We start from the raw sequence: 120,015 nt of genomic DNA, 5'->3' as shown, positions 1-120,015 counted from the left end.
ACAGGACAAATGAACTGGTTTCTTTAACAGATACACTGCAAGGGAAAGGAAAGAGATGGAAATGGAACCTATGGATGTAAGAGACTTAAGAGACATCTAATAGCAATGTATACATCTGATGGATCTCAATTCAAACTATACAAAAAAGTTATAGACAACTAGGAAATTTTGAACTATTGGATATGACATTAAAGAATTATCATTGATTTTTTAAGGTAACTAGAATGGTATTTTGGTGTTTTTTTTTTTAAACCCTTATTGAGATGCATATTGAAATACTTTATAGATGATATATGACTAGAATTTGCCTCAAAACAGTCCAGGTAGGGGAGAGGGAGCAGTGTGACCATGGGGAAGAAAGAGAATTGGACACGAGCTGATGATTATTGGGGCTGGGCAACTGGTCTGTGGAGGCTTTATTGTCCTATTCTGCTTCTATGTGTTTTGTTTTCCATTGGAAACAAAAACCCTGTTCTTTTCTTATTGGGCTTGAGTTCCTAGAGTTCCCTTACCTTTGCATTTCCTACTATATCTTGGCAGTAATCAACTTGATAATTATTAGGTCAAAGTGTAAGAGGGAAAAAGAGCTCCTTTCAGAGGGATGACCTGTAGCTCTGGTGTACTGGGGAGCCTGTGGCTGGGCTAGATTTGTAACCTCACCATCTTCTATCTCACACTCTGCTCTTGATGAGCCTCGTGGAGAAGCACAACCCCTGCCAGGGGCCCACCTGCCCTGTCATGGAACATGGCGGAGACGCTGACAGTGAATAACCTGTGACTGTCCTCAAGGCTCTGATCAGCCACAAGCTAAGCTCCATTGGGCAGCCTGCAAGCTCAGGAATTCCACATACTTGTCAGGACTGGGGCTGCCTGTTAGACAGGTCACACCCTGGGCAAAGCTATGTATGAGGCCAGGCCTCCAGCCTACACCTCTCATCTCTAATTATCAATGGCTATTTGAAGACTTTCATCCTAGTGTGACATTTCCACAGACAAACAGATGCTTCCCAGAGGCCAGACAGGTGTGACTACTCCCCAACCCATCCCTCTGACCTATGACACAAACAAGTCCACAACTCACAGTAATGTAAAACCATTTAATTCTAAGTCAAATCACTTTCACAACAGTGAAAATTAGTGACTGGTTAAGGTAGTGCCACTGTATATGGTGACATTTCCTGACTGTGGTTGGGACCTGGTCCTAATCCACAAAAGTGGCAGGAGCGGGGTGGAGGCCAAGAACGTAAAAAACACACACAAAAGAAAGGAAAACTGCCTTGGCAGAGGGGCGAGGTGGTGCGCCTGCAGAGGGCTAGTGGGAAGGGGGCTCCGTATCGGGGCTGGGCCAGCAATCCCAAGTTGGTTCTCTCGCTCCAGCTCCTGGCAGAGGATGAGTCAAGACCTGTAAGGTTCAAAATCAAAGGGCATACGGCCGACATGACTTTGCCAACAGCTTCCTGGGATGCCTTTGCTGGTGGAGCTCTCCTGGGCTCACTCCATTTTAGAGTCCAAGTGATTTGTCTTCCTACTCACAACCCTTCTTTTAATCTTCTAGAAACCCATTTCTGTTGGGCCCATCTGACTGAAGTCTTCTCTCCCACCACTAGATGGAGCCACTGGACTGAGGGATCCCGCCAATCCTCTCAAGCTGACAAACTTCAGGGACCCCTCAAACTTTGGGGATTTCCAGGTGATAAAAAGAGCACTCTTGAATGGGTGCCCCCAGGGATGTTTAAAGTCCATCAGGCATACTGTAAAGCTGGTGGCTTATTCCTACCAAATCGATTCGGCAAACAAACCACCTATTCAATACTTAATATTTTGTCTGTTTAAACACTGAACTCTGGCATTGACAGGTACAAAGGGGAAAGGATAAGGGCTGTGGAGAGGGCCTTCCCTCATTTTGAACAATAACGCCTTGGTTTCCACACGCTATGCAGAGCCATATCTGGAAAGGAACACAAGGTGGGGCTTTCTCCCACTTGTTGGCTTATTGCTGGGGGTAAGCCAGAAATAGCGTGGACTAGTGACATGACAGGCCCCATAGGAAGTCCATCTCCTCCCACTCTTGGGTCTCTGAGAAGAGGCTGGATTTCTAGGAAGAGGCCTGACAGGCAGAGCAAGAGCCATTCCACCAAGTGAACTGTCCTCCTGCCTGGCACCACGCTCGCTCAGTCAGATCTGGAGAAGAAGCTTATGAAATCAATAAACAAATCAAGGGCTTGGGAAGAATGATTTCCACAGGAAGACCCCATCATATCACCGTGCTGAGGCTCCCCAGGCCCACTGCCTGGCTTTATAAATCATCAGGGGTTGCCTGCTCTGGAGTTACATCTTCCTTGGTTTTAGCACACACACAAGTTTTCAGGGAGCCCATCAAGCCACATCAAAATTAGGGTCTTCCCCCTTTCCTGCCTCTTCATTGAGGACAATTTGGCTTCTGAGGAAGGTGGTTTTCAACATGCAGCTGGACTGCCTTAACAAAGCCCTCCGTTTCCTTTTGGCGGGTCTTGGAGAAGATGGACGCGGTGCTTCTGCAGCCTTGGGGACAGGGAAGCTTGTGCAGTTATTCCTGCATCAGAGCTCTGAATCCTACCAGAGTCCCAAATGCAGGTCTTTCCTAATGCGCAGCAGTCAGTCCCGGCTTCAGCAGTAGTCTAGGCTGTGTGCCCTCCAGCAGAGAGGAAGATGTGCATAGTTTGGGGGGAAAACTGATGGAAAAATCTGTGAACGAAGCCACATGTCTCCAGAGATCATCTATGCCAGGAAACAAGGAGGTCATTCAAGCCACTCTCTGGGGCCAAAGACACTGAGTGCAGCCCAGAACCAATAAAAGATCTTTGGGTCTCTGGTGAATTCATGAAGCGACTCCAGCTTCAGCTGCTGCAATTATCATCTTTATAGGACAGCAATTTCTTGCATCTCTGTTGAGAAGGAGGAGGAGGAGGAGGAGGAGGAGGAGGAGGAGGAGGAGGAGGAGGAGGAGGAGGAGGAGAAGGAGGAGGGCAGAGAGGAGGGGGAGGAGGGGAAGAGGAAGGGGAAGAAATAGGACAGAGCAGCACTGGAAGAGGAACCTCTGCATGAGAAGCCCCACTCACTTCGGAGGCCACTTACCAAGGGGTATTTCAAGAGATGAAAGAAGGTTACAATAAGTACCATTTGGTTCATCCCTTTGTTTTTGTAAGATTAAACTCAGGTGAAATTGTTCCGACAGTTTCTCTCTTCCTGCCTCTTCTCTGTGCAGAGTCAGGATCTGCTGAGCTGGCTGGAATAGGATTTCATGGTGTAACCATGAGATGACTCAATGCCAAGGTCTAAGGTTATAGCAAGGTGTTTACGGCAGTGGCCGTACTCCAGGGTCCTAGACAGCTGGTCTTGAGCCCCAAAGCTCAGATGGAGAAGCAAGACTCCTTGATGTGTTATTGACCCCACTGATTCCATGGGTCAGAATTAGCCAGGAAACCGAACATCACGAGTGGGGATGGTGTGTCACCAGTCCAGAGGTCCTGCCTTGGACGTAGGCCGGAGACCGGGGGCCCAGTATTAGGCAATTAGGAGCCAGAACATGATCACCAGGGCCACAAACAGAAAGAGGCGTGACAGGAACTGCTCGTCCACGTACTGGGGCGTTCCAGGGACAGCTGGAGACACGAGGAGAAAAGAGGCTGTCAGAATGCTGCAGCTATGCACACTGTCCGTTCAGGCCAGAAATCGAGAGCACCAAGCTTCATCTCTTTACAACAGAAGCTTTCACACTAAAAAGATTTCCGAACCGCAGGTAATACCAGGCAAAACAAAACTGGAATTATGAAAACATGTGGAATAACATAACAGTGAGGACAAGGTCTCCAATTTATCCTAAGAGGGTTTGGCCTGCAGGTGCAAATAAAGTATAAACCTTCCAGAGGGAAAACTAAAAGCTACTGTTTGTTAAGCATCTGCTGTGTGCTAAGTGTTTTGTACACACATTATTGTTTGGTGGGTATTATTCCCAGTTTCTGTAAGAAGACACTGAAGCGCAGATCTGAGGCGATCACCACATGCTGCGGTTCAGAACTGGTGGCAAAGCCCCACCGTTGTCCTCTCCGCCTCTCTGCACACTGCCTTCTGAGGCACGGAGTCTCTAGATTCTGGCACTGGGAGTGGTCTCAGAGAACCCCGATGGAGGGAGGGCCTTCCTTTGCCAGAGGACAGAACCACGGCCCAGGCAGGAAAAATGTCCTATCTCGCTCACTGCCTAGCAAATTGGGGGCAGCCGTGGGTTGAGACCCTGGGTCTCCACGCCTCTCTGCTCTGAGAAAAGCCACCATATAGAGCTCCCTGTCCTGACTACAGGGGAAGGAGAGTTAAGAGAATAGAATCTATATCCCGCTGGGCAAATTGTACCAAACACAACAAGGTAAAATTGTGATTGTGGCAAGAGGATAAAGTGATCCAGAGTCCAGCCTGGTTGTGGAACTGTTTACCTGGGCAACCCAAGGTGGGCCTTGGACCTGGCTGGAAGGAAGCAAGCTACCAGGCAGCTTCCTGCTGCCTCCGTGGGGCCCTGTCCCTCCTTCACAGCAGAGCATGCCCTGCCCTTTGGGGTCTCCTTCCTCAGAGAAAACATGTGAACAGAAGAGAAACCTTTGAGGCAGATGAGGTAAGGAAGGGTATTTTCGAGATCTCCTGGTGCTGTACTACTCCCCAGTTAGGTGCTCTGATGGCTTCATGCAGGCAGGCAGTCAACAAAGACTTACTGATTGCCTGCTACGTGCCAAGCACCAGGGTGGGGGCCGGGGACAACTAGAATGGCCCAGGAGTGGGTTACTGTCCCTAGAGCATAAGTTCCTGGCCAAGAACCATGCACTGGTCCTTACCATGCTAGCAGATATGAGGTTCCAGTGACTGCAAGCAGAGCTCAACCACCCCCGGCAGCTCTGCACGCTCCATGGCAAGGATCCTGGGTGTCAGACTGTAATAAGCGGACAGGGTACCCAGCTCACTGCCCTGCTCTACCCCAAATGCAGCCGGCAGTCTCAAGCTGGTGGGGGGAGAAAGGTAGCAGCAGGTGGCAGGCTTAGGCAGAGTTCCCAAAGGGCTAGGGTTTGGGACTAGCCACATGTGTGTCCTGAGGGAAGCTGGACAGAGATGCCAGAGAATAGGAGGTCCTGACTCCTTGTGGGTCACCTTGCCCCTCTGGCCCCCAAGGGTCAAAGTGGGGGGTACGTGTGCAGGACTAGGCTTTTCCTCAGCTGGGTATGGTTTACACTTTTTCATTTTATGGGCCTGGGCTATGTCTTGGGAAACATTACTGAGCATTTTCTGATTTGCAAAGCAGAGCTAACACGTCTGTCACATAGGCTTATCCTGAGGACCCTGAGTTTGTAAGAGAAAGCCCTCTCAACATTCTCATCAGCATGACTGTCTGCACTCGGAAAAGTTTATTAGCATGTTTTGAAAAGGCTGATTATCTATGTAGTAACAATTATCTGAAATCTATACACTGCCAGATTCCAAGGAGCCTTCAAGCAGGATCACCAAGGGAACAGGGTCTTCTTACCTGGAGGAGGCCGCCCATCGTTTATGTTAAATGCCGTGGCAAATATCCCAAAGGGAAATGCCCCAATTCCAAAAGACATCTGGAAGCCACCATCTCCAAATCCAAATCCTTGAAATCCCTGTGTAGAAAAACATGCAATTAAGTAGAACAAGCAGGTTTCTCCTGCACCTGTTAAACACGTCACCTTACAATGGGGTACCCACCTCTCCTTCCTACCCTCTGCCACCTGTTTCCAAAGGGGAACATCTTTTCCTCCCATTTAGACTCCAACACAGAGAAATCCTGGTGGCTGCCCTGCCCTTCTAGCCTCCAAGGGTCCCAGCTAAGGAGTTATGAATGCCAGAAGGAATTGGCTCTGACCAAAAGTAAAACACTCTGTTGACGCAAGTCAGGGTTCTTAGAGCTCCAGGTTCTTTCCCAGAGTCCCAAAATTTACTAGCCAGTAAATTTTTCTACATGCTTTGTAACAGCAAAATTAGTAATACCTCTTATACCAAATTACAAAGGAACGTCAGTACAAGCTACACATTATTGGTGATAGCAAAAAAATGCAACTCTAATTAATTAGCCAACAATGGAGGTCATGATGAAAATCTTCATCCATGCTCTCTGAAGACCATTCCACTGACTATGCAGCAACATAGAAGAACTCTGTGACCAAGTTATCAGATGAAATTGTTTGAACACCATGGTGACAAGCACATGACAAGACACTATGTAGGTATGTGGACAAGAGATGGGTATTTTCCCTTAAAATTTTCTTTTAATACTATTACAGAGAATTTTAAAAGTTCAAAACACCTTTTTTCTGATTATAAAAGTGATACACGTTTGTTATAAGAAATTCACACACTACAGGAATAACTGACAGAAAGTTAGCGGTCTCCTCACGCATCCTCATTTCACAGCCCCTCCCCTGGGCAGCTTGGTGTGGCATCCTATACATATATAGCTTTCCCCTATACATGTTCTACACTGAGTCGTCTTTCATATGAAAAGACTCCATGGGCATCGTGATACTGTGAATAAGTAACTCCCCCTTTCTAAGTGCTAACTCTGCCCGGCACCATGTGAAGGACTAGGATACAGAAGTCACAATTCTTACACTAGCATCACCCACATTTGACAGATGACCATACTGAGACTCAGAGAGGTGAACTAACTTGACCAAGGTAGTAGCGGGTAGAGGTTAGATCTCAAACTAAGTCAGTGTGATCCGAAGCCCCATGCTCTTAATTACTGTGCACATCTTACAAAATATTTGTCTCCTCCCTCGCAGGCCTCGGTAGATCTTTAGAACAAATTATTAAAAAATAATAAAAAGAAGAAAAATGACTGGGTCAGCGGCTCTCCACAAACAGCCTTCATTTGTGAGTCTTTCACAAGTCATGCAAGTGACTGCTCCCTACTTCGTACTGAGCAGCCTGGCATCCAGCTCCAAACTTCTTGCTGGGCGGCACCACCTACTATAAAGCTTCATGGTCAATTAATAAGAGGGTAAACCTACATGAAGGAAAACAACCAGTTTCCATCTCGATGCAGAAATGCCTCCTACTAAGACCCAGCATGGCTGAGAGTCTGAGGGCTCCTGGGACTAAGGCTGCCTTACCCAGAACGGTGCAACTGTTTCATCAGGAACCACTACCTCATTCAGTGCAATCCCCACGACTGACCCCCCGGCCTCCGTTTTAGCAATGTCTATACAATCCTGCAAGTCCTCACATTTGGTGGGTTTATGTTCCTGGGGCAGAGCAGGCAAAAAGCATCACTGGTGGCTGCAGGTGCTTATAAATGCTAGAGGTATGCACAGCATTTATCAAGGCCCGGGCTTCTGACTTCCTGGGGCCTCTGATTCCTGGGTTAGGAGCTAATACTCCACTGGGAACCAGAGCCTGTGAAGGGTAAAGTGCTATTGCCTCGTCATCAAAAGCAGGGATTTCAATACCAGCCCGATGTGCGTTTCAGCCCTGTCTGTGAAGTCCTGGACAAGTCACTTCACCTACTAGGTCTCAGTATGCTCTTCTGTTAAATGGCTGATGTGAAGCTTAAACGAGATTGTGCATATTAAACCCTGTATATATAGTTATTTTCATATAATAATCATTTGACAACTGTTCATTGATATTTTTATTGAGGGTAATCTGGAGATCAGACCCTTAATTTCTATCAAGATCCCTGACTCAATAAGCCTATCCCTGGGAATCCTAAGGAAATGCCATAATTCAAATGAGAAAAAAAAAATATGTGCAAAGATGGTCACTGTAGCATTATTTACAATAGCACAATCTGGAAGTAAATACAAGGTCCTTTGATATGGAAAACCTAAATTATAATGCATCAATAGTCAATGGATTGTGGCCTTCAAAAATAATAAAGAGGACACTACAGAGCATCATGGAAAATACTGCCAAAATTAAAATTTAAAGCAGAAAAAAAAATGGCGATGGATACATAAAAATATATATACACAGGCATACAGATGAAGAGAAGATGGGGAAACAAAGAGATACTTGTGGGATTCTAGTAGTGTAAGTAAATATTTTGCTTTTAAAATTTCTTTAATTTTTTTTTTTTTTTAAGGAGGGCACAGCTCACCATGGCCCATGGGGGGATCAAACCGGCAACCTTGGTGTTATCAGCACCACACTCTTTAACCAACTGAGTTAACCAGCCACCCAAAATTTCTTTAATATTTTAACAAGAAATTTTTTTAAAGACTAACGTATGATTTAAATGTGCAAATTTTTGGAGCCAGCAATTCTACTTTTAAGAATTTATCCCAGTAAAAAAAAAAAGGGGGGGGAACAGCTAACTGTCCAACAGTAGATTAAATAAATTATGTGAAGTCTATACATTGGACACTAAACAGACACATAAAATATGACTGACGTGCTGAATATCTCCCTCTCTCTGACAACGTAAACTCCATAAAGGCAGGATCTTTGCTGCTGTGTTCACTAGTGCCTAGAATGGCAGCCAGACACACAGAAGGCACTTATATAGAGAATGAATAAAATTTTAAGAGTTACAAAACAGAAGCCAAATATTGTAAAAACTAAATAAAGATATGTATATATACATATTTATCTATAAAATACACATACATAAATAGATCTATAAAATTTCTATGTGTGTATAGATAATTATGGAAAAATACAAAGAAAAATAGACTAAAATGTTTCTATTTCCCCCCTCTTTTCCATACTTTACAATTTTCCCTTTAGTTTTATAATCAAGGAGGAAAACATATAGGGCCAAGAGAGAAATTTCTAAAGCCATGGGCTCATTTCTAGAAGCTTCTCTGAGAATTTTCCTCACCCCTCTGTTTTCCGGCTCTGGCCTCTGTCCTTGAGGACGGGGAGGGGTCTTCTCTCTGAAACAGAAACAGTGTAAAATAGGTTTATGACAAAATGCTTTCAGTTGCTCCACAAGTAGAGTGGGGATTCTTCACCAGGGCCACGCCCCCTTTCCTGCCCAGCTCATGAACCTATGCCAAAATAGACCAGATACTAAATAACTCTTTGCTCTGCCTACAATTGTTTTTTCCTACCCATGGAAAACCAAGAAGAAAATCAGTTTGTTACAAGATGTTCATCAGATTGCATTCAGCCTACTCCTCTCAGAGAGCCCCACTCAGATTGGTTATGAATGCAGATTGGTTATGAATGCCAGCCGGACACCTTTCCCTGGACCTGTGTGATACAGGGCTCATGGATATAAAAAATAAAAAACCCAAATCCAAACTGAAACAGAGGGTGGCCCGTCAGCAGAGGCAGCTGAGATTCAGGGTCTCTCTGATCTGTCCCTATTAACTTTAGCTTTATCTCCCAGTCCTCTTGGGCAAGTATCCACACTATTCTTTTTGTCTCTGGGTCCCGGCCCCTTCCATCATTCTTCCCACGAATATTGGACTGAGGGCTCATTACCCAACATGCACAAGGCAGGATGAGACCAATACTAAGACTGATAACAGACTACGCTTGAGCTGTTCGTGGTTTAAAGGAAGCTACAACCAATCACAATACAGTGTGGGAAAGGAGTTCTTTAATAGAATTTAGTATGAACTAAATGGGGTGGGAGCATGGGTGAGAGCAAGTAATGTGGGGAAGAAGGGCCACTTCAAGGAGAAGGTAAGTTTAGGGCGGCTCAGTAAAGATGAGGAGAAGTTTGAGGAGATGGTGGGAGGAGCTGGGGAGGGCAGAAGAGGCAGAAGGAAAACAAATACAAAGAAAGGCTCATGAACGTGAAAGGGTAAGTCCCTTTAAGAGAAGTCCGATACGTCTGGGCCCAGGGTAGGGTGGGAGTAGGTCCGAGACAGTGCTGGGGAGTTCAGGGGTTGGGATGGGGTATGTGTGTGTGCCACACCACGAAGGGCTCTCAGGACTTGTGTTTGTGCCAGAATGTTAGACCCACCCACACCTCCATTTCCAGAAATCTCAAACTCCACAAAGCCTCACAACGCCCCTGTCCCCTCCTCCCCCCCATACTTTATACATCATTGTTGCAGCAACCCCTCCTTGCAGACTCTCCTGCTAGACACCTGCTTCCCAGACTGCTCTTTACAGTACTTCACACACATGGCACTGTAACGCCTTGTGTGCTGCCATGCCCAGCACATTGCCTGCCCACTGGCAGATGCTCCGGGGAGTCTGCACTACAGCTCAGCAAGCGGCAATCTGGCTCCCCTCCCCTCCTGGCTGGCTCCCATCTGGATCCCAGCTGCCTCAGAACTGAGGGTCTACAAGCACTAAGTAAAGGGAGGGGTGAGTCAGTGCTGAATGGAAGTGAGTTCATGTCCAAGGGGAGGAGTGGGTGTGGGAGGTTCCCCAAGGCCGTACCTGGGGTCCTGCTGCCCAGTGCTGCCCCTGCCGTAGAGGGGGATGACCTTATCTCGGCTGATTCCGGCTTTGCAAACTGGACACACCTGTCTGTTAGGTCTGGTCTCCAACCACTGCAAGCAAGAGAGAACTCATGAATGGTGCAAGCCCACCACACAGCAGTCAGTCAGAGCCAGCAGAACACGGACCAGAGGCCTTAAATTGGAAACACCAGCACCAGCACAGAGGACCTCAAGGAACCCGACTCTCTGACTCCTGCTCCTGCCACTCAATAAATATTTACTAGCAGTGAAATCAAAATTGCCTTTAAATACCATCATAATTAAAAGCTTCTTCATGCTTCGCTCTCTCTAGGGGCTCCCAGCAATACAGCAGGAAATAACTGCAAGCCTGGAGCTATGTCAAAGGGTCTGACAAACCCAGCCTCAGTTTAGGCTGTGGGTGTAGGTACAACGAACTTTAAATCTCCACCTTCTCCGATGGACCAGTTTTATTACCCTGGCAGTCAGATACTTATTTTGGTGTTTTCTCATTTTCACAGCATTTCCTCAACAACTTTGTATCCATCCCAGACAATAGCATCTGGACATAAGCTGACCATTTTCCAGTGATTTACAATGTGCTAAAGTATAGATTTTGCTCATTACCTAAATCTGCTTAGTGTTTTTTATGTGCTTTCACTGATTTTTGCATTCCACTACTTCTTCCAATATTAAAAACACCAGAATCCTGGTTTGGATTTCTCAGGCCCTTTCACTGGTTATATTAAAAACATTTTGTTTAACTTTCTTAAAAACAAAATAAAAATGATAAAAACACATTACCTGTAGTGTCTCTGTAGACACTAGAATATGTATAAATAATTTAATATACATATTCTCAACATTTACCTTAGAATATAAATTTCATTTTTAGACCCAATGATACAAAGTTTATCATATAAATGTGAATCTAGGACTTTGGGGCCAAGAAGAAGGAAGCATTTAATGATTTTACATCCTATTTCCTTTATCTTACTGTCAAAAGCTCCAAAACTTCTGTCATGTGCTCTTCATAAATTTACAGCAGATATGTTCCACCAGGTTCCACTGGGGTCAGTGTGCACAGCCCCGAATGTAGCAGGAACCCCTCTAATTTCCCCCACTTTCTCCCATCCAGATTCTGAGGCTCTACCAGTCCGGAACGTCATTCCTAAGCCACCTACTATGTGGGGCTCTACTGCCAACAACCGTGGAGACAGCCGGCTCTGTGATTATTCACAGCCAGTTATGAACGCCAGGCCCCGCTGTCTCACCAAAGAGCAGCTGTGTCTTGGTGAGACTTACTGGTTTTTATAATAATCTAAAACTGGGAAAACAGACTCCCCCGTCCTCACAAAAGCTCTCTGTTGAGACCAAAAAAGTTTCCCTCTTAACATTTTCAAGACCTTTAAGGGTATTATTGATACGATAGGCGGTACTTTTTATAGAGGCACAATCCCAAAACTAAGAATCTAACATCCTATCAAATCCAATCCAATTACAAATAAGTAACTGAGACCCAGAGATGGAGCGGCCTGCCAAGGCCACAAAGGCCATGGGTAGCAGTCAGGACCATCCTGGTATTACGCTGACCCCTTGTTTCATCAAGTGCTGTCAGTGAACAGGTTTATAATGGGGGTGGGGGGGAAAGTAAGCAAATGAGCCCACAAGCAGGGGAGATTGCAGGTTCTGACTATAGTCTCCTGAGACCAGGGGTCTCTTGTGCAACCATAGCTGATGAAAGACAAAGTAAAATGAAATGCGTCTTACCTGATGTAAACACGGCCAACTGTCAGAGTCCCCAGGGCAACCAGTCATCAAGGAGAAAAAGAAAGGGAGAAAGGAAGAAAAATGCTTTCATTAGTAGAAACACTGAGGTGGGGGCATAAAAGTGGGAAAACAGGATCAAACTGTGGGGCACTGCCACCCCAGTGAGGGTCTGGGGGGACCGCTGGTGCCAGAAATTAGAAAAGACTGGGCTAAAGTCACAGGAAAAACGAGGCCAGGGAGATACGAGGCCAATCTCTTCCCTGGGATCCCACTGCCTGCGAAGACCCTCAGGTTGCAGACCATGTGAGACCCAGCTTCTTTACAAGTCAACCTCTGAAAGAATCCAACAAAAGCTGAGGACGCTCGGTGCAGAAAAATTCAGGGGGGCGTTCTCATGCTCTCGTTCACGCACGCACGCACACACGCACGCACGCACACAGACTATTTTAGAGTCAATTTCAGTGGGTTCATAGCCTCTTTGGACTCACAAGGAACGTGTGCATATAGATCCAGTTTAACTAAATCTCCAGGCTGTCCGCAGCCTTGAGAGCTCGGCTGGCAGTAATAGCTTCCAAGTTCAGATATACTGTAAAAACACCTGTAAGTAACAGGAAAGACAGGCGCTGCTTCGCAGAAGGGGCTACCTTCAGCTGAGTGAGTTACGCTGCAGAGGTTGGGACTCCATCTCTCATTTTTCAAACGAAGAAACCAAGCTCAGAAACATGAAATGATTTTCCTGTGACACCAGGACTGAAAAATAAGTCTCCTGACTTACAGTCTGCTGTCCCTTCTATCACTGGGTGCAAAAAAAATGACATTTACAGAATTGAAGGAAAAGTCACTCTAATGCCAGATTTTGAACTTTTGTCTCTCAATTCATTCATTTTACTAACAAATACCTACTGCACACATACTACGTGCCAGGACAGTGGAAAATGTGGATATGGTTTTTGTCCCTCAAACAGCATGTCTCCTCTAGCTGAAGAAAATTTGGACTCAGAGGATAATTCCTTTCCCAATTCCTGAACCACAGTTTAGCCTCACAATCTAGATACACCATCTCCCTGGACATACAGACACCTGACATCTGACTCCAATATTAACCTTGCCATGCTGTTCTAAACTGAGCCAGTGACACCCTAAATCATGGCAGATCTCCACTGGCTACTTCCCTGAAATGCAGTGGGGGTGGCAGGGGTGGGGGGTGGGGTGCAGAGAAGCAGAGGTAATTTGTCCTGGGGCGGCGGGGGGGGGGGGGAGTTCAGGATTATAACAATAATGATCAATCCATTTATTAAGCAATTACTGTATGCCAGGCTGTGGCTGAATAGCTTTACATTTGTTAATGTCATTGGATAGTCACACTAACCTTTGAGGAAGTGCAATTTTACAGATAAGAAAACTGGGGAACAACGACAATAGCAGATTTGCCGCTCCAATTAGAAGCATCTGTTTCATTTTAGAATCTGTGTTCTTTCCATTGATACCCTGACTTAATTCTTAATTTTGTCACTCATTTCAAGTCCTGGTTTTATGATACCTCAGTCATAAAACTGGAGTATCTCCAATTTCTAGGAGAGGGCTGATGACAATAGTTTCTGCATAAAACTTAATGATTAGGGCAAGAGCCTCCAGGTCAAAAATCTCTGCCCCACTCTATTCATTTACCAATAAACTTATCATTTCCACTGTTGCCCAGTTAAACTCCTCTAAATATTGCTTAAATGATCCTTTCTTCACACCACTTACCATCCAATAGCTCTGTCTCCTACTCAGTCAAATCTGCTGAGAGTCTGGCCTAACCCTCCCTTAACCATCTAACACTCCCCAGCCCACAGCACCCACTCAGGGTGTTATCTGAGATGCAAAGTAGCCTCAGGGTCTCAGATGAACCCAACAGTGCTTGTCCCTAGAAATTGACTGCCTTGGGGTGGCACACACTCTTTGCCTTACCTGGCATTCTCACCCTCCTATTACCCCAATTCACCCTTCCGGGTCCAGCTCAAAACTAAGAGAAAAATAAATAAGATCTCAACATTCACTCAGATTCTCAAGAGCCGGGGGGGCTTCTGTAACCACTGAGGATGGAATGGACTCTGACTCTGCCACTTCATTTTGATCTACTATATAAAATGTGGTAACAATTATTAGGATCATAGCTAACACAATATTTACCAAGTGCTCTCCTAAGCCTCATATTTCAAGTCATTTAATGCTCACAACCTATAAACTGAGGCAGAGTGTGTGCAGGTGCCTTGCCCAAGCTCATCCAGTAGGAAAAGTGGCAGAGTCAGGATTAATAATAAGGCAGTCTGGCTCCAGCCCTTGCTCATACACATTGTGCGACACGCCGCTCGGCTCAGCGCAGTAAGTGGCACATATTAAGTGCTCACTAAATGGTGAGTATTATTACTTTAGAGATGGGGATACGGAGCCCAGGGTGGGGACAGGATTTGCCCAAGGTCACTCAGCTCATCAGCAGCAGAGCTGGGATGAGGACCCAGGTTGCCTGCCCTTGGGCCCGAGTGTATCAGGACCCAAAGCGGTGGGAAACCTCCAAAGCTGGTCAGGGCTACGAGCTTTCGAAACTTGGCAGTATGCCATTTGGGGAGGCAGCAGGGGTACTGACCAGAAGAGGTGGCCGCACAGGCTGATGACGGCGTCCTTGGCTGTGTCCAGGCAGATGTTGCACTCGAAGGTGCTGTCTTGCCCTCCACTCTCACCAGCACCATTGCTGCTGCCGCTGGGCCCCCCTGCACTGGAATTCTCAGGGGATGCAGAGGCCGAGGGCCCCTTGCTTGCCATCTTTGGCTGTCAGCAAACTCTTGAGTGAAGATTCTCCCCAGGAAAAAACCTGAAAGGCAGAGAGCCCTTGACTGCCCATTTCTGCAGCCCACTGCCCCCGGCTTCCAAGCCAATACCCCCATCTTCTCTCAGCTCTAGAAGTTCAGATTATGACTGAACCCCTGAGTAAACGTCCTGGGAGCTGCAGAGGATGACAGTCGTGGGGCATTACCCAGAGAGCAATGACTCATAAACTTCCCATGGACACAGCTCAGAATGTACCACACAAACACACAAACTGCACCAATACAAAGCAGCCTCCAGACGTCTCTAAACAGGACCTGGGACCCTGTGTCACTGTCTCTCCATTCTCCCAGATAACCACCCGAGGTGATAAATACATGCTCCATCAAAATGAACATTCACAGGCTGTCCTCTAACTTTGGACAGCCTCTCTACTGGCAGATGACCCTGCTCAGGCCAGAAAGTTTATGACTAGTATATGCCAGAATATAAAGAAAACCCTGTGACTCTGAAAGGTTTGGAAGCTAGGAAGGAACAGAAAAGTCATCTGGTCCAATGTGTTCCACACTGAAATCTTTTACATTCCGCCTTCTGCCAGGTTAGAATACCTCCTGTCTTATTTTGTCTAAATCTATCAACTTTTTAGCCTCAATACCTTTAAAGAGGAGACTTTTGACACTGCTGAAAATAGAAAACCAGTATTACTTACTGTAAGCGAAAGATAAATACACATGTAATGAAGGAAAGTCTCTTATCCTCATACCACCTGAAACCATCTGGCACATTCATACCAGGCTATGGGCAAACTTGATCTGGTCCAATCCCCTTAAGAAACTGGCTACCTGACTAATGTGGAGCTGAGACTGGGACCCACGACACCTGGTCTGTATTTAGGCCACTGTGCCAACACAGACCGGGCCAGCCACCAATGCTGTTGTTCACTACCACCTCCAAACCAAAGAACCTACCAGGCGCCGAACAATGAGAACTAGACCAACACCAAAGGATACTCAGAAATCCTGGGTGCAGATTAAGAATCTGTCAAGAGCCTGATCTGACCACCCTCACATCTCAGAAATTCCAAGTAGGGAATGCTGGCTGGCTACCCGTCAGAGAACTGGAGGCTTGGATGCTGGTCCCAGCCAGTAGGTGTTTTTGGGAACCTACCTCCCGTCTTCTCTGTGGGCCACAGTTTTCTCATCTATAAACTGTGGCACTGGACTATATGGTCTCCTAGGTGCCCTTTCCAGCTCTGAAACTGTCTCGCCAGGTCACCTCACTCACTCTCTCCAAAGCAGGTAGCCCCCCCACAAGTCTGGGACTCACCAGTGGAGCACAAGACCACCACCTGACTTCAGCTTCCAAAGTACGAGGCGAGGACCCCAAATCCACAGTCCTCTTAGACCAAGAAGCCTTCCCACCAACTCAGGACTCTGGGCTCACGAGCATCCCTCACCACGACAGCAGCTCAGTGACAGCAGGGAGAGGAGGGCGGCTCACTGCCACTTTTTCACGCAGTTACATCATTTTACGTAATGTCCCAGAAGGACAGCTGGCTGCCAACTGCACCGTGCCTTGCTGGCCTCGGCTCCAGGACCTTCCCCAGGACCCTGTGCTTCCTCCTCTCCATACACATCTGCTCTCTTCCTCAGGATGGAGGCTGCCTGTGACGTCCACAGTATGGCCTGTCTTTGTTCTTCTAGCTCAAGTACCCAACACGTATTTCTTAAAAAAAAAAAAATCTTTAAAAACGAAGGACTGAGTGTACAGATGTGGAAAGACAACCATAAAGTCAGGTTTAAGGACCGATCTTGACAATCCTGACACAGCACCAACAGTGAAGCATTCTTGCCTTAAAAACAAAACAGACTCTGACCAAGCCTCTAAAATGAATTATCCATTTAGAGAAAATAGGAGGCATAGCTGCATGTGTTAACTCCAAGAGGATGCAATCAGCAACTCCTCCATGTGGGACTTTTACTAGGACAAATAATCCAAGTTCTCCAAAAATTAAATAGCATGGGTGGGGCGTGGAGCTATACTGCGACTTGAGACATACCAACTGGCAGTGTGAGGGTCTCACAGGAACCAAATTCAAACAAACCAACTATAAAAAGTCATTTGTGAGATGACTGACAAAAATTAGATTTAGCCTGGATGTTAGTTGACATTAAGAAATTATTGTTAATCTTGCTGAGTATGATAAGGGTATTGTGCAATGTTTTTGAAAAATTCTCATCTGCTAGAAATACATACTTAAGTATTAGTGAAGGAATAAGATGTTTGGAATTTGTTTTAAAACACTCCAGGGGGAAAAGTGAAAGTGGAGAGAAAAGATGAAGTAAGAACAGGAAAGTTGATGGAGCTGATGGTTTTTGGAGCTGGATGACAAATGGGGATTCACTGTATTCATTTATTTTTGTGTGCGCTTGTAATATTTCATAATAAAAGGTATTATTTCTAAAAGTCAGGTTGCAAAAGAGTAGGTATATGAACGAGTAAAAACAAAGTATATAAATGAAAGTACACACATACATACGCAAAGAAAACATCTGGAAGGCACACACTGAACTATCAACAGTTCTTTCTGGGATTATAAGGGCTGGGGAACTTTGAATTTTATATTCTTACTCCGTTTTAATATTTAATGACAAGCAGGTATTACTTTTATAATAACATTTTTAAAAAGGGAAATTGTAAAATGTCTGTATAATATTACATTTGTTACAATAATGAATATAAATATTATTGAATGTCTTTAAAAATGTGGAAGAACATACCAAACTGTTAATAGTGATTATCTCTGTATTGGTGGGAGCTTAGAGGTAGTGAAAAACTTTCTAAGTCCTCCCCATTCATAAAACTGATGTTATTACGTGTATTAATTTTGAAATCTGACAGCACAGTGATAGTACATGTTTTTAAAATTTCTCCAATCCTGAAAAGCTCTGAGTTCAAGTTTTGGCTCCACCACAAACTAGCCATGTGGCTTAGGGTAAATACCTTGATGGCTTCAATTGGTTTTCTCACCTGAAAAGTCAGGTTCTCATGCCTCCTACAAGGCTGCTACTGTGGCCTTATGAGGTACCGTGTTTCCCCGAAAATAAGACCTAGCTGGACCATCAGCTCTAATGCATCTTTTGGAGAAAAAATTAATATAAGACCTGGTCTTATTTTACTGTAAGACCTGGTCTTTATAATATATAATATCATATCATATCATATCATATCATATCATATCATATCATATCATATCAGACTGGTTCTTATATTAAGTTTTGCTCCACAAGACGCACTAGAGCTGACTGTCCGCCTAGGGCTTACTGTCGGGGAGACACGGTAACACAGTGACTGAAGCGCACAGCACGGTGGGTGGGGGCTGCTGCTGGGGAGAGGCACATATATGCCACTTGTCCTGGTCGGCTGCCTCTCACTCCCTGGACCCGACAAGGCTCTGCATGGTGCATACTCCTACCCACAGGCATAAGGGGACAGCCAGGTTGTGGCCACAGCCTCATGGGCCGAGCAGGACTGGGACAGTGGCTCGGAGGAGAGAGGACCCTGGTGGGCTCAGGGACTGGACAGAGGGAAGCAGGCCCTGAGCATGCCTGAGAAGCCATCCTACTAAACTTTTTTCCTGGTCCCGGTAGAGCCTACGGATTTGGGAGGCATCAGGTGGGAGTGGCCAGGGGACAGTGATGAGTCAGCTCCCAGTTTACAGGGAGCAGCAGCCTTGCAGCAGGCCAGGCATTGGGCCAGGCCTGCCTGCATGTCCCAGCTGCAGGCAGATCACAGCACTCTCATTCTAATTCTTAGCAGGCTAACCACGTGGTCCCCACTTGGGTTCTAGAGCATCATCCCGGTAGGCACGCAAACATTTGCTGAGTGGGTGCGGCACGCATGACTGAGTCTTGGTCAACTCCCAGGCCAGCTGCTCACAAACCTCTCTCTGCAATACATCCCGGGCCCCAGAGCTGCACACCCCTCCCTGGAGCCTCCTCTCCTCCCCTCCTCCCTACCTTCAAGCACAGGAAATGAGCAGCCTTCCCTGGGGACTTTCTACTGAGCACTTGTAGAACAACGAAATGTGGCCACAGCCTCATGGGCCCAGCAGGACTGGGACAGTGGCTCGGAGGAGAGAGGACCCTGGTGGGCTCAGGAAGTGGACAGAGGGAAGCAGGCCTTGAGCATGCCTGAGAAGCCATCCTACTAAACTTTTTTCCTGGTCCCTGTAGAGCCTAAGGGTTTGGACCTGACCAAATAGCAACCGTATGGCTGGTTCTGTGCCCGTCCCTCCCCTGACTATTCTTCACTCCTGATTTGAATCTACTTTCTACTTGTGAAAACATTCACATCTACTACCACTTTTGACGCCACTTTACAGAGGAGGGCATCAGGCCAGGAAGGTTAGAGGATTTGCCCACGGCCAGGCCATCTGCAGTGCCAAATCCAGACTTTCCAACACAACACCAGCACCCTTTTCACTCTTACAGGTTACCCCTTTACCATGCAGCTTTACAAAATTAAATACCTCGTCTTTGTTTTCCTTCAAATTCACTGTGCAATGCTGTAACTTTTGTGTTCTTTGAAGTGAGTGCAAAGCAAACTCACCACTCATCCATTTATGCATTCAAACAACAGAGCTCCAGTACCAACTGTATTCACGGCCAGGGGGAGGGGCTGGTCACAGGGAACAGCAAGGCCAAGCTGAAGCTCTGGAGCCTAGAACGGGAGCTAAAGAAGACACATGGACTCCATCAAACTTGCCTGTTTTTCCTAAACAAGGAGCCTTCCCCGGTATCTGGTTCCTAGACCCTGTCAGGGATTTAAATAGAATCTAGACCTGGACAGGGTCCAATAACCGCTATCTTTAAATAAGTGTCTCCCACCTTCCGTTCCAGATGATTCTCTGATGAAGTGTTTTGGAAACCCAGCTCTCAAACAGGGGAGAACGCTATCAAAAGCACAAAGCAATACAACACAACACAGAGTTTGGCAGGCACAGTAACCTCAGGGCCTGTACTTCAGAATACACAACCCCAGCTGCAGTCCCCAGGGACTACGGAGAGGTCAGACAAACTTGGGAGGTGAGGAACAAGTCTACTGAGCTCTCAGATCAGCCATCACCTGGTCCATCCAGGAAAGAGCTTACCATTTATGAAACAAGTTCGCACCTAGTTTCAAAAAACATTCCTAAATTTGAGATGTCCAGGGTGGCACATGTAGTTCTGGGACTCAGGCAGATGCTTAATGATGAATGCAATGCTTAATGATCCCTTCGGAATACAGAGCCTGGATGCTAAAGTGAACTGAGCCAGCACCCTTCCTCCTATTACCTTGCCAGAGCTGGCCTGTCCCACCTCACAGGAACTGGGCAAGGGAGAGAACGCGACAGTTCCATATTCCTGCAGGAACCACCAGGGAACTCGACCTCATGAAGAAATCTTCAGGTTCTAGAGAACTGCAGGTGTCCATAATCTGCCTTCTCTTCTCCTTTAACTCTAAGAATTCCTGGACCGGGGTGTACAGAGGCATCAAGGAATGTTAATCCTAGTTGTGAAGATTACAAATTTGGGTGATAAATAACTGGCAGGATCCGAGATGGGACCCAGCAGAGGTCTTGTTCCGTTGGGCACATGCTTATTCATACATGCCAAGAACCGGGGTGTGCCGGCACCTGTCTGTGCTGCTCATTCAGCTGCTACTGGACCACATGTAGATGGGACCTGCATTCCAAGAATGTCTACATCACACTCACAGAAGGTTGGGGTGGGGAGAAATCTGAGTAAGTTGATTGGAACTTGGAACACATAGAAATGAGGCTCTAAATGTTTAGCCTCTGTGGAGTTCAGGTCCCTAGACTAGCTCACAGAGGCCTGGCCCTCAAATACAGGACCAAGAGCAGGAATGGCCTTCCAGGCCCAGAAGGACAGAGCAGGTTGAGAAGACGGGCCTCTTTTCCTGGGGGCTACACTGGTCCTTTTCTCTGGTATTCTCTAACCTCCCTATCTGTTCAACCAACCCCTCTCATATCTTCAAGGATTAAAGATCGTATTGGCCAGGGATTCAGGATACAGAGACACAGGATTCAAGTCTAAAGGGGACACAGACAAGTAAATGAGCAAAGCAGCCCAGCGTGCTGGCCGCTGACAGAGGCGCGTGGAGTGTATGCGGGCCGAGCATGCGGGGGAGGACAGAGACGCAGCACACAGGACAAGTGGACAATTCAGTGTGTCAAGTTCAGTGTGGCTGGAGCCCAGGGCACACACGGGGGCGGCAGGGCAGAAAGGACTGTGACTGAGACAGGGAGAAAGGCCTAGTGCCCTTCATGGTCATGGGGGAATTCCACGGTCAGCTGTGCCTACTTATTCACATTTTCTTCCATCATTTCTGAATTGAAAGAGTTTTTTGCTTGTTTTAAGTTTCAGTGCTTTCTCTTAAAGCTTAACAGATTTCATAAGAAAGGGGCAAAGAGGATTTGGATTGCCCTGGCACAAGCTTTTAAGAGTCATCCAAGAGGCTGCCTTTTGTCATTCCTATATCATTGTCTTAAAAATGTTCCTTAACTTTTTACTTAGGACTTTTGTCCTTAAAAACTAGCATGGCACAGAAGAATTGGATGGTTTTGGTTTCAAATCTCAGCTCTGCCCCTTGCTGACTTTGTGACTTCAGACATTATTTTCTCTCTGAGCAATTGCTTTACTCACAGGATACCTGGAAGGATTAAAGAGAGAGAACAGCAAGGAATTGGCACAGTACCTGGCACACAGTGAAGTGCTCAAGGACTGTTAATACCCCGTCCCCTGTAAGGTCTCTTCTTTACATGCCCCACGGAGCTATGACATCAGCAGGGACTTGGTGAATATGCTGAATGAATGAGTCACGACTTCCCTTTCTGAATGAGCGTCGTTCCTTGAAGGCATAGTAGGTGAGCCATCAGAACCGTGTATGAGGAAATCCAGAATGGGACACACTTCGCTTGAGCCAGGCAAATCAGATTTCCCCCCAAGTGTTTAAATCCGGAGGCACCTGTCCTTTATTATCTCTGTCAATAACATCAACACTCTCAGCCCTCCACATGAATTATTTCATTTAATCTTTACAGCCCGCCTTTGAGGTAAACCCACAATACCATTGTTCGCCTCCCCTGGCTCAGAGTGGTTAGGTCACTGGCCCCTGGTCACAGAGCCAGTCAGAGGCAAAGCTTCCCAACTCCCAAGCCAATGTGCTTAACAGACAGGACCTCAGCGACCTGCTCATGTGTTTGTCTCCTCAATCTCAGACCGACCTTCCAGGAGCCTTACTCAGCAGGGCCAGGCACCTAAGAGTACCTCATAAGTGTAGGTGGGCTGATGGATCTGACGCCCAGGAGTACTTACTACTGTATAACTCAGTATGAGTCAATTTAGCCAACTGAAGTGGTGGGAAATCAGTATCTGAAAAGAACAAGATATTCTTCAGTGATGTTTTTCAGAACTGGAAATGTTATATAACTGTTTTAGAATAATTTTTTTAAAAGTAAGTATGGCCCAAAACTCTTAAACAAATGAAAGGGGGAAAAAAAAAAAAAGATCAGGGATCTGCAACCAGAAAAAGGTTGCGTTTTCCCAAATTGGTCCCCACCTCTATTAGATACCACTACTCACACAGAGGATAAATTATTCACTAAAGTCACTTACACTAGTTAGACACCTACTAGAGCCACATGCACAATTCCTAACAAAGTAAATGTGCGATAAATGTACGTGAATGATGGGGATTTGCCAATTCTAATTCAAACCAATATAACTGGGTAAAACATTGTATTAAAGAAAAGATCTTCAGACTGGACAGATCCCAGCTAAGAGCTGTGGATTTCTAGTATAATACAGCACAAGGAACAATCAGAGCACCTCGCCTGACACTCAGTTCGGCCACTCGCTAAGGCAGCATCTTCACCTGCAGATGGGGTAATTGTTAATTGTGCCTGCCCTTCCTCTGTTATCAGAAAAGTTTTCAAAATGAATTTTGTTTTTGTATTCACAGTCAGTTAAATCCTTATTAATTCAGATTCAATAAAATCTCATTACAGATTTTACCTGAGGTTGAGCTAAAGACCTCTAAAATACTCTGAAGGTACAGTATAAAAAGAAAAGGAATAAGGTCAACAAGATTTAATTAATTAAGGAGAAAATGTTTCAGAGTTTAATAACATCCAGCATATACCTGACAAAACAATTACCTCCCTTCTCCTTCCAACAGGAGGTCCAGAGGAGGACCACCAGGATATGTAAGATGGACCAACCATGGTCAAAAATAATGAAACCAAAATGACACCATTTTGAATAATTTTTAATATTGACTTTCACAAATCAAAATCAGGCTGGTGTCCCAGGCCACCAGACGTTGGTAGTGCAGTCTGGAAAACATTTAAAGAATGCTAAGAACTAGGCTCAATAAAGAAAATAAATCAGACGAGGTGCTGGTTCCTGCCCTCAAGGAGTCCCTGGTCTAAGTGGAATTGAACTGCTATTTTTAAAAAAATACCTCACACTAAAAAATGGCTTTGCAGAGATGATATTGTTTAAAAAAAAAACAAGTTTCCTGGGCTTTTGCCCAGGATCTACTCCCATATTCAGAGAGCTATCCATCTTTAAAAAAAACGCCACCTGCCTATACTACAAGGTGCTTCTGAGGAGTAACTGTGAGTGTGGATGTTAAACAGTCAGGTGCTATAGAGACTACCACAGGGGTCAATGTAGGGACTGGTCCCAGGGCAGAAAGGCCCCTAGTCCATTTCACAGAGGCAGGTTTGGCTTGCTGCTTTGGATCTCTGCATGTGCTTAGGCCACCTGGGGTATAAGGGCACCCCCACTCAGTGGTGCTTTGCCCCTACTAATCAATGAAATGAAGAGACAGATCCATGTCATTCCCAGCTGATGTGAAGAGTAGAGAAACGGGGTCCACATTAGCCATGCAGCAATTTAGGGCCACCTCTGAGAATCTTAAGTCAGAAGCCATTTCCCGACTTTAAAAACTACACTTCTGGCAATGGTTTCGTGGATAAGACATGATAAGGCACAGGCAACAAGTGAAAAAATAGACAAAACAGACTTCATGAAAATTATAAATTTTGAGCATCAAAAGACACTATAAAAACTCACAGAATGGAAGAAAATATTTACAAATCATGTAGCTGAGGGATCAATATCCAGAATATATAGATAATTCCTAAAATTCAACAACAAAAAAACCAAATAATCTGATTCAAAGATGGGCAAAGGAATTAAACAAACATTTCTCCAAAGATATACAAACGGCCAAAAACAACATGAAAAGATGCTGCTCAACATCACTAATTAGCAAAACGCCAATCAAAACTGAGATACACCCACACCCATTAGAAGGGCTACTGATAGGCTTCCCCGACCCAATTCTAATGTGGGAGCAGGACCCTCCACACCAACAAACAATTTCTGGACACTACCAGGGTGTCCAAGAATTCAACTCCATTCTGACACTACACGGAGACAGCATCAGATGCCACAGGTTAAGAGTTCAGTCCTACAAGACTGCTCCCCCCTCGCGCCCCCACCCACACACACTTCAGACGCCTGCCACAAGCCCAGGATTTAACCTGCACTTCTGACCAACAAACTGTAAATCACAAGTTCCAATGACCCCCTCTTTGGGATCAATGAATTTGCTAGACCAACTCACAGAACTCAAGAAAACCGTTTTATCTATTACAAAGTATATTAAAGTACACAAATCAGCAGCCAGATGAAGAGATACGTAGGGCAAGGTCCCAAACAAAGGAACTTCTGTCCTCATGGAGCTTGGGGCCTGGTTTGAGACCCCCACACAATGGCACACAGAGTTCTGCTTCCACAATGTGGAAGCTCTCTAAAAAAGGACCAACAAGCTGTCTTCCTGGGTTTTCATGGAGGCTTCATTAATCATGATTGACTAAGTCACTGGCCATTGGCAACTGAACTCAATCTTCATCCCCTTCTTCCCCCCTTCAGTCCCGGGTGGGACTGAAAGTTCCAACCCTGTAATCACGTGGTTGGCTCCACTGGCAATCAGCTCCCATCCTGAGGTGCTTTCCGAAAGTCACATCATTAGCATAACAAAAGACACCCCATCCCACACTTAGGGAATCCCAAGAGTTTTCTGAGCTGTGGGCCAGGAACTGTGGATAAAGACCAAATATCTTAGAAATCACAGTATCACAGCTACTATTAAGACAAAAAATAACCACCACCACCACCCCAGAAAAATAACAAGTGTTGGTGAGGAGGTGGAGAAATTGGAAACCTTATGCACTTTTGGCAGAAACGTAAAATGGTGCAGCTGCTGTGGAAAACAGTATGGCGGTTCCTCAAAAAAATCAAAAATAGAATTACTATAAGATCTAGCAATTCCACTTCTGGGTATATACCCAAAAGAATTGAAAGTGGAGTCTCGAGGAGATATTTGTACACTCCTTTCATATCTGCATTATTCACAATATCTAAAATGTGGAAGCAACCCAGCGCCCATCAACAAATGAATGGATAAGTAAAATGTGGTGTCTACATACAATGGAGTACAATTCGGCCTTAAAAAGAAAGAAAATTCTACAGAATGTGGTAGCATTCTGACATGCTACAACACAAATGAACCTTGAGGACATTATGCTAAGTGAAATAAGCCACTCACAAAAAGACAAATGCTATAGGATTCCACTTACGGGAAGTACTCAGAGTAGCCAAGATGAGACAGAAAATAGAATTGTGATTGCCAGGGGTTGAGGGGGAGAAAGTAATGGCGGGTTGGTATTTTATGAGTATAGAGTTTCAGTTTTGCAAAAAGAAAAGAGTGCTGGAGACGGATGGTGGTAATGGCTGCACAACAATACGAATGTACTTAATAACACTGAATTGTGTACATCTAAAAATGGCTAAGATAGTAAATTTTATGTTATGTGTACTTTACCAAAATAAGAAAAATTGGGGGAAAAATCCCTACACTTTCACAAAAGGTCATCTATTATATAATTTCCTTCCAGGAAACATTTACAATAGACAAATTCAGAGACAGAAAGTGGATTAGAGGTTACCAGGAGCTAGGGTAAGGGGAGAATAGGGAGTGATTTCTTAAAGGGTACAGAGTTTCTCTTTGGGGTGATGAAAAATCTTAGAAACAGAATAGTGGCAATGGTTCACAACATTGTGAATGTACTTAGTGCCACTGAACTGAAACTTAAAAATGGTAAATGGGAAATTCTGTTAGGTATATTTTACCACAAGTTTTTTTTAATCTGTGCTATTAAAAAAGAAAAATTAGATTTCCATCAAGAACATGCTGAGTGCTTATTATGTACTTATATCTACATAATAAGATTTAAGGAATAAGTGAATGGTTAAGTAAATGTATTAGACGACTTACAAAAGAGGCTGGCAAAAACATGGAAACATTAACATTAAAATATTAACAGAAAAAAGCAAGCTCTAGATCTATGTATAGTGAATGATTTCAACCATTAAAAATGTACCCAGTGGGGGAGAAACAAGAAGGAAATAAAGCAACTATAATAAAGGCTCTCTTTAGCAATTGGAGATAGAGGTGATGGGTGGGAAGAAACGGGAGCTTTTCTGCATTTTCCAAAATGTCTAAAACGAACATAAATTGCTTTCACAGTTAAAATTACTATTCTTTGGGGCCGGCCCGGTGGCTCAGGCGGTTAGAGCTCCATGCTCCTAACTCCGAAGGCTGCCGGTTCGATTCCCACATGGGTCAGTGGGCTCTCAACCACAAGGTTGCCAGTTCAATTTCTCCACTCCCACAAGGGATGGTGGGCTGTGCCCCCTGCAACTAGCAATGGCAACTGGACCTGGAGCTGAGCTGCGCCCTCTGCAACTAGGACTGAAAGAACAACTTGAAGCTGAACGGCACCCTCCACAACTAAGATTGAAAGGACAACTTGACTTGGAAAAAAATCCTGGAAGTACACACTGTTCCCCAATAAAGTCCTATTCCCCTTCCCCAATAAAAAATCTTTCAAAAAAAAAATTACTGTTCTTTGCTTTTCTTTTCCCCCTTTTTTTTTAAGTATATGCTCAAAATGGTCTGGTTACAGCTAAATGCTGAGGTCGAGGCAGGCATAGGTGCACTCACTGGTAGCTCTGTCAACCACAAGCACTGCCCAAGGCGATCGCAGGTCCCAAATGTTCCAAACCACCCGACTCTTCTCCCTGCTCTGACCAAGCACCAGAGTAGCTCCCAAACAGCAGGATCCTATATTGGTCTTACCACATCTTGAATGATGCTGTAGTACCTTTTTCACTTGACCATGGCCACCCCAGCTCTGCACGGTCAGCAGTGGTTGGGGTTAAGCAAAGCTCTGTACGGTCAGCAGTTTCAAAGGGACAACTTACTCTGCTTCAGCATGTTCTACCCAACTCCATTCAGATCAGGGGATCTGCAAACTCTTTAAACAGCTACATGGAAAAATTGTACATGATGACAAATAATTCAATTACAAAATGGGCAAAGGTTTTGAATAGACATTTCTCCAAAGAAGGTATATAGATGGCCAATATGTTTATGAAAAGATGTTCAACATCATCAGTCATTAGGAAAATGCAAATAAAAACTACGAGATACTGCTTCACATCCACTAGGGTGGATGTAATAATAATTTTTTAAAAGGACAATAACTGTTGAATAGGACGCGGAAAAAATGGAACCCTTATATATTGCTGTAAATTGGTGTAGCTGCTGTCGAAAACAGTTTGGAAGGTCCTCAAAAAGGTAAACATAGAGTTGCCATATGACCCAGCAATTCTACTCCTAGGTATATACATCCAAGAGAACTGAAAATATGTTCAAACAAAAACTTTGTATGGGATCAGAGCAGCACTATTCAGAATCTCCAAACAGCCATCAAATGATGAATGGATAAACGAATGGTCTATCCATACTAATGGAATATTATTTAGCCCTAAAAAGGAATGAAGTACTGCTATACGAGTATGCTAAAACATGGATGAACCTTGAAAACATGTTTAATGAAAGAAGCCAGACACAAAAAGCCATACAGTGTATGATTCTGGATTAGTGGATGGGAAGAGGGGAGCATAGGAAGTGGCTGCTGATGTGCACAGGGTTTCTTTTTGAGGTGATGAAAGTGTTCTGGAATTAAGATAGTGGTGATGGTTGCACAACCTTGTGAACATACTAAAAACCACTGAATTGTACGCTTTAAAATAGTGAATTTCATGATATGTAAATTCCATCTAAAAAAAATTTGAGACATTCTACAAAATAATTGCCCAGTCCTCTTCAAAAGTTTACAGTAATGGGGGTCGGCCGGGTGGCTCAGGCAGTTAGAGCTCCATGCTCCTAACTCCGTAGGCTGCCGGTTCGATTCCCACATGCCCCAGTGGGCTCTCAACCACAAGGCTGCCAGTTCAACTCCTCGAGTCCTACAAGGGATGGTGGGCAGCACCCCCTGCAACTAAGATTGAACACGGCACCTTGAGCTGAGCTGCCTCCCGGATGGCTCAGTTGGTTGGAGCACTGGCTCTCAACCACAAGGTTGCCGGTTTGACTCCCGCAAGGGATGGTGGGCTGCGCCCCCTGCAACTAGCAACGGCAAATGGACCTGGAGCTGAGCTGCGCCCTCCACAACTAAGACTGAAAGGACAACAACTCGAAGCTGAGCTGCGCCCTCCACAACTAAGATTGAAAGGACAACTTGACTGGAGAAAAGTCCTGGAAATACACACTGTCCTGGAAATACACACTGTTCCCCAATGAAGTCCTATTCCCCTTCCCAATAAAATCTTTAAAAAAAAAAAAAGTTTACAGTCATGAAAAATAAAAAAGACCAAGGAACAATCTCAGCTGGAAAGCGACTAAGGAGACTTGACAACAAAATGCAATATGGGAAACTGGACTGGATCCTGGAACAGAAAAGGGACATTAGTGGGACAAGTGGCAAAATGTGAATATAGTCTAGTTAGTATAGTATTAATGTTAAATTTCTTGTTTAGGTAATTTTAATATGGTTGTGTAAAATGTTAACATTAGGGTAAGTTGGGTGAAGAGTATATAGGAAGTCTGTATATTCGTTTTGCAAGTCTAAAATTATTTCAAAATAACAAGTTTAAAAACATATGTGATGCAGGTCAGCGGCTGGCAAATTTTTCTGTAAAGCACCATATAGTAAAAACTTTAGACATGTGGACTATACATGATCTTTGGGGCAATGGCTCAACTCTGCTGCCAAAGACAACATGTAAATTAACGAGAAAGGATCTTACTTTCGGACACTGGAATTTGTATTCCAATAAAACCTTATTTATGGAATTACAGGAATTGGATTTTCCTATAATTTCCATATATCACAAAATATTATTCTTCTCTTGATGTATTCCCCACCATTAAAAACTGTAAAAAACAGTCCCAGCTCACAGGCCATGCAAAAACAGGAAGTGAGGCCAGATTTGGACCACAGGCCAAATTTTGTGGACTCCTGCTCTAGGTCAGAATTTGCCAATGTGTGCTTCAGTTAAAAAAAAAAAAAAAGTGCTTCACATCAATTCAGTTTGGCAACACTAGATTAAACAAGGTTAGGCACATTTCTTTATTGCAGATATCTCAGGGACCTTAATGTGGTACTATACACTGAGAAGTTCCAAAAAGGGATAATGATCTATAGTTTTTACAAACTTATTATTACCATAGAACACTTTTTTTTGGAGGGGTCTCTTCAGATTAGCGGCCTGAAAAATGCACTATGTATATACCTGTTTAGGTATTTTCTTAAAAAGAAATGTTCAGATTGAGAAGTTTTAAAAACACCATCAAATTAAAATCATTTTACCTAGCACCTGGATGATACCTGAATAAGAATTTCGCAATTTATTTTTTTAAAATCGTAGGAAACACAAACAAGGCAGGAATATAAACATTGACAGAAAGTCTTGGCTGAAACCCAACCTTTTGGGGGGTAGGAAGCATGTCAGCAGAATTGGGTCATAATATGGAATCTTTGCTCCATAGGACAACGTAAGCATCCTAACAGGTTTTGAAGTAGCAATCTGCTTGGAGTTTTATAAATCACAAAATAGGAGTTTTGATGTTTGATTAGAAAACTAAAGATATAAGATATATAGAAGCATTACCTGCAGATAACCCATAAATGAGGATGAACTGACATGTCAAGTCCATAAAAGGACCGGTTTTAAACGCTGGATGGAACGTTAGACCATAGATTGCAAAAATCCCCTTGGTAGACACAATATCTATACAACACACTTCTGGAGAGAGGATTAAAGGGAGACTTATGTCCCAGGGAAGAAAAGCTGGCCTAAACAACCTCAAGGGACCCTTCTGACTGTGATCCAATTCTGTGATCCAAAGAGTTCACTGGCTTCTCCTGATCAAATACAAAGTCTTCCTTCAGAGGCATTTCCAAGTTGTTCTAAGAAAATAAGCTATAAACAGATGGTGTGGGGACTCTGCTTGGTTATTCATTCAGCAATGATCTTAAGGCGTCTTTATCAGATGGACCATTCCAAAGTCCTTGAAAAGGATGGTTCACAGGACAATCAGGAAGAGATTACAAGATACATTACATTCAGACCCACCGCCTTACTTCTACAAGATGTAGGCTGAGGGAATGGAGGTGTCAAGAAAAAAGGGCAGAAAAAAGAAGTCAGCTCCAGAAAGATTCAAAATAATTACTCAGAATTAGAAGCTGTCAAATGGGAAAGGACCACCATCTAATACCTGTATACCTCCTATAGCAGGAAGCTCACTACCTTTGGAGGCAACCCATCCATTGCTGGGCACCTCTGACCAGCATTAAGTTCTATTAAATCAAAATCTTGTCTTCCTGTAGAAACCATCTATTGGTCCTAGTTCTGCCCTTTTCAACCCCAAAGATGAAGTGGAAGCCCTCTTCACCATAACAACTTTTTCAGTTTTTAAAGACAGTTCCCTTCCATTGCTCTCTTTCCTGGGATAAACACCCAGTTCTTTCAAAGATCCTGAACCGGCTCCAGCTGCCTCAAAGCAAAGAATGGATATCTCGTAGTTACAGCAGGAAAACACTTAAGATCAGTGGGCTTCAAACATCAGCATGTACAGGACACCCGAGCCATACGTTCCAAACGCAGTTTCCCAAGTTCCCACCCAGATTCTAAATCACAGGTCTTATTTGAGTCCCCCATGGGAAAGCATGCACCCCTATAGCATTCCAAAGCAGATGGTGTGAGAACGGTATTTTGAGAAGCACTGCCCTGTTTTACAGACGAGGAAACTAAGGCCCAGCAGAAGAAAGGGATTTGGCCCAGAACGCACAATCGGCTGTTGGCGGCGAAGTCTCTAACCCGGGTCTCTTATGCCCAAAGCCCAACTCTGTTCACCACGCTTACCGGCCTCGGCTTCTCCACTCGGGGCAAACTTATTAAAAACACATCCACAGGAGAGAAATGGCCTCGAGCGGGGGACAGAAAGAGAGTTATAGTGAGTCCCTGCCTGGAAAGGAGAGCTCGTAAGGAGCCTTTTCCTTTCTCGGGGCCTCAGTTTCCCCCAACTGTAATCACTGGACGAAAGACCACATGCCAGCCCGACCTCTCTTCTGGGGAGGAGGGCCTGAGGCGGAGCCAGGCTTGTTGTCTCTGCGCCCCTGGACTCAGGTGTCGCAGCCCGTGGCCCGGTGAAGGCGGGACCCGGTCCCCCGCCCGTGTCCCTCAACCTCGGATGCCCCTAGCTGCTCCCCCCACCAGCCCCTCAGGTACCTGCCGCTGCTCAGCTAACGCCGCCGCCGAGGCTGCCCCAGCTTCTCCGTCAGTCGGCTGCTCCGCCGGTCTGTCCGCCCAGTCAGTGGATCGGCCTGGACCTCGGATCACTCCTACGCGAACTCCAGTCACCTGACACAGAATCGCCCCTCTCCGAGACTTCCGGCCGCAACCGGAAAAGGTTGGTCCGCTGAGCTGTTCTCCGGCCCACGCACGAGACTCTAAGGTTCCGCTTGCGGATAGGAAAGGGAGGAACTTAGGAGCTGTTTGGCAGCGTTTTAAAGATCCTTGGTCAGGACAGGGAAAGTGCCAGACAAGCTTGGAACATCTTGTTGCACCAGAATGTAAGGATGATGGGCATCCGAATAATGGGAATATGTGAAAGGACAGAGGAGCTTACTTAAAGGATATCCCACTGGCCAAATTGGAGCATTTTTGAGCATCGAAATACATAATGATAGTAACAGAGTATAACTAACTGAATAAAATGCTAACCCATGAGTCTTTACTAATATAAATAATGTAGATAAATAAATGAGGGAGAAGAGAAAAGTCTTCCTTTTAGTAGAAGCCAACTAACAAACATGATGGAGTTAGAAAATCAATAATGAGTGGTAAAACTAGAGGAACAGGATGTTTACACAGTAAAATTGTCTCCCATAAATCACTTATTGATTACAAAGGGAAAATAGTATTTTTACAAAGGTATAACCTCACAGAACAAGTGACTCAAAGTAATCAAAGTTAATGTCACCAGCTACAGGTCAAGTAGAGATCACGTGCCCCTCAATAAGATGCATTGAGAAGGAGGCATCTCTTCTGTGACATTTATATTCAAAATGCATAATCCAAATCTCATGAGGAAGCATGAAATAAACTGAAATCGAGGGACACTACAAAATAAGTGTCAATATCACGAAAGACATTTGAAGACTGAGGAACTCTTCCTGTTTAAATGCAATTAAAGAGACATAACAAAATATGGTTGGATCTTGGACTGGGGGGGAGGGAAGGTAGAATAGGTATAATGGACAATATTGGGACAAGTGATGAAATTTGAATATGGATTGTGGATTAGCATATTGTATCAATGTTAAATTTTCTAAAATTGATCATTGTATTGTGGTTAAGAGGAAATATTCCTCTTGTTCTTAGGAAATATTCACTGGAGTACTTAGGGGTAAAAGGGCACAATGTCTCCAACTTAATTTCAAATGATTCAGAAATATATATATATATTATAGAAATGATTAAGCAAATTAGGAATATATATATATTTATTTATTACACGAATGATTAAGCAAATTAGGAAAAATGTAAACAAGTGGTGAGTCTAGGTAAAGGGTATATGGGAGTTCCTTACATAATTTTTGCAACTTTTCTTTAAATTTGAAAAGATATAAAAATTAATATTTACCCTCTAAATAGGGAAAGTGCCTGGGTCCTAGCCTGTTTACTTATTTATTTATCAAATATTCATTTATGTGCTAGGTACTGGTTATGTGATAAGAGACAAGCTCTTTGCTTTCATGCCTAGTGGGAAAAATATTAAACATGCAATCACAGCACTAATGGATTACTTATCTTGAAAATAATAATAGTTAACATTTACTGAGCTTAACTAAGCACACTCTACACAATGGTTCATTTTCATTTAATCCTCGCAGCAGCCCTATGAATGGTTTTGGTGGTTGTCTCCATTTCACAAATGGGTAAAAGAAAACTTTTAAAAGGTTACACAATTTTATCATTTTATTAAAAGTTTTCAAATCACATATCATTTAATTAAAAGGTGATGGAGCTGCAATTTGCACCCAGGAAGTTGTTTTCTAGAGTTCTTGACACCCATCTTCATTGTTTCATTAATTCAACAAACATTAAGTGTCTACAGTGATCCCAGGGATTGTATTTGGGCTTGGGTCTAAGTAGGGGGTGAAGGCAGTAGATGAAATAAACTTATAGATGAAATTCCTCATCTGCCAGCCCTCTTCCCTGTTCCTGGGGACAGGGAGTAGTAACACAAGATACGTTTCCAGTCACACAAACCTGGATTTGAGTCCATCTTCTCATAAAAAGAAAAGGAGCCCCTGATATCCCGGAGCTGGCCTGGCATTCACAGGTAGGCTTTGGTGTTCAGTTGAACATAAAAATGTCACAGAACATCAACATCAGACAAGGCCACTCTGTGACTGTGATGGATCAAGACAATAACAAGACCTCTCCATAATCATACCTGAACCAGATAAAACATGAGCATTATCCAAACCACAAAAATGACCAAACATTTCCCTATCCTGGCTCATATAGAGATTGCTGCTTCTTTACCAATTACAGCTTTAGTCTCAGTCTAGTTTTCCTGCCTTCTCGATAGGATTTATCAAGATACCCAAATCATAGACAGTATCCAATCCAGATCAAAACCCTGCTGCTTCCTTGACCCTCCCCCAAATTAAATTCTAAATGTCCTTTCTAACACTCTGTTTCTGAGACGCCTCATCATTCCTTGTGGTTCACATCTCCCACCCCTCGCTGTAACAAGTAATAAACCCAACTTGTTCAACCACAAGTGCGTTCCTGTAGGTCTTTCATTGGTGGGCATCTGTTGCGCCCAGCGCAACACAGGCAGTGAGCGAACGAGAAGGGGTGGCGAAGGGTTAAGAAAGAAACAGAAATCAAGAAAGTTATGAAACCCAGGCCGAAGGGTCTCACAGCCTCAAAGGACTGAGAGCCCCGAATCGGGCCACCTTGTGGCTTTTATTGATGTACATACAAGGAAGTAGCATTGTTTTTTCCACGGTCTGTGAGTCTCATACATCATACTAGAAAACTGATTCAAACCAATCACCCTTGCCTGCAAGCAGCCAGAATTGAAAAATCCCATGATGTCTTAATAACTGTGGTATGTGCCTCCCCTGGGACAAAACCTTTATGCTGAAACTTATTGATAAGAATAGAAGGAGAACTGATGTTATCACATCATTGACTCACTTCCCACGCAGGTTGTGGGAAGGAATATAGCCACGTAGGCAGAAGCTCTCCTTGGCCAGGGGAAGGGAGGACTGTGCCCACCTCTATCGACCCATGAGTTCTTCTGGTGGTCCCCACGCGGCTGCACCTGGCTTGGGTTGTTCCCCCCATGGGGAATCTTACCCGTCATTGGCTGTGCCATCTTTTGGGGCCAAACAGAGAGACATAAGGTGTAAGCACAAAGGTGAAGCAAAATCCCTGAAAGGATCAGTCTCACAGACTCTTCTTTCTTTAGGGATAGGCACGAGGGGACAGACGGTTAGGCTGCTGTGTGACAACAGGCATCGAGAATGCCTATGCTCACTAGCTATGTGACTTTAGACAGCAGTTTCACTTACAGAAGACTGTTTCCTCATCTGGTAAAATGAAGAGATTTATTCCTACCTCAGAAGGTCGTTGTGAGGATACAGAACAGGCTTAGCACTGAGTTAGCTCTCAGTATACTTTTTAAAATTTCTGCTTGCATTATGACCTCCTTCAAAAAAGTCAGAGTACCGTCATTATGAAGAGGCATTGCAGCCATGAGCTTCACTTAAGACAAATTTGTTGATTATACTCCCCTTTGCTCCTTTTGTTGGGCAGACTAAAGGTGAGAGTTCAACTTTTCCTTTGTCAGAAATGAGGTCATTCCCGTGGTCTTTTCTGGAAAGCAACAACCAAACTGAAATTTGAATGTTAGGGAACAAGCACTGTTTATTTCTTCATGTTCTTATTATTGAACATATTTCCAAGAAATAACAGGATTGGAACTACCAAAGTTGGAAGAACTTCAGTTTCAAAAGTGTATCAAGTAATAGCTTCTCTGCTTTAGCACACTAAGGTACTTATAGACCCCAGAAGCCCTGCTGGTGATATTTTCATTTATCCTGCTAGGGCCCAGCATGGATTTCATATTATTTGATGCCTACAATAAGTTGTGCTAAATAAAAAAAGTATTCATACCAGTGGTAAAGAATAAAATAACTGGAAGTGTTCTGGTTTCTTTCTCTGCTTGCTCTGAGTATTCCAAGGGTTCTCATTTTAATAGTCTTAACTTCCTTCTGCCCCACCTCCTCTTATTCCTCTACTATTAATACTAATAATGGCAGCTAATACTTGTTGAGTGGTTTATTAATATGCCATACACTGTGCTAAGGGCTTTATGCAATTTAATCCTTGTTCCAAATTGTGAAACAAATATTATTACATATGAGGAGTTAGAGGCCAAGAGAAGTAAATCAACACACCCAAGGCTGCACAGCTGGTAAGAATCAGGCTAAAGATTGGAATCTGCCTTCAACACCTGCTCCTGTTGAAATGCTGCCTTAACCACCCTGAGCGAGAGAGTGGGGTCTGTGAAAGGATGGAGAGGGGGGCTGGAAAGGAAGGAAAAGGCTGGGGCAGGAGGGTGTGGGAGTCCATGTATTTGGAGCATTCAGATCTCCAAAATGCAGAGGGTTGGAGACTAGAAGCACAAGACAAGTAGGAGACCATTGCAGAGCCTCAGAAGGAACAGGGACCTGAGTCAAGGGTAGGAGAGGCCAGGAATCTTCTGAGTACTGGGTCAGAAGGACCCTATTCCTGGGAATTATGCTCTTCCCAGAGGATTCTGGGATATTCTCAAGATCTCAATACCCTCTCAGGTCTTAGGGAGAAGGCCCAGGCACCAAGGCCAACTGCTGCCTGCCACCTGCTGCCTAGCCAGGAGTGGGTAGCTGAGGTATGCACAGCTTCTGATCCGGTGACTGGAAACTTTCCCAGGGCCTGAGGGCAAGGAAGACCTAAAGGGACAAAGATCCTCAGATTCCCCCCGATCCTGCACCCATCTGTTCAGCTTCAGCCTCCCCCACCGCTGGAAGTTTCCCCACCCTTTGTCCATCTATGTTCAAACCAGAAACCTGGAAATTACTTTTTTCTCAAGACTAAATATAATTTTCATATAAAGAAGGTCAAAATCTTGACTGTTGAGCTCTACGAATTTTTACGTACACACCCATGTAACCACTACACAGATCAAAACACAGAGCTGCATTGCCTAATTCAGTGGACTTTATCCTCATGTGACTACTGAGTGCTTGAAATGTGGCGTCCAAATTGAGATATGCAGTAAGTGTAAAACACTCTCTAGATTTCAAAGACTTAGTATGAAAAACAGAATGTAAAAGAGCTCATTAATAATTTAAGAACATTGATTACATGTTGAAGTAATATTTTATACATGGATTACATTAAATGTATTATTAAAATTAATTTTACCTGTCTTTTTAATTTTTTAAACTGTGGCTAGGAAATGTAAAATTACATTTGTGACTCGCATTAGAGCTCTTGTGTTCAGGGCTGGAGTAGACAGAATCTGATTTCTTCACCTGTAAAATAAAGACTCAGAGACTTGGAATTGTTGGCTGATGTTTACACTGCCCAACCATGGCAGAGTTGGATGGGGAATCAGGTCAGTTGAATCCTGAGCCCATGGCTTCTCACAGTGCCCCCCAAGCTTCCTGGCCTGAATAGAATGCCATTTGACCTCTTCCAGGGTCATATCCCATTTGAGACTTCCGTCAATCCTCATTGGGGACCTACGCTCGCCCATCTGGGTTGGGAGCATCAGGGAGGATGGCTTCCTGTAGACGGTGATGAAACTGACATTTAAAGTAGGAACAAGCCTAGTGAAGGAGAGGGAAGAGTGTTTTAGGTAAAGGGAACAACATATGCAAAAACCCTAAGAGGGCCTGGTAATTCAGGAAATAAAAGTAGCTCTGTGTGGCTGCAGCAGAGAAGTGGGAAGCTGGTAGGTAAGCCAGGCTCAAATCCTGCAGAGCATGCCAGGGCCAGGTCAGGGGACAGACCAGGCCGGGCTTGTGTTTTTGAAAGATCAGGGCTGCTGCCGTTTGTAGAACCCTTATTATAAGAAAGAAAAGTGAGATCCAGAGAGGCAAAGGGCTTGTCAGGGTCATGCAGCAAGTCAGAGGGTAGAGCCCAGAGGAGAAGGACCAAGCAGATTCAAGAAGAGACTAGAAAGGTACAAAGAGCTTTCCTTGTTCAGGAGTTTCTCTAGGAGATGCCGGCTTTAGATGCCCACTAGGTGGCAGCAGAGGCTGGACCAAACTCTGAGGGCTTCTGTCAGGGCCCACCCTGCTGTCCCACAGGCCATTTTGCTGCCACCTCCCTGGTCTGGGGATAAGGGGGCTGGCTGCTCCCTGGGCCTTCTTGTCCAGACCCCAGAGCAGCAAGGGGAGCCCTGTGTGTTAAGGGTCTCAAGGTCTGGTCCTAGGTCCCACTCCTCTCTACTGTTGACCTCGGGCAAATTCACAGATAAAACTGTGCTTGAGAACTTGAGTTCTTGGCTACAGAAATGGGAGAGTTTTTATTTAGTTGGCCAGGGACCAAATTCTGCAGTCAAAGCTTCCTCTGAGCTTCTTGATCCTTCTTTCATGCTTCCCACCCATACTCTTCATCCTGTTGAGTAAGTTAGACTCCCAGGGCCTCTCAAGGGCTCCAAGGGCCAAGGCAACCTCAAGAGGGAAAAGGAGGATGTGAGCTAAATTCTCTGAGTTGGAGCCAACAAACAGCTCAGGTTTCAACCTCAGCCAAAGATCTCTGTGTGGAATGAAAGGGTGGATAAGCAGAGCTTTGGGCAAGTCTGATCTCCAACCTGGGCCTTTCCTGTGAAGTGGGGTGAAGAGTTGCTGCTCATCCTCACCTTACCCCCACTTGCCAAAAGCAGCAAAAACACAGGGCACCAGTTAAATTAGAATTTCAGATAACCAAAAAATAATTGCAATATTTGGGGTACCCACTTGCAGTAAAAATTATTCATTGTTTTCTGAAATGCAAATTTAACTGGGCATCTATATTTTATCTGGTAACCCTACCACTTGGGTGTGGTGAGAATAAGTATGTCAAGTGCCGTCTGAACAGGAGGAGTGTGAAACTTGTACTCAGTATCATTCTATCCCCTATTCCAAGTCCCTTCGTGGCCTCCATGTCCTGCTAGACAGAGCTCTCAGTGCCCATTCTGCTCCCTCGCTCCTGTTGGGTTTCCCTACAGTTCTAGGGGTGGGGTCTCATCCCACATGAAGGATTCATGTGGGCTGTTAATGGCCTAATGTGGGGTTTTTCCCCTCTGTGAGCTCCCTTTTCATCTTCTGATCCTCACTGCACCCCCCAGGAAATAAAAAACGTAAGCATGAGCATCCCAAACAGTAGATTACATCATGGGGATTCAGCCAAGTTGAGTGACTTGCCCAAGGCTGCATAGTGACGGGAAGTGAAGCCAGGGATTGATCCCGGGGTATGGATAAGGATCTGCTGAGCCTCTTAGGACTCTATTAGCAGGACGGAGTTATAAGGGGAATGGAAGGAGCCCACATTCTACAGCCTAGGAAACCGGGCACCAAATCAGTGACATTGCAATCCTGCCTGAGTCCTGTCTTCAAATCCCCTCCTAAGTGGAGATCTCACTGACATACAGGAGACGAAGGCTGTTCATGTCAGTCACTGAGTCACTTTACATACACTCACATTAATCCTCATGGATATGTACTATTCTTTTCTCCATTTTACCAATGCGGCTCAAAGAAGCAAAAGGACTTGCCCAAGATCACACAGAAAGTAAGGGAAAAGCTAGAACTCAAATCTGGGTCTGTCGTTCCACTGCACTGCTTGTCCCACCCCAGGTATAGGATATACCTGGAGTTCCTAGGTAGAAAAATCAGTCTGCAAACAATGACAGTGTTTTTTTCTTCCTTCCAAACTTGACAATTTCCATGATGTGTTTCTGAATGCTTCTGTGTTGGTTATTTATTACTGTGGAATAAATATCTCAAAACATTTGTATCAAAACAACAAACATTTATTATCTCACATAATTTCTGAAGGTTAGGAATTCAAGAGTAGCTTAGTTGAGTTGTTCTGTCTCAGGGTCTCACGAGGTTACAGTAAAGATGTCTGCCAGATTTCTTCAAAGAAAATTTGCAAATGGCCGGTAAGCATATGAAAAGATGCTCAACGTCATTAGCCAACAAAGAAACACAAGCGAAAACCACAATGAGATGCCACTTCACACTCACTGAGATGGCTGTAAGACAGACAATAACAAATAATGGCAAAGATGTGGAGAAACAGAATTCTCATGCATTGTTGGGGAGAATATAAAATGAAGCAGCACTTTGGAAACAGTCTGGCGGTTCCTCAAATGGGTAAAGATAGTGGTACCACATGACTCAGCATGACACAGCAATTCCACTCCTAGGTATGTGCCCAAGAGAAATAAGAGAATATGTCCACACAAAAACTTTTACATGAATGTTCGTAGAAGAATTATTTGTAATAGCGAAAAAGTGGAAACAATCCACGTATTCTTCAATGATGAATGGATAAACAAATGTGGTATACCCATACAATGGAATATTACCCAGTCATAAAAAAGGAATGAAGTACTGATGCTTGCTACCACACAGATGCACCTTGAAAACATTATGCTAAGTGAAAGAAATGAGTCATAAAAGACATATATTGTATGATTTCATTTGTATGAAATGTACAGAATAGGCAACTCTATGGAAACATAAAATAGATAAGTGCGCACTCAGGGCTAGGGACGAGGGAGGAAGGCAGAATGACTGTTACTGGTTACAGGATTTCTTTTTGGAATGAAAATGTTCTGAAATTAGGTAGTGGTGATGGTTGTACAACTATGAACATACTTAAAACCACTAAATTGTATACATTAAATGGGTGAAAGTTTGTAGATGCCTGACCACTGAGCTATACACCTGAAGCTGAAGTTGAATAATATTGAATGTCAACTACAATTATATATATACATATAAATATATATATATACATATATATATGTATATATATATACACACACACACACACAGAGGGTGTCAAAAATGTATAACATCTCTTAAAATGTGTATACATTTTTTTGCACCCCTGGTATATATAATATATATATATGTATAAATATGTGTGTGTGTATACATACATATATGTATATATATACATATATACCATACATGTACCATATATATACCATATATATAGTGTATATATACCACATATACATATGGTCACGGGAGGTGGAGTACAGCATAGGGAATATAGTCAATGGAATTGTAACAGCTATCTTCAATGTCAGAGGGGTAGTAAATTGGGGTGGTTATCACTTTGTGAGGGGTATAAATGTCTATTACATGGTTTTGTACACCTGAGACTAAAAAAAAATAATAATAAATAAATGGATGAATGGTGAGGTATGTGAATTATATCTCAATAAAATTGTTACCAAAAAAACGGTCAGGGGGCCGGCCTGGTGCATCAGACGATTGGAGCTCCGTGCTCCTAATGCCGGAGGCTGCCGGTTCGATTCCCACATGGGCCAATGGGCTCTCAACCACAAGGTTGCCGGTTCAATTCCTCGACTCCCGCAGGGGATGGTGGGCTGCACCCCCTGCAACTAACAACGGCAATTGGACTTGGAGCTGAGCTGCGCCCTCCCCAACTAAGATTGAAGGACAACAACTTGACTTGGAAAAAGTCCTGGAAGTACACACTGTTCCCCAATAAAGTCCTGTTCCCCTTCCCCAATAAAATCTTAAAAAAAAAAAAAAAAAAAAAAGGTCGGTGGTGCTGTCGTCATCTGACGGCTTGATTGGGGCTTAAGGATCTGTTTCCCAGTGTCTGGCTCACTCATATGGCTGTTGACAGGAGGCCTCAATCCCTCACCACATGGGCCTCTTTATAGGGCTGCTTGAGTGTCCTCATGACATGTCAACTGGCTTCCCCAAAGCGAATGATCCAAGAGAGAGAGCACAATGCTTTTCCTTCCTTCCTTCCTTCCTTCCTTCTTTCCTTCCTTCCTTCCTTCCTTCCTTCCTTCCTTCCTTCCTTCCTTCCTTCCTTCCTTCCTTCCTTCCTTCCTTTCTTTCTCTTTTTTGTTTAATTGGGGAATATTGGGGAACAGTGTGTTTCTCCAGGGCCCATCAGCTCCAAGTTGTTGTCCTTCAATCTAGTTGTGGAGGGCGCAGCTCAGCTCCAAGTCCAGTCTCCGTTTCCAATCTTATTTGCAGAGGGCACAGCCCACCATCCCATGAGGGAATTGAACTGGCAACCCTCGTTGTAAGAGCTTGCGCTCTAACCATCTGAGCCATCCAGCCGCCCCACACAATGCTTTTCATGACTTAGTCTCAGAAGTTATGTCACTTCCCCACATTTTATTTGTTAGAAGCAAGTGTCTAAGTGCAGCTCACACTGAGGCAGACTAGCCACCACCATTTGAAAGAAGGCACATCAAAGAATTTGTACACATCTTTAAACCACCAGAGCTTCTAATATTTCTCTATTAGGTAGAATGGGTTCTCTCTCTCTCTCTGTCTCTTTCTTCTATTCCTGGTTTTAATACGCTGTTGAATTAAATCTAATGTTTTTATCTACTAAGATGTCTAGTTTTAGACACAGTTGGATTTCCTTGTTTGTTCCCTCACACTTGGGTCTGGGCTTTGTTTATGCCAGTGTGATAGAGGCTCAACTCCTATCTGGAAATCTTGTGGTGATGGTCGTGTACCCACAGATTCCTACTCCCTAGTCCTGGCATCTCCTGGAAAAAGACTGCCTTCTGGGCTTTTTCCCTAGATGTCAGACCCCATCTACCCCATTGTGTTTTCCCTCCTGGTCTGCAGGGGGTGCTGCCCCAGCCAAATGGGTTGCTAAGTCCCAGGTGTGGCAGCCATCAACCTCTGCAGCAGCAGTGGAGTAGGTGTCACTCACTGTCTTCCTGGGCAGTCACCAACCAATGATTGGGCTCAGCCAGGTCACGAGGGCCTGATCTTTTCTGCCCACTAGGGCTCTTCCATGGGCAGTGTTTGCACTAGCTCTCCCTGTTGACTGGCTGAGACTTTCTCAGAGTAGCACTGCATTGTGGCCTCTTCTTACCCAGCCCTCCTTCCCTTCTCTTCTCTCCCGGAGATGTCAGACCTGCAACACATTCTGAAGTCTTTCCCTGCCCATTTCTGTTCCCTGCCTCTTTACCTTTCACAGGCATTTCCTCCAACAAATCTCTTGCACTTCTAACTCAGTCTTGGTGGAGGCTTCCTAGAAGACCCAACTGACACCCAGGCCCTGGCTCCACTAGGCTATTAGACCTCTTACTCCCAGGGGGTGAGTTCTCCCTCCAGCCCCTATCTTGAGCATGCTCTGTCCCCTATCCCCTCCTCTCTCTGTCTATGGCCTTGCCCTGTGCCTGGCACATAATAGACATTCAGTAACTATTTGGTTTTGAATGAATGAAGAATGTTCTGGAGCTAGGCACTGCCTGCACTGTTCTCCTAGCACAGAGAGCCCTTCAAGTAGGGCTGGGAGGGCCAGCTCCAAGGGGCAGAGGGAGGGCACCCTCCAGGCTGTGGGGAGGAAGGCCCTGGGGTAGGGAGGCTGTGGGGGAACTGAGACTTTCCCCAGGGGCCGGGGAGGCCCTCCCTACACACAAGAGCAAGTCTGAGCTGGTTTCTCTCCTGATCTGCTCTTTGACCCCTGGCAAGTCACTTCTCTTCTAGGGCCTCATTCCATCCATCTGGACAAATGGATGAAGAGCCCTGCCCTGCCAATCTCCCCCCCCCCCCCCCCCCCCCCCCCCCCCCCCCCCCCCCCCCCCCCGGGAGGGGCTGGGGTTGTGAGCAACAGATGAGGTCATGGCTGTGAAAATGTGAACAGGAAAATTGAACAGGAAAGGTCCTGGGCCTGGGGTCAGCGTATGGAAAGGGGAGGCATACAGACAAAGGAGAGAGAAGAATTAGAAGAGGAGCACGCGCGTGCATGCACACACACACACACCACACCACACACACACACACACACACCACCAGAGAAAAACATGAAAGATAAAGAGGGAATGGGAGAGAGAGAGATTGAGTGAAAGAGAGAAACCAAAAGACACAAAGAAACAGAAAGAGAGAAAACTGAGAGAGAGAAGATGAGGGAGGGAGGGAGAAAAATTAAGAGAGAAATGGGAAAAAAAGAATGGAGAGAAAGCATAGGGAGGTACTAAAAGAGATAGAAGGGCAGAAAAAATGAAAGGTAGGGAGAGAGGCATAGAGAGATAGAGAATGAAACAGAGGGAGGGGTGGTAAAAAAAAGTGTAAAGAGTGAAGAGTGGAAGAGAAAGATAGGAAAGACACGTAGAGAGAAAATAAGATGGTGAGCAAGAGTCAGAGAGAGAAAGGTGGAGAGAGGGCAGGATGGGGGGGATATAAAGAAATTATGAAAATCAGAGTCAGAGAGGGGAAGAGACCACGAGACAGAGAGGGGTGAGAAAGAAGCCAAAGGGTGACGAGGAGTGATGAGGACTGAGGGAGGGAGACGGATAAAAATCAGACAGGGAGGGAGGGCGGAAACACCTGTTCCCACAGACCCCCTACCCCTCATTCTCTCCTGGCCTCCACTGTGCACTCTGCCCCATCCCAGACAGGGGTACCCAGAGTAAAGCCTTTCCCCCACTTCTGTCTGCAGGGCCCAGCTTGTCCTGTCGTGTCGTGCTGATTGGACTCCTGTCATCCTCTGCCCTACGGCTTCTGAGGGGCACACCCTGGTGGAAGGCAGGGCTCCAGAGCCTGTCCTGTACGTTGACTGACGTGGCCTCTGGGAGGGATTTGAAGGGAAAACTCAGTGACACCCTCCCTCGAGGCCTGGGCAGACCCCAGCCTGCCTCCCTTTGGGGCCCTGACAGGAAGAGGCCACAAAGGTCAACTCCACTGTACCCCTCATTGAACAGAGGAGGAAACTGAGGCCCAGAGAGGAGCAGGGACAAACCCAAAGTCACATAGCCAAACAGTGGCCTTGCAGGACCAGCTATCACGGAGGCTGTGGCCCAAAAACTGGGATTTGCTTTCTCCTGGGTAAACTGCTTTCTGACCGGGGGTGTCCTGAGGCTTTAATGATAGTGTTTTGGATGATGGTTACTGTACTGAGAGTCTTCCCCAACATCCCGTGAAATGACTACTGTGCTTATGCCCGTCACACAGATGAGGAAATAGAGGCTCAGAGAAGTTAAGACTTCTAAGCCTAAATCACACAGTGTCAGGACCCAAGCTAGGTCTGTCTGACCTTGAAAGTTGGGTTCCTGCCGTGGTACCTCCCAGCCTCTCTGGGTGATAGGCAGGGAACGGCTGTATATTATGGAAAAGGGAGGCAGGGTGGCAATTCCTACAACTGGGAAAAGGTACCAGAATGATGGTTTCCAAACATTGAAATTCTTCTCAGAGAGATCCACCTTTGTTTAGTTATGTCCCTGCCTTTGGGAACACCAGGTCTCCCTCCCCTCCCCTGTACCACTTGCTGTACTCCACACCCTCTTACCCAACTTCTGGAGAGAAGGAGCTTGGCTGTTGGACTACAACCATCTGTCCTCCCTTCTCTTCATTGTCCTCAGCTGTGACATTTTGGGCCATAGGCCCAGGCTGGTTCTGAAACCACAGAGATGGCCTGTATACCCTGCAGCTCCCTTCTCCCTCCTCTACCTGGTAAACTCCCCTTCTCTAGCTCTGCCCCTGGCTCGGCCTCACTAGGGCTCATCCTCCTGGAAGAGACTTGGATAGAGATTGGGGTGGATATTGGTGTCACTGCCCCATCTGGTCCTGATCTCCCAGCAAAGCCCCTCAAGGGGCTTTAACACCTCCCCAACTGGGGCCTGACTATCACCTCAGGTTTCCATACCCTCACTGAGCCTTAGTTTCTTTATCTGTACTATGGGTGGAAGAACCCCGGCTTCCCCGGATGGTTGTGTTACCGGAGAGGGGGCCCTTTTTGCAGAGGGGTCCGTTCTCGGGGAGATGTCCGGGCTTGGCTGTCACAGCAGGGGTTGAACCCAGAGGAGTCTGGGCGGAGTCTAGGCTAGCATCCCACACCGGGTTTGGAACCCATGCCTCGGAGAGGAAAACTGGGAAACTTAGCCACTACGTTACCAGAGGATGGGCCCTCCTCAGTGCAGTGTCCAGGTTCTTGCCATCTCAAGCAAAGAATTGAACGAGACACAGAGGTAAAGTGGTGAAAAAGTTTATTAGAAGAGATAGTACACTCCAAAGAGTTTGGAGTGGGCCCCAAGCAAAAGTAAGGCTCAAAAGAGGGGCTCAAGGCTCAATGCTCAAGAGGGCAGCAGCTCCCGGGAGCCTGGGGGTTTTATCTTTTTTTCTCTGGGATGGGCTGTTCCCCTCCAGACGCGGGACCACTTGATTGACACCTGTGATTGATGAGTGCTATTATCTCATCCTCTTAGACTGTGCATGTCTCTTCCCAGAGTTCAGTCTGTTATAATATTAATGAACTTCTGTGCATATATATATATTATAATGATGGTATAATGAGGCTAGGGTAAGAGGGAGGTTGTGGTGGCCTTTACCAGTGGTTAATGCTTAGGGTAGGTAAGCGAAAATTTGAGAAGTCTCCAGGAGACGCGTCCCACAACACATAGATTGTGTTGGACGTGCAGGAATGCAGAGACCCGATTACCTATTTCTAACTTCCTGCCTGGTTTTCCCTGAAAGACGTCACCCCATAAATCTCTGTGGGGAGTTGAGGGACGGGAGGTCTCTTCCTTCTGTATCTGCTTCAAGCTGAGAAGGGAGAGTAGACCTGTCCCTACCTAACGGAGATTTTTATGAAACTCTCCCCCTATCTGATCTTAAATCATAAAAAAGGGGTGTTTTTTCCCTTGCTCAGGGTGCACTGGGAGCCTCGCTGAAGGCCCCTTGATGAGGAGAGACAGATGTTAATAAATTAAAGTGCTGGCTCCAAAAATAGGACTCGAAGTCCAATTATCTTAACTTTACCCAGGGTTTAGGTATGGACTGGCCTGGAGGGGTGTTAAAACCCATTTGGTCTCTGGGATGGTGTTTATTTACCCAAGAGTTAGGTCTGGAGTGGCCTGGGGAATGTTGGGCTACAATGATTATAGCTCACAGGTTTTTAAGTAGTTATTAGGCAGGGGTGAGAGATATTCTGTGACTTAGACTAGGAGCAATCTTTAGGATTTAGAAACTGATTAGAAGAGTGATTAAAACCAGGGGCTAAGGAGCTAAGAAACTAGGGAAAAGGAGACTTAAAATTTCTATAGTGAGGGAACTTAAATTTTTTTTTTTTTAACAGGACTTTATTGGGGAACAGTGTGTACTTCCAGGACTTTTTTCCAAGTCAAGTTGTTGTCCTTTCAATCTTAGTTGTGGAGGGCGCAGCTCAGCTCCAGGTCCAGTTGCCGGTTTTCTAGTTGCAGGGGGCACAGCCCACCATCCCTTGTGGGAGTTGAACCGGCAACCTTGTGGTTAAGAGCCCATGCTCCAACCAACTGAGCCATCCGGGAGGCAGCTCAGCTCAAGGTGCCCTGTTCAATCTTAGTTGCAGGGGGCGGAGCCCACCATTCCCTGGGGGACTTGAGGAGTTGAACTGGCAACTTTGTGGTTGAAAGCCCACTGGCCCATGTGGGAATCGAACCGGCAGCCTTCGGAGTTAGGAGCATGGAGCTCTAACCGCCTAAGCCACCGGGCCGGCCCGGGCACTTAAAATTTAATAGTGAGGGAGGCTTAAAACTTTTATAGTGAGGGAACTCTCCCATATTAGCTGGATGCTTAATGAGACATTCATTGGCTTTGGGACTTAGGAACATGTACAGGGGATAGCCCCTTCCTGATGGATAAACCGTCTCTCAGGGGACATGAAGCCTGCTATGTCCCCCAGGTGGCTATAGTCCAAGGATGGAAGTGGCTGCAGTTCTAGCCTCCTAGGCCACCGTTTGCTCCTCTGGGAACCGTAGCATCAGCCCTGCTCCATGTTGCTTTCGAGGCCTGCTCTGATTGTGTCTCCACCCACCATCTATCAGACCAGGAGGGTGACTGCTAAGCTAGGCCTGTGCTTGGAGTCCCAGGGAGTGGGGAGTCTGAGGTATTATACCCTGAGTAAACCAAGAGCCTGTCTAAGAACCAGGACTTGGGGGGAGCACCGTCGGTGGCCAGGGGATAGTTGCCCCCCTTCCCAGAAACCATCCCTCTCCCAGAAGCTCCCAGGGGGCGTGGCCACAGCAACCCAGCCCTGCCCTCACCTCCCTCACCCAATCCTGGCAGAGGCCTATGGCCCCCTGCCAATTTCATGGAGGGGGATGTGGCTGCCACCACTGGGGTGTACGGATGAGGACAAATTCTAGGAGCCTCTCTATGCCTCTGAACCCTCTTCCTTTCCCAGGGAAATACAGACCCCTCCTGGCCCCACCGCCAGGGTCCAGGGCTTTTGCTTTCACAGTCTCCATCCAGGCGAGGCTGGCCGCAGATGACTGGATGTCATGGTGAGAAAGGCAGGGTGAGTGGGGGCGAGGGCTCTGGCAAGTGCATCCTCAGCCAATCAGCGGCCTGCCCAGCCGGTGGATTGAGTTACAAGCCAGAGATCGCCTCATACTCCAGTCTCTTTCCTACTCCTCCCAAAACTCCATTCATTGGCCCCGCTGCACTGGGTCTGCTGGGCACCATTTCCGCTCACCTTCTGAGCTGCTGCCTTGTGGGGTAGGTGTCCCCAAGGTTTCTGACGAGGCTGGGCCAGGACAGAATGAGGGTTCTGGGGGTGCTGAGCTTCCTGGGGCTGGCTCTGGGGGGTTTTCCTGCCCTTCACTGGGACAGCACCTCCTGCCACTTGGCCAGGCCTGTCCCTGGCAGCCCCTTGGAGTCCCTGAGCTTCCTGGGCAAGGATGCCCAGGGACTGGCCCTGTTCCATGCCCACTGGGATGGGCATGGGAGGCTGCAGGCATGTAGCCAGTGGAGTGAACCAGAGCTCACCGCAGCCTTCAGTGCCCTCTGTGCTGGTGAGATCTCCCGGGACTCCTTCATCCATACCCCTGGACCTGAGCTGCAGAGAGCCCTGGTCACCCTTCAGAGTCAGTGGGAGGCCTGCCGAGGGCCTGATGAGAGTCCAGCAGAGGCAAGGGAGAAGCGAGCAGCAGGGCAGAGTGGAGCCCCTGGCATGGGGCACAAGCGGGGGAAGAGAGGCTGGACCCTGCCTGGCACGCTGTGGTGTGGATTTGGGGACTCTGCTGGGAATTCCTCGGAACTAGGTGAGCCACTCAGGTGGGGGCTGGGCAGGGGGAGTGTTGGTTTTCGCCCTGGCCTCCACTTTCCTAGGCTGTGTGTCCTTGGGAGGGGGACTTAGCCACTCTGAACCTTGATGTCCTTATCTGTAAAATGTGGGTTACCATAAGTCTCATCATGGGACGCTTAAATAAGGTCATACATGGAAAAAATCCTACTCACGCCTGGTAGTCCTCATTAATCATCATCCGAGGGAGGGGGCAGGCTGGGGTGGATCCGGGATTGGCTGAGGCAAAAAGCTATTACCCAAGAGCTGGCTTTATGGGTACAGAGTGCTCGTGGAGTGGATGCCAAGACCCAAAGGTCTGGGTTCAAACAGCCAGTTTATCGTATCCAAGCTCTCTGAACCTGTTTACCAGGACAATGAAAATGACACCTCCCTTGCTGCTGTGCGCTTGGGTGTGGGAAATGCCAGGCACTTGGAAAATGCTCAGTAAAAGGCTGTATTGCTCAGCTGGTGAAAAGCACGGATGGCTTTTTTGCACTCTCAGCACAGCAGTCTGTGCATATGCGTGGAGGGCTGGGGGAGGACTTGGCACCTGGGTTGGAGCAGGTTGACATCCTGACAACGCCTCATCATGTCAGCAAGAAAGGTGGCACCCTGCCTGTTTGCCATTCCATTCCATACACATCTATGACCTCAGAGTTGGGTTTGCGTGAGAGCTTGAGTCTGCCTCCAGAGCTCCTCTCAGGAAGACATTTCCATGGTCAAGGACCGCTGGGCAGGCTGCCCGGCACTTGAAGTTGCCAACAGAGTCTGTGCCTGGGTGCTCTCTCTAAGCTTTAAAACTGTGAGAGTCCCACAGAGGGAGCGTGACTGGCCTGAGGCCACCCAGGGCATTGGTGTGAGGACTGGGGTGAGAACCAGGTCTCCGCTCCCAACCTCAGGTGGGCATAGCTGGTGTGTGGTGCTCAGGACCCTGCTGAGCTGGTGCCCCCTCTGCTCCCTGCAGGGATCTTCCAGGGCGCTGATCTCTGCTGCCGGGAACATGACCTCTGCCCACAGAACATCTCACCTTTCCAGTACGACTATGGCATCCGAAACTACCGATTCCACACCATTTCCCACTGTGACTGTGATGCCAGGTTGGCAATGGGCAGGGGGGTTGCAGGTGCAAGGGTGAGGCAGAGTTACCCAGTTTCTTGGTGCAGAGACTAAGCGTCCAAAGAATCCTAAAGAATCAGCCAGCTTGGAGCCCACTGGGCAGGTGGGAAAGCTGAAGCCTGAGAGGAGAAGGGAGGTTTAGACCCCAAACCACCTGGCTGGTAGTGATTGGGTGGGCGTGGGGAGGAGCCAGATGGCCCTTTGTGGTCCAAGGACCTGAGTGCTGGGTCTGGGACAGGTTCCAGCAATGCCTGCAGAACCAACGGGACTCCATCTCCGACATTGTGGGTGTGGCCTTCTTCAACGTGCTGGAGATCCCCTGCTTCGTGCTGGAGGAGCAAGAGGCGTGTGTGTCGTGGTACTGGTGGGGCGGGTATGTAGCTGCCCTCTTGGAGCCCTTTCCCTGTCAGAGGGGGAGCCCAGGCTCCAAGCCCAGAGAGGAAGACTTATCTGTATGTCTGTCCTCCAGGGAATGAAACCCCATCTTTCCTGTCCTCTGCTCTCCTGTGGGGCACCCAGGATGCAGAACCTTCCCAGGTGCCCCGCAGCCCAGTGGGATGAAGGATAGGATTGACAGAGCCTTGGTCGCCATGGAGATGAACCCAGGGGAGGAAGCCTTCTGGGTGGGGGGATTTGGGGTTACCCGTTGCCACCGATTGCCGCCTCCCAGGTGTAGAACGTACGGCTCCATACCCCTCGCCCGCCTCCAGCCTCAGACCGTCTACAATGCTTCCTGGAGCTTCGGGGCCACCCCGCTGACATCCAGCCCCTGGAGCCCAGCCTCCAGCAAGCTGAGACAGAAGCAGCACCCCCAGAAGTGGCCGCCACAGATGAAAGGGTCCCAGCACCCCAGAAAATCCAAAGTCACAGTCCTCCAGGCCCCCGTGACCTCCCCCAGGCCTGATATGGCCCCCACAGCCCAGCTGGAGGTCACTGTTACAGGCCTCCAGGGGCCACCCGGTGGCCTAAAACCTCAAGGTGAGTTCAGAACCTAACTTTGGGGGTTCCTGAGGTGAGGAGATTTCTCTGTCTCTCTGCATGTGGTGGGTGGAGGTCCTGTGTTGCTTGCTTTCCAACTCCAAACTCCTCCCAGGGTCTTCCAACCTCTCCCATCAGATTATGCTGCAGCCAGAGGGATTTTTGTAAACCCCAAACTTGACCATTCACTTCCCTCAGAACCCCCAACATAGCTCCTCTTACCTCAGCTGATGATGTCCCAACACCCAGGGATCCTCAGGCACTGGTCCCACAAACTCTACTCCCCAGTTGAAACTCCAGTTTCATAAACTTCATTGGTTCCTCAAAAGCAACTTGCTCTCTCCCACCTCTGGGCCTTTGCACGTGCTGTTCTTTCTGCTTGGAGCACTCTCCCCTCTTCTTCCTTTCTCCCAGCTCCAGCTTAGCAGCCTCTGCCTCCAGGAAGCCTTTCCTGACCACCCTCAGCACTCTGGACCTCCACTATTGTAGCACTGCTGTGTGTGTTTCTGTGTGTGTGTGTGTCATATGTGTGGCACTCTGAAGGAACAAAGGCATGATGAGACGGAAGGAGTTTCTATGTGTGTGTGACGGAGCACATGTGCTACTATTTCTTCCGGATGGCAGTGGGCACCAGTGGGGCCTCCCTGGGGGACTGGGCTCCCCTCACCACCACACCCATCCCCAGGAGCCCACCAAGTCTGCCACAGCTTCCACCACCTAGACCAGTGTGAGCACAAGATTGAGCCCCAGGAGACCAAATTCCAGCTGCTCAATAGTGCCCGACAGCCCCTCTTCCACTGCAACTGCACGCGTCGGTGAGGCCTGCTTGAAGCCTTGGGGGTGGGCTGCTTGCTACCAGGCACTAAAAAGGGGCACCTGGTTGGCGAGGCCCTGTCCCAGCCTAAGCCTGCCTCTGCCCTCAGACTGGCACACTTCTTGAAGCTCCACGGCCCACCTGTGGGCGTCAACATGCTTTGGGAGCTGCTGGGTATGACCTGCTTCAAGCTGGCCCCTTCACTGGACTGTGCTGAGCCCCAAGGGTAAGTGATGGCAGAGCCAGAAGGATTGGAGGATTTTCCCAAGGGGTGGGCTATCTATACCACACCCCCTCATTTGTGGGCCTGGGCTGAGTGGATGGGGGCAGGGATCAGGGACCTCTGAGCTTCATTGTCATCTCCCTACCCCCTGGTCCCCTGGGTTTAGTTGGCCCATGTGAGTTGCACCTTGACTCTGTCATTTACTTCCTATGTGACCTTGCAAGTTGAGTCATCTCTCTATGCCTCTATTTCCTTACCTGTAAAATGGTTGTAGAAGCCAAGGAAATGGCATGTGTGACACACACAGCTCAAGGCCTGTGGGCATGTAGTAAAATGCTTGCTTACCTCACAATCTCATTTCAATTTTGATTCTCAAAGCCAGCCCCTTGTTACTTTTCCTATTTCACAGGCAAGGAAACAGGCCCAGACTGCCCCATTTCTGTAGGCGGCCAGCCAGTGGCAGAACCTGGGCCTCTGGGTGTCAGCCCATTTTTATTCTGTCTCTTCCGAGGTGTAACCACCCTTCCCCGGCCCCAGCCCTGCTCCTTTCTGGGCCTCCATCCCCCTGTCTGCAGAGTAGGGTGGGATCCTTGGCAGCCATGACCACCTGCCCCACTTCTCTCCCCACAGCTGTCCCAGGGGCCCTAGGGCTATCAAGGTGCCAGCTAAGCACTTGCAGCGACTTCAGCAGAGGAGACTCCAGCTCTGGGGTACAGGCACAGATGAGGAGAAGGCATGGCTTTCAGAGCACCCAAGGACCCCCACGTCATTCTACGACTGGTGCCTGCAGCTGACCCAGGCAGCCCAAGGAAGCAAAGAGCAGCAGAAATCCTGGAACCAGTGACCTCAGTTCCAGCTTTTCTGGATACCAGATGGGACTTTGCCCCTGGCTTTGTTAGGCCCTGGGGTCTCGGTCTCTTTTCCTTGTGTTAGACTGAAGCTTTTGTGAACAGCCAGGAGGCTGGATTGGGGTGAGGAGGACCAAGGCCCAATGCTAGACCACGGCTCCTGCTGTGCTGGGTGATCTTGAGCTGATGACATACACCTCTGTGCTTAGATGTGGTGTTTGGGAGGCTCATTCTGATGCCCTGGGCTTGGACCTTGTCAGAGAACTTCACTCCAGATGGGAACGAGGAAGGGGTAATTGATTGCAGCAGCCCCAGGAGGTACCAGGAGGTGCATGTAAATCCGTGTTGCAAAGTGAATACATGTCTCAAGGTCCTCCCCAAGGGAGCCCGAGCACCTGCCTGCAGAGACCTGGGGCAGCAGGTAGGGAATGAGGGATGCCACAGAAGTGCCTATGTCTGAATCCAGGCTGGAGGACAATAAAGAGGGACTTCCCAACTCTTTTCCTCCCCAGGAGATCCCTTCTCTTAACAGCTGCTATGACCTTCCTGGCCCAGCTCTGGGCTACTTTCTGCCCTAAACCTAAATGCACATCTTCCCTGTACCCTTGAGCAAGAGACATTACTCCCCAGCTCTGACCCTTTGTTTCCTCCTTAAAAAAGGGGAGTGTAAACAGCACCTACCTCATGGGGTTGTTGAGGATTAAGTGAACCAATGCATGCACAATGCTTAGGATCTAGTTTAAGTATTCCCTCCCTCCAACACATAGCCAAACAACTCAGGTATCTGATTTTGAGAGGCTCACACAACTCTGGGGGCCTTAGTTTGCTTACCTGTGAAATGGGGCTAAGAACCACACTGAACTCAGCACCACAATTCAGTGTGTGCAAATTAAAGGAGATATATAATGTATATAGCTGGTGCCTGGTAATTGTCAGGTCTGTTATACTGTCCTTTAGTCCCCTTTTCTGACCACCCCCACCCCCAGACTGCCAACAAGTTAAGAAGGAGTCGGGAGTGAGGCTTGAGAATTTAATTCCTAATTGATTACCTCCAGGATTGTTTCTCCCCATCCCAGATGGGAGCTAGATAGAGCTTTGCTGATTGTCACAGTTGAGATGCCAGGACCGAGTTTGGGGGACCCAAGTTGGCCACCCCTGGCCAGAACAGAGTGGCAGGTGTGGATAAAGCTGGAGCAGCAACAGAAGGGAGGCAGGCAGGTTTGCAGAAGATTGGGGCAGAGTGAGAGCCACCTGGGCCCACCTTCCCACCCCACTTTCAGGGACCTAGGCCCTCTTCCTCCAGCTTCTGTTGGCCTTGGGGGCTGGGAGACAGGCTGTCGGTGGTTGGAACATCTTGATCAGGTCCCCAGGAGCTGCCACCTCCAGGATCTACGGTCTCCAGGCGCAAGGAAGGTAGCAAGCCCAGGCTTTGAGGCACAGATGGTTGGAAGGCCCAGGAGCCAGGCAGCCCAGAGGTCCCCTCACTACTGCTCTGGCTGCCGCCATCATTGCACCTGCTGGGGACCACGTGGGCCAGGCTGCGGTTCTGGGGTGAGGGGCTTCGGCTGGTGCCTCGGCGTTCACGAGAGGTGGGCCGCAGGGCAAGGCCTGGGAAGCGGGCCAGGCCCGGACTGCGGCTACGATGCCGCTTGGACTTGCCAGGGCTGGGGCTGCGGGACTTAGGTGCGAGCAGCTCCAGGGTGCTGTCATCCTCGTCCTCCGAGCTGGCACCTGTACTGTCTGTGCTGCTACTGGCCAACTCCGAGGTAGGCAGCGAGATCTGGGGGGAAGGTTGTCATTGGAGTGCTCCATTCCCCAGCTGGCCACTGGGGCCTCTTGGAACCACTCCAACACTCCTCCTTGGCAGACCCAGGGAGTTGAGGCTACTTGCAGGAGGTTACAGAGCAGAATGTAGAGGCTGTGGCATTTGAATAGGATCTTTTGGCACCCCTGACCCTGCAGTCTGGTCTACTCACCTGGAAGGGCTCAGTGACTCCGATCAGGATGCTGTGGGTGTGGCTGTAATAGCCCAGGATGAAGTCTCCATGGCCCTTGGGCAGTGATTCCTCACTGAATGTCACCTGGTGGGGGTATAGGCTCAGGTTGGGTTCAAGGAGGCAGCCACAGAATCCCCTAAGCTGAGTCCTGAGCCCCCAAGGGCAACGGGGACTTTCTCCCTTCCACCCCTTTTTGAGTACCTGGTAGATGTTCCTGTCCACATCCTCGTGTTTGGCCCAGACATAAGCCACATAGTCCTTGCAGTGACGGAAACCCACCTGGGGTGAGAAGAATCAGGTCTGTGACCCCTATGGCCTGACCTCAGCAGCTTTCCAGTGTGGCATTGAATTCTGGAGAAGCCCATGGTCCCACCTGGGTACCGGGCTGTTCCTCCAGGCCCTTCCTTCCCCGAGTTGCTGACCATCCCCCCCCCTTCTCACCCGGTACAAGCCGATCCAGTCCCAGGAGCTACGGGCGAACACCATTTCCATGCGGTATCTCACCACAGCCTGCTCGGGCCGCACCCACTCATCTGCCACCTCCAGCCGCACCAGTGGCACGTCGTCCCTGAAGGCAAACTGCCCAGGGGCAAGGGGACAACATCAGGGGAAACCCTCTCGTATTTCATGCACCTAGGGCCCTTGGTCCTGAGTCAGCAGAAATAGGCTGAGATAAGAGCCTTTGCAGTCACTGCAGAGACAGGGAAACTGAGGCAGAACGGGTCTAGGATAAATGCCAGGCTTCCTACCTTTTTGCCCAGGGCTCTTTCTGCCCACAGCCTCCTTAGGGAGTGAGAACATAGCTTTGAAGCTAGTAGACCATGGGTTTGGCCCTGGCTCTGCCATTGACAGGCTGAGTGACCCTTGGGTGAGTTTCTCAACTTCTCTGAATGCCAGGTCTTCTGTCTGTAAACTCGGATGATCTTATTTAACTCTTGGGATTGTCCGGCAGATTCAATGAAATACCATTTGTAAAGCATCCCATAAACTTCCCAGTACACAGTAGGTGCTCAATAAATGATTTGCCTATATGCTAGGAAGGGAAACATGATGTACTGGATATTCTAGAGCAAGCTGAACATCTCTGAGTGGGCAAGAAGAGCCCGGAGTAGAAGGTTAGAGATCTCAGTTCATTTCTAGGCTGCTACTAACTTGCTGTGTGACCTCAGGTAAGCCCTTAACCAATCTAAGACTCAGTTTCCCCACCTGTATTAAGGAGTGACTATGAACTTGTCATCAGTCTGTGAAGACAAATTATAACCATGGATATCCTCCTCCCACTGTCACCCACGTGGGTGTATTGCTGGGGTGACAGGTGGCCAGGGTGTTGGCTCCACGTCTGTCCCTCAGAGGACTCAGGTGATGCCAGCCTCAGGCTTTTGTCTTCTCCCTGTTTATCTGGTCTCAGGTTTCCCTCCCTCAGCTTCTGGGCCAAGCTGCTCCAGAAAAGCCAGCACATCTTCTCCCTGCCCCTGGGTTCCTAACAATGGGTCTGGCCAAGATGGGCTCTTGGAAATGCCCTCCAGGGCCTTGCAGTGTCAAAACTCCTGCTGAGCCCCATTCTGATTGTGTTGCTTTGGGTAAGAGACTTGAGATTTCTGAGCCTCAGTTTCCCTCACCAGTAAAACTGGGAGGAGAATTTGGACATCTCAGGGCCTACTAAGGCATTCAAAGGGATGACATATGTAAAGTACTGCACACAGGGTGCGGCAATTAGTAGGTGCTCAACAGGTAACATTTTATAAGGGACAGAGTCCTGGATGAAGAGGGAACGGTCAGGGCAGAGTGCCCAAAGGGAGTAGTTCTCAAGGTGAGGATTAAACCTCATGCCCAAGCCTTTTACCAAAGGTCCCGGGAGGCCAGACATAGGCAGATTTCCTTTCCCAGCTGAAGATATTGGCCAATGTCCCAATGACTGACCACATGACAAACTCACCAAGGAAAACATTCTCTGGTCTGCTGGGCTCCCTCTTATCAAGAGAATCGGAGAGCCCAGAGTTGGGTTTCAGGGCTAGAAAGATGGACTCTACCCCGCTTTGTTGCTGAGCCTGTGTGTGACTTGGGGGCACATGCCTGCTTTGCTAGGGGCCTCAGTTTCTCCATAGAAAAAGAGTTGGACTTAGTTTCTCAGGTCCAGTTTTGACATTCTGACATTCTTGCATCCCCCCTTTTTCAGGGCAGCTAGGGATCTCAATCCTACACACGGTGCTAAATTATAGTAACTATTTAGAGTTTAGCTTTGTATTTTTTATAACTCCACTTCCCCTCCCCATTACTACCTTGCTCTTATAGTACCTGTCATCTGGTAAGATGGTAAATAAATAGTGAATGAATATGAATGAGTGCTGCATGGGGTAAACATTTTGAGTTTGCTGATCTTATTATGTATGTGAATTTTAACATAAGTTGCCCTAAATTTTTCTTGGAAGAAGGCAGTTAGAGGTCAGCGGAAAAGGCATGGGCTCTGATATCAGACTAACCTGGGTTCAATTCCTAATTCTTCCCTTTACAGGCTGTGTGACCTTGGGCAAGTGATGCTGTGTCTCTGAGCCTCAGTTTCCTCTTCTGGAAATGGAGATCATAACCCACTCCCACTCTGCCATGACAAATGGGTGCTGCTGAGGGCAGGTGCAAGGGGTGGGCTGTGGAATAATGAACCGGGCTTGGGGATGTCACGAGGGGAGGATGAAGCCAGGACTCACATGTAGGACGAACTGGGCAGCCACAGGCTTGTGGTCACTGACTGTGTATTCCATGTGGCTGCGGTAGCTGTGCTGGGTCACCTGGAGCCGGTGGCTCTCCTGTCCTGAGGGGCTGCAGCCTCCACCTGGAGCCTTGACCTTCCACAAGATACGGTCTGTCCAGGCTGGCTTGCGCTTCTTGGCACTGCAGTGGGCAGGCATAGCCCAAGCGAGTCAAGGCACAGCCCCCAGACTTACCTTTTGTCCCTCTTCCCTGTCTCCCTTATCCAGAAGACCTCAGCCCACATCCCGACCTCATCCCAGTGCTGAACTCACCTGGTATCATATTTGTTAGTACCCACGTCAAACTTGAAAGTGGGTGCAAAGTTGAGGGGCCCCTCCTGGAAGCCCTTCAGGATGGGCCAGGTGTTCTTGGCCATGTTGAGCTGTGAGGGTCCAAAAGGGCAGAATTGGACAACAGCTTGGGCAGGGCAGGTGAAAACAAGGACCATAGCCTAGGATACAGATGTCCTGAGGCACCCTCTGTGTGCTTGGGGGTTTGGGGGGTGTAGGCTGGGATTCTGCACCTGGTCCTTCTCCCAGAGCTGGTGGAGCTTGTCATTGTCAATGGCAAACTTGACGAAGTGGAGGTCGTAGCTCTCGATGCGGAAGTTTAGGTCCCCGAACCAGAACACGATGCTGTTCGAGGATGAAGGTCGGCGGGGTCCATGGGGTGGAACAGCCCAACCCTGATCCTTCTCCATCCCCACCCAGCCCGACAACACTGGATGTCCCTAGCGATGATGCAGTGGGTGGGTGGGTGGCAGCAGAGCCCCAGCCGGTCAAAGAGCAGCAGTGAGGTGTGAGCGGATTTAGAGGAAAGTTAGGTTCAGACCCTCAGTAAGGCCCTGCCCCTCACCTAAGCTCCACCCTGCAGGCTCCGCCCTCATCAAACTTACCCAGCATTGTGTTCCCAGATGGAGTTTGGCCCTGCCTCTCTCCGCAAGGTCCACCCAGGCAGGTACTCAGGTTCCTTCTCGCAAGTTGGCAGACACTCGCCTCTGAGGCCCACCCCTCCTTCACTAGCCCCGCCCAAGCTCCACGTGGCCCCGCCCTGGCCCGTACTCGTGATCCAGGATGCCTTGTGCCCCGGGCCCCTGGAACTGCTGGAGGTTGAGAATGGTTTGGAAGTTGTCCTTGCGCTGCTCCGCCTTGTCCATGTGCGCCGGCAGGTGGCAATTCAGGAAGCAGAGCATGTGCCCGAAGGCCGCCAGTCGCACACTCACTCCACCCTTGTTGCCCTTGGGAGGGAAGATTGGGCGGGTTATGGGCGGGGACCAGGCCAGGAGGTGCGGTATGAAGCAGGGTGTACGGAGGGGCGGGGCCAACCAGCCGGTGGAGGTGGCTTGGAGCCGAGCGTGTTCTAAGGAAAGCGGCAGAGCACTAAACTCTGCCAGGACGGAAGGGGGCGGGGTCTAGAAAACGGAATGGGGTGGTGGGTGGGGTTGGGGAGAGGCAGGCCTCAGAATAAGGGGTGGAGCACGGGGAGAGGACCTTGCGGGTGCTGGGCATCTGTGGACTAATCTATGGCCCCCTTTGGGCTCTGTCCCCTTCCTGCCACTCCCGCGCTCACCCAATAGCCACCTAGGCCAGTGCGCGTGCAATCGGTCTGTACGTCCCGCAGGAAGGGCAGATGGTAGTACTTGGCGAACAGCAGCAGGATGACGCCCTGCATCCGCACAGTACTCACCTGCGGCGGGAGGCGACCGGGCTGAGGGGCGCGACCCAACCCCAGCTAGCCGGCCTTCGCCTTTTCCGGCTCTAAAGGGCTGCTCCTCCATCCTCCCATTTTAAAGACCCGGCAACAGAGGCCGAGCGGACCCCACAATGAGTTATGTCAGATCTAAGAATCCAGGGGTCTGCGCCCGTTCGGGGGCTGACGGAGGCGTTACCAGCACGAAGTTGAAAGGTGCCAGCGCGTCCATGAAGAGCTCGCTCCACTGGTCTGTGAAGAACGCGTCCTTGAGCCTCTTGTTGATCATGGAGTTCACTTCCTGCAACCTGGGAGGGGGGTGGGATGAGGCTGCCAGGGGTTGGAGGGCGCCCTAGAAGCCCCTCCCATGGGCAAGGGTTTGGAAGGCAGGAGAGGCTGGGGAGGGGGGGTCCACGCCCCCTGCCCCCTCACCCTATGGCGATCATGTCTGCCCTGTCACTGTCATCGCCGCCACTGCCCAGGTGGAGGAGGGACGTGACGTCGTCAGGGGGCATGGCGGTGCCCACGTTCCACGTGACCACAGTGATCCTGGGGGTGCCATATCGGAGGGATTACTGCTGGGCACCTTTCCCTCATCCTCAGTCTCCCTCCCACGGGTCTCTTTCTAGGGAAATAAACTGAGGCAGGAGTGGGCGTAAGCCTTCAGAAGGAGCCACAGTGGGCCCAGTATCACTCTTACCAGACTCTCAGGAGAGATCAATTGAGGCAGGGGTGGGCAAGTCCCTTAGGAGGGAATGCTTACTTCTGAGGGTCCCAACACCCCCAAGGGCCCAACACCCCCAAGGACTCTTCCTTAGAGAGGTAAACTTGAGCAGGGTAGGGCAAGCCACTTGGCAGGATGGCTAGTCTCAGAGATGAAGCCCCAACAATCTTGCTTGGGAGAGTGCCCCCTCACCAGAAGCCAGGGTCGCTCTTGAAGGTAGGCTGAGCTGACCAAGAGGAGGATGACGACGAGGTCGATGTAGAAAGAGAGGTGGTGACTGGGGCTGGGATTTCTTGGGTCTGAAGGCTGGGGCTTAGGCACCCACAAGGCCCTGCACCCTGGGTGCCAGGCTTGGGGAAGGTCATCTCAGGGGCTGGGGGTATACAGGGGGAGCGGTTGGGGGAGCGGTTAGGGGAGCGGCTGGGGGATCGGCTGGGAGACCGGGGTGGCTTAGGCAGAGGTGGGGGCATGGTCTGGGCTGAGGGGGCTCCTGGCCTAAAGGTGGGGGAGAGAAGTCCTGGGGAGCGGATGCCAGGCTCTGGAGGACCTTGGCCCACATCCAGGGGCAGGGTCTGGGGTGGACGGGGCACAACAGGATTCTCAGGGCTGCTTCGGGGGACCTCAGGCCGGGCTCTGAAGGAAGGGGAGATCCAGGGGTCTGGTGGAGTTTGGATCAAGGATGGGGAGCCCACAGGACTGGATGCCTGAGCTGGTGGCTGGAGATGCCCTTCAGAAGTGGGGAGAGGTCTAGGGACTAGGGCATCCCTCAGTTTGGCTGGTGTCCGTCCCACAGAAGCCGGGGCTGATGTCATGGATGCTGGAGCCAGGGTCTGTTCCTGAGAGGACAACAGAACTGGACTGGGCACTGGAGAAGAGTTGGTGGGAGGCTGTGGGGACTGCTCCTCAGATGTCAGGGCCAGGCTCAGACCTGAAGTGGCCAGTGCTGGCTTGGGTCCCATGGAGGCAGGTGGCACCTGCTTCTGGTCTCTGGACATTGGAGCCAGCCTGGGCCCCAGGGTGGCTGTGGGCGGCCTTGGCCTGACCGAGGCAGACATCACCAGCTGCTCCAGGGATGTTGGAGCCAGGACTGAGCCTGAAGTTGCTGGAGGAGGCTTCGGCCCAGCAGAGGCAGACATCACCAACTGGCCCACAGATGTTGGAGCCAGGCTGGAGCTGCGACTGGCAGGAGTTGTTTTCTGCCCTCCAGAGGTGGACAGTGGAGCCAGGATGGATTGAGAAGATGCCAGGGCCAGCCTTGGCCCCTCTGAGGAAGGTGGCAGAGTGGCTCGTGGCCCCATAGGTGCCAGAGCCAGCCTTGGTTCCAAGGGTACTGGGGTTGCATTCTCCTTGGCTGGGAGCTGAAAACTTGAGTCCACCTTGTAGAGGACAAATTAAAGACACACGGTAACCCTAACCAGAGGCTTGGGCCTCAACTTCTGTATAGACACCAGCAGATTCCATCAAGCTAAGAAACGTACATCTATCCAAGGAAGTTCTTCCTAATTTCTCATCTCAATCACTCCTGTGCAAATCAGCTTCTCTTTTAGAGGAAACAGGACACAGAACCTATCCCCTCCCTCAAGTCTGACATCTTTTTCAGAGCTGGGGAAACTAAGACCCTGAATCAAATGAGGCAGAGTGTGAGTCTGAACCTTCCTGGCTGGCACCCACTTCCTGGCCAGCCTGGAGTATTGGGTGTCTGGAGCCAGCTTCCGTGGGCAAGCTTCCTGCAGTCCCCACTGCTCCCCTGGTCAAGGGCCACTGACCTGACACTCCATATGTGCCCACTCTGGCCACCTATCCAGCCTGTTCGATACACCTCCCTTCCTCCACAGTTCCCAGGAACCCTCAGGTTTCCTCCACCAAACATTCCAAACCTTGGTCACAGCCCTCTCTGTCCTCACCCATTCCTAGAGCTCCACGCAGGAGCAAGAGCCTGGGGCTGAGAATTCCAATTCCAGCTCTGCTTGACCTTCGGCAAGCACCCCTCTACCCAGGGCCTCAATTTCCCTGTCTGTAAAACAAAGAAACCTGGTGAAGAGTCCCTGGCCACACCTGGTTCCTGGGAAAACTCAATCTCATATTTTTTGCATTTATGAGCCCAACATTTGCTAGGATTCCATCTGAATCCTGTGGAATAGTCCATCCTCACCAAGTGTGATTCTAACGTTCAGAGCAAGTCCAGGATTCTGTTGATTCTGGCATCACACCTCTCTGTGCCCAGTTTGTACCCTCTTACCCTCTTCACCCTCTCCCCAACTTGTGAGGACAGGTAAGCAGGTATCCTCTTTTTGACCAGCAGGTAGAGTGAAGGCATGGGGCACTGTAGGGACCTCCTCTCCCTTCCCCATCTGTCCCGTTTCTGATGCCCCTGTCTTTAGAAAACAAGACAAAGTGTCCTTTCCCAGGGAGGGCAAAAGAAGGTTTATACTCACTCTGGGATAGTCCCATCCCTGCCTCCAGAGATGCAGTCTGTCTGCATCCTGTGTCCTTCTCGGTTCAGAGAACCTGAAATTCTGCCTCCATCTCCCTCCCCAAACTCAGCTCTTTAAGGTTACATTTTGGGTGTTCTCCTTGGCTCCAAGTGTCCCACTCTGCATTCCCCTCCACCACCAACTACCACACGGCCTCCAGCACTAACTTAGACATCCCAGATGTCACAATTTTAGTCTTCAGAGACAAGCCTCCTCATTTTGCATTGGCTCAGAGAGGACAAGCAACTTGTCCAAGGTCACACAGCAAAGCTGAAGCACAGCTGGGTCCCCTAACACCCAGTCCAGTGCTCTCCTGGGGGCTCCTGGAGATAGCTAACTCCGTTTCTCTCTGGGTGTTCCATCACTGCTCCTCAAACCCCAGGGTGCCCTGTTCACCCAGCCCTGCTCGATGGGCAGAGGAGAGTACCAGCCCCTCAACCAGGGGCACCAGGGTGCCTGCAGTGTGTGGGGGGGTGTGGGACCAAAGATCAGGAATGGGGAGGCTGGGTTTTAGGGCTCTTACCTTGATGGGTGCTCCAGTTTGGGAAACCCCATGGGGCATGGGTAGGGGGCCCAGGCCAGCCTGGGTCCCTGGCCTCCTGCTGCCACTGCTGCTGTGGCCCTCCATGTCTGCAGCCCTCGGCAGCCCGGGCTCCCTCAGGCTCTGGCTCCAGCTCCTCCGCTCCTGGGGACCAGTGATGTCATCAGCCGTTTCAACCTGCTGAGAATTTAAAGGCACAGGCACCCACTTCCCAAACTAGAGGTGGGCAGGGCAAGGTGGCCTACACCCTGGAAACTCTTCAGGCTGGCTGCTGAGGCTGGAATGGCCATGGGGGTGTGGGGAAGTGTGTCCATTGGCTTGGCTTGGATCCTAACTGGCAGCATGGAAGAAGTTGTCTGTCTGCAAACTCCCCTCCTCCTCCCCCCTCTGGCTGGCCCTTGCTCAAGGGAGGGGCATTGACATACCTGAGGGTAAGGTAGAGACAAGTAGCTGGGAGGTCAGTACTCTCTTTATGGCCTCAGGAACACCTGAGTCCCTGCCCTGATCCTGTGACCTTCCTGATGCCCTGCCAGCTAAGGACCTGCCTTGGCCCCCACCCTTGCCCCATTTTCAGGTCTTAGTGCCCGCCCCCTGCCTGGCTCTATCCTTCCCAAACCGAAGCCAGACACTCAGGCTCCAGCCACTGGAGTCCTTTCCCATCTCAGCCTGAGCACTAGCCCCTCCTTTTCTGCAGACACCTCCCTGCCTGCCCTAGGATGTCCCCACAGCAAGGCCCATCTCAGCCCAGCTCCTCTCCACTTTTATCTCTCCTATACTCAGTGGGTGTGGTTTGGGACAGGGACATATTCAAGGTCACTTGGTAAGCTAGGGAGGTCTCCTGAGTTTCAGTGAGGAAAGGGAGTGCCCTCAGTAACTTAAGACCTGTGAGCCAATTGGGATGACTGGAGGAAGGGAACTTGAGTGGAGAAGGGCCAGCAGTAGGGGAACGGACTCCAACAGGCCTAGCGAAGTGTTTGTCGAATGAATGAATGAATTAATGAATGAATGAGAAGACTGAGTGAGTGACAAGATTCAGGGATGGCTATGGGCCCTCTACTTCTGCCTTCTTATTCTCACTCTTATCTGCTAAGCCGTCCCTGAAATCCCAATTCCTTACTGATCTTACTCAGTTTAGAGAGAAAATGTTTAGAGTTTTGTGCCCAGAGCTCCTTGCTAGTCAACAGTCATCTCTGCATCTTCATAGGCCTGTGTGGTCCCCTACATGAAAATGAGGTGGACAGATGCCACATTCACCTCCCCTGGATGGGCTTCTCTGCTTGACTGTCTCTGGGCCTAGTCTATGTTTCTAGGCCAGCAACTCTGTCAGGCTGGAATTTGCAGAGGGGAAGACCCAGATCATATCAGAGCCCTGGAGTAGAAAGGTTTTTGGACGGTGATGGTGGAGGTGATTGTAGTAGTAGAGATGATGATCTACGTAATTATGATGACAGAAGTGCAGGGCTGGCAGTGATGGGGGAGGTATTGCAGGTGATGGTGATGGCAATGGAGGAAGTGATAACAAAGGTACAGAAGGTGGAGGTGGTGGAGATAGAATGAAGGGGTGGTAGTAATGTCAATGAGGGTGATAGTAAAAGGGGAGGAGAGATGGGTGCCGGAGAGGTGGTGGGGTGTTATATTGATGGAAGAAGAGGTGGTAGAGGAGTTGGAGGTGAAGGTGGGGGTGGCGGTGAGGGAGGAGGTGAGAGTAGACATGGTGGTGGCACACAGGCCACCAGAGAGGGAAAGAAAATTTGAATTTACCCTGTCCAGCCCTCTGACCTCTATTTTACAGATGAGAAAACTGAGACCCCTAAGAATACTAGGCTTCTGATGCAATCCTGGAAGAGATCCAGGTAGATCCAGATCCCTGGGGCCAGTCCTAAGCCTCAGCCATTGGGGCCGGTATAAGGGCATCACTGCCCTTTGAAAGCCAGGCAAATGTCATGCAAATGACTGTGCAGAGGGCTCCTGTGCCCCAGAGAGTCAGCCCTGGATTTCCTATCATCTCCCTTCGCTGAGCTCAGACCCTGCAGGGAACTTTGTTTCTAGCCCTGTCACTGACTTACTTCGGAAGATCACTCAGATTCCTGATTTGTGTAAGGGAAATAAAAACAGTAGATACATACCTCCTAAGGTTGCTGTGAAGATTCAATAAGATAATACATATGGAGTGTTTCGCACAGAGCCTGGCACGAGTAAGTTCTCAGTAAGGGCAACTGCTCTGGAGTTCTCATCAATATCATCAATATCATCATCTTCATCTTCATCATCATCATCATCTCTAACCTGCCCATCGGGTAGATGCTGAAACTGAGGCCCAATATTATTGTGTTCCTGGGGGGAAGGGGCTCTGGAACCTAGACGTGGCCTTACCAGGGAAAGGCAGTGGCGGGGGACGGGGGGGGGGGGGGGGGGGGGGGGCGGACCCTGGTTGAGAAGGGAGCAGGATAAGAGCTATATTTGAGCGCCTGGTGTGATGACTAAGGAGGTAGATAACAGGCTCTGGGGCTCAGGGTGGCAGGCCGGGGGCAGCTGCCAGGGAGCACTGCCTCCCTGTGCAGACGGCTGGCTCCCTCCCTTCCCTCACGCTGGGGGGTGGTGTGTGTGTACCGAGGCTCAGGGTACAGCTTGTCCAACCCCTTCTGGAAATGCTTAGTGCTACCCTTCAGGCTGTTTGGGTCAGGAACAGGAAAGCATTGGCGGATTATCCTCAGTTACTCTGCATAGTAACCCTGGGAGATTGGTAATAAGATCCCCATTTGACAGAGGAAGAAACTGAGGCCTAGGAATTACACAGTAGGGGACAGAACATGGAGTTCCCAAGGAGATAGTGGATAATTCTCCCCCACAGAGGTGACTGTTGAACCCCTTCTTTGAAGGGGAGTCTTCCAAGATAAATGGAATACAAATTCCATTTGGTATTGCCAAATGGAAAAGAAGAGAAATGCCCTGGGAAGCAGAGGGAGCAGCAGGGGCAAGAGTGTGGAATGTGGAAGGTTCTGGCTGTGAAAGGATGCAAAATTTGGACATACGGCCTCACAGCCCTTTGGCTCAGAGTAAATACACCATGAGCAGGTACATACACCTTCCTCTTTCTTCCTCCTCTTCTGCAATCCACCTCCCAAGCGCTCCTGTGAATGATACGTAATGGTACACAAGGGTCTGTCCTTCCTTTCACTCCCCAGTCACTCTGACCCAGGCCCACGGTGAGGGAGGTCACCCTGTGGCCACGATCTGAGAAATGTCTTAAGATGTAAAGAGTGCTACAGGTATTAGGGAAGGTGGAAAGGCAAGCGTTAGGGAGGGCTTCCCAGAGGAGAAAACATACAGGACATGGGGGAGCATTTCTCTTTCTAAGACTTAACTCCAGGGTTCCTTACTGGTACCAAGTGCCACATGTTGTGTCTCTGTCCCCTTGTTCTCACCCACTGCGGCAGATGTCATCTTTACCTTCCATTTTGACCCTCAGGAAATGGGCTCAAGAAGGAGGAGTGACTTTCTCAAAGTTGCACAGCTGGGGCTGAGCTCAGGCATCCCCCCTCCCTGTCCTCAGCAACCCCTCCTCCCAGGCAGCAGGGCACCCGCTGTCAGCTGCTCTGAAGCGAGCGGCTATTTTTATTCTGGTGCGAGGGGATCTCAGGCAGCAGAGCCATGTAGGTTAGAAGGCTCTAGGACACCTGGCTTCAGCAGGAAAGGAGAGGCTTACTGCAGGGACATAGCTTGCCTGGGGGATCTCAATTCTTGCATGCCAATCTGCCCTGGGCTCCCCTATCTTCAGAAACTTTTTTACTGGAGCTCAGAACAGAGCATACAGCCAGACTAACCCTGGCACTGATCCCAGGTCCAACTTGAGCCCAAACCTAGGTGTTAACTGAGCCCCGATCCCATGCCAAGACATTCTCTACCTCCGCTCTAGATTGAGCTCTGACCATGGCCTTAGATTGAGCCCTGGTTCTAGTCATGTACTGAGCCTGATTCAAACCTGACCAAGGCTGATCCCAACTTGAGACTTCAATTCGGGACCCAGATTGAGCCCCAATCCAAGCCTAAGCCTGAGCCATAGTCACAGACTGAAGTCTAACCTTTGTCTAGACTAACCATGATTTTAGACTGAGCCCCAACTCCAAGTTTAGACAGCTCCAATCTAGTCATTAACTAAACCCTGAATCTGGTGGCAGACTGAGCCCTGATCTTGTTTATAGACTGAGTCCTGAGCCTAATCCATTGATTGAACCCTGATTTCAAACTGAACTCAGACTCTGGGTCGCACAACTCTGGTCACACACTGACCCCTCAGCTCAGACTGTGCACTGAACCTGGTCAAAGACTGAGCCCTGAGTATAGTCACAGACTGAGCCTTGATCCTGGTCAGAGACTGAGGCCTCAGCCCAATCATTGACTGAGCCCTGACTCCAGCCCCAGACTCATTTCTAAACCTGGCCTTAGGCTAAAGGCTGACCCTGACTCTGTCTGAGCCTGAACCCATCACAGATTAAACCCCAAACCCAGCCCCACCTAGGAAGGCCGCTGGCCTAGATTATAAACTGCCACATAAGGGAATGGATTACGAGCAGAGATCCTAAGCCTCCCTTGGCTGCTGATGCCAGAATGTTCCTAGTAGTATTGTAGCCAATGTCTCTACCACTGATTCCACTGGCTGGCTAGTCAACCCTCAGCAGCCAGTCTGTGACCTCTCCAGGCTGTAGCGTCCAGGTTAATGTAACGAGAGTGGTTTGGTGGCATCTATCCAGTGAACAATGTGGACCCATAGGGCATTGAGGTTTTGTTCTGTCAGCAGAAAAACCACAGGCTCCATGGGGCCTCTGGCTTCAACTACTCTAAGGCCTTTGCTGGGGTGTGGGATGGGGTAGAGGGAGCCCATAGCACGTGCCCCATTGTTTTTGTAAACAAAGTTTACTATTTGTGTTTAGGTAATAGATATTTATTATAGAAAATACAGAAAAAAGTGTAAGGGAGAAGTAAATTCACCTCTAATTTCATCTACCAAGAAATGACCTTTTGACTTCTTGAGTCGTTTCCTTCTAGATTTGGTTTTTGGTCTGGACATATGTATTGACATATACATATTTTATAAAATCAGTTGGGTACTCTTGCTGCCGTAACACCCATTGCAGCCCATGTCTTTGTCAGCCTTCAGGAATAAGTTCCAGTTGGTGAAGCCAATGAGTACTTCCCATTCCTCCAGCCACACGACTGGTTCATGAATGGACAAGTGAGATATAGGAGGCTTCTGCGGAGGGCTTTTGGAAAAGAAAGCTTGTTTTCTTTCCTGAGGAAGTAACCCCAAAAGATGATTTCCCCTTGATTAGACGTGAATGAAGAAGTCTGCGGTCCTGGTTAGTGCTGGCGGCCATCTTGACACCATGTAGGTAACCGGCCCAATGATAAGCTACCACTATGGAAAGAAAATGGAGAGTTTAGGTGACTTTATCAATTGGATCAAACCTTGCCTGAAGCCCTCCCTGCAATTAGACTTTTTTGTTATTTGAGCCAACAGATTCTCTTTATTGTTTAAATCAGTTTAACTTGGGGTTTCTGTGATTTGAAGCCCAGCATATCACAACTCCCAACTGATATTACTATTTCATAGTATTTTTTTTGTATTTTATACCATAACGATGAACATTCTCCATGTCATTCAACACTATGCTACATCACTTTAAACAATTGCATTGTTTTCTATCCTATGGAGGTCTCATCATTTATTTAACTCATTCCCTGCTGTGACATGCTTAAATTGCATCTCCAGTTTTTCACTATAATAAACAGTGGTTTGATAAACAAGCTTTATCTAACAACCAGTCCCCTCTCTGATGATTAGTTTGGGTCAAGTTCGGAGAATAGGAATGACTGGGTTGAAGAAATGTTTTTAGGGTTTTGATTTATTGAGTCAAATTGCTTTTCAGAGAGCTTGCATGAATTCACTCCCACAGCAATAAATAGAATGTTAGACATAGCCTACCAAGTCAATAGTCTGGACAGAACTAATTATATTTAACAGTGTCTTCATCTACTTATAAAGAATGATATTAAAATTAAAAAGTAATAATAGGCTCTAAACCTATTATATCTTTACAATCAAGTCAGTTAATGGAAGGTAGCAGGTGTGAGCAAAGGGCTCAGTGCAGACCTGACATCCATTAGGCTCAGGGTCTAGGGCCCAGGATACTTTTAGGGGTACATGAAAATGTTCTAATTTCTTTTAAAATCAGAAGAAAAATATATAATAATGAATCCAACCTGGATTATATTCTTTTTGTCAAAGCAGTTGTAGAATCTAACGTTTAATGTTTTCTTAATGGAGAAAGGGGCCCAGAAAGGCAAAAATGCCTAGGGTCCATGAAAGTCATAATGCAGCCTTGGTTTGATATTGAGAAGGATTCTGAGTCCTAGTCTAGATTCAGTGATCAATTGGCTTTGTCTGCCTTAGGCTTGAAGAGGGGAGGTGGCATCCCGATCTCGTCATCTTTGGTTTGGTGAGATGAGCACAGAGACGTTTCAGGTTCAAATTCCAGATCCACAACTTAATCATTTTTTACCTTCTGAGCCTGTTTCCTAATTTGAAAAATGGAGTTCGTAGGGCCTTTATGAAGTAAGGAATGAAATAATGAAAACTAACGCTGTGCCAGGTACTGTTCTAATACACTTTATGGGTATTAACCCTTTTATTCTCCCAGCTCCTACAGAGTACATAATATTCCTATCGCCACAATGTCTGTTCCAGAGAATTGAAACCTTAATCGGAATTTCATGTAGAGAGATAAAAAAACACAAACATGGATTCCTCAGGCTGACTCAGTTTCCCCAACTTGAAGTTGAGTGTCTGGCCCAGAAACTCCCGTTCGTCCTCATCCCTCCCGCGCCCCCTACAGGCCTGAGGTGACACTGTCTGGCCTCATCCCGCCGGAGCGTGCACGCTCCGGCAGAGGAAGCGTGTACACTCTCGGGACTGGGAAAGTAAAGGTCTGAGGGCCAGAGCCGGTCCTGGGGCGGAGACCCGGAGCTGGGGGCGTGGTTCACTGCGGAGCGGGGCCTCGCGCGGGGGCGGGGGTGGGGCCAATCCGCTGGGCCAGACGTGGCGCAGCAGCCGGGTGGTTCTCCTCCGGTTTGCGGGTCTTCTTCGTCCAGGTTCCAATGCGCATTCTGCTGCCTCCGCCGCCCCTGCTGCTGCTTCTGGCGGCACTGGCGGCCGCCGCCACCACCTTCCGGCCCGATTGGAATCGTCTGCACGGCCTGGCCCGAGCCCGAGTAGAGGTGAGTGCCCCGACGCCCTAGCCCGGGATCACCGCCCCCGACGCTTGCGGCCCCTTAGCCTAGTAACCACCGCCGCTCTGGTTCCAAGACTCTCCCGACTCCCAAGTCCCCATTGGCTCTGGGGCCATCCCTCTCAGGCTCCAGCCTCAGCACGCCCCAGCACCCACCGTGGAAGCGGGAGACACTCGATCTTGCGGCCTGGAAATGCGAACCCCCAGATACATTTATCACATCCCCTAACTCTTCTGGCCTAGGACTCTCCCAAACCTGCCCTCTGGAGTACAACTTCCCATCCCCCCATCGCTCCACTTTTTTCGGGAATTTCTTCCCCACCCCAGTTCCAGATGGTCTCTCTCCCGTTTCCTGGGGGAGGGAACACTTTCTGGGCGCCACCCCCACCATACAGGAGCCAGGGATGGAGGCTGGGAATTGCTTACCATACTCCGCAGCAGCCTCCCACCGCCAGGAAATTCCCCGTTAGAGTCCCTGTCTTGCTGTGTGACTTGGCTCATCACAGCCCCTCTCTGGGCTTTAGCCCGCTGTCTGACAAAAGGGAGGCAGGAGGAGGAGGGAGGACTAGAATAGGTGGTTCTGGGGTCTGGGAAGTGGCCATGTTCCCTCAGGGAGTGCACGGAAGGTCCCTCCCATCCTCCCAAGCCCGTGAAGCCACCAGATGGTCTGTAGGGCTGGGCCACATGTGGCAGGGACGGTCAGCTCTGTGTGGGTAGGGTAGGGACCAGATGGCAAGTGCCCTGGGAGTGCCAGGGCAGTTCTGAGCTGTTTCCTTCTGGTCAGCCCCACCCTGAGGTTCTGACCAGGGTGAGGGTGAGCCCCACCCTAGGGGCCAAAGGCGAGGCCCAGGTGAGGACTAGGGTGATCGTTTCTCTTGGGCATTAGGAGTTAACAGTAAGGTGTGAAGGGAAGAGCCCCAAGGCCTGTAAGTGCCCTTCCTGTCTTTGGCCTTGCTCTTTTCCCCTGGGATACCTAGGTCTGTTTCCCCATCTGTACAGTTACCCCTTTTGCCCACCAGGGGCCTCCATCTCCACATCTTGGGAACTGCTGTTCTGGAATTACAACCTGACCCAGCTCAGAGATGAGGGTGAAATGGCCTTGGGGATGTGGCTGGGGCAGGTGTGAGGGTCTCCTGACCTCTCCCATTTTGTCCCCCTACAGACCTGTGGGGGATGACAGCTGAATCGCCTGAAGGAGGTGAGTTTGAAGAATGGGGTCCCCAGCTCTATCCCCCCCAGACTCTTGGGGGGTGGGCAACATGGTCCCAATGATTGGGTACGGGAGGATCTCTGGGCTGGAAGTCAGGAGCTTGCACCTCACTCGCTGTGTGACCTCAGTGGGCTTCAGTTTCCCATCGGTATCCAGAGGGGTTTGGGGTCTAATGCTCTGGTTCCTCCCTAGGTGAAGGCCTTTGTCACCCAGGACATCCCATTCTAGTATCCTTCTTCAGTTCTGGGGGAGGGAGAATGAAGAGGGAATCTGCAGTATCTCCTCCCACTTAACTTCACAGATAGGATGACAAATAGTTTTCATCTGACAAGTGAAATTGGTAGTGACTGACCACAGAATTCCAAGGTAGTCTCCAAGTTGGGTAGGCAAATGATATTGGCTAGTGAGGACTGCCAGATACGGGAATGGAGGAGGGCCCTTTACTTCTTTGGATCCTAACTTCCTCACGCGTAAATGGGGATACCTGCCCTACCTCGGTAAACAAGGCTGTGCTGTTCAACATCAGCAAGTCCCACCTACCTCTGCCCACCGCTACTCACCTTGACACCGTCTTCAGCCACAACCTGGTAATGAAACACCTCCCAGGGGCCGACCCAGAGCTTGTGCTGCTGGGCCACCGCTCAGAGGAGCTGGAGGTGAGGCTTTGGGAGGCGGGAGGGGGGGCGGGGCGGTAGGCGGGATCCCGCGCGCTGACTTAGCCCCTCCAATTCAGCGAATCCCACTCAGCGAAATGACCCGTGAGGAGATCAACGCGCTGGTTCAGGAGCTCGGCTTCTACCGCAAGGCGGCGCCCGATGAGCCTGTGCCCCTTGAGTACCTGCGGGCGCCCGCTAGGCCCGCGGAAGACGCTCCGGACCGTGCAGACCTGTAGGTCTGGAAGTGCGGGGGGGCCCCCCCTGCCTAAGCCCTGGGGACAGAATGAAGCGCTCAGCGTCCCGGGATCACCTCCCTCGCTAAGGGCCGATGCCCCGTCCCCAGGCAGGCAGGGATGGAGTTGGGGGTTCTTCTCAACTCCCCTTTATTACCCTTCCCCCCGAGCTTCACTAAACTCCCTTACGTCTTAAATGAGAGTCGACTCCTTTCTTGCGGGTAGGGAATAGGAGCCCCCCGCCCAGTACTGCCGGCTCCCCAAATGCCTGGATGCTGGAGGGAGCACCTGGGCCCACCTTGCCAAGCTGCCCTCCACTCAACACCCCGAAGAGTGGCAGAGAAGAGTCAAGGTCGTTGAAAACCAATAATTTATCAAAACTCTGCGTGTGTGTGTGTGTGTGTCTGTGTGCGAGGGAGGGTGTCGCGACAGACAGGGCAGCGGTGGGCAAGCGCACAGAGAGGGGAGCGTGCCTGGATGGTGGGGGCAGTTGCCGCGGGCTGGCCATGCGGGCGGGCGGGGAGGCTAGACATTCTTCCCGCGCAGGCGCAGCTCATGGCGCCGCAGGTGGTTGTAGAGCGACTGCACATAGGTGAAGACGCACTTGGGGTCAGGCTTCTTGCCCATGATCATCATGTCTTCCACCTCCACCAGGGGCACGCAGTCCACCAGCATCCTGCGGGGAGGGGGTACAGGGGTGACTGTCAGCGTCAGCCCCGCCTTTTGCTGCGTCTCTCTACCCGGAGGTCTTTTCACTGCCGAAGCCTGCTGGTCTCCATAAATTCCACTCTCAAGGGAGGTATATGTGTGCGTGTAGTGGGGAGCCTTCCAGGAAGGCAGGAAGCCCCAAGCTTCACCCATCCAAGCCTGGAGGCACCTTTGTAGGGAGCAAGGCCAGGCAGGTAGAGGTGGAGATGAAGGAAGAGAAGATCTGTGCCTCATTCCAGTCAGGGTAGGGTACTGGTCTCTACCCCTAGCCCTGGGGGGGGGCGGGGGGTGTGTGTCTGACTTCAGACCCCGCCCACTTCTTTCTGGACGGGCACCACCTGCTCCTGCTCACCCTCAATGGTACACTGCAGCTGGCACAAGACTGTCAGTTGGGCCATTGCACCCAAGGGGCCTTATCCCTGGCACATCTTTCCCTGCAGCCAGGACCTGCCCCAGTGACCTTCTGGGCCCCAGGTTATCTGCCAGTTCCCTGGCCTGGTACATCCTGCAGAGATCCCCCCTCACCCCCCAGCTCAGGGGACAACTCTACTGTGTGAGATGGCCAGGGAGGGGTGTGGATAAGGGGAAGAGGCAGTTCTTTAACCCTTATTACTAGCCCCCTGGGTAGAGCAGGGGAAGCAGCTGGGACCACTTCCATCACTCTCGGGTGGGACCACCCTTCTGTCCATTCTCCAGAGTGCTAGATACACTTTACAGCCAGGGAAACTAAGTCACAGAGGACTCATTTGTTTCAAGCCCCACAGCTTATTACATGCAGGGCTGGGTCTGATGGGGCCCAGTCCCCAAGCCTTGAGTGTTGGCACCTGCCTGGAGCCCTCTCTCCACTCGGGGGTAAGTGGGATGCAGCTACCAAGCAACTTCAGCCCCAGAACTCTACAGCTGGAGTTTGCTCCCTGGTTCCATTTCCCCTCCTCTCCCAAAGCAAGTCCTCTTCAGCATGCTCCCTCCCATCTGCCATGCCTGGCATATAGTAAGTAGTCAGTGTTGTTGAGTTTCCTTTGGCAGGGAAGGCATAAGGACAGGAATTGCTCCTGTTCCCAAGACACCCAAGGGCCCCAGGTCTACCTCCCATCTTGTGCCTTCAAGGTCTGGGATCATGGTAGGGCTGGGGCTTACTCCCAGCTCAGTGGACTCCTTCAGGGAAGACGCCTGGAAGACCTCTGTTTCAGTTCAGACTTTATCCCTGACCAGCTGTAGATGCTAGATAAAGCCCTCCCCTGTGACTCAGTTGCCCCATCTTTATAGCAACAGCGTTGTCCTTTTCTGCCTCATTTGAGACGTTGGAAGCACTTAGGATGAGTACGGGGTTCCTGACTCTGTTGCTGTTGTGCTATGTGCCCTTGGAGTCATCCCTGCCCCAGACTGGGCTTGTTTTCCCAGCTGTACTATGTTGGAGAGGCTGCCTCTCTCTGCAGCTCCTTCCAGCAATGACTATCTCCCCAGGGATCCCAGCCTCCCTCCCCCAGTGTGGAACTCCCTTCCAACCCTGGTGTCTTCCCTGGAGACCTTATAAAGCCATTGTTTACACTGGGGCTCACAGCTCAGGGCTCCAGCTGCCCCAGTGAAAGGCCAAACACCAGGCAATTCGAGCAACAGCACAGCTGAGTCACACTTTCCAACTGGATCAGGGCCCCTCTCCCTTCAGGCTGGCCTGCTGGGCAGCAGCTCCTAAGTCCATATATGACCTGGAGACAGCACCAAGCCCATTCTCCCCTCACCTGCGTATATGTGTGCACATGTAAGCTGCCCCCCACAATGGCTCCACGCCCCAAGGGGCATCTGAGTGCACCTCTAGCTCTGTTCCTGACTCACATTACTTTAGTCAATCCCCTCGCTCCCTTTGGGCCTGTCTTTTCTTCTCTTTACAACTTGGGTGTGAAAAGTGATAGGGCAAGGAAAAGAGCCACTATGGGGGATCTAGAGTTCTAGTTTCTGGCCCTAGCTCTGACCTAACCCCCCTGGGACACTCTCAGCCCATCTCTCTTCTCTGCTGAGCTCCTTGTCTGGAACGGGCAGTTAGCTCAGGATCTAAATTCTCTACCTTGGCCCTGAGGTGAGGGGACTAAAGTGGAAATGCCACACCTGGCTAGGGGATCCAGGATCCCAATCAGAAACATCTTCCTGTTAAACTGGCCCTGCTCCTAAACTCCCCAGCACGGAGTATGGCACCACCAACTCCTCAGGGCCCAAATTTGAGGCCGGGGAGGCTTCCTTAATCCTCCTTCTCCCCCCACCCCCACCCCGAACTGGATCCATGAGGAAGCTTGTCCTTCTACTTCTTATTAAGCTTCTCCAGCTATTTAGTCCACCCCCTCGCTCCCCATTCCTCATCCGAGGATTGTTCTAGAATGCTAACCAGACCACATACATCCCTCCTCTGTTTGGAAACATCTTATGACTCTTTTCCTCAGGAGGACGTTTAAACTCTTGACTGTGGCCCCCGCCTCCTCCTCACACCCAGACTAAACTTGCTTCCCTTCCTGCGGGTGCCATGCTCTCCATCTCTTGCCTCTAGTCCTGGTCATAGGCTCATCCCTCTGCCCGCAACTACCTCTCCCTCCTTTATCCTGAACCTTGTCATTCAGATCTCAGCTTAGTTTGCACTTTTTTCAGATTAGCTGTCCTAGACCTACAGGCTGGGTCAGGCACCTCCCCCAGAGTCCCTCCTGGGCTTCCTCCATCTCAGTCCTCGGTCATCATTTAGGAGAATGGCCTCGCCTGCTAGGCCCTGAACCACCAGAGAACAGGACCATGTCTGGCTCCTGGCTCTTCTCAGGGTCCCCCTGCTTCCCCCACCCATCCCCCAGGCCTCTCCCTGTGCCCCGCGCTGAGCAGATTCCAGTGTACAGGGCAGGCAGGCGAGGAGGCGTTTCTCACCGTGGGGCCCCGAGCAGGGGTTAGGACTTTTTGGTTTTTACCAGCCCCTTCTGGACCAGACAGCGGTAGAACTCCTGGATGTACGTGTACACGCACTTCCAGTCAGGCTCTCGAAGCCGCACCATGTCCTCTGTGTCCAGGAGCTGCGGGCAGTCCGCATGGGTCCTGGGGAGGGGAGGGGGCCGGGAAGGGGCAGGGAGGCGGGGCCCAGGCAGGGAAAAGGGGGAAGAGGCAGAGAAGAGAGAGGGGAGGAGAACAGAGAGACACACACATACACACACACAGAGACATGAGTTCAGTTACACTCTCAGTGCTGCAGTCTGCCAGCCCCCCGCATGCCCCCTCCCCATGGTGGACGTGCCGTTCACTACCCGTCACTAATGGTGTGCGATGCAGACAGGGTGGGGGGCCAGACCAGTCACAGGTGCAGAGAACTCTTGGGGCAAGCGGGAATGGGGGGTGGGGAGGGGGGGCAATGGCGTTGGCACCCAGGTTGGAGAGGAGGGCTGTGCCCCGGGGAGGGGGGGGTGAGGGAGGCGTGAGAGGAGGTGGAGGGAGGAAGAAGAGGAAAAAATCTGGGAGGAACCAGGAAGAGAAAGGCAGAGAAGGAAGACAGATGGAAGAGGGTGCTGAGGGTGAGGTGAGCAGACGGGGCAACGATTCCAAAGTGGAGGGCTTGCTGATGTCCTATATAAGCCTCTGGCAACACCTATATAGGCTGGGCGGGCACGGTGCCCAGGCCAGGAGCCTCCTTTTGGAATCTCCAGCCGGGATCCCGTGGGAGCAGGAAGCTCTGGTGATAGTGGGAGGAGAGCAGGACAGAGAAAGGGAGAGAGAGGGAGGGAGAAGGGGGCAGAGGGAGGATGGAGGGAATATGGACAGGGCCACCTGGTGGGCCTTAGCCCGGGCTGGTAGGCGGGCCGGTGGCTCCTTCGATCCGGCGGGCACCTGGCACACTCAGCATCGGGTGGGCAGGATGGAGGAGGACAGGGGCTTTCTGGGGAAGGGGGTCTCAGCCACTGTCTGACAGTGCAGCTGGCCAGCTCCAGGGGGCCTTGGGGCAGCTGGGCCTGGCCCAGATGCCCAGCCCCAGATGCCCAGCCGACACCAGCAGGGCTGGAGACCACACTTACTCAGCAGATGAGAAGGCCACTTCGAAGTTCTGGCGCCGGTTCTGTGGGCTGAGCTGCCCATAGTCAAAGGCTTCGGGGAAGAAGTTGTGCACCAGGGCACAGAAGGCCATCCCATCACTCCAACTTGAGGAGAAGTTCTGGATGTCTACGTGCTATGGATGGTGGGAAGACTGGTCAGCTCCCCCATGCTTTTTATCCCCTCTTCCCCCAACATTCTGGTATTCCAGACCTAGGGCAACCGAGCTCAGAGAGGCCCTATAGCTTGCCCAAGGCTGCACAGCAGGTGAGCAATAAGAACATGAGCCTCCTCCAACTTAGTCTGTCAACTCCCATGTCTGCTACTTACAGGGACAGAGCAACCAAGAGGCCCAGCACCACCCCGCTTACTTACAGAAATTTACCCAGTGTCCCTAAGAGCAATGAAGGAGGAACTCCTTGGGTGGGGTCTGTCCCTGAACCATGCCCCACATCCAAGGGACCTTCATTAGTCCCGGACACTTAATCATGTATTCTGGAATCTAGGGCATGTTAAATGTCCTCTTTAAGCCTGTTTCATCATCCCATTAGAGGGCTTCCCATCTTCCCTGCGAGGCATGGTGGCTGTGAAGGGTACAGGGTAGTGAGAAAGAGTTCTGCCAAGAGGGAGGTGCTGAGCCGCCTGGCTTCATAGAGCTTACCTCGTAGCCACGTGTCTTGGCACGGCACCAGTCCAGCAACATTTGCTTGATGCTGTTGGCATTGGGGACCCCGAAGCTGGTGGAGCGCTGCACTGCTGTGCGGGGTCCGCCAGGGCTGCTGCGAGGGTGTTATTGGGTACCGGGTCACAACACGATAGGGGCGCCACTTTGGTAGGTCCATTCAGTGGGCCTCAGCACTGCTTTCCTGGACCTTCAGGGCCCTCCTACCACAGCTCCAGCGGCACTTCCCGTTTCTGACCCCGCCCGTCACTGCCCATACCCCGCCCCTTGCGATTATTAGGCCCCGCCCCAGGCAGCTCACCCAGCCGCGCCCTCCTTTTCCAGCTTTTCAATCATGGCCTTGCGCGCCTGGGAGGCCGAGGTCTTGGGCAGGCTCTGCGCCTTCATCAGCTCTTTCTTCTTTTCCGCCTGGCGTTTCTCCAGCGCCGCCAGGCTGCCTGCCCGCGGGCTGGCTTCGTCCTCGCGGTCGAAGATACTGGAGGATGGGGAACGGCAGTTAGGCAGCTCCTGGGCCTCAGGCCCCACTCACCAAGGGAGGGGTCTTGTCGCAGTCCACACCCTACTCTTTCTGGCAACTCCAGCTTTCAAGGGAGGCTTCCTCACCACACCCATTTTATAAAGGAGTGCACTGAGGCCCAAACGAAAAGACTTGACCTCTATTGTCAAGTTACAGGTGCATTCAGAATTTGGGTGCTATCCAATAATAATGATGATCAGCATAACGATAGTAATGATAGCTCATGTCTATTGAGCCTTTCCTGTGTGCCATTTAAAACTTCACAAGAAAAAAAAAAGAAAACAAAAACGTCACAGGAGGGAGGGACCCTTATCATTCACACTGAAGATGAGGAAACTGAAGCCCCTGTCCTCAGAGTTCAGAGGGAATGGGGAGCAATACAGGAACTTGAACACAGGTCTCTGACTTCAGAGTCCCTGGATCCTTCTGGTTCCTCGCCTGAATTGTGATCCTGTCCCTGCTTTCTACCAGCCCGACATCTGTGTAATATAGAGGGATGTACCCTTTCTCAGGGGTCCAAGGTATAAAGGTGCTATGTGATGTAGGCTAGGCCTGCAGACATGGGGAAGTAGCAGTGCCACCAGGCAGTTCAGTGTGACAGATAGGCCTCTGTAAGGGTTCAATATTGTTGCCACTTGGAGCTGTGAAACCCTGAGCAAAATTTCCGGCCTCCCCTGTGGTGCTGTTGAGGGTTAGGTGAGATCACACGGCTAGCAGGAGAGGTCTGACTCTCACTCTGCCCCTCCCTGGCTGTATGTCTCTCATCTCCCAGCCTCCGTCTATATCCCTCTGTAGAATGGGTATGCAGTGAGTTCCTCTGTGGCACTGACTCCTCTGTGGGCTGAGGGTGGGCTGTACTCACCTGCCCATCTTCTTGGATGATGATGAGGAGGAGAAGGTCTTGGTTTGCACCATGGTGCTGCCACTACCATCTATAAGAAAGGGGAAGAGGAGCAGGGTGAGAGCCTGGGCTGGACATCAGGAGATGAGATAGGAGCTATGGGGAGGTAGAGTCGTAGCCACAGGCAGAGAAAAGTGACAACTGGACAGAGAAACAGACAGATGAAAGTACGGAGAGAGAGTTCAAGGAAGAGCCTGAGGAGGCGGGCAGGCAGGTAGGCACAGGGCGACACCAGGCAGCCTTACTCTCCGAGCGCCTCACGAAACTCGATTCCACTGTAGTGGTGCGGGCCGTCCTTGTGCCATCATCTGGAGGGGCAGAGGATGGGAGGAAGGGTGTGAGAGGCATAGTGGCCAGTAGGGTGCACATGTCTCTTCCCTGAGCCCTGAGCCCTGTTTGGCCCCTTACTGGAATGGACGAGCCGCTCAGTCTTGGTGACAGTGCTGACAGCTGAGCCGTCGGCTGCCCGCTGGCTGTGCCGTGTGGTGGTCTCGGTGGCCATGTTGCCACGGCCCTCCCCTGGCCGGGCCCGTGCCTCTTGCAGCCGCCATTCCCGTTCCTTTTCCCGCTGGTCTGGGCGGGGGATGCCCCATGCATGCCCGGAAGGGCCACCCATCACCCACACAGCACATATGCACGGGCACACAGGGCACAAAAGATGGGGTGGAGGGCAACTTGTTAGAAATACTGAAAACATAGGGTAAAAGGGCTCTCTAGGTGTAGCTGGGGGTGAGGGGATAACCATAACCTGGCAGGGAGTGGGGGTGTGTGATGGACGCAAAAAGAAATAAGGGAATATGAAATAGCTAAACTCAAAGGGGGAGTATTTGGATCCAAAAAAGGATTTTCTATGGGAATGAGTAGCTGAGTCTGGAGGGAGTATATAGATAGAGGGAGAAAGTACCAGAGTCCAGGGAAGAAGCTGGGTGAGGGCAATAGTTGACAGGGGCCTTCAAATGGGTTTTAGGGAGACAGAAGAGCCCCTAGAGGGAGAAATATCTAGATCCAGGGAGGAAGAAATTGGAGGTACCTGAGAAGTAATATGATCCAGGGAAAGAATAGTTGGGAGAGAAGATGGCAAAAGGGGTAACTGGGCCTAAAGAAGAAGTAAGTGGGTGGAGATCAGTGTGCTCTGGAGGAAGCAGCTAGATTCAGAGAGGGAATAATTGAGAATATATCTGGAGAAGCAAAGAATCTAGAATCTGAGGGAAAGAATAGCTGGGTTCATGGAGGAAGAAGCTGTGCCCAGGGAAGGGGAAGCTGGATGGGGGCAGAAACTAAGGTGGTCATCAATGGACCTCAAGGAGAGAGAAGTCGCTGGGAAAAGGAGTATCTAGATTCAGGGAAGCAGTGTTTGAAGGGCTTGAAAAAGCAACTGGATCCAAGGAGGAGTAGCTGGGAGAGAGAGAGAGCAACCGGGTCTAAGAAGGAGAAGACAAGCTGGTTGGGGATGATAACTGGGGTCGCCAGGGGAGAGAAGCAGCTAGGGAAGGGAGCAGTTGGAACCAGGGGGAAGGAAGCAAGGGAACAGCTGGGTCTAGAGGAGAAGCTGGGTAGGGCAGTTATTAAGCTGGTGTGTCTACGAATGGACCCCAGAGTGAGGGGAGCAGCTGGATCTAGGGTGGGGCAACTGGCTCTCTACCTCTCTTCCTTTGTCGGAGCTCACGTAGTGCAGCCCGAATGAGCTTCCGCTCCTCGAAGTCCGTAGTCTGATCCAGCTGCAGATAGAGTCCCTGTCATTGCCCACCTGATGCCTGTTGGTCCCTGCCCCTGCCAACTCCTAGCCCACCAGATTCAGCTATACCATCTTGTCCAGGATGCTCTCATCCTCGATGGCCATCAGCTCCTCGGTGCTCAGTGGACTCTGCCTCTCTGGTGCTTTGTCCACCCGGGTCTGCTCAGTGCCATTGGCCACTTCCACTGCTGCAGAGGGGGACTCTGCTGGCTCTGGTTCCATCTATGGGGTGGGAAGAGAGCATGGACTTTAAGTAGGAGTCTAGATGAAACCAACCATGCCCCCATTGAACAGGGCACTAGGCCCTGGAGTTGCACAGCGTTGGAAATTACTAGCCAGCCAGACTGCCTGCCCAAGGATGGCCGTGTTCGTGTCAGGCTCAGGGAAGAGGCACTGACAGCCTTGTTGTAGGGTTTCCCACATACCCAGGATTGTGTTTAGACAATTAATAGTCGCAATAACGGTGACTGCCATTTAGTAGTAAGCCCTGTATAAGCACTGGGGATTTTACTGTCCCTATTTAACAGAAGGCGAAACTGAGACTCAGGGCAGCTGAATGACTTGCCCACAGTCCTCCTATAAGTGTGATGCAGTCCTGGGTCTGAGCTGAAGGTAGCCTAACTCCTGAACCTGCGTTCTTTCTACTGCTTTATTCCCAGCCCCCTCCCTGGCAGACTGTGCTCTGTCTTTCCAGTTCCCAAGGCCTGGGTCCTCTTAGGCGAGGACCCAGGCAGCACATGCCCCCGCCTCCCACTCACGCCCCACCACACACGGAGGAGGCTGGACAAGGGCCCACAGACTCCTGACCAGGTGTCTGACTGGGGCTGCCCAGAGCCAAGTCCTCTCTGAAGCTCACTCCTACTTCCCATACTCCACTGGGAACTACCCTCTAAGAGACCTCCAGCCCCAGCCTAGCCCCGCTAGGGTATCTCCCAGCCCTTTGCAGACAAGCCCCCAGCCCAACTTTCACAGCCCCTCTCCTCCTGGCAGGGCCTCTCTGTCTGCTGTAAGGGTAAGGAGAGCCGAGGTGGCAGCTGCTTCAGGGAGGCTCAGCCTGGCTGGGGTAGGGGGTGGGGGTGGGGCTGGGGACTGGGCCTTGGCCAGGGGCTGCCAGGGCAGCCGCCACACACGTCTCAGGGGCAGGAGCCTGGCACCCTCTGGCTTCAGTCTTGGAGCATTAGTGCCCCAGTCCCTTGTACAGATAGGTAAACTGAGGCTCAGCGAGATGGTGGCACACCTAAGGTCACAGCAGAGGCAGAGCCTGGCTCAGAACCACCCCTTCCCCCCAGACCATAGGGACTCACAAGACTGCTGCTGCGGGCAAGGCCGGCAGAGGAGCGGCGGCGGGTGCTGAAGGCAGGCGGGTGGGCTACGGGGGTCCCGGCATCCTCGGCCGCCTGGAAGAGGGCCTCGGGGTCGGCGGCAGCTAGGAGCAGCTCACTGGGCTCCAACTCAGGCTCAAGGTCAGGCACAAGTGGGACCCCCAGCCGCAAGCTCAGAACCTCCACCTGCCTGCCCAGTGCATCCAGCCGCCGGCTCAGTGCTGCTGTCTCCGCCCGCAGCTCTTCAGTTGCTTGGGCCACTGGCTCCACAGTTGAGACAGCTGCCTCGGCTGCCTGTGTCACTGCCGCCCGGCCTGCCTCAGCCACAGCCCGCAGCTCTTCCAATGCTTGGCCCAGTCGCTCCTCAAGGGCTGTGGCCAGCTCAGACCCAAGCCCTGGTACCCCCGGCATGGTGCTGGCAGGGGCTCTATGGTCGGGTGACGATGGGGACAGTGGTAGGGATTGCTGCCTCTGGCTGGTAATGTCAGAGTCTTTGCAGCTGGCCTGAGGGCGAAGGCAAGGGCAGTGGGCCTGCCCCGCCCCTGCTGGCTTCCCAGCCCGCTACCCGCCAGCTGGGGCTGCAGCCCAAATAGAAACCTATTCTGGGCTCCCTGTGGAGGGGACCTTGGGGGAGGGGCGGCCTGCCCAAGCAGGCAGACTGCCAGGCCTGGCCCTGGCCCTGCAGAGATCACAGACCCGAAGCACAGCAGGGCTGCAAAGGTTTGGAAGGATTACCGAGGCCAGGGCCCCATGCCTCTTAGGTGGGGAAACTGAGGCAGGGAGCAAGGAATGGGCCTGCCTGAGTCACCATGTGCATTAGCTGTGAGGATCCATTCTGCCAGACTCCAGAGCCTGCACGCCTTTGCCCTCGTGCCATGCTATTTTAGGAAACCTTAAACACATGGGGGAAATGGAGGCACAGGGAGATGGGACATTAAGCAACCTGCTGTAACAAGTGTCTTGTCCCTGAGATAAATGTCCTCTGGCCTGTCTAAGGTTCCAACCAGACTTTGAGCAAGTACATTATAGGCACATTATCTGCTTCCTCTTGGTTCTAGATGGGTAAACTAAGGCGAGTTGGTGGTATCAGACCCAGGACTCCTGTGACACTTCCCACCCACCCCCAAGGGCCTCAGCCACCACTCCTGCTCCCTTTGCAGAGAGTAGTTAGGTCCAGCTCTGTGGGGGGAAGGCTGTTTTCTTGCCCCCACCCTCTCCCTATCACCCCTGAGAAGGCCCAAAGCTGGCTCTAGCCATCTCACCTCAGCCAAAGTCCCATTCAGTCCCTGGTGTGCACAGAGGGCATTACCCGGGCAGCCTGGCAGCCCACTGGGGATCCCTTCCCCAGCTGAGCTCCCAGCCAGCTGATCCAGAGCTTGGGAATGAATAATGGAAGGGTGCAGCGTATTCAGTTCCCGTGGCACCTGCTATGCTGCTGCCGCACCTGACTGGCGCCCCCCTGCCTGTCTGTCTCCCATCAGTGCTTCTGCCCAGCACGCCCCACCCTCCAAGACACAGATGCTAATCACTAATGTCCAATCTTCTAATGGGCCAGGCTGATCTTGGATGAGCAGACGATCAGCTCTGCACCTTGGAGCTGAGGTCCAGTGTGGAGTAGAAGCAGGGGCACTGGGGCTGCCACAGGAAGAGGGGGGCAAGCCCTTACCATCCTGAGCCTCAGTTTTCCCATCTGTTCATTAGGAATAAACCAACTAATTTTGGAGGGAAGATCAGAGATCAGCATATGGAAAGCTTAGGCCAATACAGAGTAAAATTTCTGACATGTCTCGTGGCTGATAGGCTAGGGTCTGGCCTTCCTCTGCCACCAACTGGCTGTGGACTGTGGGCAGCCACCTTCTCTCCGGGCCTGTTTCCCCGTGTGTGCAGTGGGGGAGGAATAGAGTAGAGGAACCCTGCCAGCTCAATACCCTGAAGCAGTCCATAGGAGGTGGATGGCGAGGTTGGTGGCGTGAGGAGGGGCTCACCTTAATGCTGCAGCCTCCTCGGCCACCAGAGGAGGCATGGCTGAAGCTGGTGATGTGAGTGACACTGCCCAGCCGGGCCGGTGTCCCAGAGCCGCTGATATGGGTGATGGTGCTCTTGCCTCCACTGCTGGTGCTGAGAAGGGTGGGGGGTGCCCGCAGCCCCAGCATCAGTTCTGGAAGGGAAGAGAGGCTACTGTCAAGATCAGGTGGGGCGAGGACGGTGCCAACCAAAGAGGATGACGCCCCTCGCTCCCGGCACACCCTTTGGAGATAGACGGAGCCCTGGCCACAACACCTGTGCTGTGTGCAGAGCTGGGAGGCTGCAGGCACTCATCTCCAGCAGCAGGGAGGCCTACCTGCCCTTTGGTTGCCTGTGGGCAGCAGCACCCGGCCTGTGGAGGCCTGGCCACGGCCATCCTTGATCTCAATGGTGAATGTGGTCTTCATATTGGCCCCTGGCTCGGCAGCGCTGACAGCCACGGGCAGCAGGGCACTGGGCTCCTCTGAGCGGGCTGCGGCCCCCCCTGCTCCGTTTTCAAGGGGCCTGGCAGCCAAACCCCGCCCCCTGGGGCCCTCCCCCCGGGGATAGCTCTGAAGTTCGGCCAGGGGCCGGGCTGTTCCGTGTTGGTCCTTGCTGAACCGAGAGGAGGTGTTACAGGAGCCCCGTGAGGAATGGCTGGAGGAAGAGGCAGGGGTGGTGCTGACATGGGAGGGGCCCAGGAGCCTTGCAGGGGTCGAGGGACCTAGGACTGCTCGGGGTGGGCTGTCCTGGAGCCCAGCCGCCATAGGAGAATCAGATGTGAACTTGCGCACGCGGTCCAGTACAGAGCCAGCCCGCTGGAACGGCGAAGGTCCACTGGCAAGGGGGGTGGGCTCTAGAAGGGACAGGAGGGCTGTCAGTGACTGGGTAGGACAGGGACTGCCCAGAGCCAGGGGTAGTGGGAACAGGCAGTACCTTGGTTCTGGGCTGGCTGGCGGGGGCTGAGCATGGACAAGGAACGTTGGCAGGGACGGGGTCCAGCTAGGTCTGGCAGTATGGGGAGGTGGTAGCAGCCATGTAGTGGAAGAGATAGGAGAGTGGACGGGGGTCCACTTCTCACAGTCCTATCCTCCACCCCTCCTCAGCCCCCCAAACCTTCTTGCACCCCAATCTCCTCAGCCCCCTCAGCCCGTCCCACAGCTTCTGGCCTCCCCACTCAGTTGCATCTTCCTTACAGGCTCCTCCTTCCCCTCCTGCCCTGAACCCCAGGATGACTTGGACACTCCTGGGGGCTATGGCTAGGCTTGGGCTGGAGGAAGGGTGCCCAGATCCTCCCTACTGATGGGGATGGGGGACACTCCCCTGGCCAGCACTGCCCACAGCTCCAACTGGGAGATGGGCGCACTCCCTTATTGGGGAAAAGAATGTGCCTGAGGCCCGTTGCCTTTCAAGGCTGCGGGGAGGCCTCTGGCCATGGGTGGGGTGGGGGGCGGGGACACCTCAGGGGCAGTAGGAGGAGTGTCAGGGACTGCCTGGACCTGAGGAGGCTGGAGCTGTCTAGGCACAAGAGCCCACTTTCTAGGCAGGGAAAGGGAGGCTGGGGTAGAGGAAGGCAGACGCCTGTAGCTATCCTTGTTGGGACCCTCACCCGCTCTCTTTGTGTTGGAGGGACCTTTGGTGGCGTCTTGGGCAGCAGCGGGCTCTGTGGGGCCAGGCAGGAGCTGCAGGGGAGACACAGCATGGGCAGGGGCTGACTCCCACATTAAGGAGCTCACCTGCCTGGTATACCTCGCCATCGTCCAGACTCACCTTGTTGACCTCCTGCCCCTCAGTGCTGGGGCGTGCTGGAGGCTCCTGGGGCTCAGGGCTGGCAGCCCTGGCTGGGCTGGAGGATGGCTTAGGGCTGCCCAGAGCCTCGGCAGCAGGGCACTGGGTCTTGGCAGGCTCCAGTGGAGGTTCAGGAGAGGCAGTTGTGGGTGAACTGTCAGGTGAGGCAGGTAAGCTGGATGTGCCCCTAGGTGGGGCCTGCACTAGGAGTGTCACTGTGGTCACATCCCGGCTGGTGACCTCAAGGTTTGGGGTTGGCTCTGGGACTTGTGCCTGCTGCTCCTGTTCCTCTGGCTCCGACACCTGTGGGGGACCCATGGATTGTGGCCAAGACTCCCCAGGCTGGCAGATGTTCAGGGCAGGGCATGCAAAGCAGAGGGGCTGGGCATGGTTTCCTGCAGGCACACCTGCTGAGCATGGGCACTGGTACGCCACTGGCTGTCCCCGATCCTCACTTCTTGGTACTGCCTAGTCAAGGGCAGTTCAGAGTGGACCACATCCTAATGACAGGGGTTGGGGACAGCTGGAGACCTGCTGCGGACTCCTAGACTTAATAAATCCCTAAAGCGGAGACCCCTGACCCCTGGCCTCAGCCTGGTTAATCAGCGGTGAGGGTGGTTGTCCTGCCAGGGACCCAGCGGCCTCTGCTGGCCACTTAGGGGACCTGCATGGCCTGACCTCTCACCCACCCTCCCTGGAGAACAGAGTCCACTTTGTGAACACTGCTCCACGAGTCAGTTGGGGCCCGACATGCAGGCCCTGTAAGCCAAGGTAAGGATGTGGGCTCTCTGGAGGGGGAGGGGCAGCTGCAGGATGGGTTTTAGCCAGATTTGCATTTCAGGGAGATGCCCATCTGCTGAGTAGAAGCTGGATGACTGGTGTGGAGGTGGAAAGTAGGCGTGGATGTGGGGAGGCCAGCAGGAAGGTCAACAAGGGTGGTCATGGGAGATGGATAGGAACCTGGACACAGTGTAGACAGACTAGTTTTGAGGGGAAAGCCTCGGTATAGACAACTCGGAAGTGGGGGACATGTGGTCAGAGGTTGCCTGGGAGAGTGAGCAGAGGCCTGAGATAGAGCCCCTATGTCCCCCAAACACTAGGAGGCCCTTCTCAGTCAAGCACCAATTTAGCAAAGACACAGGTGCTCTGAGCAGCTGGCATCCATGGGCAGAGGATATTGGGCCACCCTCCCACCTTTCCCACACTTCTTACCTCACATCGTTCCAGCCTGTGTGCTGCACGCCCCTTGCTGTCCTCTCTCAAGCCACTGTTGGGACGCCCACTGCACAACCTTCCAGCTAAGGTGACAGCTGGAAGGGAAAAGTGTCAGGTGAGTGGCCGGGAGGTGCTATGGGCAGCATGGGCAGGGGTGGGCCCGGGGCAGGGCACGTACCCTCAATCTCCTGGGCCCGTACTCGGCGGATGGCGGCCCGGATCAGCTTACGTTCCTCATACTCACCAGCACCTCGCAGCTGTGGGTGAGAGGCAGGCCACGGGTACTGGGCTGTGGAGTTCAGGTCGTCACCTGCCCTGCCCCCACCCCCTGCCCTGGCCTGGGCCTCACCAGCGAGGTCAGCTCCTCCACATCACTCATGGACTCCAGCCGCCCCGCCAGCCGCGCCAGAGCAGCCTGCTGCTCGGCCTCCCGTTGCTGAGAGCTGCAGGGACATCATGCCGATAACCCCCACTGCCATGGCCATGTGGGCTGAGAGCGAGGGCCAGGACAGGGTACCCAGAACCTTGGCAGAGAGGCATGTAACTGTGCACACCCTCTGGTTACATGCTGGCACATGCATGCTCATGGACGTGAACACTAATACCACACACTCAGACATGCTGTCTACATGGGTGTGGCCAGAACACCAGGAATGGCAATGTGGTCCATACCCACAAACATCCCTGCGTATCCCAAAAGGGTGCCTGTACGGCCATTTGCACACCAGACGGGCTGCAGACACACCCGTGCTTGTGCCTGCCTGAACAGCACGAGCTGAGCCCTGGTACTTATGCCCCCCACCTGCATGTCCAACCCCGCCCCCACACACACTCACTGCAGCCAGTTCTCCTTGTTGTCCTGCCGCTCAGCACGGAAGCGCTTGGATGCCAGGGCCTCCTCCTCTCGCTCCAGCTCCTGCCGCTGCAACTCCCGGATGGCCGAGCGGATGCGCCGCCGCTCTGCCAGGTCCGCTGTAACCTCCAACTACGGGGTAGGCAGGGTGGAGGGACAGGTCATTTTGGCTGCCAGGGCGGAGGGCGGGCACCAGCTGCCCACGGCCTGGCCTGTGGCACAATGAGTGGTCTGTCTCCACTCTCCCTGCCCCAAGCTCATCACGTGCCTGCCTGCCCACCCACCCAGTGTCTCGGGAAGACCCAGCTCATGCAGCCACGGCTTCTGGACAGCCCATTGTGGTTCACAGAGTGAGCACCAACCACTCATATGTGCCAGGTACTAAGCCAGGTATTCCTTCCATTTGAATCCTGCTTCTCTGGGCCCTTCATCAAACCCCTGAGAGCCAAGGAATCATGGGAGGAGGAAGAACAGGAAGGCCATCCTATGGGTCGCTAAATGTCCTCGGGGATGGAAGGGTGATTTGGGCAGCTGGAGTCCACCCTGTGAGCAAGGGAGACTTCAATGGTCTAGTCCCAAAGCACCACAGCCCTGCTGGGGATGGCAGCCTCACCCACATTGGACAGGTGGGGAATCTGAGGCAGGGGCAGGTGCTCAGGAGTCTTAGCTTCCCTCCTAGTTGGGGGCTATTGTTTTCCCTGCACTGGCCCAGCCTTAGCCACCATCAAAGGGGCAAAGGGGCCAGGGCCCAGAGTGGAAGAACCAATCTCCCAGATTGATAAGGCAGCTATACTAGGGTTCACCCAGGGTGTCCATGGGGGACAGGTGCTCCCACAGACTTCTTAGCCCCTCAGTTTCTGAGAAATTGGGGGTGGCTGGTCTAACCAGGTCCAGGAAAGGACATCTTCTCTGGGCAATCAGCCAATCCTGATGTCTCTCCCACATCTCCACACCCCCCATAGCATCTCTGTGGTTCATGGGAGAGAGGACTATCCTAGGAACCCCAGAAAGATAATGGTAGAGATAAGCCTCCAGTGTGGGTCTGAGCCAGATGGGAGCAAGTATAGGCAAGGTGATTCCCTCTGTCCCTAGCCCCTAAGTCATTTAGTGGTAAGGCCCAGCAACCCTCTACCCCCTTCCTTTTTAGTCTCCTCCACATCATGCCTTCCTGCTCCATGCAGGAGTCTGATGGGAGATGGGGGATAGGTTTCAGCAGGGAGTGTGAGCTGGCCCAACTCCGCCATGAGCTCTCTTGTCCCAGTCTGAAGAGAGCAGGGAGAGTCCTGGGGGACAGAGTTGCTTCAGGTCCCTTCAGGCTCCACATTCCTGGAGAGCTATATATGGGTGGGTCAGTCCAGAACCCCCAGCCGGCTCTAGCCACAGACTAGTCCTGGGTGATCAGGAGCATGTCCTTAATTTCTCTGTGTCTTGGTTTTCTCATTTGCCAGATGGGACAATGGCCCCCACCTCAGGGCAGTAAGTAGAGACAGGGGTAGTGACTTGGGTGTCATCCCCCTTCCCTCCGGCTGTATAGCTGTGGCTACAGTAAGCATCATTCCCCTGTTTGGTTCCAGCCACTCAGGAGGAGGGAGAAAGAAGTGAGGGCAAATGAGTACCAAGGCATCAGTAACATTTATTGAGAATTGGTATGCCAGATCCCATGTTTAGTCCCCCACTTGTCCTAACCTCACAGAAACTCTGGCACTTTATTACTCCCATTTGACAGAGGAGAAAACTGAGGCTCAGGGAAGAGAAGTGATTTACTCATGGTGAAATAACTTGAGCCAGGATTTGAACCCAGGTCTCTTTGACTCCAGGGTCTGCCCAAGTCTGAGGATAGCTCTGTTGCTGGGGAGGGTACCTCAAAGACCTTGGTACTGTGTTGGGGGCCCCCTCTAGCCTGGACTAGAGATACCTATAAAAGGCCTAAAGGGGGGACCTATTATAGCAGAGGGAGGAAGAATGAGGCTCATCCTCCCACCTCCCAGTCTTGGCCTTGCCTCAGGCCCAGAGTCCTCTGTGATACACTTGGAGATTGAGGGCTGCGGGGACAGCTGGTCCAGGTCTTCCTAAGCACAGGTAAAGAGGCTCAAAGATGTAATGACTAGCCCTTTGCCTTCCGGGTCACCCTTCCCAATACCCTGGGCTCCAGAGATGAAGTCCTTGTCCCTGAAAAAAAAGCCTGATGTGGGAACTTGGCCACCTCTGCAACCCCTGGGAGCCTCAGTGTCCCAATGTGGAAAATGGGAACCTCTGTCTGATTCCTCCCAAGTGGAGGGGGCAGGGCTGGGGGATGGACAACATCATTCCACTGGTCACCCTCCAACATGACCCTTCCTATGGGCCTGGAGGCAAAGATCCACCCACAGTGTCCCTGCTGTGTGTGCTGTGTTCCCCACCCTCTCAGGCACCACCGTTATGTGTGGAGGGGGCTGTGGGAGGGAGGGAAGGAAGTACAAAGCGCCATTGTCCACCAGGGGGAAGGGGAAAGGGCTGGGGCGGTTTCCGAAACTGACAAGTGAAATTCTCCCCAGAGGAAAGCGGGCACTTCCGTCTCCTGGGGGGCCGGGACTTCGGTTACTTTTGCCATGGTTGCTGGGGCGCGTCTGACAGGCATTGGCGTCTTTCTGGGCCTCAGTCTCCCCACCAATGCAACAGAGGAGACTTTCCAGGCTTTCGCTCAGTCCCAGCTCCTCCAGCTACGCAAGGGGGACTGTCTGGCAGTGGAGCGAAGACTCGCCAGGGGGCGCTGAAGGCCCGCAGGCTCCGGAACCACCAACCTTCCCAAGGCCCCACCCACGTCTCGTCCACGCAACCCGGCACTGGGCGCCCAGAGGGGAGTCAGAGGGGGAGTCCCCGGGTTCCTCCTGCTTTAATAGCCCTGGCTACAGAGAGGAAACAGAGGTTCACAGAACTGAAGCAGCTCCCCTAGATCACCTAGCTAGTCAGTGTTGCAGGCTGAACTCGAACCCGGGACCGAGGCGGCCTGCATGTCCCCAAGTGCCCCATCCCACGCAGCCCCCGCCCGGTCCTCAGGAATGTGCAGCAGCCGAGGCCGGAAGCGCTACCCAGCTCCCCGAATCGGCCGGACGCTGGGGCGCCGGCCAGTTTTCCCTTATAAGGCCCGGCCATGCGGGGAGGAGCCCGACTCGGGACGCCCCCGTTCCTGCCACGAGGCCGGCCGAGGCCGGGCGGCGCGCGGGGCGGGACCCTCTGCAGCACCGGGGCGAAGTAATGGCGGGCGCCAGCGGTGGAGGAACGGGACCATGGTGGGAAAGACCTCGGGCAGCCTCATATCCCGGGATGAGGGGCGGGGTCTCGTCAGTCCTTTCCCAGGAAGGGGGACGGCGGGTAGGCCAACTACAACCACTGCTCGGGCGCCTCTGAAACCCTTTTCCAGTGCCCAAATCCCGCATGGGGTTAGGGGTGGCTACTGGAGAACCCTGAACCTCAAAGGGAATTCCTAAAGATGGGGATGCGTGGAGATCTGACTTTCTCTCTGGACCGCTCTGCCTCTACTACTTCCATTATGATTCTGACTTCCTGAGCGGAGGTCGTGCTGACCTTTGGAAACCCAACCCATCCCTTCCAGGCTGCACATGGCCAGCTGTGGTGGAGGCAGACACCCAGAGAGTCTAAGGTGCTGGTCTGAGGACACATAGCCCTAGTGCCTTGATAGGTCATGGCAGCGGCTGTGCTGGGCTGGCTCCAGCACCTGCTTCCAGAGGAATGGTGAGGGGGTTGGGTGGGTCACTTGCCTTCTCCTAGGGAGGGTAAATTTTTAAACCCCCCCCCTCCCCCTGAACAAGGGTCAGGGGTTGGTTCTTCATCTAGTTCAGCTGCTCCCTGCCCTTGCTGGTGGGCACATGCCTGTCCTGTGTGTTGTTCCACAGCCTCTTTGAGAACGGGGAAGGAGGGCAGGTGTTAGGGCAGTCAAGAAGAAGCTGGCTAAAGAGGATAGAGGGGGCCCAGCCTTCCTCCTCAAGATCTGGGCCCATGCCTCATTCCATCCCTATGCCAACTCTAGGACCTAGATATTAGGTTCACACACATTCCCCCCTCCCATTTTACAGTAAAGAAACTGAGGGGCTCAGAATGGAAAAATGACAGACTAGAAGTCACAGAGCTCATGAGGGCTCTTCCAGCCTTGACTTACTCAGGAGTCTTGGTTCCCCATGTCTCCCTTTGGGGTTGGTTTGGATCCTGGCACACCCTCTTCTTAGTCTGTTGATTTTACCTATCTGAGGCACAGTGTCCTCCTGGCTGTTAGGAGTGGCTGTGACCATTCTGTGAGATGGTGTGCCCAGCACCCTGCCTTCCCCCTGCTGTTCCCTGGTATCATTAATCATTGCTACTATCGTTATCATTGGGCCACCCCGTAGGGGTGGGCACTGAGAGAAACACATGCAGCCTCCCCACCTGTGGCTGTACATGAGGGAGTCCTTAGCAGTTACTGTTTAATCAGGTGGTGGCAGTGGGGGGCTGGGAGGGACCTGCCCTCAGCACCTGGCACGGACAGGCATGTGCCACTGGGGCCTCTGTGTCAGCCATCTGGAACAGGTCTAACCCTGTTCCCCTGAGCTCTCCTCCTGTCCCTTCCCCCATCACTTCCTTTTGTCAGCTGAGAGGTCACCTGGAAGGCCCTGCCTCTCTGGCCTGGCTTGCCAGTCCTCACAGTGGGGACGATGGGGCTACTTACCAGCTTCCGCAAGGCTCCTTCATCCAGCCCAGCTAAGGACTCGTCCGCCATCTTGCTGGCCCCTAGCTCTGTCCGTCCCCTCCTGGTGAGATTCCCAGTATCTGTGGCAGCTAACACCAGCTCAGGGAATTCTGCAGGCAACAGACATGAGTCAGGTCTGCTGGGGTCTCTAGAAACTACTGGCACTTGGGCTCTGTGCCTCAGTTTCCCCCTCTAACCCATGATCATTCGTTGCTGTCTCATCCTTGCTACCTGTGATGTGGCTCCTGGCTGGGAGTTGCCCTCAACCCTAGGGTAGTGTGCTAGAAAATGCAACAAACCAAGAATCCTGGTTCTAGCCTAGCCAACTCAACTGCCAGCTTGCTGTGTGGCCTAAGCTGGGTCCTCACTCTGTGTAAGCATCAAACTGGGAGAGTAGGGGACCTGGATTGAGAAGCTGGGCTCCAGCAAGGCCTACCCAAGCTGTGCTCACCACCAGGGGGTGCACACCAGACTCCATAGTTTCTTGCCCCACCCACCAATCACTAGGGCCTGCCCAGCCTACCCTACCCTGAAAGCTCAGCCTTTGGCTGTAGGCTGAGCCCAAATCCAAGACCCCGCTGCCACTGCCACTGTCATTCGTCATTCCCCCAGGTGACAGAAGTCTTGGAGGTAACCCCATCTTTCAATACTTGAGGACAGCCCTCTGTACACACCCCTCTCCTTCCTTTCTGCCCTCCCCCTGATGTCAACTGCCCTGACCTCATGAAGCAAGGTGTCCAGGCACCCAGCTCCTTTTGCCAATTCACATACTTAGAAATCAATTCCCCAGCTGGAAGGGCTATCAGAAGCTGAACCGTCCAACCTGTGGACTTAGACAAATTGAGGATTGGAGAGGACGAGGGATTTTTCACAGGGGGAAGGAGGAATCCAAAGACCCAGAGGGCAGAGATGGATTTAATAAAAATTTTGGCCACCTCTAGCTTCTGAAGCCCCCTTCCAAAATGCTTCTAGAGGCTCAGGACAGTCCCTCTTGTGCCATCAGTACCCATCAAAATGGCCCCCTAAGTCCTGGCTCAGCTTCCTAGCGCGGCTCCTTCCTTCCTCCTGCAGACCTAATGTCTTTCTGGAATTTGAGGGCCCACAGCCTGACATACCATAGGTGCTCAGTTAATGTATGGTGATTGAAATGGCCCCAGGATTGCCCCCTTCTTGTTGATTCATCCCTCAGTCATCCCTTCCCCCTCTCCAGAACAGTCACTTGTTGAGTCACCCAATCCAGTGAATGGGTCTGGGGGAGTCCTAATCCACAGTTGGGGTTCACTGGACCCTGCTTGTTCAAGTTGCTGCTTGCTTCTCCCATCCCTGTAGGCTCGGACAGATGTCAACCTCCCAACTTCCCTTTGTTGGGGTTCTTATCTACCTACTTTGGGGTAACCACCCCCAAGAGTGTCACTCAGTAATCACCAGACTTAGGTTCTGTGGACACTCTGAGTTCCCCCATGTCTTCTTAGGGCCAGGGGTCCCTACTCCATAATCTAGGACCTCCACGGGACTGTAGGAAGTCTCTTTTCCCCCAGGTATTCCTGCTGCTGCCCTACTTCAGTCCTGCTTCAGCTCCTTGTCATACAGTTTTGGGTTCCCCGAGATTGTGGGAAGTCTCAGAGGAATGTGGGAAGTTCCCCCAGGTGTCTGCCCCAACATACTAGCACCCCTGGAGGTTGTGGAGCGTCCTGATCTCAGAACCTTATCCCATGTTTTAGAGCCCCCGTGGATGGGTGGAGGCTCCCATATCTGAGAGCCCCAGAACCCTTGCCCAAATATCCAGGTTCCACCTCCGGACCCGTCAGGGGTCCTGGTGCCGCCTGGAGGCTCGCACACCCACCTCTCAGTCCGTGGCGCGCGGGCTCAGGTTAGGTCGCTCGGGATTCGACCGAAGGACTAGGAACAGTGAGGCGGAAGGCGCGGGGACTGGGATCCCAGAGCCGCTCAGCAACCGTCTCTGGGATTCTGGAAGCACCGCCTGTCCAGCCGCGCCAGCAGCCTTGCCGGCCTCGCCCCTCACCGTCACGCCAGCCAATCCTTGGGAGGGTCCCTCCCACCCTCGTGCCCCATTGGGGAAATTCAATTTGACGGCCACGCCCTTCGCGGGCCTGGGTTTTAGGGGATTGTAGTCGTGGGACTACTGCCGCGGTGGTCTTGGCTTTTCGGGTGGGCGTCGGCAGGAGGACGCAGCTTTGCGCCAAAGTCCGGGAGGGCGCCCACAGCCGGGGTAAGTGGCCAGGGGTCGTCGAAGTCGCGTAGTCTTCAGGACAGCCCCTTTCCGCCCTCCTCTTTGTTCGTGAGACCATGTCCCCTCCCTCGACTCCGCCCCCTCCTCGCCTCAGTGGCGGGGTTTGGTGCAGTCCCCAAGTTGCTTTAGGGGTACCTGGTCGGGGCCACCTCAGAGTAGCGATTACGTGACCGGAGTACCTTGACCCTATGTTGGAGCATCTCAGGGACCATTTCAGATGGAGCAGGATCAGTCACCCAGAACCTCTTCCTTAGCCTACACACATTTGCACAGACATTGCCCTTATCTGCCGTGCTTCTCCCTTCCAAGCCCTTCAGGTATGCCTCTTGGAGCGCTGGAATCTTAAATTGGGAATAGAGAGTACAGACTCTCATTCAACAAACGGAGGAAGTTGAGGCCCAGAGAGAGCCAACATGCCCAAGACAACACAAGGAGTCAGCCAGGGGATCCAAAGAGCTCAGTAGACTCACTAAGGAAAACCACTCCATCTCCCACAGCTGGGGAGCCGCCTACAGGTCTCCATGGAAACCAAAGGGAGTTGGAGCCTGGGAGGTGGGGTCTGAAGTCCTGTCTGTCAAATAAAAACAATATCAAGTCATTTATTTTGTACTTGCCAGGTCCCAGGTATATAATTCCTGTGACGACCATTTGAGCCCGGGGTTACTGTTGTTCCATTTTACCGTTGAGGACAACTGCTGATTAGTGGAAATGATTCATACCAGCACCTTTTGAGTCCAGAATCTGTGCTTTTAACCACTGTGATGTGGGGTTGTGGGTAAGTGGTTTCAGCCTGTTACCCCCAGCAGAACCCCTCAGCCCCACTCTCCATATCCTTTGTGACTACCAACCAACCCCATCTCACCCCCATCTAGAGAGAGGGCCACTACCCACTCGAGACTCTTTTAAAGGTATCGTCTTATTTCATCCCCACATCCTTAAGAGGTGGTCCCATTTTACACATGGGAAAACCAAGGCGCAGAGAGGGAAGAGACTTGTTAAGGTCTCACGGGAAGAGGAGCAAATAGAGCCCAATTTGGGGGCTATACTTCGAGGTCCCCTTTTCCTGGGCAGGCCCCATCTAGGCCCTCTATACTAGAACTAGATGCCATCTCCTTCTCCAGAAAGAGACTCGGCGCCCTCCAAGGTCAACTCTCTCCTATTTCAAATCTCGCGCGCCCTTGGAACAGCCCGTTGGGGCGAGGCACACCTAGCCTCCTGGGAGGCCCTCTCAGGGCCTGCCTGAGTGGCGGCTTTCATCTCCAATGAATGGCCTTCTTCATGAGAGCTCCGCCCCACACAGGTGAGTCCGTGCTTGCGGACTTTACGCATGCGCGTTCAAGAGTTCTTGGCTGTACTCGAGATGCGTAGGTCCCTCCCAGCCGCAAGCCCTCAGGGCTGGGGTCCTACCTGCCTGCCTCTTTCCCTTCCTCCCTGCAAGGGGCGGGGCGGGATGGTGGTGGTGGCGAGGACGCAAAGATCAAAGGGCAGCTCGGTGTGCTGCTGGGGAAGCTTGTAGCCACAGCCCAGGAATGTGTAAACATGCCGTGAGGAGGGTCCTGGCGTTTACTGAGCACCTGTTACCTGTCAGATACAGGGTTTGCCCTATTGCAAGTTGACCACTGTGCAAGGTAAGTATTACCGGGATTTTACAGAGGAGGAAGCTGAAGCCCTGGGAGGTGAAGGCACCTTGGGCTGGCAATGACATTCAAACTTGAGTGGAATTCTGTCCATGTCAAAGCCCCTTTCCTCTACCTTGTTGCCTCTAGCCTGGGGGAAATCCTGGAAGACTCCTCAGAGGAGGTGACCTACAAACTAATCCTTGAGGAAGGGTGCAAAGGAATCCACCCAACAGAATAGAGGAGGAAAAGCATGGGAGGGCATTTGTGGGACCCACAGAGGACCAGTATGATTAGAGTCCGGGAGGTTAGTAAATGAGAAAAAGAGGAGAAATGGGCTGTGGATGGAGCAGGAAATGGAGATGGGAGTGGTCCCATCTGTGAAGTGCACTGAATGCCAGGTGAACAGGGTGAACATATCTTGCGGGCACTGGGGAGGCCTGGGCCTCATCTGTCCATCTGTAAAATGAGGGGATTGCACTGACCCACTTCAGGCCTGCCCAGGGCAAAGGGGCTGTAACAGGAAGGGTCCAGATTCCTCCAGGTCAAATCCTGGACTTGGCAGAGTGGGGAGCGGCTGGAGCAGCTCAGGGGCCAAGGGTAATATTTTGCTCCAGTGCCTGAGTCTGAGAATAAATATTGTACCAAGTTGGCAGCGCCAGATCCCTGAATCACTCTGCTTCCCATCCCCCATCCAGGATCCTGCAGAGAAAGCCCAGGCATGAGGTCAGGATGCAAGAGGGGTGAGGGGTCTTAGCCTTGGCTCCACTCCAGGCAAAATTTTGATCCACTTGGAACCTTGGTTTCCTTATATGCACAGTGGGGGAATTGTGTCCTGAGCTCTCTAAGCTCTCTCCCCCGAGACTAGACAACGTAAAATTCCATGACTGTCAGGGAGACCCCACCTAGGGATGTGCTCACAAGTGTCTGTGAGGCCAGCCACGGCCAAGATCTTGTGCTTATGAAGGAGTCCAGAGGCTTCTGGGCACTGGGAGGGATGGAGGGGTTAGCAGGGGTGTCCAAACTGCGGCCCGCGGGCCAACTGCGGCCCGCAATCCATTTTTTATTGGCCCGCAGCAAATTCCAAAAATATATTTAGTTTACTTAAATAAACCAGGTGAGGCAACACGTACTTCACCTCGAGTGAGTGGCCCGGCTGTTTGTGTATTTTACCGCATATGGCCCTTGGTGAAAACCGTTGAAAAAAGTTTGGACCCCCCTGGGTTAGAGATTGGTTTGAGTTGGGTCTGCTGTTGGGGTCTCATAACCTAGTGGGAATAGGGGGAGAGACAGTGCCTGGACTCAAAGTTGTCGAGAACAAAGCCCTCACTTGCTATTTGGCATGCTGAGGGGATGGGGAAAGGCAGTCTGGAGAAGGGAACAGCATGAGCAAAGGAAGGGAGGTAGGACCGTGAAGACTTTGTTGGAAAAAGCCAGGTAAGTGAGGCTGGAGCATGGGGTCTCTAGAGGAGAAGAGCTGGTTCTTGTTGGGGTTGGCTGGATCCATGGGCTGTGACCCTCATCATGGGCAGAACTAAGGTTATGGCCAGCAGCTCCAGGAGTGGGGCTGGGGACCTGTTTGGAAAACCAGTTTGGCAAGGCTCTCTCCATGATATCATCCAGCTGCTGTATTCTCTGAATGACAGTGCCGGATAAACTTCCGGCGTTGGAGGAGAAGAAGGGGGCCCGGCCCCCGGTGCTGAGGGGAGTGAATGTAGGAAACTTGGAGGCAAGTGGACTCCAAGAAGGAGATCTTAGGGGGCCTGAGATACCCACTGAGTTGTAATGAACCCCAGGAGACCAGCCTCATGGATAAAGGACAGGATTCTGGATGGGCTGGCCTGGATCTCTTGTGATTTCCAGTGGTTCCCTAATGCCTGACCTCATCTAGGCTCATGGCAGGGCCCTGTGTAATTGCTGCCCGATGGGTTGGATGGAGCCTGGCTCCAGATCACCCTTATAATACACAAGAGGCAATTTTGTTATTACTGTGACCCGCACAGCTTGAGCCTTGTGAGTTAGAATCATCACTATACAGACGAGCAGAAAGGCTCAGCGAGACCAAGCCATACCAGCACCGCATACAAGATTTGAACCTAGAACCCTTGGTCTTAACCACGGTACCCTGCCATCTGCCATTTGGGATCTCTGCCCACATGGGACCTTGTTTTATTTCTTAACTATTTTTTGTGTAGCAGGAGCTAAATCTTGGCATCATAGAATCCTAGATGCCCACCTCATGGTCCAAACAATCTGAGTCCCAGAGAGGGCATGGGACAGGCTTTAGGTCACATAGCAAGTTGGGGGTAGAGCCACTCTGTACGCCAGATCCTCAGTTTCCCGAATCCCTTGTTTCCCCTTCCGGGCCTGGCACACTCAGGCACAAAGTGACAGTAACTGGAACTTACTGAGTGCCTACTATGTGCCATTCACTCATTTAATCATCACCATAGCCCTGTGAGGTTGGTGCTAAGATTATATCCATTTTACAGATAAAGAAACAGGCTCAGAGAGGGGAAGTCACTTGTCCAAGTTGACATATGTTGGTGGCAGGACTGGGACTTGAACCCAGCTGTGTGGGCCCTTTTCCCTTGGGGGGCCCAGTAGGCCTCATCGGAGGCATGAAGACCTCTAGACAAGAGAGTGCACAGCCTCTTGCAGGTCCCAGAGACAAGCAGTATCCAGTTCATAGTTTCCACGCATGCCTGGCCTCTCTGGGGCAGGAAGAAAAGTACTGAGGCTGTGGAAACGCTCTGAGCCTTCCCAGAGGAGGCGGCCACGGTGGGAGGGAGTGCTCTGTGCAGACCTCAGAGCCAAGTGGAGACGTGGCGGTTTGGACCCACTGCAGTAGAGGGAGGGCAGGCAGGGTGGGGCCCAAATCCAAAGGGGCCTCCCAGCCGTGTTCCCAGCCATCCTCCAGCCAGGCCCAGCCCTGCCTGCCCCTCGAGCTCCCCATCTGGATTTAAGATGAGGACGCGGTGCCTAATAATAGCTGAATGGCAGCAGAGGCAATGCCTGGAGCTACAGCCAGTGGTGGGGCAGGGGTCCCCCATCATCTTATAGTGGCCTGGGACAGGTTTCAGAACTTTAAAAATAATAGCAAGTGCCTATGAAGTGTGTACATGTGCTAGGTGCAGGCACTGTGCGAAGCCTTAGTCCACGGTAATGCTTTTATTCCTCATGACCACCCCAATGAGATTAGCCCTGTTATTAGCCCTATTTGATGGATAGAGAAACTGAGGCACAGAGAGTTAAGCAATTCGCCCCTAATGATTATGGCTCAGGACAGATCTGGATTTGGACAGGTCTGGTTGCAAATCTCAGCTCTGCCCCTTCCTTACTGTGTGACATTAGGCAAGTTACTCAGTTCCTCTGGGCTTCAGTTTTCTCATCCACAAAATGGGGAGAGGAATAGTTCCAACCTCTTAGGGATGATGTGAGCTTGTGGGTGTCAAGAGGGCTTAGATCCTGGTATATGAGACTAATAAATGTGAGCCACCTGGGCAGACTATTTCCGATCTTACTTTGTCAGGGTCAACAAATTTATATGTTTTGTGCAAATCCTTTCGATTCCCCCTACCTCTTGTGGTGTGAATGGTTATATTTACTTGGTTAAAAGAAGAAAAATTTTCCCTGGTTGGATATAGTTACTCAACAAAGCCTTATAAGCACAAAGCCCCAAAACACCCACGGCCGTTCTGCTGACAGAGGTCTGAAATGCCACCATTATTGCTTCCTTTAGATTAACGTGTGGCTCTGTGAAATACACCCCCTTCCCAACACATCTCTAGGATTTTTCCGTTACTGGGAAGAGGGCAGGGCAAGAGGGTCTGGAGCTAATGGGCTCCAGCTGGGGAAAGGCCAGGGCCAGAGCAGACCCTGCTGGGTGTGTAGTCTGGGCATTCTGAAAATTTCTGCCCACCGTGAAGGTCCAAGGTAGGTGAGAGGTGGCTCCCCCTCCTTTCTCCCTCATTTAACCCATCTCTTAGCCTCCCCTTGCAGCCAGCCAGACAGAGGTCTGTGTGCATCCTCCAACTCTTGGTAGATCTCATGGGGCTCAGTCTGAGGGGGAGACAAACTCAGAAAACAGAGCCCCATGTAAGTTATCATTACAGATTAGGGTGAGCTCTGTGAAGGAGGAGCCACCTGGCACTATAAGCGCATGTACTGGGGGCCCATTTTAAATTACTTTTAACGTTTTACTTTGAATAGATAATCCTGGGAGGTCAGAGAAAGTGTCTCTCACAAGATAATTATCTCAGATCTGTAGGATAAGAAGAAATTTGCTGAACAAAGAACTGAGTTGGTCTTGGGGTGAGGAGTGGTGTTCCAGGCAGGGGAACAGGCTGTGCAAATGCCCTGAGGCAGGGACAACCTCCAGAAACTGATGGAGGATCAATGAGACTAGAAGTTGAAAGGTGAGGGAGGAGCAGGGTGCAAATGAGAAGGGAAAGGGGAGCAGGGGCCAGACCAAAGGGTTCCTGTGGGCAGGACTGGATACATACTTTGTGGAGCCTGGTGCAAAATGAAAACATGAGGCCCCTTGTTCAAAAATTATGAATTTCAAGATGGCAACAATAGATGGCAACCAAGTGTGGGGCCCTATGCACCTGCACAGGTTGTACACCCATGAAGGTGGTCCTGACCATGGATTTCTCTGTGAGGGCTGCAGGGAGCCACGGAGAGCTTTTGGGCTAGTGGTGATAAGGTCTGATTTGCATAAGCCTTAGTTGCTATCTCACTATCCCACACCTGGATGTATGTGAGCCTCTCCTCTCTGCGCAGGTGGCCTGATTCATTTTCCTAAAATACTGTACTCAGAATGTCACTCCCCTGATCGAGAACCTGAATTGGCTTCTACCCCTCAATCAGATCCAGCCCAAGCTTCCTACCCAGACCCTCAAGGCCCTTCATAATCTGCCCCCACTCTATTTAGTTAACCTGATGTCCACATAGGCTGTGTGCTAAATCCCAGAGATGATGAACTAACCCAAGGACACACAGCAATTACGGGGGGGCAAGCCGGGACTGGAACTTCAGTCTCCTGCGGTCGGCCCACCCCATGCCCTGGAGGAGGGTGCCGCTTCACAGTGTGCTTCGTATCTACCAACCTAGCACAGAACCTTGTATACAGTAGGTGCTCAATATGTCCCTGTGGCAGTGAATTCCTCCTGGGGCACATCTTTGCCAGGGCAAGGGTATTCGAATCCAGGATGTAGTTAATGTCCTTCCTGATTCCTCTCCATCACCCCTACCTCTAGACATTCGCTAAGCCCTAACACACCCCAGGGTGCCCGATGGGCCAGGTCTTGCCCACAGACATGTTGTGCCTGGCCTGCACAGCTTTTAAAAATTTTTTTGAATTCGTCATTTACATTTAAAAATCAGAAAATTTCACACCGCTATCCGTATTTTTATTTCTTTGCAGTCTCAAGCCTGGGGATTCCATCAGGGCAGCCATTCCCTCTGAAGTGGACCCTCCAAGGGGTTCTGCCCTAAGTCCCCAGGAAGACCGAGGAGTTTGGGGTCTTGAAGAAAGAGCATCTTAATTACCACCAAGAACCAATCAGGATCCTGGAATCTGACCAATCAGATGAATAACTCCTCCTTCTGAAGGCTTTGCCAGGAGGAGTAAACCCCACTCCTAGTCTCTGCCAACATGGGGCAGGTGGGATGTTTTGCTTCAGTTCTTACAACCAACCTGATGAGTGACCCCTGAATCCCTGGACTCACAGAAGATCTTTCCCTGGAGGATACACATGACAGCCTTTGTGGGTGGGAGCTGGTAATTGGTCAGCCAGTTCACAACTAAGGAGCAATTAGTCACCAGCTAATTGATGCCCAAGACAGCTGAGGGGCTGGGAGGAGAACAAGGGACTGACATTCAGAAAGGAGCCTCAGGTCTCTTTCTCGGGAAACATTGAGAAAGGGCAATGAGGAATCCCCAGGATAACATTTGAAAACCTCTTCTATGTCGTTGAAGGAGATTAAAATGATCAGAAGCCCACCCCCCAGCTCCAAAGGGACGTGGTGCCCTTAAAAAGCAGGTGGGTTTAACTAGGTTATGGTGGCTAGGTCTGGAAGAAATGGCCTGAAAAGTAAGAGGTGGGACTGAGGAAGAGTCACCTTTTCCTACTTTTGGGGAAAAAATACTTTTGGGTATTAAGAAAGATGGCAAATACTAGAAACCTACCTGGATTACCCTGAGCAAAGGGGGACTTTATTGGAAAGCCATCAGAAATGGTATCGAGATTATAAAAATTTCACGGTAGAAAGAGGGGGGCCCTCAAACTCCTTGTGGTTTTAGTTCATTCAAAATTGTATTCTGGTTTCCACACCTCCTCTGACCAGCCTGTTGCTTAGAACCTTGCATTTGAAGCATGGTCTGCAGACCATTGTCTTCGGCATCCCCTGGGAGCTTGTTGGAAATGCAGTGTCTCAGGCCTCACCCCAGACCTACGGAATTAGGATTTGTATTTTAATAAGATTCTCAGGGGATTCATGTACACAATATAGTTTGGGTTTATGGCCACAAGAATCAACTGGGTGATGGGAGGATGGTGTCACTTAAACCTAAAGGTTCCTAGACCTTCCAGGAGTGCTGCTGCTGCTTTGGTGGTCTCCAGCGGATGGGTATTTCCTAGGGTCCAATAAAATTGGCAAATAATCTTGCTGACACCAATTCTTGCTCAAGTGCTAGCAGGGCAGGAGTCCAGCCTACAGCCACTTGTTGCTCAGATAGGAGATGGGCCTGAGAAACCCAGGCCTGTGACTTGCCAAGGAGGAAACTGCTCGGGACCCTGGAGGGAATGCCCTGTAGCTTCTGGGTCTCTACTCAGGGGGCTCTATTTTGAGGAGCTCATATGCTTGGCTGAAGGAAGGCAGAGGATGGCCTGGGCTGATGTCAGAGCTGGGGACCTTCAACCTGCCTGCTTTGCTCTGGATAAGCATTTCCTAAAACTGCCCTCAGAGCAACAGATGGGATCAGTGATACAGACTTGGCCCTGTAGGAGTTCCAAAGTGCCATCACCCGTTATCATATTTGATCTCTTTAACAATCTACAATGGATCAAAAAGAAACAGCCAAGCATGGAAGGCTCTTGCCTTTAAAAAGGGTTGAATTCAACCCCAGGAGTTATGTTTAGTGAGAGCTGCTACTTAACTTGTTCCTCCCTTTTGGTCCATTAAAAATTTGTTCTCAGAAGTGCTGTTGGGTTAGGAAGTTGGGTCAGGGGTGAGCTCATCCTTTCATATTTTGAAGTTAATTTAAAGTGTGCCCATGTTAGATCTCTCAGTAAGACACAAGTATCCATCCAGGCTTGTTCCATACTCTCTGGGGTTCAAGAGTTTCCTTTCTAGGGCCAAAGCATTATTGGAGGAAGGCAATTCCTACTTATTCCACTTAGTTCTGCTATAGGAGAAAGGATCTCCTCCCACCACGCACAGGTGCCAGGCACACTTGGCACCTTGAGGCAGCTACCAAAATTGCAGACATAGGCTCCAGAAAGAAACTGTCAGTCTCTACAGAGCTTGCCTTGTGTCTCCCACACTTATTCAATGACATCACCAGTAAGGCTTGGCACATAGGATGAGTGAGTCTGGCCAGTGAGGACAGACGGAAGCCTACAGGCATAGATGAGGCAGAACGGAAATGAGACTGCCAACAGATGAAGGTGAGTACAGAACTGAGTGCCACAGAAGGACAACAAACAGCCCAGTTAGCATTACAGGAGACTTTCAGCAGCATGGTCCTCTTTTAACCTCAGCAACCCTGAGTGGTCAGATATAATTATACCCATATTACCGAGCCATACATCTTAGACCAGTGCTTGGTACGGAGTGGGCGGACAGTTGATGTTTGTGGAATAAAAGCACAAAGTGTGCATTTGATACCAGTTTTAAAAAGAACTGTAAGTGATGAGAAATTTGCATTTTTTTGCAGTCTTAAGTATCTTCCCACAAAATACTAATTACAAAATAATTACTGACACTTTACAACAGAGTAACCTAACAGTCACCTCCTTAACCAAGTGATTAATGTTAATATTACCAGTAATAAATCATATTGACAGAATGTAGCTCCTGTATGATGCCCAACGTCATTGCTGTGATATTCTTGCCCAAAATGCATAACCTTGATCTAATTATGAGAAAACATCAGACATTCAAATTGAGAGATATTCTATAAAATGACTGACGAGCACTCTTCAATGTCAAGGTCATAAGAAAAACGACTGAGAAACTGTCACAGATTGGAGGAGACTAAGAAGACACAAGAACTAAATGCAATGTGGGATCCTAGATTAGATCAAAAGAAAAACTGGCAAAATTCAAATAAGGTCTGTAGGTTAGTTAACAGTGTATATTAGTGTTAATTTCCTGGTTCTGATACTTGTACTAAGGTTAGGTAAGATGTTACTATAGTGGAAGCTAGGTGAGTGGTATAGGAGGTGAAGAGTTTAGGAGAACCCTCTGAACTATTATGTAACTTTTCTGTAAGCCTCAAATTATTTCAGAATTAATCTTTTATTAAAACTATACAAATCTTGACAAAGGCATTAAAATATAGGTAGTGGACTACCAGTACCAGCGCTTATTTTTCTCTTCTAATTTAAGATGGCATTTAGACTATCTGTATGTTCAGACATTCTCAGCTCAAATGCCACGCCTTCTAAGAAGCTCTACTTGATCTCCATAGCTAGCAGCGGGTCTTCCTCCCCTGAACTCCCATGACACTTTATCTGTACCTCTAGTAGGTCATTTGTCGTCTCCACAGTGAACATCTATGGTATTCTCCACCCAGTCCCCCTGCCCTATTCTTCCCCCTCGTGACTCCAACCATAAAAGTTCTTCCAGGAACTGCTACGTTGTTACAGACCCCCAAGCCATAGTTGATATTCCCAGGGATAGACATCTGACCCATTTGGGCCAATCAGACACCTTCACCCCTTTTTTCCCCCACACTGGAACTGAGAAATTAATTGGTCTGCCTCTGATTGCTGGAGCTATGAGATGTGAAACATGGAAGCTATTAGCCACCATGCTCTTTGCCACAAGGAGGAACACTGTCTGCCATTAGAGAGAGAAAATAGCTGAGAGAGAGAGAGAGAGAGAGAGAGAGAGAGAGAGCACCATTTGTTCTGGAAGTTTTTTGTCCTTGCCAGGAGTGGTTGGTTTGTTGACTCCATTGTCTACTACACAATCCCCAGTATCCAATCTCCCAGTAAAATCTTCCAGTAAGTCTTTCTTTGTTGAGGTAGCCAGAATAATTTTATGTGTCTCTCAACACAAAGACACTCACTGAATAAAGCTCAGTTATTTGCATAAGTATTTTATCTCTCCCACTCATCTGGGGATTGCCAAACGCTTATTTTAGATACAGTTCTCATTGGCCAGGAGAAAACTAGGACAATGTGGTGAGTTACTTATAAAGGTAATTTTTAAAAATCGGTAAATTCTGATATTAGCCCTTCTCATTAAATTTTACGATGATAGTAGGGAGTAGTGCTTTATTTTCCTTTTCTTTAATATACTTTGACAAACTACAAAATGTTGGCAATGTGTGTCCCACTTGGAAAGAACAGTTTACTGGGATGTGAAATCCCAGAGTCTGGGAAGCGCGGCCAGGTAATGATTCCTCTGGGAAAGGGCCTTGGCCGCCTGGCTCCCCACACAGCTCCTGGCTCTTGGTAGGGCAGGAGGTATTTCCGAAATGAGTGAGATGAGCTAATGAGGTTAGAGAGCTGTTCTGGTCTCCTTCCTGTCACACGGACATGATCTGATTTAGCACTGTTAACAGCTTGTTTAATCACTTTATTCTTTTATGATTTTCAAAGGAGGCCTAATTTCTTTGCAGAATGCCCCACTAGTCCTGCCTATGTCCACCTTCAAGTGGACCCCAGATGAATTTTCTCTTTTATCCTCACATCTGCCTAGGGATGGCTTGGCTGGGAGAGAGGTGAAGTCTCCCCTCTCAGAACGTGGAGGGTCAGCTCGTTGTAGTGGGGAGAGAACACTGGGATGGGAGTCAGACAGCACTGCTGTCCAACTCTGCTTCCCTTCGAGCTGATTGCAAGGTCTCAGGCAACTTGCTTCATTTCTCTGAGCTTCAGTTTCCCCATATGTGAAATGGGAATGATATGTAGCCTACCTTCACAGGGCTGTGATAAGGGGCTGAGTAAGGCTTGGGAGCAATTTTGAAACTGGAAGGGGGGAGGGACAGGGGCCAGGTATTGTTTCACAGAGGCTGTTGAGGGTATTTGAAGTGGAAATGATTAAATTATAGAAATGGGAAAGTACAGAAGTGTAGGGAAGTTGCAACGTACTTCCTAGCTATTCCTATCTCTGTCTCTTACTTGCATATGACCTCACTTCTCTGTGCCTCAAGCTCCTCATCTGGAAATCCAGGTCCCACAGTCAGGAAATAACTCTTCCTGATATCTCACACTGGGTACTGAAGTATACATAGAATTGGTTAGAGAGAACAAACCACTCTATATGGAGGGGACTGCATGAGCCAAAGCTTGGAGTTAGGAATTATTGTGGCATGGATGAGCAAAGCTGGTTTGTTTAATGGGGACAATGATAATGTTTCTCTATTGTGATGAGAATTAAATAAGATAATGCAGGTAGAGTGTTTAGCTCAGACTGACACATAATAAACTCAGTAATGGTGCTTGTCCTTACCACTTTTGTTTTATTTGCAGATAAAGAAAATGGAACCTCTGAGAGGTGATGCGGCTGGCCCAGTCACACAGTTATCAGTAGTCGAGCAGGATTTGAACCCTTACCTTCTTGACTCTAGAGGCCAGGCTCTGAACAACTATATTATAATCACCCCATTGTGGAGCTTCTGCTCCTGACCCCAGCTGCCTGCCTGACTCAGCAACTGTGGGTGGCCTCACTCCTGTGCGTGGGCAGCAGGGCTGGCAAGAAGCCTCCCAGTTCCTTGAAAACCGAATATGGCCAGACTAGGCCTTCTGAGGCCCGACCCCCAGGCTGGGCTTGCTCATGCCTGCTCATCTGGGCTTGGGGCCCTATTCCCTACGGGGCCCTATTCCCTACACAACCTCCTGGCCCTGTCCCAGATGACCCTGGGAGAGGCTCCATTTAGATCCCCCTCCTCATAGAATCTTGTTGAACAAGTTACTGAAAGAGAACATGTGAGATCAGTGTGTGTCCATACCACCACAATTCCTAACTCTAGCCTTTGCTCCTGCAGTCCTGTCTACCTGGAGTGCCCCTCTCTCTCTAACCAGCTCTTATGTATCCTTCAGTACCCATTGTGAGGTATCAGGAAAAGTTATTTCCTGACTCTGTGGCCTGGAATAAGTCACTCATTCATTCCATCCATCCATCTATCCATCCATCCATCCATCCATCCATCCATCCATCCACCTACCCATCCATATATTCATTCATTTATCTATCCATCATCCATCCATCCATCCATCCTTCCATCTATCCAGGGAGCACTTACCTGTGCCAGGCACTTTATATACAGTCCCTCCTCCAGATGCGAAGCCCCTTGAGGATCGCAGATCAGGTGCCAGAAGATAATTTTCAATCAATATCCATGGGCCATGGCTTGTCCTTACTACAGTGCCGGTGAGGCTTTTGCCATTATCACCCCCATTTTACAGTTAGAAAGACCGATACTCAGAGAAGGGAGAGCCAAACGACACACAGCAGAGATGAGTGGAGCTGAGACTTGAACCTTGCTCTGTCAGACTCTGGAGGCCTAGTTCTTAACCACTCGTCATGGCTGTCCAACTCCTAATGTAGGAAGGGACCATGTTGAGGGTCAGGTCCTTGGGGAAAACTGGGACTACTCCTCATTCAGTTATTGGCTTCTGAGTAATCCCTTTAACCCAGAGCCTTTCCAGTTCTGAGGCAGCTGTACCTCACTCCCTTCTCTACCCTGACCCTTCTGTGACTGGAGCTAGTCTGACACTTTCCAGCGTGGCTGGGAAAGGATCAATTCTTTCGCCTCCCTTGACTGAGACTTTCAGAGCTCCTGTCCCATCTCAGAGCCTACAAAGTCCTTTTCAAGGTCACCAGCATCCTCACCTTATCCCCATGGGCTCCCCAGGGCAGGGAGGATCTTCCCCATGGTTCAGATGGGGAAATTGAGGCTCCTGCAGGGGTCACATGCCACATCCAGGGGTAGTCCAGCTGGGCCTGGGATCTCTTGTTTCAAGGAACTGAGCAGGAATTGGGTGCTAGATCTTTCGTGAAGCCATGGCTGTAGGTCCTTGGAATCAGGCAGATCCCAGTACTGCCACTCACTAGCTGTGCAGCCTTGGGAGAGTCATTTCACCTCTCTGAACCTCAGCCTTCTTCAAAAAATGGGGACAGTGCTTGTATCCATTTGAGAGATATTGGGTGGATCAAATAATATACTACTTGTGCAGAACTTAACATAGTGCTTAGAACATAGTGGGTGCTCAGACGATGAGGTGATTGTACTAAGTACCTAACATAGAACATCAGATTAGGAGGGTTATCCAGGCCAAGGGCAATTGTATCTAACATTCCTTTATCTCTAGTATGTGCCAGTCATGTTCCTCAGGACAACTCAGTGCCATTTTGCAGATGAGGTAACTGAGGCTCAGAGAGGGAAAGTGACTTTCCCTAACTCCCTGCCCAGCCAGAGGAAGAGTCTGGGCTTGGACTTCAGTCTGCTGTCCATAACCTCAGCTCTGCTCCTCTGTGCTGTATTCTCAAACCCTATCATGCTAAGACCCAGAGGGGGAAAGGGAGTTACTTGGGGCCCCACAGCAGTTGGGGAGTAGGTGAGACCACACTGGAGGCCTTTTCCATCCTGGCAGCTCTGCACCGGTTTAGATAATTCTCTGGCCCTAGGTTTAAGGCAGGGCTTGATCGACACATTCACAGTCCTCAGAAGGGTCCTGGAATCTGGTCCACAGTCTCAGGCCAGAGCAGATCCCATCTTCCCCAGATACCCCTCAGCCCAGACTCTACCCTGTGACCACCCCTTTCTCACCCTCAGCTTTCTGCATCCCCCCCCCCCTTTAAATCAGCTGAGCCTTCTGCCAAGGAAAACTCGGTGATGCCCACAAACCAGTCAGCCGGGAAGGAAGCTGCCCTGGAATGCCGGAGGGGGGTCACCAGGCTGTTTGTGAGCAGGCCAGCAGAGAAATGTGAGCAGCTACCATTTTTGGGGAAAGTCAGAACTCCCTCTCTGGGAAAGGACCCAGGGCAGGCCAGTTCAGAAGCTCGGGCCTTAGTTTCCCCATAATCACCACTACAGCATTTATAGGGTATGAATAACTTCAGCTGTCAATTCAACTACTATTCGTTGGGTACCTGCTGTGTGCCAGGCACTGAGCTGACTGCTTGGGACACAGCAGGGACAGAGCTAAGCCCTGTCCTCGGGGACTGACTTTCCAGCAGAAAACAGTTTCTCAGTGAGTCTCCCAATGAGCTAGAGGCAGGTGCTTCAGCCCCACTACACTTGATCAGCTCTCTGGGGCTGGATGGGGCATCTATGCCCATCCATCTCCAATCAAACATATGAATATTGCTGTGGTGTTAAATGTGAGTATTGCCTATAAGTGGGATAAGGGTTCTACATGGACGGCCTCAGTCTATTCAGGTCAGGTTTTGCCTCCAAATGTTTTTTTCTTGATGTATATAGGAAAGCCCTCGATTGTTTAGGCTTTCTGGGCTGTGTATGTGAAGATAAAGGTTTGAGGACCTGTTCCTTTTCCCCATTGCACAGATGAGAAAACTAAGACTCAGGACAGAGAAGGTCCTAGAGCAAGCAAAAAGTGCAGGTGGGTGGGAATGCAAGTCTCAGTGACTCCAAATTCAGGAGCCCCAGAGAGGGGAGGGCCTTGCCTGAGGTCACAAAGCGAGGCTCCAAGTTCCCACACTCTTTATGACCAAGGACTCTACCCGGGAGAGAAGCAGGGGCTGAGTAAAGAAGGCTCCTTGGCCAAACCTCGGTGGCCCACCAGCCAGTTCTGTCAGGAAGGAGTTAAGCGCAAGCTGGGTCCTGGCCAGGCCTCGCAGGGCCTGCCTGTCTGGGGCCTGTTTACCAGGCTGTGCTTGCATCACCAGCTTCACCGTGTAGTGCAAACACACTCACATTCTTGGGTCATGAGAAATACACAATTGTGGTGACATCATGCCCAGAGAGGAGGTTTTCGCCAGAACTCCCTCCTGCCCACAGTTAAAGCTGTTTAATTGGCACCCTTAACCGGGACTCTTGTCTTCTTGTAAAAAACAACTGGAAAAACTCTTACTGGTGGGGGTGATGGGAGTTGGACTGTGCATGTGTCTTAAGGGATAAAAATAGCCCATCCGGGACTCCTTTTGGGGTATTTGTGAGTATTAATGCACCACTGTTTATATTAAATCTATGTTACACTGGACATTTTTGTAGAGTTTGGCTTAGAGACGGAACAAGAGAAACCACCCATGCCTTTTTGTTCTCTCTAGTTTTTCCTTTTGGGAGGGAGACACGTAGGCCAAGTAAAAGTGCCCTTGGAGACACTTTAGACCAACCCCTCATTATATAGCCAAGGCAAGGGAGGCCCAGGGAGGGGACGGTCTTGTCTGAGGTCACACACTGAGGCTCCAAGTTCCAACACCCCTCACATGCATTTTGCAGTACTGCCCTCAGCCCCCACTTAGGCTTTGTGGGTTGGTTTTTTCCTCTTTTGGAAAGAGAGATGCTTCTGGCTATAGCTTACTGGCTGTGTTTTGAAATCAGAGTGGAGGTGATGGTAGTGGTGGACTTGGGGGTGGGAGCAGAGAAGAGCAATCGGGACCATAAGAGACCTCAACCTCACCCACCTCACTCTCCAAAAAAGCCTACCCTAGGCTTTGAAAAATTTTTTTCTCCCCCAGACAACCCCAGGCCTCATTTTGCTCACCCTTCCCAAGAAGTCCCACCCTCTCACTGGCCTCCTTCCATGACTATTGAAGACTATTTTCCACTGAGGGGTGCTAGATTTTTAGCAAATGAAAACAGAAGACACTCTGTTAAATTTGACTTTCAGATAAACAACAAATAATGTTTTAGTATAAATATATCCCATGCAATAAGGGGACACAGAGTTATCTGGCAGACCTATTCTCCGTCATCTTCATCATCATCAATGGGGCAGACTACTTCCCCATCAACCTTGCCTCTCCTTCCTCATTAATTGAACCCTGATTTTGTCTGGGGTGGCCTTGTGTCCCATGTGATGTATCATGATTAATCTAAGCTAGTCATGACAATCCTGTTCTTCTTTGCTTTCACCAGACTCCCTTGCAGTAAGGGGTGATCTGGTGCTTTTAAAATATGTCTGCAAATTGTTTTGATGCTCTGCTTTTCAAAAGGTGGAAATTCATCCCCTCCCCTTGAATGTAGGCTGAACTTCCTGACTCATTTCAAAGAGTGACTTCTGAGGCTAGATCATAAAAACCATTGTTGCTTATGTCTTACTCTCTTGTATGACTCACTCTGGGGGAAGTTAGCTGCCATGTTGTAAACGTGCTCAACAGCCCTGTGGAGAGGCCCACATGGGAAGAAGTAAGTCTTCCTCCCCAATAACCAGCCAGGCATGTGGGTGAGCCACTTTGGAGGTGGCGCCAGCTCCAGTCAAGCCTTAGGATGACTGCACTGTGAGACAACATTTTGACTGCAGCATGAGCCAGAGAAATCCTTGTATTAATCATATTTCTTATATTCTATATTTAATGATGTTATAACATCTTTGGGGAGGCTTTGTGGCTAGGAAAAGACTACCCTCCTAGAGCTAGCTAATTCCTAGAGACAGAAAACAACTTGTCAGTGAGCCTGCCTTTCATGTACAAACCAACCAATCTTGAGTCCATACCCCCAACCCCCTCCTTATCTAACTCTAACACACCAGGCCAATATTTCCATTGCCATAAATCAACCTAGAGCCAGGTATTGAACAACCAGGGACAGCCCCTAAATCCCAAAGCCCACTGGAATGATTCAAAGTAACCCATCCTAAGCTGTTCATCATGCTTTACCTGCCTTTCTATTAGAAACCCCAATAAAAGTTGTGGCCTTGGCTTTCTCTCGCTTCTTTCTGACTCCTAACCCACACTGGTGCTTTCTCCTGTGGCTCTGCATGGCATGCGGTGCCTCTTGTTTCTAGGGGAACTATGAGTAACATTAAACTTTTCTTTCAATGACATTGACTTCTCCAAATTGTCACACAGTCACCTTTATAAATTAAGACTCAGGCACAGATCACCCCTGAAATATTTTGATCCAGAACCCCCTAACTAAGCCATTCCTGGATACTTGACTCACAGAAGCTTTGAGAGACAGTAAATGTTTATCGCAGCAAATAATTTGTTTTATAGCAATGGATAACTAATTCAGATGGTCACGTGATCTAGTTCTGGCTGATAAGACATAAAGGAAAGTATGCTGGGGTGCTTCTAGAAAGCTTTCCTGATAAAAGAATCAGAAAGGAGAGGAGAGTTCAGGGGTATCACCCTATTTGAACAAGGATGATACTTAACAGAAGTGACAGCCATCTTGCGACCATGAGGCACTGAAATATCAGGACAGAGGAGTGAAAAAGTAGGAAGAACCTGTGTGTTTTATAACCCTGTTAAGCTGGTGGAGCATTAAGCTGGTGGAGTGACTCTGTGACTACCTGCACCCATATTTGTGGACAAACAAACAATGACTGTCTTTATGCTTTAAGCCACTGTATCCTGCAACTTGCAGCTTAATCAGCACACACAATAGCATCTCACTTCAATGGAGTAACGTATTTAATAATTTCACTTACCTGAAATGAAGCTAAAAGGGCAATTGAGCACCAAAACCACAATGTCTGTACCAAGCTTTCCTGGTCTTCACTTACAGCCTTTTTACTTTTACTTTAGACAGAACTCTAACAAGCTTTTCTACGGCCTCTTCCCAGGCCACAGTAACTTGGAAATCAAATTCAATGATCAATCATCAGCTATATGCAAAGTACTATGGGAGGCCCTGCGGGGCACAAGGTATTCATAGATGAGTTTTAAGCAGGAGAGCAACATAGTTTGATTGGCCAGGTAACTTGAGCTGCAATGTAGAGATTGGAGCAAGCCTGGAAAAAAGAAAAGAGAACAAGTGGCTAGTAAGTGCCAATTTATTAAGAAAATATTTAAAATGATTTTTCCATGGAAAATTCCATCTACAGGACAAACCACTCTAACTCTTCTTAATAGTTGCTAATATTGGCTTCCAAAATGCCCCAAATACTTATCTGCTTTGACTTCCCAAATCCTTTAAAAGTTTTCACAAGTGAAACAGTGTGCCAGGCCTGGATCTGAGTTCTGAAGAGAAGCAAAGCCTAGCAATTCTAAGATATCCCGAAGCACAATTATTCTACCTCTATACTTCATGGATGGGATCTAAGGCCCAGGGGAGGGGGAAGGAACAGCCTGAGTGACACAGTAACCTTGTGGCAGAGTGAGGACTTGAACCCAGAACTCTGAACTTTCCCTTTCTCCAGGCAGTGAGGAAAGCAAGCCGATTCCCTCAAATAACCCAAGCATTTCCTCTTGTGAGGAGGAGAGTCTTGACCCAGTGCTATGAACAAACCCCCCTTCCCACCCCAACCCCCAATCAGGAAGCTCTGCCTACCCAGGACTTCCTGTTTGCGGGAAAGAAACAGGATGAGCAGATAAATCTCCCAAGGCTTATTTTCAAGTGTGTGAGACCTTCTCCTTGGTAAGTCTGCAGTCCTGGCCAAGACGACCAATCCGTTGACATATGTTTTTTTGTGTTTCTAAAAGTAATTAAAAGGATGGCTGTGCCCCCATGAAGCCCGAGGCTGGACATGGTAGGGGAGAGGAGCATGGGTCATTGTAGGGAGCTGCCTTGGTTTAGGTCCTCCCAGAAGCAGACCCTAAGACCAGTATTTAAATGCAAATAATCTACCTGGGAGGTGATCCCAGGGAATCCCTGCAGGGGAACGGGGAAGTGAGAGAGAGAAGGGAAAGCAGCCAGTAAAGCATTATCAAGGCAGTTGCCATGGTCAGATAACAGAGCTCAACCCTACTCCGGAACTCTCAGGGACAATGTAGAGGGTGCCTCTGTCATCCCAACCAAGGGCTGAGGGAGCTGGGTATCTATCTACCAATTCTCCATTTTATTGGTTGAGAACTGCTTCTGGAGGCACCAATTCGTGGCACGTCCTGCTTGCCTGCATGTAGGCACAGGTGTACTCCTGAGGCCAGGGCAATGCTGTCAGGCAGAGTTATAGCCATTTGCAGTAAGCAGCTTTTGGTGGGTAGAGGTGATTGTCAGGGGGTTATGGGCGGTGCCTGCTCCAGGGGCTGACCACTAATTGGTTTTACATTCACAGGAAAAGGTGGACACAGGCCCGGGAGACATATCTTCCCCTTCCTGGGTGTGGATATGGAAGGTGTGCGCAGTTCAATAGCTTGGCTTTTGCCTGTCCTGGGCCCCATCACCCTTTTCTTTTCATGTTGGGAAATCATGTCACTGTACTGTGGCAGAGTCAGCTAGTATGCACGAATATCCATGTCCTCCTCTTTGACACTCAACTAGACCACATTTCCCAGCCTCCCTTGCAGTTAGGAGAGGACATGTGAGTGATTTCAGCCAATGAAATGTGAACAGAAGGAATGTGCCTCTTCCAGGCTTGAGTCACAAAAATCTCCCACTCTCTGTCCTTTTTCTCTTTTTCCCTTTCCCTGGTGACCTTGGAGGCCACTTGTTGCAGATGGTGGAATGGCTTCAAAGGTGTGGAGGAAAACCACATGACAAAAATTACTACACAAATCACTACCATTATTTGCAGTTATCTCTAAGAAGGAAAAGGTTAAGGTGACATGAGTACTTTGCCTTGTGATCCAGATGGAGGGAACAGCATAGGCAAAGGTCCTGAGGCAGGAAGGAGAAACTCAAAGCGAGCCAGAGTGACTGTCAGAGGTAATGAGCAAGGGAGAGTGGCACGAGAGGAAGCTGCACAATCCTGGTACAGGATTTGTGGGAGGCATTTGATGAGTATGGGCTAGACACTGCCCTAGCACCCGCTTCGTCTCCTCAGAGGCAGAGCACAAGTTTAAGAAACCAGATTGTAACCAGGAGGGGGTGAGCTTAGAAACTCAGAAATTGTGTGTGTGTGGCTTGGATAGTTGTGGAGTTCAATGCCTCCCCCCCATGCCTGGAGTTCCCTGCCTCAGAGTTAGGGCCCCCTGCCCTTGTCTTTCATAGGGGAGGGGCTTTTCTGTTTTCCAGTCATAGCCCAGCCTCACCTCAAAGGATCATCCCCAGGGAACCTGGTCTGACTTCGGTGAATCATGAAATCAGGTGACACAGGCTGTGTTTTGGGCCGGGTTCCTCTCATCCTAGACAGATGGACGATTCTCCAATATCACTGTTACAGGCTCTTATTGTGGGCTCGCCTGGGAACCTCACCACACTGTTTTGTTAAAACTCAAGTAACTGAACTGTTGGGTCAGAGCTGCTTGCCTGACCTCTGGGGCTGCCTTTTGCCTGCTTCACCCCCCCCCCCCCCCCGCCCCCAGCACCATCCCCTGCCCCCCCAACCCCCAGCAGTGTCCTCTTGGGAAATGCAGCAGACCCAGCTGCATCCGTGGGAAGTCCTGGCCCCCACACCTCACCCTCCCGGCCCTGCTGAGGCCACAGGAAATGACCCTCTTAGCAGCCATGAGCTGCAATCCAGAGGACAATGATAGAGGGACGGAAGCCCCTTTGTCCCAACTAACTTGTCCCTTTGGGTGTATGCCAGTTTCTGGAAACATAAAACTGAAGATTCAGTGGGAAAATATATTTTTTAAAAAACAAACAATCCTATGGGCTTTAGCCAACTTCTGAGGCTCCGAGAGACTTTGTTTTCTTTGTGTGTGTGTGTGTGTGTGTGTGTGTGTGTGTGTTTAAAACATAGACACGGCTCAGAAAATCAAAGAATCTAAGGTTTGAAAGGTCAGCCGTCCCACCCAAGCAGCAGGCTCCCCTGTGGCATCTGTCTTCACGTGGCTGGGCCCCACCTCTCCACACCATTGTTAATTATTGTCACTTGGCTCTGGCCACTATTTCTACCCCACCTAGAAGCAGGAGAGCTCTTCTCAAACCCAAATCAGGTCACCCTTTCTGGAGTTCTGCAGGCCGGTTCTGTCATTCTTCAGATCTCAGCTCAAATTCCACTTCCGCCAAGGGGCTTTCAGACCACTCTGTATGAAACAGCATCTCTCAATCGTCCCCTCTTATAGCCGTCAACGCGCTTCACCCCATCTGGAATGATCTGGTTTGTTCACACATGCCTCATGCATAGTAAGTGCTCAATAAATGTTTGTTGACTGAATGTTTTCCAGTGGTTGTGACATTCAGATCAGAGTTGGATCAAAGAATCCAGATTTTATTGTATTTCAACAAACATGATTGGCTACAAACTGTGCACCAGGGCTGGGAGACAAATCAACCAGGAATTTTACTCATTTGGACGGTAGAGGCTGGAGTAGATAGTGACTCAGTCTGGCAGAGCAGAGACCCAAAAAAGCTTGGGAGGAGGGAATTTGAGGTGGGATTTGTATCAAAAGAGAAGCCAGGTAGGGTTGGGGAAGACTGTTCAGCATGAGGGAACTGCCTGAGTAAAGGTTTGGAAATGTGACTGTGAATGTGTTTGGAAAAGGAAGAGAAATGCAGCGTGTGGAACTTAATTGATTCCCACTTTGCACCCCCGGGGAAGGCAGAGACCTGGTTTTACCTGGGCCTGCAGGGAGGACACTCCACCTTGTTTGCTGTAACAATGGAAGGAAGGATGTGAATGGCTGAGGTGGGGATGAGGCTGTTCTGTTGTCTTGGAGGCCTTGCGTGCCATGCTAAGCAGTCCGGATTTTTAACTATAGGTAAGAGAATCTAATAAAAAATAATGATTTTGAGAAATCTGTTTTAAGAGAGCTTGGATGTCACTGACTCCTGAACTCCAGTTCTCTAGTGATGCAGACTACCCCAGATGCTTCTGGAAAATACAGTTGCCTGGGTCCAATCCTGGAAGAGTCTGATTCTTTCTAAGTTAGAGTTGGTGCCTGGTCATCTGCCTTTTCACAACCTTTCCACATTCTCATCATTTACTGGGTTTGGTGACTACAGAGGCTCAGAGAGGTGAAGGTATATGCCCAAGGTCATAGCCATACAGTTGCTAAGCGGGCATTTGGACCACGTCCATCTGGTTTACCGACTTCATCTGCAGCCTCTTTCTGGACTAGCTCCTTTCTCCAGTTTTATCTTCCCCTAGATGCAAGAATCTGGGATATGGTTAGGTCTGCCCGCCCTGTCCTCCCTTCCCCTCCCCTTCCCCAGCCTCAAAGGTCAGGTACCTCCCAGCTTCTTTCAGGCATGTCCATTTATGGCTCTGTTGTTCCAAAATGTGGCCAAACTTATAAACTCCCCTTTCCCGGAGACACGAAACAATTTGTGCAGAGTGCAGTGTGGGGGCAGAGCTGGGAGCTTCGTCCGAGGCCTGGACTTCAGCCCGGGCCCAGACCCAATGAGCTCCAGTGTTGGACTGGCCCCAGCTCCTCCCTGGGCCTCAGTTTCTCCACCTTCAGAGCAAAGGAACTGGACTAGATCATTCCTTAAGTCACTCCCAAGTCTAGACACATCCAGGTTACTGCTTACAAGTGCCACGGGCCCAGTGATTGTAAAAGAAGGTGCTAGAGGATGGACTGCAGCCTCTAGCCTCTCTCCTTTGCATGATTTTCTTTCTTTTTCTTTTCTTTCTTTTCTTTCCTTCTTTCCTTCTTTCTTTCCTTCTTTCTCTCTCTCCCTCCCTCCCTTCCTCCCTCCCTCCCTCCTTGCCTCTCTCTCTCTCTCTCTTTCCCCCTCCCTCTCTCCTTCCTTCCTTCCTTCCTTCCTTCCTTCCTTCCTTCCTTCCTTCCTTCCTTCCTTCCTTCCTTCCTTCCTTCCTCTTTTATTCTCTCTCTCTCTCTTTCTTTTTTGTTTGATTTTTTTTTTTAATTAAAAATGTTACCCAAGGAATCCACTGCACAGTAAAGTAAGAGGCCCTCTCTCCAGTCCCCCATTTCTACTCTCCTCCCTAGAAGAATCGATTGTCAAAAGTGTAGGTGGTGCTTTCAGGACAGGATTCTCTGCATATATTTATACATGTATTCATGTTCATACGGGACAGTTTTTATTTCACTTAATCAAATTGTATATTTTGTTTGGCATCTCACTTTTTTAACTTAATGTTTTATCCCTTTTTCCATATCAACCTCATCTTTAAAAAAAGGCTTGACTGAGGTAAAATTTACATAGTATAAAATTCACCCACTGTGAATGTATCATTCAATAATTTTTAGAAGACTTATAAAGCTGTGAAACCATCACAAGTTAGTTTTAGAACATTTCTACACTCCCAACAAGTACCCTTTTGCCCATTTTCAAGTCAATCCCCGCTCTCACTTTCAGCTCCAGGCAACCACTGACCTTTCTATCTCTATAAACTTGCCTTTTCTGGACATTTCATATAAATGGAATCATACAATGTGTGGTCTTTTGCATCTGTCTTTATTTATTAGCATAACTATTTGAGGGTTCATCCATAGGGCGTCATCCTTTTTATTGCTAATATTCATTCCATTGTACAGATTTACTACATTTTGTTTATCCATTTAGCAGTTGATGGACACTTGGAGTGTTTCCAGTTTGGAGCTATTATGAATAATATTGCTATAAACACTTGCATATAGTCTTTGGCATGTTTTCACATTTCTCTTGGATAGACACCTTAGTCGTCACCTTTTAAACTGCTGTGGAATCCTGCATTGGAAGGACGAACTCTGATGTCATCATCCATGGACACGTAAGAGTTCCTAAGGTTTCACTCTCACAAACCCTGCTGCTCTAACTTTCTTCACCCGTCTGTCTTTGGGCTTGTGTGCAAGGAGAGAGATGGCTGGGTCACAGAGTATTTACATTTTACATTTGTTGCCAAATGACAACATGATAGCCTTGCTTCCTCTTTAAAGGAGCAGAGAATGGTGAGAGAGAAAATGAGAGAGAGAGAGAGAGAGAGAGAGAGAGAGAGAGAGGAAGAGAGAATCCATTGTAAAGATGTCACCATCACCCCACCCCACTCTCTGAGCTTGAGGGACTAGACAAGGAAGAGAAGGACTGTTTCTGGGGCAAAATCCCCAGGGTGCAGGGTGGAGGTCGTCACAGGATGATTGAGGCCAAACAGAAAAAAGAAGAGGCTGGAGTAGGGACTAGAAC

General features: G+C 50.1%; 5 protein-coding genes and 1 long non-coding RNA gene across 13 annotated transcripts; 3 read left to right on the top strand and 3 right to left on the bottom strand.

Annotated features, from left to right (window-relative positions):
- Positions 1-2,983: 2,983 nt before the first annotated feature.
- Positions 2,984-31,913, bottom strand: RNF185 (ring finger protein 185). Its single transcript, XM_033097956.1, has 7 exons — positions 31,754-31,913; positions 14,800-15,024; positions 12,171-12,189; positions 10,381-10,493; positions 8,861-8,915; positions 5,543-5,660; positions 2,984-3,641 (listed from the first exon to the last, which is right to left on the bottom strand). The coding sequence occupies exons 2-7, from the start codon at positions 14,973-14,975 to the stop codon at positions 3,544-3,546; spliced, it is 579 nt and encodes a 192-aa protein (XP_032953847.1). The 5' UTR covers positions 14,976-15,024; positions 31,754-31,913; the 3' UTR covers positions 2,984-3,543.
- Positions 31,914-47,893: 15,980 nt separating this feature from the next.
- Positions 47,894-53,774, top strand: PLA2G3 (phospholipase A2 group III). Of its 2 annotated transcripts, none has more exons than XM_033098065.1 (7): positions 47,894-48,842; positions 49,830-49,962; positions 50,220-50,327; positions 50,652-50,959; positions 51,645-51,774; positions 51,883-51,999; positions 52,627-53,774. In XM_033098065.1, exons 1-7 carry the CDS (start codon positions 48,341-48,343, stop codon positions 52,838-52,840), a joined length of 1,512 nt encoding a protein of 503 aa, XP_032953956.1. In that variant the 5' UTR covers positions 47,894-48,340; the 3' UTR covers positions 52,841-53,774. The 2 variants fall into 2 exon arrangements, with proteins under 2 accessions (XP_032953956.1, XP_032953954.1); XM_033098063.1 differs by having other exon boundaries at positions 47,896-48,842; positions 50,220-50,354.
- Positions 53,775-53,876: 102 nt separating this feature from the next.
- Positions 53,877-63,286, bottom strand: INPP5J (inositol polyphosphate-5-phosphatase J). Of its 4 annotated transcripts, none has more exons than XM_033098059.1 (13): positions 62,997-63,282; positions 60,192-61,375; positions 59,708-59,824; positions 59,475-59,583; positions 59,156-59,272; positions 58,648-58,823; positions 58,110-58,221; positions 57,859-57,968; positions 57,544-57,727; positions 55,283-55,420; positions 55,043-55,120; positions 54,821-54,925; positions 53,878-54,624 (listed from the first exon to the last, which is right to left on the bottom strand). In XM_033098059.1, the coding sequence occupies exons 1-13, from the start codon at positions 63,099-63,101 to the stop codon at positions 54,121-54,123; spliced, it is 3,039 nt and encodes a 1,012-aa protein (XP_032953950.1). In that variant the 5' UTR covers positions 63,102-63,282; the 3' UTR covers positions 53,878-54,120. The 4 variants fall into 4 exon arrangements, with proteins under 4 accessions (XP_032953951.1, XP_032953950.1, XP_032953952.1 ...); XM_033098061.1 differs by having other exon boundaries at positions 53,881-54,624; positions 60,192-60,835; positions 62,997-63,273; XM_033098060.1 differs by lacking the exon at positions 59,156-59,272 and having other exon boundaries at positions 53,877-54,624; positions 62,997-63,286.
- A 6,601-nt stretch (positions 63,287-69,887) lies between these two features.
- SELENOM (selenoprotein M) lies at positions 69,888-72,599 on the top strand. Of its 2 annotated transcripts, XM_033097571.1 has the most exons (5): positions 70,045-70,289; positions 71,463-71,498; positions 71,703-71,737; positions 72,088-72,166; positions 72,244-72,599. In XM_033097571.1, the coding sequence occupies exons 1-5, from the start codon at positions 70,170-70,172 to the stop codon at positions 72,400-72,402; spliced, it is 429 nt and encodes a 142-aa protein (XP_032953462.1). In that variant the 5' UTR covers positions 70,045-70,169; the 3' UTR covers positions 72,403-72,599. The 2 variants fall into 2 exon arrangements, with proteins under 2 accessions (XP_032953461.1, XP_032953462.1); XM_033097570.1 differs by lacking the exon at positions 71,703-71,737 and having other exon boundaries at positions 69,888-70,289; positions 72,017-72,166.
- A 153-nt stretch (positions 72,600-72,752) lies between these two features.
- Positions 72,753-94,873, bottom strand: SMTN (smoothelin). 3 transcript variants are annotated; one of them, XM_033097567.1, is made up of 21 exons: positions 94,735-94,873; positions 92,871-93,001; positions 88,155-88,303; positions 87,668-87,761; positions 87,497-87,575; positions 87,316-87,413; positions 86,086-86,406; positions 85,925-85,997; positions 85,252-85,323; positions 84,653-85,171; positions 84,297-84,469; positions 81,059-81,211; positions 80,897-80,972; positions 79,663-79,827; positions 79,500-79,562; positions 79,216-79,285; positions 78,138-78,311; positions 77,816-77,933; positions 77,139-77,290; positions 76,006-76,170; positions 72,753-73,075 (listed from the first exon to the last, which is right to left on the bottom strand). In XM_033097567.1, exons 2-20 carry the CDS (start codon positions 92,919-92,921, stop codon positions 76,026-76,028), a joined length of 2,745 nt encoding a protein of 914 aa, XP_032953458.1. In that variant the 5' UTR covers positions 92,922-93,001; positions 94,735-94,873; the 3' UTR covers positions 72,753-73,075; positions 76,006-76,025. The 3 variants fall into 3 exon arrangements, with proteins under 3 accessions (XP_032953458.1, XP_032953457.1, XP_032953460.1); XM_033097566.1 differs by lacking the exon at positions 76,006-76,170; XM_033097569.1 differs by lacking the exons at positions 76,006-76,170; positions 94,735-94,873 and adding an exon at positions 82,294-82,386 and having other exon boundaries at positions 72,756-73,075; positions 92,871-92,997.
- A 103-nt stretch (positions 94,874-94,976) lies between these two features.
- On the top strand, positions 94,977-103,425 carry LOC117017412 (uncharacterized). Its single transcript, XR_004422078.1, has 4 exons — positions 94,977-95,121; positions 95,760-95,917; positions 96,264-96,442; positions 102,187-103,425. It is a non-coding gene; the product is annotated as an uncharacterized LOC117017412 (long non-coding RNA).
- The last annotated feature ends 16,590 nt before the right edge of the window (positions 103,426-120,015 follow it).

The sequence above is a fragment of the Rhinolophus ferrumequinum genome, chromosome 25 (assembly GCF_004115265.2).
Source record: "Rhinolophus ferrumequinum isolate MPI-CBG mRhiFer1 chromosome 25, mRhiFer1_v1.p, whole genome shotgun sequence".
Classification (NCBI taxonomy): Eukaryota; Metazoa; Chordata; class Mammalia; order Chiroptera; family Rhinolophidae; genus Rhinolophus; species Rhinolophus ferrumequinum.
This window is presented reverse-complemented; position numbering and strand designations above follow the sequence as displayed.

Bases quoted from the DNA above. Each gene is read 5' to 3' on its own strand.
- PLA2G3 (XM_033098063.1), top strand. From the start codon at position 48,341: ATGAGGGTTCTGGGGGTGCTGAGCTTCCTGGGGCTGGCTCTGGGGGGT. The intron at 50,355-50,651 runs GTATGTAGCTGC...GCCGCCTCCCAG, and splicing joins TCGTGGTACTGGTGGGGCGG to GTGTAGAACGTACGGCTCCA. The intron at 51,775-51,882 runs GTGAGGCCTGCT...CTCTGCCCTCAG, and splicing joins CACTGCAACTGCACGCGTCG to ACTGGCACACTTCTTGAAGC.
- SMTN (XM_033097569.1), bottom strand. From the start codon at position 92,921: ATGGCGGACGAGTCCTTAGCTGGGCTGGATGAAGGAGCCTTGCGGAAG. The intron at 79,828-80,896 runs GTAGAGAGCCAG...TCCCCCGCCCAG, and splicing joins GCTCCGACAAAGGAAGAGAG to ACCAGCGGGAAAAGGAACGG. The intron at 77,934-78,137 runs GTGAGCTGCCTG...ACACCCTCGCAG, and splicing joins GAAAAGGAGGGCGCGGCTGG to CAGCCCTGGCGGACCCCGCA.
- INPP5J (XM_033098059.1), bottom strand. From the start codon at position 63,101: ATGGAGGGCCACAGCAGCAGTGGCAGCAGGAGGCCAGGGACCCAGGCT. The intron at 58,222-58,647 runs GTACGGGCCAGG...ATCCTCGAACAG, and splicing joins CAAGGCATCCTGGATCACGA to CATCGTGTTCTGGTTCGGGG. The intron at 57,969-58,109 runs GTGCAGAATCCC...GGACCCTCACAG, and splicing joins AGCTCTGGGAGAAGGACCAG to CTCAACATGGCCAAGAACAC.
- RNF185 (XM_033097956.1), bottom strand. From the start codon at position 14,975: ATGGCAAGCAAGGGGCCCTCGGCCTCTGCATCCCCTGAGAATTCCAGT. The intron at 5,661-8,860 runs GTGAGGAAAATT...TTTTCTACACAG, and splicing joins CAGAGCCGGAAAACAGAGGG to GGATTTCAAGGATTTGGATT. The intron at 3,642-5,542 runs GTAAGAAGACCC...TCGTGTCTCCAG, and splicing joins CGATGGGCGGCCTCCTCCAG to CTGTCCCTGGAACGCCCCAG.